Source organism: Panthera onca, chromosome A1, assembly GCF_046562875.1.
Source record: "Panthera onca isolate mPanOnc1 chromosome A1, mPanOnc1 haplotype 2, whole genome shotgun sequence".
In the NCBI taxonomy this organism is placed as follows: domain Eukaryota; kingdom Metazoa; phylum Chordata; class Mammalia; order Carnivora; family Felidae; genus Panthera; species Panthera onca.
The window spans coordinates 76,151,881-76,296,059 of NC_138339.1; the positions used below are offsets into that span (position 1 = coordinate 76,151,881).

Here is a 144,179-nt window from a genome sequence, read left to right on the forward strand (position 1 = left end):
ATCTTTAGAAGCAACCAAGTCTGCTGGTATGTTGATCTTGGATTTGTAGTCTCCAGAACTGTGAGACAATAAATCTCTGTTGCTTAAGACACCCAGTTTGTGGTCCTTTGTTACACCAGTCCTAAAAAACTGACTAAAATCCACACAGACTTTTGGATGACCTGATCCTAATGAGCACTGACACATGGTGGGAATCTTAAAGTCCTTCTGCAACCTGAGCTCATTTCAACCCTCTCTGAGTTACAGTTGTAACTCAGGGTGAATTCCCCAAATTCAGCAGAGCCTGTACCTAGAACCCAATAGCCAGATTGGAAAATCACTATTTCAAATGGTACTTTTAATGCTAGGATTTTAGGGCTTAAGCAGTTCTTCAGACCTGAACTCTTAATATCAGTGATAGGCCTCTCCTGAACTCCCAACAAATTTTCCTTTGCTCTCAGCTCTTATAAAACTCAGTTTGTCACGATTCTGCCCATCACCTTCCTTTCCTGGCTTTTATTTCCTGGACTAAGTAAACCTTGCCTTAATCATACCATCATTTCTATCTTTGTAGTGAGAGATGTAGCCTGGTTCTGGTGATCTGCGCATGAACAAGAATACACATCGTAGAGAATTGACAAGGAGGGAGAGTGGAACTACTTTTTTTCCTTTCATAAAAGAACAATGATGACCTACACATGGGTTCATGTGTGATGTAGCCTACACGTCCAATTTAAATAACTTGAACAAGAAGTAATCTGCCTCTGGAATAATGGCACCTTAAGTACACTGAGTTCCAACTTTTTGTGTTATATATTGCATGAGGTGCTTTCCCTATGAATTTCACATTGATCCTAATAATGACGATCATTTTCATCATTTTCTGAGTACCTACAGTATGTTTGCACTGTAGTAGGTTTTAATACACTTAATTTTAATTCATACCCAGTACAGAATTAGGCATTGTTCTCCACATTTTACAGATAGGGAAATTGAGATTCAGACATGTTAAATATTTACATTGGCAGGGCAGGAATTTTGACTGACAAGATTAATGCTGTAACAATCTAGGACAGAACAAAAGAAATTCAATAAATAGAAGTTTCTATTTACATTGTCTGTAGTCAGAGAAATTTATTGCCCTATTAGACACGTTAGAGCCTAACAGCATCTCAAATCTGAAATAAGGAGTGTGATTCTTTCTATATGTAACTCACTAAACTTTTAACAACATTTCCCCACTTCAGGCTCAGAATGTTTCTCTTTTCCACCTTCCCTCTCTCCCTCCCTCTATCCAAGCATGGGTATGGCCTGAAACACCATGACAAGAACGGGCAGAATGTACAAGAAATACCTCCTGCTTTGTGGATCACACTATTGCTGTACATTTTTTCCCCATTATTTCAAACAAGTGGGTCTTTACTGGAACTCTAACTGAGAACTGATTACTAACAAAATTTTGCAATAGCATGTTGAATTACTATTGAAATACAGTTGACTGTGGCTAAATCTACTATCCTCGAGACTATAGACAATGGAGTTTCCTGAAGCTCAAGGTTAATATTACTTGCAATAAGATTTCCCCAGAGGTGCTGTTTTGCTATGGAAATACTCTAGATTTATGGCATGGTATCAGGCAAGATTCTGGTTTCTTTCTATCAACACCCTCTTAAAAATTCATGAATCAAAACACAGATTCAGAAATTAATGGAAGCTTGAAGCTAAAGACCACAATTCCAAAAGCCAGCTTGTCTTTTACTGTCATGCAGAAAAAAAAAATACTCTCAATGGGAACTTAGTTTAATTAACTACTCAAATATTCTATTCTAGGGATTATTGACACTTTAAATGGATTCTTTCTGGAGTAGCTGATAAAAAAATTTTGTTGGGAGGTTGTTAAGAAAAAGTAATAAATTAGAGCTGATGAAATGTAAGTAAAATGGTTATTCCTTACTTGAGGGAAATAAATGGCAAAGAGCTGTGTGAAAAAGAGAAAAAAAAAACCTTCCAAGATCTGCAATAACATTGATTCAGAGATTCATATCTCCCAAAGACACTAATTGCAACTTTTTAAAATTTCTGCTCTTGAGATAGTAGGACAAATGAGATTTTAGAGCAAGACCTGGAAAAGAGAAATGGTGATTTATGTTTATGTTTTCCTTCCTGACTGCTTCTTCCTGCCAGCAAGATTTTAGCAAGCAGATAAACTGTGAGATCTAAAAATTATTACCAAGTGGTAATGCTAGATAAACAGAAAATTAAAACAAATCACATAAGTCTTCTATTGGTTATAAGTTTCTAGGAATTAAATAAAGTACATGGTAGTAGACATTTAGATCAAATAATCTTTGAGATCATAAGTGATTTCCTTTTTTCTCATTTAACATGTATTTTTCCTTCCTTATTGTTTTTTCTGCTGTGGGACTTCAGAACAAAATGGTGTGTGTATGTTTTTTATTTGAATTTACAGTATGTATGAGAGATATACAGGATAGTGCCTAAGAATGTGGGCTTTAGAGACAACTTGGATATGAATTCTCGTTGTGCCGGTCGGTAAGTGTGTAACATTGGACAAGTAATATTACATTACATGTCTTTGTCCAAATATTCACCTGTACAAGATGGGTTAATAACAGCAGCTACTTCATGGTGTTGTGCTAAGGATAAAATGAGTTAGTATGGTGGCCTCCACCTGGTACATGAACACTTTAAAGAGTTGGGACAACTTTAAGGGAATCCCTTTCTAGATCCTGAACTCCACATGCATTCTACCTGAGAACTTGTGGCTGGAGGAGAGATTATTCCAGAGACGTCACGCCTCTTTGCCTCTCTCTCTTCACACCTGCTCTTTCCCACCTCTTACCCATGAATACCCTTAACTCTGCTGCTTACACTTAATGTAGAAATTCTCCAGGGCCAAGTAAAGTGACTATCTGAAAAAGGGTTGTTGGTGTTGAGATGGTGAATAACACCAATGAGTAAAATTATGTGTTTTTTTTTTTTTTTTTTGCAGGTTTGGTGATTTCTAATTCTCTACTTTCAATAAAATTCAAGGAGGACTTGCTTGAATTCTTAGCTGATAGATCATTAGAATAATTAAGGATGATAAGAACAGAGGATTCTACCATTCCTTTCTACCTCTGTGTGTGAACAGGCTTCTTAGCATGTTATGTGTCCCTGGTCACCATTTAAAAATTATTTTGAATATGGGGCACCTGGGTGGCTCGGTTGGTCAAGCATCAGACTTCAACTCAGGTCACAATCTCATGGTTCATGAATATGAACCCCATGTCAGGCTCTGTGCTGACAGTGCAGAGCCTGCTTGGGATTCTCCATCTACCTCTCTATCTGCCCTTCCTCCTCCCCCATTCTTTCTCAAAACAAATAAATAAGCTTAAAAATAATTTATATATATATATATATATATATATATATATATATATATATATATGGTATATATATATGTATATTTGTTGTTTGATTTTGTTTTTGTGTTGGGGATGATACATATCAAACTACTTTATGACCTAGTCTCAGAAGGCAGAAGGCATTACTCTGGCTGTACTCATAGGCCCACTCATAATCAAGGGGAAGACATAGATCCCACTTCCTGGTGGAGAGCTGCCAATTTCACACTGATAGAGTTTGTTGAATGGGATATATTATTGCAATAATCATTGAAAAATATAAAATACTACATATTATGAGAAGGGAAAATCCTGCAATTTTAAATTTGCAAGCAGTTTTGCTTCTATAAATGGGGAAGCTTGAATTTACCTTTGAAATCAGCTATTTCTTTAGTTTTAGGGAAAAAACCTAATCAGTTTAGTGGGACTTTTCCTATAGTAAGCCAATATTCCATTCTGAAATGAAGGGATATAGTATAGTGAGGAGTGAAATTACTCTGCATTATAAATAAAAACTTTTCCTACAAAGAAATGGATCCATACCTCTGAAGTTTGTTTCCTTTCAGAATGAAAAACTCTCCACTTTTGCATTTTCTGGAGTCCTTGAGGGAGTCCTGGTCCTGAATTCTGAGCAGGACAGTCATGCTGAAGAACACTAGTATGTGTAGGAACTCCATATAACACGGTGGGATACTGGGAACTAAGGGTAGAGATGTTCACAAGCAGTTATGTTGGAATGGTTTGGCCAGGGGATTCTTGGGGTGGTTTTATGTAATCTCCAGTTTTGAGGGTTCCTTTCTTTTCTTTTCTTTTTTTTTTTTTTTTTTTTCTTTCTTTCTTTCTTTCTTTCTTTCTTTCTTTCTTTCTTTCTTTCTTTCACTAGGATGACCAGTTTGTCCTGGTTTGCCCAGAATTTTCTGGTTCTAGTTCTAAAGGTCCCATGTCCCTGGAAATCTTTTAGACTCAGATGAAACTGGATGGTTGGTCACTGACTCAACATTGGAGGTTAACTTGTTGGGAGAGAAGAATAGCAGCTTAGGGAAAGGTGACTTCAGGTCAGTTAGTGGCAACCTTCAGAAGAGATGAGCCATGTCCTGTTGAATCAGGAAGTAGTTCAGCTTTCAAGCAAATGTTAAGAAAAGGTATTGAAATCTTAGAAATAGGCAAAGAGATTACTAGGCCTCCTTTCAGTGTTATGCTAAGTATTGAAGTTCACAGAAATGTTATCCAGTTCCCTAAAGGTGAGTTCTTTTGCTTGACTTTCTATTTTAGTAATGATTATGATATCTTATATCTCTGTAATGGTTGTCATTCACTTGTAGAAGCAGATGCACATGATTATTTTCTGATAGCAATTACAAGTGAATTTTGTTCAAGAGATGAAATGATTTATGTCCTATAAAAAGAGATGAACCCCAGAGGTCACAGTTTTAGCATCCTGCAGAATATTAACTAGTTTTGTATTTTAATTAGTATTCTTATTCTACTATCCTTTCTTTAAGTCACTATAAATACTTTGATTTTTGCAACTATTTTTTGAACCAGACTCACCATCTTGCCAGTTCCCTCATTAATGAGGTAAATAAATATTTGATACTGCTGACTTTTTTTGGGTGAGTGATATTTTCATCTTGTTGAAAATCATGTTTTGATGTTAGAGATTTGCTGGAATGTGCTAATAGTCCTCAGAAACATCCTAGAAATTCATGGAGGGAGCGAACCTGGTACAAGTCTGGGTGTCTTACATCACTCTCTCCCAGGGCTGGGGAGATAATGAACATGAGGCTATAAATAAGAGATTAGGTATTCCTATCTCTACTTCATCCCCACTGCCAGTCCCTGCAGGCCTTTATCCTTCTCCTCACCTGCAAGTTTCCACTCTTAGAGGATTCCATCAGTGATGTTATGGTGGGGTCCAGGGTGGGGCAAATTCTTCAGAACCTCTTCTTAAAGGTGGATATGGACCTCTTCTTAAAGCTTAATTATGCTACATAATGATCCTAAAAAAGTCTGTGTTGCTTTCCTCAGTCTTGCCAAAGATGCTTTTCTAAGAAAGAGTTGGAGATGGAATCAGAATCAGAATAAAACTAGATGTACACATATAAGTATATGTGTGTATTGCATATATTGTCAGGGTCCTAAGAGTAAAGCAGAAGCCAGAGACAACTCCATATGTTGTTTTTGTTTTTGTTTTTTAAAGAAGGTAATACCTGGAATTGGTTAAATAGGTAATGGAAAAACGGAAAAATCATGTAGGGGACGGTGAGGCATTCCAGAAATTAGCAAGAGCAGGAAGCTGCTCCATTCCTCCTGCTGGAGGGATAGAGAAACAGAAGGCAGTATCCGTGAAGCTCACTGGCTGGTGTTGAATAGCAGAAATAGGATCAATGGGGAAGATGCAGCTGTTGGCAGAGAAACTGCTACGGGCAGAAAGAGGGGAGAGAAGCACCCTGGTTTCTTCCTTCTTTCCAGCTTCCCACTGCCAAATCTAACAGGAAGCAGTTGATTACAAAGCCTGGGAACTGCAGCCTGCATGGCCAGCCCCTTTGAGAGGAGAAAAGAACAGCAGAAGTGGGGAGAAGGGGATTAAGAGGTGTGCTGAGCATACCTGCATTATTTACTGGGACACATGATAGATTAATAAATGGTAAATTCCCCTTTCTTCCAGTTTTCAATTTCATTGGCCATTTAAATTTTTTCTTTGATTACGAGGGATGTAAAGAAAAGTGCTTTTATCATATCCCTCAGGACCTTGAATCAGGTCAAAACTTTCTAAGAATACAAAGGGCTGTCCTCCTCTGAATTTCTTGAAACTACCCCTCTGAAGATAGTCAACTTGGTCGAGCTAAACACTCTCTCAGCTCCAGCATTAACTTCAATACTTTTTTAGTATCTCTCTCTTTTGCTTGGCCTCCCAAAGGTCTTCTTTCTCTGTTTGTGATGCATCCCTAAATCCCACAAAAAAAGAGACCTTTCACTGTTTATTTTACTTCCTCTAATTCACTTGCTGTCCTGTTTCACACATACACATGCAAAATACTGGGTTTTGTGGTGATACTAATTATACTCTCTTTTTTCCTTTGAGTTCTGAATACATTAAAAAAGTAGATTCAGAAGTGAGGTGAGAGCAAAGTATCAGCTGTACTCCTGCAAAAGCTAGATGAAAGAGCACAGCTGGGACTTGCAGAAACGTACTTTTCCTCCCACGAATCCAACGTACCCCGTACCACGTTGCCACAGGTAAAGAGGACAGATAGCTTGCAGGCCCAGCTCCTGCATGCTCAATCCAGACCCACTCTCAACAGTTTGACAAATCAATCCTTCTTTCTGGGATATATGCAAATAATGAGGTAGAGGGGGTGACCAGAAATAATCCCCACCACTCCTTTCTGGGTAGTTTAGGAGAAGGCCTCTCTCCCTGCAGAGATGAGAGAAGGATAATAGCTGTTCCCCTGAGTCAAACTACAGCCTACATAAAATGTCAATCAATCTGTTAAAACCTAACTGTGGCCCAGTTTAACCCCACAGGTTATCAGTTTGTATGTAATCAACCCCTGCCTCAAGAATTTGCAAATCAGGCATTCCTGATTCCTAATTAAGAGAATTTTAAAACCCGATTCAAAGCTTAAAATTTTTATTTAAAACTTCTGTGTTGACACTTGTTTTGTAAGTATTGTAGGCTCTGTTATAAAAGTTAGCACAGTAGAAGCAAAAATAAACTATCACACACCCAGTGTAGTCAGTAACTACAACTCTCAGAGTACTGGAAATATGATTAAGAAAATGAAGTACTTCTGTAGGTGACAATAACTAAAAATATTTTCCTGAAAGAAAATGTAAGTAACAAATGTAGCAGCATGTGAACTCTATTTTAAATGTCTCAATCCATTTCTTTTAGATTTAATATAAAAATGAAAGTCTATGACCACTAGATGGCAGCAAATTAAATCTTTTAAAACCATGTATCTGATTAAGTAGACTTGAAGGAAACAGGGGCCGGTCATTAAGTTGTGGCAGAGGGGAATTAGGAATTCAGACAGAAACCATAACAAACAAAATACACTGGCAAATTATATCAACTATCATCCAAATTGTGATTACAGACTTTCTATATTGGCCTCCTAAAGTCAAAATCTTTCAACAGCAATTCCTTTGGACCCATATGTTCTAAGACAAAACTGATTCAACAGTAACTCCCCACAGTCTGATGAGTTCTGAAAATACAATCACTGACTGTACAGAGACCGGTCTAACTTGCAAATTCTGACCAATCTTTGCCAAGACCTACCTGTGACTAAGTCTAGCACCAAAGCCTCTCGGTACCCTTCCCTGACTCCCTCCTTTGGTTGTGACCTTTAACACATCAATGAAACATGCTATTTTCAAGCTTATTGAGGGATTATCTTCAAAATGGCCTATAATATTAAAGTAGATTTATTTTAAGTAATGTAAGTTGAACGTCAGCCACAGTGCAGAAGCAAAGCACCAAATATCCTGACAGACCTTCTCCTTGACCAAATTTTAGATACACTCCCCTAAGCCCTCTTTTCAAAATCAGTTTTAGCAAAGAATCCTGCTAAGACATCATGCCCCTACCCTTGATATCTGATCACCCTTGTTATCTGATCAAGTTCCTTGTCCCCGTCTTTGATATAGGAGTCTTTGGCCTGCTTTTAGCAAGAGTCCTGTTAGCAAGAATCCTCTTGTGTTTGATGTCTCCTCTTAGTAATTTTCTATCTACTGACCCCCTCAGCCTAGTCTTTAGCTATAAATCCCCACTTGCTTTGCTGTATTGGGAGTCGAGCACAATTTCTCACCCTTATTGCAGAGTCTTGAATAAAGTCATCCTTTTCATTTTAACAAGCGTCAGAATAATTTCTCTTCATTTTTTAGTGTCTTACTTGTTTTCAAAATTTTAACATGTAATCTAGCAATCATTTTGAATGGCTTTACATCTGAAATTATTTATTAAAATGTATAATCAATAACAGGAAAGAATTTCCAACGCTCTTCTTTTTTATGTGTCTTATTCAGCTGCATATTACTTCACCTATTGACCTCCTGGATAATCTACTGTCTCCAACTTCAATCTACTCAACCATTTTGCAACTGAATTCCTAGGCTTTGCTAGCTAATGAGTAAAAATTACTTTATGTTTATTTCAACATCACAAATTCTTAACTGCAGAACCCCAGCTCTCCCAGATATTTCTGAATGTCCCCTATTTCCACAGAGATGTCAGTCAGGGAGTCATACCTGGGAATCTACGCATTATCCTCCTCCTTCTTCTTCTTCTTCTTCTTCTTCTTCTTTTTCTTTTTCTTCTTCTCCTTCTTCTCCTCCTCTTTCTTCTTCTTCTTCTTCTTCTTCTTCTTCTTCTTCTTCTTCTCCTCCTCCTTCTCCTCCTCTTTCTTCTTCTTCTTCTTCTTCTTCTTCTTCTTCTTCTTCTTCTTCTTCCTTTTCTTTCCAGCTCATTCCCTTTCAGAGTCATTTGTTGTCTGTAAAGCTGCTTCAGGAAGCCTTAAAACTCTTTGTTATAGCTTTTAACTTTATTTCTACGTGTCCTAAGTCTACATCTCTAATGTACCTCACAGTAAACATTGATTTTGGCTATTATGTTTCTTGCAAACCATTACTTTTTCACATTCTATCGGTTAATTAAGGATGAAAAGCCCCTCAGTAAAGTCAACTTCTATCCATTGACTGAGGGTCTCACTTAGTAGGTAGTAGAGGGCTACACATAATAGGTACTTTTTAATATAAAAGTTTATGCTTGAAATAATTTTATAAATAATTATCTTTGTTTAAGTATCTACTGTATACCAGGAACTGTGTGACACTCTTAGCATATTACATCAGGCCCTCACAATAATTTTTCAAATGAGTTGCCATTATTTTCATTTTATAAATGAGGAATTAAAGGTAAGAATATTTAAAAGAATTCCCCCAAATCACATAATAACTAAGAAGAGTTGGACCCAAAATCTAGGTTGAATTCTCCATACATGATTCTTCCTTCATGGTTGCCACGTTTGTTTTCCTATGAGTTTAAAAATTACTTAGCATTTCATTTATCCAGCAGTTAGACTTTTATTCTCAATAAACATAAGCAACTCATGGGAAGCCAATACAAAATAAATAAAGCAAAATACCTGTAATTGCTGAGAGCACCAATTTATTTAATGTTTTTAACAATACTTTGCAGTCACTTTCAGCCTACAACCTGTAGGTCTTATAGTTCATATAGAATATGCAGCAAATTTGACTACATAGTTATGGGAGGCAACATAGTAGAAACTGTTGCAAAAAGTCACTACACTCTATCAGTGAAGAATCAAGAACCATACACCTCGGCAGCTAAACAATCCAGGGCCATTTACTAACCGCACAGATAGTTCTATACCTCTTCTTAATAGTGAAGTCATTCCTTGTTAAATAAACTACATTATAGTAATTTGTAACATCATGTCATTTTTCTGTTTTATTGACTCATTTGTCGAAAAGAGCTATATAAAATAGCCTCCCTAGGTTACTTTAGTGAGTTGTTCTTCCTACATACATGTTTAGAGGTTTTAGCTGAAATAGATATTATATGGAGGATATTTAACAGCACCTCATAAACATACATTGCTTAATTTAAACTGGTCTCTTGAAATATCTTAAGCTCTTGAATTGCTTAATTTCTCAGAGACTGATTTAGTTGGTAGGTATATTTCAAAGCCTATATTGAAATTTAATGCAACAGTCATTTGTTAACTTGTAGAAAACATGCAAAATTATTTTAATATCCGTGTTTACAGATTCAAATACAGTTTTTTGTTTTTTCTACATTAATATTTCCAAAATTGGGATACGTTTTACAACTTTATTTACATTTTCTCTGAAAAGTTGTTTAGAAAAATTTTTTAATGCTTATTTTATTTTTTGAGAGAGAGACAGGGCACGAGTTGGGGAGGAGCGGAGAGAGAGGGAAACACAGAATCCGAATCAGGCTCTAGGCTCTGAGCTGTGAGCACAGAGCCCCATTCGGTGCTAGAACTCACAAGCCGTGAGATTATGACCTGAGCCGAAGTCCAACACTTAAACGACTGAGCCACCCAGGAGCCTCTGAAAAGTAGTTTTAAATTCGTGATAAAATCTTTCAGGAAAATACATATGAAGATGTCCATTTTAGTATTATGAAAACAAAAATTGTAAACAAGCCATACCATCAATATGGGAGTGGTTACATTATAGTAAATTCATACAATAGGATTCTATACAAAAACTGTACCATCATATAAAGATAGCCAACATGGATTGTTAAATGTGATGTCTAGTAAGGTTAAAATGTGCAAGGCAAATAGAGGTCTGTTATTTCTTCTTAAATACTTAGGCTACAATCCTTGCAGCTGGATGGCACTGCCCTCTGTTATATAACAAAAGCCTGTGATTAGACATTTTTTCCCTTGAATAAATGCTACTATTAAAAAAGACACAACTAAATCATTTAGCTGGCGAAAAAACCAATTATACAAATGGAAAAACATCAACTTATTATAAAATATGATAAAGGAATTGCTATTAATTCTGTGATTTAAATAAATCTTGGCCCCCCAAAACTTATAAACTTAACTTTTTAGAATAGAAAAGGAACCTCTATAATCACACTCCCCATCAGGGTAACCACCAGCTCTATATGGCTCTTGAGCATTTGAAATGTGGCCAGTCCAAACTGAGGTGTCCTGTAGCTATAAAATACAAACTGAAGACTTAGTGGAAATAAAAAAAAAAAAAAAAAAATATATATATATATATAATATTTCATTAATAATTAATGATTTAAAAAATATTAATTATATGTTGAAATAATATTTAGGACATATTAGCTTAAATAAAATATATTACTCAAATTAATTTTGCCTGTTTATTTTTACTTTTTTGCAGTGGGACTAGAAAATTTTAAATTACATATATGCTGACATTTTATTTCTATTTTACAGTATGGCTCTATAACCTAGGTTTCTTAGAGACTCAAAAACTTCAAAGGTCTCTTTTCTGGTAAAACTGAGAAGAAATGGGGCGCCTGGGTGGCTCAGTTGGTTAAGTGTCCGACTTCGGCTCAGGTCACGATCTCATGGTCCGAGGGTTTGAGACCCGTGTCGGGCTCTGTGCTGACAGCTCAGAGCCTGGAGCCTGCTTCAGATTCTGTGTCTCCCTCTCTCTCTCTGCTCCTCCCCTCGTTCATGCTCTGTCTCTCTCTGTCTCAAAAATAAATAAACATTTAAAAAAAAAACTGAGAAGAGATTAGTGAGGGACCACTTATTATTTCTTTATCACACTCTTTTGGACTTTAAAAAAAAAATTTGTGATCAGAACAACAGCCACAAAATATCCAAATTTACATGAGCAAATCTTCCTCTGGGAGCTCATCTTTCTATCATCATGCAGTTATGTTAGTAAACAACAATACAGGTGTGGTTTCCCTGACTTTCTAGCTCATACTCCCTGTTACAGTGAAAAGGACCTATCTTTTTATGACTGTCACCTGCTGCTTCCAGTGGTGAATTCCTGACTTAACTTTCCTAAAGGGCCACATCATTTTTTTCTCCATGGGTATTTTAAACAACATTGGGTATTGAAAATATGACTACACTTTCACACAGTTGTTTCTTGCATAAAGGTTTACTCAAATAACCCTGGAAGCAAGTCAAAGGGCAGTAGGTATGATACCATTTATTAGTTTGGGGCACTTCCCTTCTATTCTTAATTTCTTGTGTGTTTTTATCACAAAAGGGTGATGAATATTTTCAAATGCTTATTCTGCATCTATTAAAATGATCAGGTAGACTTTGTCTTTTGTGAATCTGGTGTATTATATTAAATAATCTTCAAATGTTAAAACAACCTTGCATTCCTATAATAAATTCCATTTGATCATGGAATATAATTCTTTTTATATGTTGTTGGCTTTGACTTGCTAACATTTTGAGAAATTTTATTTTTTTTTTTTTTACAATTCCTGACATCTTTTTGAAAGATATTTTTATGGATAAAGAATTCCTAGTTGGAAATTTTTCTTTCATATTTTAAAGATATAGTTTTATTATATTCTGGCTTGCATAGTTTCTGATAGTATAATTTTCTTTTCTTTCTTTATTTACTTTTTAAAATGTCCATTTATTCATTTATGTATTTATTGTATAATATACTTTTGTTTCTCTATAAATTATGTTTGTCTTTTCTCTGCTTCTTTCAAACTTCTCTAATTAGGCTTGATTTTTAGCCTATGCCTATGATATGTCTAAATGTGTTTTTTTGTTTTTTGTTTTTTGTTTTTTTTGTATTTATCTTGCTTGGCATTTTCTGAGATTATTGCTTATGTGGTTCTACATCTTTTATTAATTTTGTAAAATCTATGACCATTATATCTGCAAATAATCTTCCAGCTCATTGTCTCTCCCAGGTACCTCAGTTATATATATGCTAGAACATTTAATACTAATTTTCAGACACTGTATGTGAATGTATATTGCAGACCAATCTATTTACACCTGGAAGTGATGATACTTCTATCTGATTGTTAGTCTAGTTTTGTCAATGTTGACAGGGGTAGAGTTGGATTTGGGTTTTGTTTTTGCTCCATTTGTCTTTTGTGAAGCATGTGCTTAAAATTCTAATGGGAATTAAAGCCTCGTGTGCTTTGTCTGAAACCTGGGGTGCTTGAGAGTCTTTTGACAGTATTACTACTCTACTCTCAGCTTTCATCAGGGGTCCAGTATGCCTGTACCACAGATGGGGCTTCCTTCTGCTCTTCTGACCCACCTATATTGGTGCAGTGTCATTGCTTTTTTATTCATGCAAAGCTCATACTGGAAGCAGGTTCCTCTGGACCAGTCCCAGTCCTAGGCCCTGAGTGCCTGAGCCTCAAAGGTTGGACTTTGCCTTGTTTTGGTGGCAGGTCTTGGGAAGGGATGATGTTCCTGCCACTCTGTCTTTGTCAGATGGCTTGTATTTCTACCCTTCCCTCTGGTTGCTGCCAACCTTTGGGTTGATCATAGAACAGGATGTTTTCCTGCCTCTCTTTCAATGGCAAATGGTTTTTGCTCTGCTTCTCTCGCTTTGCAAGTGATTAGGGGGCAAGAGAGTTTCCTGCCTCAATTCCAAAGGCTGAGCTGCTTCTGCTTTGCTTGTTAAAAGGCTCAGGAGCACAGCACTTTGGAGTAGGAAGATCAGGAAGAGTCCTTGTTTCTTCCTCATTGTCAGCCTATCACTACCAAATGCATTCCTCATTAAGGAGGTTAAGCATCCAACTTTGGCTCAGGTCATAATCTTGCAGTTCATTAGTTCAAGCCCTGCATCGGGCTCTGTACTGAGAGCTCAGAGCCTGGAGCCTGCTTCGGATTCTGTGTCTCCCTCTCTCTACCCCTCACCCACTCACACTCTGTCTCTCTCTCTCTCTCATAAATAAATAATCATTAAAAAATTAAAAAAAAAAAAAGGAGGACTCTCCTGCTCTCTCAGATGGCAAATATCTAATAAGAGGGTGTGGATTCCTCTTGACTCTGAGGTTCCTAGGGTTTCTAAACCATTATCTAGTCCTTATAGTCCTCACTTGTCCTTTAAAAGTTAATTAAAATTTTCAATATGTTTTTAAATTTTCTTTTATGGTTGCTACCTCCTCCTTCTGTGTTCTGCCAAAGCTGAAAGAGTCTGTGTGTCCCATTCTTCTTCCTAGGGGTTTGTTACCCTTTGGAAGCAATTCACCTCATTGCTTTGCAAATGTAGTTCTCCAGTGGGTTTAAAAAAGTGATAATTTTTTATATAATCCAGATTTTTTTTCTTGGTTGTTATGTTGTTATTGTCTTGGTTATTATGTTGTTGTTTTCTTGGTTATTATTGTTATTAGAGTCAGGTACATTCTGTTTGGCTCTGTATATTCTGGGTAGAAGCAAAAGTCTTAGAATCATTTCTTTTGATCAAAGCCATCTTTTTCCCTCTGCTCTCAGGCAGTGCCCAGTCAGGTACTAAAGCACGAGAGTAAGAGTCCCCTGGCTTTCCACCCTCCAAGGCATGTTGTTTCCTTTATGCTTATTAATGTCATGAAGCAATGTGAGGGTGAACCCTAGTTGAATATGATGAATATGGAAAGACTAAGGTATTTTTCCTACTTATGTAGTGACCACATGTTTGACAAAGTAGGTCTCCTAATAAGGGCAAAATAACATTTCCACGTACTGATGGGCATATAGTGAGGCAAGATGAGGACTCAGGTTGGAGGTGGGGTCTGTGGTACCCTCCTCCCCAGCACTTCTCAGTGTGTTTTTTCTCTTGGTCTACCAGCCCTAGCACTTACTAGCAGCTCAAAATTTTTTTGAAGATCTGTATTGTTTTTGGTGACACAATGTCTAATCCATTGGAGGGAAGCTAGTTTCATTTTTCCTATAAAGTCACCCCGCCCATATATATGGCCTGAATAATTAATATTTGTGCCTGAGAAAAGGAAGACAATAAGAAGACGAATTTTCACCATAAAAACATACAAGTTTCACATTCTGCTACTAGTCTCCTATATTCTTTCTTTTCAGTAAAATTGTTGTACCTAAGAAGGTGAATGACACGGGGTCCCATCCCACTATTTAGGGAGGAAAATAATAATCCTTTCTGTTCTTGGCTAAGGGTAGTTTCTAGGACAATAATTTATATATGTAAAACACTTTACTTAGGCACATTCATTGGAATATTGTTTTATGATCTTTGCTGGTTTCTCCGAATATGATAGAAGTGTCTTTTTTCATGTCTCTGATTTCTCCTGGTCCTTCAACACTTTGCAAGCTGTTTCTAGTGAGACCATCCAGTTCAAAAAACATTACAGTAAGGTAAGTCTGGGGGAATTTGGGGGACAGTTCTGATATCGCATCACTGCACATTTCTCTTTCCTTGCTTCCTAATAAAAAGTACTAAATCCACTAGAGTTACTCTGGCGCCCCCTGTTCGTGCTGGCAATGATCAGAATCTAGTCATAGTAGCTTCCTCCCCACCCCCCCCAACCCCCCCCCCCCCCCCACCCCTTCACCACGTGGAAGCAGAGAAGGAAACAGCCTTGGAAGTTCTCTCTGGGCAACTGTCACCCTTACAGGGACGTTTGCCTTCTGCTCAAGGAGAAACGTTCCCTCTGGAGGCCTGGGCTGCAGGTGCCTCCGGTGGCCCCCAGTTCCCTGACGTCGGGCCCGCCGGCGTTTTGGTGGAGCAGGTGGAGCAGGCCGCGCCTGGAAACCGCAGGGCACACCTCCTCTAGCCCGGCGCCGCCCTCTGTGAACCAAGACCCCGGCCTCCGCAGGCCACAGTCCCATGCAGGACGCCCGAGTAGACATGGGGCCCCAGGCTTCCCCGGCCCAGCTTTCTGAGGACACCTTGGCCGAGGAGGCCGGGAACGCCACGAAAAGAACCCTGCCATCAGGGGACGGCCTGATCAAGTTCCACGGTTTCCCACAACAGGGGAACGATCAGGCTGTGGCCAGACCCGCCCTTAGGAAGAAAACACGAGAAGGGAAAGAAAGTTTGGAAAGGCCTTGTGGCTTGGGCTGTATAGTTATTCCCAGCTGTCAGCGTTTCAACAACATCCAGTGCTTCCTGGTTTTCTTCTGCATCCTGGTCGTCTCTCAAGGTGAGCCTGAGCGAGGGTGGCGGTCGTTGTGGTGAGGGCTGTGGCGGGGTGCCTCAGGGTTGCTGAGGTGGGGGAGGCGGGGGACAAGTGGGGGAGAGGACTCTGTGTGGTGACCAGCTTGAGGCAGCTGTACTCTCACGTTTTCAAGGTACGTCTGGAATAAAAACAGGTGAAAGGGCCCATTACTTGGGGTTTGTACGCCTGTCATTGCTTCACCTCTGCAGGCACCTGGTGACGCAGTCTGCCTAGCACAGTGTGTGTGACAGGGGCCCGGCCTCCAGCTAGCCGCTGGAGGGAGGGTAGTGCTGAGCCATTTGATGTTTGGTCACCAACTCTGAGAAGTTCAGGGCTGAATTACTTGAGGGATTAAAGTAAACCTGAAAACTGTGGCCACTGGTGTGTTCCTGCTTGTGCTCACAATTTTGAGACACATACTGGCCGAGCAGCTCCCCGCCTGGAGTTTGTTTCCTCATGTGTGAATTGAGGAGGTGAAGTGGGACCTCAAATAATCTATATCAGAGAACCCAAACTGGAACGTGTTTATCTTGGAGGGAACAGTTTAACAAAGAATGTGAATTTGAATGCCTTTTGGGGGGGTATGCATTCTTACTTGGCCACAGTTATCACCCCGCCCATTATTTAGATTCATAGCCTGTTTACACTGACGGCATCGAACTTTGCCAAAAATGATCCCCTTTTGCTCTAAAATGTTATGTCTAAGTAAGTGCAATAAAAAGGCTGTATATGATAAGAATCACAAGAAGCACACATAAATAGTGATCAGTTTGTCTTGATTTTATTAAAGTAGTTTCTTGGGAAGAGGCATTTGAATTGTGCCTTGATAAAAGAGTACAGTTCTGATAGCTGGGATGTAGTTGAGGAGTATTTATTGTAAAAGGAAATCAATGAATGAATTTTTTGAAAAATAAACACTCAGATATAGAAAAGCCTTGTTCTAGACTGTTAAGTGACAAGTTTGGTTTGGATGATGGTTTCACCTAAGCACCAAAAGGAGTAATTATATTTATTTTATTCATTGTGTCTCCCCAGGACTTAATTATAGTGACTAAGTTAGAAAATACACTCAATAAATATGTATTGACTGCATAAATCAATAAAAAGAAGAAGGAAAAGACAGATTGTCACCACATTAAGTTCTTTAAATACCAGACCGAGAATTTTGAAAGGATACTAAAAGGTGTTTGTTTGTTTGTATTTATTTATTTATTTATTTATTTATTTATTTATTTAAATGTTTATTTTGAGAGAGAGAGAGAGAGAGAGAGAGACAGACCACAAGGGGTGGGGGGAGGGGAGTGGCAGAGAGAGAGGAAGACACAGAATCCGAAGCAGGTTCCAGGCTGTCAGCACAGAGCCCGACGTGGGGCTTGAACTCACGGACCGTGAGATCATGACCTGAGCTGAAGTCAGACGCTTAACCGACTGAGCCACCCAGGCACCCCAAAAGGCATTTATTTTTTATTAATGTGCTAGGTGATGAGTAAGAAGCTTTACAGGTATTAACTCACTAAATAGAATCTTCTTATTAGGCTAGTAAGGAAGAGCCATTGGAGGTTTTTGAGCAACTGGTTTACAGTGAATATTTTTAGCTCCACTACTCATTAATGACTTCATACAGGTTATTAGCTCAGTTGGGTATAACGTTGAGGTTTCCATTCATAAAATGATATATCTCTGCATGTATATTTATCAGTTGATCTATTTCTTATTTATTGTTACATTTTAAACAATTTTTAAAATAATTTCAAACATGCAGAAAGGGTGCAAAGTGATACAAAGAATTCCTATGGCTCATACACCCAGATTTTCTAGTTGTTTACGTTTTACCACATTTGTTGCTTCACTTTTTCTCTGTACCTACAGACTTTTTTCAGACACGGTACCCCATTACTGCTAAATACTTCAGTGTAAATTTTCCCGAAGTGAGGACACTGTTCTATATAACCAGTATACACCCTTTTCAGTCAGGAATATAAGTGCAACACTATCATCAAATTAGGAATTGGTGGTGCCAGTCAGATAACGCCAACTGCCTCAATATGCCTCAACTGCCACGAACATTTTTAGACATTAATCTGCAGCAATTACTCATTTTTTCCCTGTTTCTTATGTCCACACAAGTCTTAAAGTATATGGATCTTTCATTCTGTATGTTGAACTTCAACCTGGTTATGTTTGATGTCTCCTTATAACCAGACTCAGGCCATGCCTGCCTGATTGGATCCAGGCTGTTATGAAATTGGTATCAGGTGTAGTCCCAGAAGATCTACCCATAAAGATGGGATTTTTTAGGACTGGTTTTATTATTCCTTTCGTCTTGAGGGAAGTTCTGAGCTGTTTGACAGTGGAAGATAGGTAGTCATTTTTGGTATGTGATGGCATTATAATGAATCAAGCTATCACTTGTGTTTGATTGGGATGAAGTACGAGTTGAAGTATGTTATCTTAAAAGCCCAAGTGTCTCTACACTTTACTTTGTGGAAGTGATAATGACCATAAGGATTCTGGTGTAGGAGGGACTCTTGAGTGCCCTTAAAAAGTGCACTTATGAAGGGAAAATGACAAACTCCTATCTGATAACTCTCAGCTCAAGTCCTGGTCTGAGAATTCTAGAGCTCCCATCACATCCCTAAAATAAGTTCTCATTTCTTTGAACTGCAGAGCTTGTATTTTTGGAAATCAAATACAGAATTTAAGTGTATGGGCCTATGGGTTATAATGCCAGTGTAATGCACAATCTTGTCAGGTTTGTCCTGCATCTTCTCCTCTGTTACATTTCCAAGAAGAGTTGTTAATTTTTTAGTCTGTTCAGTTTATTGCCTGTTAGGACAGAGTGGTGACTTCCAAGCTCCTTACATGTAGAACTGTTACAGTATGAATTGTAATTGAACCAGGACTTATAAGTTTTTGTGTGGACATATATTTTCATTTCTGTGGCTTTTATGCCTGGAAGTGAAATTGATGTATCCTATGATAACTCTTTGATTCACTTTTTAAGTATGCTATAGGTTTTTCACATGTGTGCTTTATTGGTTTGACGAAGTTGCTTTCTATTCCTAGTTCATTGAGTATTTTTATTATGAAAGTGTTTTGGATTTTGCTATATGCTTTTTTTTTTTGATGTTTGTGTGGGTTTTGTCCTTTATTATATTAATCTAGTGAATCACATTGATTCATTTTCATATATTGGAATGAAATTAAGAAACACTATGATTTTGCACATTTAAATTGGGTGAAGCATTCAAAATAATTGTACACAGAGACAATTTACTTGAGGAGTTTTGTAAAGTATTAGTAAAAAATTCTCTGAATGGAGTATTTTGACTAAAATATTTCAGTACAAAAAAAAAGAACTTCGAACATTATTTAGTAGTGTTTTCTTTAGATAGTTACGCACCTGTAGAGAGTGTTTTCTCAAAATATGATCTACAGTGAACAGTCTTTTGGAGCTTTATATTAAGTAACAATTATTTTTGAGGTCTCTAAGACCTCATTCAGGCTGAATGATTCACTAGAAGCATGTGGACTCAGAGAAAGATGTTATTCTCATGGTTATGACTTATCCTCATGGTTACAATAAAAGGATACAGATTAAAATCAGTAAAGACACATGGGACAAAATCCATAAGAGACCAGGCCCAAGCTTCCATGTGTCCTTTCCCAGTGGAATTGCATGGCCATGCTTAATTTTTCCAGCAACGATGTATGATAACACATGCAAAGAGTTGTCAAAAAAGGAAGCTTATGTGAGCCTTAGTGTCCAAGTTTTGGGGAAGTATTACTCATGTAAGCATACAGCATCAGTGTGACTGACCTGAACTACTCAGACTCCATTACCCCACTCCTACACACACAACAAAACATGCGTTCTCCAGAAATTATATTGTTAGCATAAATTATCTGATCAAACTGGTACAGCATGGCCCAAGGCCTCAGGCATACAACAACAGATGTTCACCTTAAATTACCTTATTAATATAAACTTTTTTACTGGTTCTGTGTGGCCCCAGGCCTCGGGTGTAATAAAGCACTCTTAACAGGCAGCATATTACAAGCGTTCAGAGTCCTTTTCCAGGAGCCAATCAAAGGCCAGTTTTGAAGACAGGCATTTTTTTGAGCAACCACGGCCTGCTGAGTTAACCCTGTACTACAAAACTATACAAAGCAACTTGAATGAATTGCTGCTAATTTCATGAGAACAGTTAAACAAAAGATCATATTAAAAATATATTCTCCAAAAAATATGAATAACATTTTATTAGAGACAAGTATGGCTAAGAAGTTAAAGTATGTGAGTGCATATCAAGAGTCATATTCTTTTATTTCGTAAAAGTTATATATAATATAAAGTTTTGAAAAGTTTTAAAATAAACTTTTAGCTTCACCAATGTAATAAAACTAATTTGTCCGTAAATTACAATGTGAATTGTAATTGAACCAGGAAAAAAAAAAAAAAACTGTGAGAGCAGGAGGGTGGTGCAGTGAGAGAGGGGGAGAGAGAGAATCTCAAGCAGGCTCCATGCTGTCAGTGCAGAGCCTGATGGGGCTGGGGGTGGGGGAGAGGGGGAACTTGATCTTAGGAACTGTGAGATCATGACCTGAGCTGAAATCAAGAGTTGGACACTTAATCAACAGAACCATCCAGGCACCTCTAGAACTTTTGACTACAAAGATTCTAGGGTTGACTGATTGCTTCTGATTGTTCTAGAAAGTTTACAGAAAGAAAATGAGAAGTTTAGGGCATGATTAGGGAAATGTGTCAGCTTCTCTGATGGTTCTATGAGAATCTCATCACTTATAGTGACACACTGCATATTTTGATCATTTCCAACCCCGAATTACAGTGTAAGTTCAATTCACAGATTTATCAGATCACTTTTGTCAGAGTTAAGACATTGATTGTGGAAAAGCAGAACCCTAAGATTTGGGATCAAGGCATTTGGGGAATTGAATGAGTGTGAGGACCATAAATCCCCAAATCCTGAACTTCCTTTCCCAGTAGGAGCAAATATTTCTCCTATGTCTGAAGAAAAATCAATTACTTGCTTGAAAATATTAACATTACCTCACCCAAGTGAAGGGAGTGCTGGTTGCCCTTATGATCTACCCCACCACCCCTTACTGTTGCCTGTACCATAACTAGAATTAGATCCCAGCCTTCATAGAATGACTAACATAAAATCAAACCTGGGAGATAATATACACCAAAAATTTCCCTGCCAGTTCAGTGACGTGTCTAGGGAATGATTGGTTTGGAGTGTGAGGGCTACCTCTTTTAAAGTGAAGGAAAGTTTCTTCACTTGTTCTACTCACTATTAAGAAACATAATCTTTAGTGAACCTATGGTTTTTTGAAGGTGGAAATATGTTATGGTAGATAGTCACACTGTAGCTCCACTCAGGGGAGGCCCTAAAAAAAGTAGAGGAAAAAGGAAATATTCCCAGCGGGCAGAACATTAAGAAGTATATCTGGTTATCTATATTGCCTAGAATGGCATGCTGCCATTGCCTAATGGTTTCACCATTTGGTAACTAGAGGAGAACTGGGAAAGTGTTATGTCTACTTAAATGGGCATAGTTCTCCTTTGTGGATGTTCACCAAAGAAATCCATTACAGAGAAAGCGTTCAACAATGAGATAGATAACCATACTGTGAAATTAGCCAGCCGCTTTCCCCAGTCATTGCATGTCTTGTTCAGTGGGCTCATATTTATAGTGGCAACTGCGTCAAGAATGGAGGTTATGAAAGAGCTGGATGCATAATTTATCTTGACCAGCATTGATATGGCTATTGCACTTATTGATTGCCTTATATACTGTCATGATCACTTATTATCACATTGCTTTAAATGAAGGAACTCATTTTATAGGAGAAGAAATGTATCAGGATGTTCATGTTCATGGAATTCACTGATCTTACTACATATTTCCATAACCCAAAACTCTTGGCCTTATAGATGATTATAATGTCCTATAGAGGACTCAGGTAAGGTCCAGCTAGGAGACAACAATAAAAAAATGGAGATGCTGTCCTGTAGGGTGAGGCATATGCTTTGAGATAGCAGCCTACACATGTCATGCATGATCAAGAAGTACAAGAGGGGGTGAATAGTGGAAGAAGGGGGTTATAAATATCAACTGTGTTTGCATAACTATTTAGAGAAATAAAAACAACAATGATGCATTTTTCTCTCATTTGTTTTATGTGTACACAAACACATATACATTTGTGTGTGTGTGTGTGTGTGTATGTGTGTGTATTCCAATATTTTTCTTTTTCCCTTTTTATTTGATCAAAGAGTATTATGGGAGATAATGTTGCAAGTTTATCTCTAGGTTACAGAATATCCCTGAGAAGGAAAATTAATATCCCAACACCAGAGTTGGACATAGTTACTGACAGGACATTTCTTGCTTTGGCCATTATTCCCCTTGGCCACATCTAAAATGAGAGTTGAGGAAAATTCTTCTCTTTGATGCAGCAACATTTTTATACCTTGTTTCCTCCTGGTCTTGCTCTGTTAAACTGTTGTTGCTCTAAGTTTGACTTATGGTTTCTTTTTCAATGTAATTCCCTTGCAAATTTAGTTAAGTCTATGATGTCTTTGATTAGTTATTTATACCTTTTATACCATTTATACCTTTGCAATTTACTTTTTGTATTGAGAAAATCCATTCAGGTTTGCGATTGAACTAGAAGATGGATTCACATTACCTTGAGATATATATGATGACTGGTTGGACTGACTGTGTGTCTCTGCTTTTGAGGGAAAGAGTGAGAACATGTTTGTAAGAATGAGAATTGCAAAATGTTAGGCAGAAACATGATGGTGTCCCTGCTAATTTGGTATGTTAGTTTAAATAGAAGAAAGGTGAAAATATGTCCTGAGTAGTCTAAAGGGTGAGTTCTCAAGTTACTTGTCTGTTGGCCATAAACTTCATCATTCACGGTCTGGACTCATTCCTCTATTTACAAAGGGGACTGGGAGCTTGTAAACTACAATTGTCAGCCTTTCTTTCTCTCTGGCTTCCACTTAGGTGGTGCCAGTGAGAGGCTATGGCAGTAGATTTGCAAAACGGGCAAAGGAAGGCCTCTTTTTTGTTTTTTCCTCTCTGTCTGTGGTGATGTTTTTGGCAAGAGCAGCAATGCTTGGTGAGGAAAAGCCCCTGGATTTATGGTCAGGAATCACTTCAGCTTCATCAGCAGCAACAGTGCTTATGGTTGTAGGTCTGCAACTGCAAGAGCAGCCGAAGCAGTGGGTGGCTGTGAGTTGGCTCTCAAAGCATTATGTGGGTCCTGGCTTCCTGCAAGAGAGGCGGTGACGGCAATTCCAGCTGGAGCAGCAGCAGTGGCCCATGCTCCCGCAACCTCCCTTGGCGTAGGGATCCTGAGTTTTGACAAGTAACTCTTTTCCCTTTTCATTCCAAAAAATGTATTATTTTGGTAACCAATGTCTATATTAATTTATTTTTCTTTCAAATATTTAGCATATTTTTTCCTAGTTGTATACTGAGGGATAGAAAAGCACCCGTAGGATACTATTTATTTAGTGTTCAGGAACATGACAAACAATTCCTGTATTATTCAAGGATATACACATTGTCAAAAAAAAAGTGTTTAAAAGGGTCAGAAATGATAAACTTCAAATCTAGGATGTGCGTTATGGAGAGAGAGAGAGGAATATGTTTGGGGAGTACATATTGGGCTTCAAATATTTTGATAATGTTTTATTTCTTGTTCTGGGTAGTAGATAAACATAATTATTAGATTGTTATTTATTCATATTCTATGATTTAAATGAATACATTAAAATAAATATCAGTTGGCACAAAAACAGACACTCAGATCGATGGAACAGAATAGAGAACCCAGAAATGGACCCACAAATGTATGGCCAACTAATCTTTGACAGAGCAGGAAAGAATATCCAGTGGAATAAAGACAGTCTCTTCAGCAAGTGGAAAACTGGACAGCGACATGCAGAAGAATGAACCTGGACCACTTTCTTACACCATACACAAAAATAAACTCAAAATGGCTGAAAGACCTAAATTTAAGGCAGGAAGCCATCAAAATCCTCAAGAAGAAAGCAGGCAAGAACCTCTTTGATCTTGGCCACAGCAACTTCTTACTCAACACATCTTCAGAGGCAAGGGAAACAAAAGCAAAAATGAACTACTGGGACCTCATCAATATAAAAAGCTTCGCACAGCGAAAGAAACAATCAGCAAAACTAAAAGGCAGTCGGCAGAATGGGAGAAGATATTTGCAAACGACATACCAGATAAAGGGTTAGTATCCAAAATCTATAAAGAACTGATCAAACTCAACACCCAAAAAACAAATAATCCAGTGAATAAATGGGCAAAAGACATGAATAGACACTTCTCCAAAGAAGACATCCAGATGGCCAACCGACACATGAAAAAATGCTCAACATCACTCATCATCAGGGAAATACAAATCAAAACCACCATGAGATACCACCTTACACGTGTCAGAATGGCTAACACTAACAACTCAGGCAACAACAGATGTTGGCGAGGATACAGAGAAAGAGGATCTCTTTTGCATTGTTGGTGGGAAAGCAAGCTGGTGCAGCCACTCTGGACAACAGTATGAAAGTTCCTCAAAAAATTAAAAATAGGGGTGTCTGAATGGCTGAGTCGGTTAAGTGTCCGACTTCAGCTCAGGTCATGATCTCACAGCTTGTGAGTTTGAGCCCCGCATTGGGCTCTGGGCTGCCAGCTCAGGCCCTGGAGCCTGCTTCAGATTCTGTGTCTCCCTCTGTCTGCCCCTCCGCTGCTTGCCCTCTGTCTCTCACATTGTCTCAAAAATAAATAAACATTAAAAAATTAAAAAAAATTAAATATAGAACTACCCTACGACCCAGCAATTGCACTACTAGGTATTTATCCAAGGGATACAGGTGCGCTGTTTCGAAGGGACAGATGCACCGTAATGTTTATAGCAGCACTATCAACAATAGCCAATGTATGGAAAGAGCACAAATGTCTGTAGATGGATGAATGGATAAAGAAGATGTGGTATATATATATACAATGGAGTATTACTCGGCAATCCAAAAGAATGAAATCTTGCCATTTGCAACTATGTGGATGGAACTGGAGGGTATTATGCTAAGTGAAATGAGTCAGAGAAAGAGAAATATCATATGACTTCACTCATATGAGGACTTTAAGAGACAAAACAGATGAGCATAAGGGAAGGGAAACAAAAATAATATAAAAACAGGGAGGGGGACAAAACATAAGAGACTCTTAAATATGGAGAACAAACTGAGGGTTACTGGAGGGGTTGTGGGAGGGGGGATGGGCTAAATGGGTAAGGGGCATTAAGGGCAATGTTGAAATCATTGTTGCACTATATGGTAACTAATTTGGATGTAAATTAAAAAAATTAAAACCACTCTAAAAAAAAGGAAAAAAATTCAAAAATAAATACAATAAATATCAGTAAAAAATCACTATTCTTCAGTAAATAGGTACAAAAATTCAGTTATTAAGTATTTCTTAGAGGTTAAGGTCTGTTAGCATTTTAGAAAATGGATCGTGTGCTTATAGGGTTAAACAATCAGAATAATGTAAAATAAATTTAATGTAAATTGTTTTGCTTTGTAATGATTATAATGGTGTTCTTTTTTGTCTCTTAAATGCATACTATGGCTTTCTTTTTTTTTCTTTTTACATTTTAGGTATTGTGTTTGGTCTTGTAGATCTAAGCATTGACACTTTTCAGAAGGAGAATCATCTGGGGACCAGTGAAAATTTAGTGTTATCTTTGACTTATGATATTTCATCTTGCCTGATAGTACTATTTATATCACACTATGGAGGGAGAGGAAACATACCAAGATGGATTGCATTTTCTTCCTTTTTAGTAGGACTTGGCTCACTTTTCTTTGCTTTTCCATACATTAGTGATGGACGTTATCAATTGAGTGCAGACCCTGAAGGTAAGATTATAAAAGACACAACAAATTACTATTCATTTAAACCATTTCCTCTAGAAATTCAAAATAGACTGTGATATTTGTGTGTACATCCATCCATCTGTATCTATTTATATTACCAAGTTTATTAAGCTAATTAATTATAGCTCCATACTAACATTTATGTGCCTGTCTCTCATCTTCTCATGATCAGATACCCTTTCATTTAAGAATAGGGATAGGAAGAAGAAAGAATATTTTGGGATAATTGTTTATCTTTTGTCAGTTTTCATATATATTACAAATCTCTTGAGAACTTTGGTAATTCCTTATGTCTTCCACAGTATGCTTTAATTAATCCCTTTATTTTGACCTCAACACACATACACACAAGCAGAAATAAGTACATAAATAAACAGAAAAAGAAAGATTACACCTTTTTGAAGGTACTCCTACCATTTCAAAATGGGAGCTGCCCTTTTGCATAGTACTTGGAATCTGAAGAGATTAGTGACTTCTTTACTTTGTTCATTTTTTAATAAGTTTATTCCACAATCTTTTTGCTGTTCCCAGTAGAAGAAGTCTATTTTGAGGTTTCATAGTGCTATTTCTGACACTGTTGTGTTGGGTACTTTATTGTTGTGTATAGTTCTATAAAAATGTTAAAATGAATTTACCCATTTTGACAACTTTAAACTGGACTTTAGCAAGGCATGGTGGAAAAAGCCATGAGGATGTGTCCATGTTTGTATGTATGTGTATATACATGCTTATGATATTTAAAGGTATGCTTATGATGTGTGCTTATACTTTAAATAAATAATATTAAATATAGTTTAATATATACTATATAATTTGTATATTAAATATGTTGATATATCATCAGTATGTGAACTATATAACATTCACATATATTTATTATGTATTTATTACATTTGTACAATGTAAATATGTAGGCTAAATGTATTAATTTGTAGAATATATTTGTAGTATAATTAAGATATATATTTTTTTCCTGGGGACAAAAGTCAGGGGTACCTACCAGATGCCATATTTAAGAGGAACATGTGTGTATGTGTGTTTTGTATGTGTGTGTGTGTGTGTATGTGTGTATGCATATATTTACACATAATTGTGTATATACATGTAATTGTGCCTACACATTTATATGTGGTTTATAATATTTGTATCTTTCCCAATATTCCCACAAATATCCTTTTATAATTGTGTTTTTCAGAGAATATGGTGATTGATTGTAGAATGGCTACATTCAGTGTAAATTAAATGTTAACTAAAAAAAGCATACTGGTGGAAATAGCTTTGTAAAAGGTTAAATATTTCATGAGAGATACTGCATATTTGTTGTATGTGTAACTTTTGACTGATTTAATAAAAAAATTATCTTTTCAAAAGATACTTGCCAAGAAATGAAGATCATCAAGACTTGCAGGAAAGTCTCACCATCATTCCAAGCAAAATACATAGCTTCCTTCATCCTGGGGCAGACTGTGCAGGGAATAGCAGGCATGCCTCTTTATATCCTTGGAAGAGTCTTTATTGACAACAGTGTTGCCACACACTCAGCTGGCATTTATCTAGGCAAGTTGTTTTCCCTCTCTAATATGATTGACCCGTTTTGAATTTTTATTGAGCTTTTATATCTTGGTGTACATGTTGAAGCTGATATGGAAGCGCTAATTATTAGCTCTTATAATAATATTATAATAAATAATAACAGTATGTTTGACCTCAAAATCACATTGAGTTGCCTAATTCTGAGGAGTTGCTTGAGATTTGGAATTGTAGACAAGTCATCTGAAAGTCATCAAACAGATAAAGAAAAATTGGAAAAATACATACTGTCTTAAGTAATAAAATCTATACTCTTTATATGTGTGTCTAATATATATATAATACATATAACATTTATATGTTTTATATATATATGTATATATACATAGTTTGTAATATCAAACTTTATAGGCTGCGTTTCATTTCTCCAGGGAAAAAAAACTCAAATTATTATATTGAATTGCTTGCATAGTTGTATATTTAAGCTTTGGGGACATAGGTGGGAAGCAGCTGCCATCATGTTCGTAAGGAGATAGAAATATTGTTTCATACCTCCTCAGCGCTAGATTCAGTGTTGAAATCGTCATCACCATTGTACTAAGCCTTTTGCATACGTTAACTTACTTCATCTGTTTTGGGGAGCTCAGATATTTTGAAGTTAATGAAAATATAATCTTGTTCATCCCATCAAGAAGAGAAGTGATGTGCTATTTAATTGACTACAATGTAGTACTGTTTCCAGTGTTTTATGTCATGGTATCCTACAATAAATAACCCAGGGGTATATCTCAGAATAATCTGTATTTCCTTATGTTTTAATAGCTCCTGGCCCTGGTAGATCATCTGTCTGGACAGGGTTGTCTACCTATCATATTTTTTTTAAAAATTAGAAATTTAACAAAATATATATTGTGAAGGTGACTTAAGAGAAAATAGCATTTTGCACCAAAATAGTGCTTTTTCCACTGGAAGTAAGGAAAATTATGTCAATAGATTAAAATAGTTGACTTTCATATGTATATTTGCTTTTAGAAAAAAATTTGCAGTGATTTATTAGTGTTGGCTGAGGGTGGCAACAAATCTGTTTTACTTTTGGTTCTAATTGAGATGTACACATACACACTGCAGAAAGAAACTTACTGTATCTCCACCTCCTGCCACCATAGCTGCCAGGGTGAAGGATACAAGCTATCACAAATTAAAGTGAAATCAGGTATATCAAATTTATATTTATATTAAATATAAATATATTTATATCACATTAAATATATAGACTAAATAAGATACAGTGAATTATATAATTAACTTGCCTAAGTTTCTTTATTTATGCATTGGATGAAATACAGGATGGCTAATTTTATGTGTCTGTTTCACTAGATTACGGCAACCATTTATTTGTTTCAACACCAGTATAGACATTTATGCTATATTTTTTAAATGTGACTAACACAGTCAGTAGACTCTGAGTAAAGCAGATTACCCTCCATTATGTTGGTTAGCCTTATCCAATCGGTTGAAGGCTTTCAGAGGAAAGACTTGGGTTTCCCAAAAAAGAAGCAATTCTTTCACCAGACTGCTAGATAGAAACTCTGCCTGAGTTTTTCCAGCCTTCTGGTCTATCTTATGGATTTCAGGCTTAATTATGGACTCACTACTGTAACTTTAACTCTTACCTGGATTTCCAGCCTGCCAGCCTACTCTACAAATTTGGACTTGCCAGGCCTTACAGTTGCATGAGCCAATTATTTATAATCTCTCTCTCAATATCCTATTGGTTCTGCTTCTCAGTTCTGCTTCTCATAACTAATAAAGTTAGTTATGAAACTTTCAGAAGTAATCTATTTCAACCATGTAATTTTTATCATGACAGAACTGGCTTATGTAGTTGTTTGATGTTCAGTATTCATTTCATAGGCTTAATGGACGCTTCATTAATACTTGGATATTCTTTGGCTTATGTGATAGGAGCACCCCTTATGAAGGGGGCTGAAAACAATACTTTTCCTATTAGGTAAGTCATTTTATTTCATTTTTTGTTGTTGTTTATGTGATATAAAATATTTATTGGATATGTATAGCCTATAAACATATATTTTTAATTTGTTGTACCATATTTTTAAGAAAAACGTGAATGTGACTGATACGTGTATTTATGTGCATATAAATACACTTTTATATTTATTTGAAATGCAATATATTGTTTGAAAACATTATAAAGACAACCTTATTACTAATTCTGCATATGGTTTTTTTGAAAAATTGTGGAGAAAACAAATGACATAAAATTTATCATTGTAGCCTTTTTGTTTAAAATTTTTTAACGTTTATTTATTTTTGAGACAGAGAGAGAGACAGAGCATGAATGGGGGAGGGTCAGAGAGAGAGGGAGACACAGAATCTGAAACAGGCTCCAGGCTCTGAGTTGTCAGCACAGAGCCCGACGCGGGGCTCGAGCTCACGGACTGCGAGATCATGACCTGAGCTGAAGTCGGACACCCAACCGACTGAGACACCCAGGTGCCCCTGTAGCCTTTTTTAAGTGTTTAGTTAGTACAGTAGTGTTAACTATGTGCACACTGTTATGCACCAGTTCACTAGAAATTTTGCATCTTGCAAAACTAAAATTCTATATCCATTGCACAATAACTTCCATTTATCCCCTTCTCTCCAGCCCCTGAAAATCACCATTTTACTTTCTAAGATTTTGGCTACTTAATATGCCTTATATAAGTGGAATTGTGCAGTGTTTGTCTCTTTGTGACTGGCTTATTTCACTTAGCACAATGACCTCAAGGTTATTGAACATATGCCGTGGCATATGCCGGTAAAAATACTTTCTTTTTAAAGCTAAAAAATAGTCAATTGCATGTATATACCACAATATTGCATCTGACAGGGAGCATATGATAAGACAAAAAATCTGTGGTATGACAACTACAGATTTCACTGGTCTTACTCTGTGCCCTTATCCAGAAACAGCTGACTTGATAGAATGGAGTCATGTCTTGGTATTGTCCACACTTTTTGATGGAGTATTTAGGTTTTCTCTATTACTATCATGTCATCTTCAGAGATAGTTTTACTCATTCCTTTCTGATTTGAATGCCTTTATTTCTTTTTCTTCCCTGATTGATCTGGCTAGTACTTCCAGTGCAATGTTGATTAAAGTGAGGAGATTGGGTATCCTTGTGTTACTCCTGATCTTATGGGTTTGTCATGATGACCTTTGTCATGTTGATGCATTTTCCCTTTTACTCAATTTCTTGAGAGTTTTTATTATGAATGAATGCTGAATTTTGTCAAATGATTTTTCCACTTCAATTGACCTGATCATATGATTTGTATCTTTCATTTTGTTCCTGTGGTGTATCACATTGATTAATTTGCAGATATTGGACCATTCTTGCATCCCTGGAATAAATCCCACTGATTGTGGTGTATGATCCTTTTAATGACTTGTTAAATTTGGTTTCCTAATATTTTGTTGAGGATTTTTGAATCTGTGCTCATCAGGGATATTGGCTTGTAATTTCCTTTTCTTGTAGTGTACTTGTGTGGTTTTAGTTGCACATTTAAATGTAATATCCAATTTCAGTTTGTTTGTTTTTTATATAATATGGGAAATGGGTAAAGCTTCTATTTTTCCCCTCAAAGGGATATCCCATTGTACTGATGACATTTATGGATCATTCTGTGTGGTTTTTTTTTTTAAATCAATTTATTTTTTACTGATATTATACACCATCTATATCATAAATTAAATTTCTTGCATACATAGGTTTCCTTCTGATCTGTTGTCTCTCTAATCCGTTGTCTGATCTCTCTCTCTATTTTCATGCCAGTACTACAATGTTTTAATAACTACAACTTTATATATGATTTGCTATTTGGTTGGGTAAGTCCTTCCTCAATATTATTCACCAAAAAGCAGGAGCTATTTCTGCAAAATTACTCTTTCAGATAAACTTAATAGTCTCAGGTTACAGTGAAAGCATTTTGATTTGAGATACTTGAATTTACTTATCAAATTGGGAATAAATGTCATTTTTCTATGCAAGAATATGGTATATATTGCCCTATTTTCTCTGCTCTTCCTTTGTGCCATTCAATAAAGTCTTAGGAATTTTGTTACTGAAAATATTCCATTAAGCTTATTCCTAGTAATTTATTTTGTTAGTAATGTGCTTGGAATCTTTATATTATTACTTCTTAATCAATTATTTCTAGTAAGAGGAAAATCTGTTAATATATATGGCACCTATTAAATTCTTTGCTTACATTTTCTGACTATTTTCCTCAGTCTTCTTGGTTATCAATTATTTACAGATAGGTAATAATCATATATAGCATAATGCATATGGTTACAATACATAGCTGGATTCAAAAGTAAAAAGAGAAAAAAAATTCTAAATATTTTAATCAGTGAGGAAACACATAATCTTAGTGAAAATCTAGAGTTGAAACTTTCTATGCATACCATGTCCAGATATATATACCTCTCTGATAATGGAACTCAAGATTGCAACCTAATAGTATTGCAAGTCGGAACTTGTATCCCTTAATAATATAACAATGGATAAGGAGTTAGCCCATTAATAAATAAAACTGGGAATATTCTCCACTTTCTGTGAAAGACAGAGCCTATATGCAAGCTCCTCACCAGGTCACTGTTGACAAATAGAATTACCTGCGAGAAACCAGCACCTTCAAAACTGTGGTTCTTAACTATGTGGGTTTTGTCCCACAATGGATGGTCAGACAAGGTCTTATGCGTCTGTGGAATTGAAGACAGTGGTAGCTGTATGGTAATGAACGTCTGCAAATCTTCTACCTAAATGATACAAAATAACTTTATAACTGTGAAAACTTTCTGCAAGGTCATGGCCTTAGCATGACTGAAGACAAATAGTGCTGAAATTGCAAAATGAACAGTGAGTAAAAGAGAAAATCAACACAGGATCCTTCACATTCCCATCCTGCCCTGCTTACTGCAAAGTCTGCCAATGCAGACCAAGAAAAAGCTGCAGGGAAAATGGAAGATAAAGGCTAACAAAGAGTACTATGGGTGATTAGGTATGATCACCAGGAGAGTGATAAACACTCAATCTGAGTTGATTCAGAGAAGGAATTGTAAGAAAGGCATTTCCAAGTGTATGTAATGTAAAGGGTTAGATATCGGATAAAAGGTTAGTTGCACACCTTAAAGGCCAGGCTTGCCCTAAAGGTTGTGCATGATTTAAATGGGCAGGAATGATGTTTAAGGATAGGTAAGAGTTAAAGGGGTAATATTCCAAAAGCATAGCTTCTGTCGACGAAAAAAGTTGAAAAGGAACAAAGAATTACTTGTGCCACCTGAGTGGACATGGGAAAAGAAAGAAAAGAGAAAAAAATTAGAATCTTGTAGGGTAAAAGAAACCTGCATAACTGGAGGAGTCACAATCAGCAAAACAAACAATAGGGACAAATTAACACAAGATGTTCCTCCCTTCCTCCTTCCCTGTCCCTCTCTCTTTCTCTCTGTTTGATTATGGCTTTGTAATGAAATACACAAAGTTGAAATTTTTAATTTTTCTCTGTTAAAGTGTTGAAGACATTGATGATCATCACAAGTGGCTGAGGAGTTGGTGGATTTATTTCGGTTTTGTCTCACTTACTGCATGGATAACATTAATACCATTGTCATGCTTCCCACACAGTGTAGGAGGTGACTGTAAAAATGTAATTCATTAAGTTAAAATACAGTAGGTTCCTTGTCCCACCCCCATTTCCCGTTCTCAGAATATGGCTGAACTACTTTTCTTTTTGTCATGGAGATATGACATATGCTAGTGTTATTTGAACACATGAAACTTCATGTTGCCAAATACTATTTTATTTATGTGCCAAACTTTCATTAGTATATATTTTTGTTTCTTGTCATTTTTTAAAAAAGGTAGAGTTCATAAGTTTTCTTTAAAAAGAAATATATTTAAATCTATTTACCTAGCATTATTTAATACATGTACCACCTGAAAGAATTATTGTAAGATAAAGTAATAACTATTAAAATTCTTTTGGAAACACTAAAAAATACATGTAACATTAGAGAAATCAAATACTCTCCTAATGGTAGTACATTTTATTGGCACAAAATATTTTTAGTAATGTCAAAGATGACTCTTACATTTTAGGGCTGTGTTGTCAAAAACTATAGTCACTTTCCATGTGTGGCTATTTAATTTTCAAAGTAAATTAAGATTACTCAGTCATAGGAGCTATATTTCAAGTATTTAATAGCTACATAGAGCTCGTGGCTACAGTATGGGACAGTACGGCTACGACAAGTTTTCATTATCATAGAATGTTCTTTATGACAGCACTGTTTTAGAAGAATGTGCTTTTTACTTAGATTGACTTAAGCTTGTTCAAAAATAGCTCACTTGCCATTTCAAGAAAAACTATTAAGATGTGTGCGTATGTTTGTATATATGTTTTAATTATTTGAATGTGTCATAAGATTCTTTTACTTGTTAACCTATAGGTACAGCAAAGATAAAAGCTGAGAAACGTAAACAGCTTCATCCGTTTGACAACAAGTTTAAAGATAAGGAACTTGGAACTAGTATCAAGGATTTATTTGCTAATACTTGGGTAAAGTAAAATATTTTACATGAACAAGCCAATTAAGTTGACCTGTATATTTTCTAACAGTGGATTTAAAAGAATAACCGTAAAGTGTTCAACTTAAATCTGAGGGGGACTTAAGCCCTTAATTAAGTTACTCATTTTACAGATAATGGCAAATAGGACCCACCTTACCTAAGTGACGTTTCCGGGAATGTGGCTAGTGTCAGAGGATGGTACTAGTTTTTTCCTTCTACCTTTTCTTTTAATTTTACTTTTGTATTATTTTGTGTTTGTTCTTTTCCTGAAGAAATACATAAGACTTATAGGTATTAACATCTTTTTATTATGTTTAAATGACTTAGAAGAGAACTCTAGAAGTTAACAAATATTCATGAAAACATCGTATTTTATGGAAATTATTTCATCTCAGTTTCAAATGGAGAAAAATTCTTTGCTTCTCTAGGTGAGAAACAAAGCCTACAATACAGACATAGTGGGTTTAATAAAAACAAACAAACTTCTAAGTAGTGATTCTACATTCAATTTGCTTTCTCTTCTCCTTTTCATAAGTATTCTTTATGTTGTGGGCAGAATTATATTGAGGATATATGGAAACTAACACCTATGCCTTTATGGAGCTTATATTCTTGTGTAGGTTTCAGATTTTTAAAAATACAGAGATTAGAGGTAGCTCAGGCTGTTAAGCGTCCAACTCTGGATTTTGGCTCAGGTCATGATCTCATGGTTCGTGAGTTCTAGCCCCATGTTGGGCTTTGTGCTGACAGTGCAAAGCCTGCTTGGGATTCTCTCTCTCTCCCTCCCTCTGCCCCTCCCCTGCTTGCACTCTCTTTCTCTTTCATAATAAATAAACATTAAAAAATACAGAGATTAAAAACAACTGATTAACAATTGTGTAGGGAAAATTCTACATAAAATGTACTTTAGTTATGGGGTAATAATGTAGGTTTCACTGAATGGGGAGCATTTAAATGGAATACCCTAAAGCAAGAGAAGAAGTTATCCATGTGAAGAATGGTCATTAATAAAATTCCAGGCATAAAAGACACATGTGGAAACATCTTGGAGCAGCAAAGTTTTAAGAATGTTCAGTTCAGAGAAGCCTTGTGTATTTGGAGCATAGTTGCTTGGTGGGGAGAATGAACGAATAACAGGTTAGAGAGTAAGCAGAGGCTAGGTCACAAAGGTCCTTGTGGGGCATGGTAAGAACTTTAGATTTTGGTTTTAATGCAATAGGAAGTCACTCATATAGGTAAGGAAATAGTGTTTTAAGAACTTTAAAACATGACTTTGGGTAAAAAATGGATTACAGTGGGGTAAGAGTTGAAAAGGCAGTATGACTTGGGTGTTATAGGAGGTTTTCTCTGGGTATTATAAATAGTAATTTTTTTATTCATATGAGACCCAATTGTAAGAACCAATTAAAGAATTATTTGGCATTTATAAAATACGGGGCTACTGACAATGAATTGTGTACGAAGAAGAAAAAACCTTCCACATGTCAACATGATTTGAGTTTCTGGGACCTTAAAGAAAAGAAATTAAAGAGTGGCTCAGCTGATTAAGCATCTGACTTTGTTGGCTCAGGTCATGATCTCACAGTTTGTGGTTTTGAGTCCTGTGTTGGGCTCTGTGCTGACAGCTCGGAGCCTGGAGCCTGCTTCCAATTCTTTGTCTCCCCCTCTCTCTGCCCCTCCCCTGCTTGCAGTCTGCCTTTCTCTCTCTCTTAAAAATAAATATGCATTAATTTGTTTTTTTTTTTATAAGAAAAGAAATTAAAGCCTAAAATATGGGGAAACAGATGTTCTAACAGATGTTCTAAAGCCTACATATGGACATGTAATATTAGGATCCAACAGAAAGCTTATGTATCTTATGCTCTTTCCTTTAACAATGTACCAGGCTGAGTTTCAGAAAGAAAACAGGGATAATGCGCCATACTTTAGGAAGCCTAGTAGATTACAAAAAATCCCACTGTTTGCCTTATTTCATGGGGTAGCACCTGCCAAAGCTCCGTTTCTTAGTAAAATGTAGCTACGGAGCAAGCCATGTTGGTGAAATTAAAGTAGGGCATGTCTTCTCTGATAATAATGGAGTCAGGCAGTGTTTTCTGCTAGGTTGGTGGTTAATTATGAGTCATTTAAGTAAGCAATGCAGCTTATTAAAGAATTCATGCAAGGAAGAGTGGAGTTGAGCAGTGGATAATGGCTATAACCCCTTATCAGGCAGGGGCTAGAGATGCTATGACTTTCTGGAAATGAGTAGAAAGTGGAACTAAAGGTGAGTTTATGCTTGCCTGTTGTAGATCTTTTAGGCAGAGAGATTTTCTTCAGTAGGGTCTATTACTTTTCATCTAAGCCCAAAAGTCAGATGAGATGCTAGAGATGCTGACCCCTGAGGAGTAGCATCCTATTCTCCTTTGGTAAAAAGTTTTAGAGAGAGCAAGCTCTATCCTTCTCTTTGTGCTCTATTGGTTATCCAAGAGGTAAAAGGCTAATGATACATCAGATCTCTCCTCATCCATAGGTTCTTATCTGTTAGTAGGCCTGACCACTAGTAGGACTACCCAGCAGGGATATTATATAGCACTCACTAATGGTGAGACCTAATGTAAATGTCCATATTTCTTTGATTCTAAGACACACTTTTTTCCTTTACATTTTAGCATATTTAAAATTGGGTTGGTATTAAATTGATGGAGCCTTGAAATAACTGTAAAGCAGCATGTGATTGTGACATAGTAGATATTGGCTAAGTAGATATTGGCTAAGTATGGGTAAAATGGTCATGGCCATTCATATTATCATTACCTTAAGTAAGTTATATACTTTAGTGGGACTGTCCATAGTAGGCGAAACCGCTGGGTTAACTCTTCAAAAAGATGATGCAGTATTTAAGCATTGAGTTATGAAGTCATTATATATCTAGAAAGAAACAACAACAGAATATAATTTTGATATTAGTAAAGCAAACATTTGATGTTGAACGAATGACCGCTAGTTCACATTTTCTTGCAAATAACATCCAAGTGTTTTATGAAACTTAAGTAAAGGAGTCCCATAAGTAGAGATAGCATTATTGTTCTCTTATTAAGAAAGCTGCTAAAGGAGATAGCATTATTGTTCTTTTATTAAGATACCTGATAAAGGACTGCCTACCACGTGCCGAACTGTGCAACTGAGTCAGGAAAAATTGGCAAGTCCTTCTTAGTAGATCTAATATATTTCAAAAGCTGGTGAAACTAATATCTGCATAGTATAGGACTTTCCTTAAAGCATTGTATTGTTATGTCATTGGCAGTAATTTTTTTTTTCTTGGTGGTACATAAAATAATGGTGTTTCTTACTGTTGATAGTATCTTAGAGTCCATGAAATATGGTATTTTAACCTTTCTGAGCCTCTAAAAAACTGGTGCAATAATGGTACCTTCTTCATAGGAATGCAAGGTGTATAGATTACCACATAGCCCATAATAAAAACTCAATAAATACATAATAAATATGAATGCCTTCTTGAGATATTTCTGATTTTAGTTTAGGGAAGGAAAGTACACCAAAAATACAGGGGAAAACTTCTTAAGATTTTCTTTCTATCTTGATAAGAGTGGGTTATCAACTAGAAAATAAATGTAAAAGACTAATTGAAAAATTTGATGGAATAAATATCTATTGTTTTCCTGCATTACTAATCCTATAGTTCAATACTTCCTGGTTCATGAGACTTAATTGGTACTATTTGCTTGAAGTTCAATGTCTGTTTACAAGCTCCTAATATAAGAAATGACATAAAATAATTCCAGCAAGCAAATTATTCCAATCAGTGAAATGTATCACCATCATCATAAGACTACTAACAGCTAGTTAAAAAACACATCTCCTGATTTTCTAGACATAGATTTTTTAAACAAGTCTTTTTATCATAAATTTTAATTAAAAGCCAGAGAAGTGGCTATTTTTAGAATGAATTCTCTTTACTGTTACCTATTTCTTGCTGTTCCTTATTTATATATTTTAGAAAATTCATCAGTTAAGGAAACATAATAGTTTTATTCAAATGTTAGTAAAGATAATTTTAATTTACAAATAGAGGGGCGCCTGGGTGGCTCCGTCGGTTAAGCGTCCGACTTCAGCTCAGGTCACGATCTCGCGGTCTGTGAGTTCGAGCCCCGCGTCGGGCTCTGGGCTGATGGCTCAGAGCCTGGAGCCTGCTTCCGATTCTGTGTCTCCCTCTCTCTCTGCCCCTCCCCTGTTCATGCTCTGTCTCTCTCTCTCTGTCTCAAAAATGAATAAAATAAAAAAAAAATTTACAAATAGAAAAAATGGGCATGAATAAAAGATAACAAGCTAAAATAGAGACAAAATACTTAACATTTTTATAAAGTTATAATATCCATGAGGTGAAATGTTATAAATAAAAAGTCAATGGCATTAACTTGAAGAACAGAAAGAAAAATGACTAAGAGCAATAATAGTCTATAGATCTCAGAATATAATAGATTAGAAGTATATTTTAAAAGAATAAAAAGAGAAAGCTTGGAAATTAGGAAATAAGTCAGGGAAAAGAAAAAAATGAAATTAAGACTGGCTGGAAGCAGGTTAGGAATAAAATTTAAAAAAATTAATCTTTATTTTTGAGAGAGAGAGAGAGAGGGAGGGAGGGAGGGAGGGAGGAATAGAGAGAGAGGGAGACACAGAATCCAAAACAGGCTACAGGCTCTGAGCTGTCAGCACAGAGCTTGACTCAGGGCTCAAACTCATGAACTGTGATATCATGACCTGAGCCGAAGTTGGAGGCTTAACTGACTGAGCCACCCAGGCACCCCAAGGAATAAGATTTTATAGGAGAAAACTTTTTAAATGTATGGAGTAGAGAGATCAGCACTTTTACCTTCTTTTTCTTCATCTCCTACCTAAAGTTTCACACCTTATTAACAGGGAAGACATTTACATACTAAAACTCCAGTGAACAAAGAAGTGTCAATGACTATCATGATAATAAAGAACTTTTTGAACGATAAAGACCAAACAAATATAAAGTGTTATTCGTTGTTTGTATTTGACTGTAAGTGGATGACAGAATCTATCAAAGGAAGCTAGGATCCAAAGTATTTAGATATTATTCTATTGGTAGTCAAAATACTGAATTTCCTTGGAAAGCAAGTAAATTACTATTATAGATACTAAAATCAATTTACATTTGACATAAGTAACATAATTTTTAAAAATGTATTTAGTGCTTATGTTTATGTCAGGACATAATATACTAGTTTCAGTCTCTGAGTTGTCTACTAGGTTTGACCAAATAAATTGGTGTGGAAGGAGAGTGAGTGAAATTTCAGGATAGAGGGCTGAAACATTTTTAAACTTGAAAAAAACAGCATTCTCTACATGAGATATTGTACTCTTATTGGCAGATTTAATAAAGATAAGCATTACTTTCTATGGCTAACTATAGATATTTCATCATAAGGAATGAAGACCAGAGCAAGGGAGAAGTTAAGTAATCAGTAAAACACTTGAGAAGTTCAAGGAAGTTTATTGGTGTCCTCTTCAGCTTATGTTTTCCTCCTATTTGCTCGTAGACACGAAGGCCTTTTATTGGCAAGATCATTGTTTCTTGTCATGCTGCCTTGATTAGGGTAGGAAGTAGATTAATGCTTTTACCACATAGAAGAAAAAGTTCCCCAATTAATTGGGACATTATACACCCCATCTCCAATGAACCTTGGTTGAGTCTTTAGGAACTCTTTCCTCTCTTGCATCATTGCTCTGCATTAGTTTCCTTGTTAACATTTCTTTCCACTGTTACTCGAGCCCTGTCCTGAACCTTAGTCTACTTGTCTGTGGCCACTCTTCCATATACTTTATATTTTGCTGATCCTGTCCTTATTTCAGACTCTAAGTACATTAAGGAGTACCTAGTCTAGTTTGAAATCATACCTCCCAGACCAACATGAACCTCCTCTGGTATGATAAAGACCTTGGTTTTAGACCAACTCTGTAATGGACTAGGGCTGAGAGCCACAGTACTACAAGATATGGCTGTTGCATAAAATTATCCACTACTGTAAAGAACTAATTTGATTTCTCCTTTTGTATATCAACATCTACCATAATTAAGCCTGAGTTTACTACATGAAATTCCTTGAATACTGATTTGTATGTCTGGCCTTTTTCTTTGCCTCCCATATTTATATTTAAGAAAAGAATATTTATTTATTTATTTATTTATTTATTTATTTATTTAAAAAGGAAAGCCTGGACATTTTATTGGAAAGGTCCTTTGCATTCTGAGTGTTTGCTTGCTATGCTCACATGTTCTTTCTGAATAAAGCGCCCACAGCCCCTTCTGAAGAAACCCAGAAGTGTAGTGTTGTGCATTAATTGCCATGTTCTATATGATGTAGTTTAAATGTCCTAGTTAAAACTAGGTCTGAGATCAGCACTTGAGCCCAAGACAGCCATCTTTAGATTTCCCAAAAACTTATCAAATATCTTGAGAAAAATATCCAATCAGGAAACCTGCTATAAACTGACTAATTTCTCTTTCTTAAGAGAGTATAAATGGTCAGAAGGGAGCTTTAATAAATTGACATCAAGAAAATGAATGAGAAAAGGCCATTGAGACAGAGAAGCAAATGGAGAGAGAATATACTAAGTAGCTGTAATAGAAGTAGATATAGACACAATAAGCTGACAGAAAGAAACTGAATATCTGGGCCTTTGAAGCAATTAAGACAAAGCAATGGAGACAAGATAAGCTGCTGTTTGAGTCTGAATGATGTTGTTTCTTTATGAGTGCTGAATTATTCAGCTACTTAGAAAGTGTTTTTGGCTTTCTCTCTTTACAGTGTAACATTATAATAAGTTTCATCAATTGGATTAAACTATGAGTCTGTTCATTTTAATTCTAAAGAGTCCAAACACAAAAATTATCTAGTACAGTGGTTCTTAGTGTGGGGCCTAGACCACCACCACCACCACCAACATCATCATCATCATCATCACCTGGGAATTTGTTAAAAATGCAAATTCTTAGGTCCTACTCCAGACCTACTGAAAGTAGGATCTGGCAATCTGTGTTTTATACCCTCCAAATGACTTAAAGCACACCATAGTTTGCAACAACAAATCTAATAATCTAGTGTGACCTTCTTATTTTATAACTTATGAAAATGATTTGTATTCTTTCCTGGGTACCTTCTATATGGCAGAAATTAAATTATTACATATATTCAATTCTCTTGATCACTTGGAGGTATAGATATTATCATTTCTATCTTATAGATGATGAACCAGTAATTTAAAGAGGATGAGTAATTTCTCCAAAGACATGTATATCTTTGGATACACATGCACACAGACAAAAGACACATAGGGTTGGCCGAATTGAAGTTAAAAATATAAAAACCTCTCAAAAAAAGAATATAAAAACCTCTCACATGCCTGACTCTAATGCCATTACTCTTGTGTACTCTTGTGTATTATAAAATACCGCCTAAAAATAAGATACGTAGAGACTGCTATTTGCTGATTATTGTTTCAAAAATCAATTGCAGAGCCAAGATAAAAGCTAGGTTTTCTGTTCCTTATTCTGCCTGTTATATCTAATACATACTACCATTTCTTATAAAACCATGGTATAGTCCAGTGGAATGGAAGATAGAACTCAATAAGAGACTAATACATATAAGAACTTGCCATGCGATAGAATAGGCACTGCAGGGATAGTTGCTCAGTAGATGTGATGACAAGTTTGGTTCTCTGTGTGGTGAAATGAAGTTGGATTTCTATTTCATATCATACACATAGGTGATTTCTAGGTTAATAAAATGTGATTAGAAAAAAACAACACAGTTAATGCTAAACCGTGAAAGACATATCTTGTGACATAGAGGTAGGAAAGGTTAAACAAGTTTGCAGTATTGTAAAATACGAAGTAAAAATTTATGGATCAAAGATTTCGGTTCTATGAAGGAAACCGTAGACAATGTTAAAAGATGAGTGACAGTTCTTTCAACCCAACAAGAGATTGGTATTTAGAATGAACAAATTATTGGAAAATCTGTGTAGGAATTTCAGAAAGCCTAATAAAAATATGAATAGACAGTTTGCACACAGTAACAAATCCTAAATAGCTATGAATTACATGAAGAAATGCTCAATTGGATTTGAATTTAAGGAAGCATATTGTGGCACTGCTTCACATCCATCAGCATGGCTAAATTTTAAAAGCCAGCTAATAATATCAAGTGTTTGTGATTATGTGGGGTGTACCAGTTATCTACTGCTACATGACAAACCACCCCAAAACTTAGTGGCTTAAAATAATAAAACATGATTTTGTTCATTAATCAGCAGTTTTGTCAGGCCTTGCTCCTTTCAAATATACTTTTTTTAATGTTTATTTTTGAGAGAGAGAGAGAGACAGAGTGTGAACAGGGGAGGAGCAGAGAGAGAGGGAGACACAAAATAGGAAACAGCATCCAGGATCTGAGCTGCCATCACAGATCCTGATGCTGGGCTGGAACTCACAACCTATGAGATCATGACCTGAGCCTAAGTCAGCCACTTAACCCACTGAGCCGCTAAGGTACTCTATGGCTTATCCCTTTCAGATCGACTTGTCAGCTAAAGTAAAGTCTGGAAAATAAAATCGTCTGGAGGCTTATTTACTCAAATATTAGCTTTTGGTACTGGTTGTTTGCTGAAATACCCACAGATGGCCTCTCCATCTGATCTGGGCTTTCTTATAACATGGTGAAAGAGTTCCAAGGCCAGACTCCTAAGAGAGTGGGAGGGAGTACATAGCAGAAGTCAGATTGTCATTTTATGACCCAACATCAGAAGTCATGCTGCATCTCATGCTTTGTTGAGACAGTCATAAAGGACTTTTCCAAGGTCATTGCCTCCTGATGAGAGAATGGCAAAATTCTGGAAGGGAATGTGGAACTGAAAATATTGCTTTAATGGATTTTATAAAAAGTATAAGTTGCTACATGAAGAAAATAGAACTCTCTTACATTATGGTGGGATTGTTTTGGGAAAAAAATTCTAGAGAAATGATGTACTAAATGTCAATGCCCTAGCAATCCCGTTCTAGAGTATGTATTTCCAAAGGCGTTCTACCCTAGTCCTTGATGGTGCATGCACAGGGATGTTTAATGTAGCCTTGTTTGTGACAGTGGGAGTGGAACTGAGCCTAAGCATTTAATGCTGTGGGAGTGGATGAGTATGGTGGAATCACACTTTGTAAAGTTAGATAGCACTCAGAAGATGAGTTAAATTAATATACAGAATATGTTTAGATTAAAAAAGTGGTGTTTAGGACTAGAAAAAAAATTAAGTTATTTTAAGAATATACAAATAAAACACCACTGAAAATTTCAAAGATATGTACATATATAGGAAATACAGAAATCTGTTTGAAAATTAATACTTTAATGTTAATTATTGTCATGTTAATTACTATGTATAGTGTAGTAGTATGATAGGTAATAGTAAACCATGACTATACATCTTTGTCAGGTTTCTCAGTAAGTTCCAAAAAATTGACTAAAATGCAGAATTTAAATGACTTTACTCTGTATGGAATTCCCGGGAGTAAAATATTATAGAATCTTAATTGTGTGTAATACTAGTGATTTTCCTTGAGTGTTGCTTAAATTATCTTTGTTTCATTTTTTAGTTAAGTAAAAAAATTTGTTAAGGAAAAAAAGTAGATAAAAGTAAAGGGGCATTCTAGACATCTGGTTAATGGCATCTAGTTTCCCTTAAGTTTCCTAGCAAACGGCCAGACTTACAAATAAAAATTTTAGAGGTAGAATTACAAATAAAAATGGTTTAAACACTACATGTCTTTAGCAGTATTTGTATACTGGTGAATTGCAAATTTATATATATATATATATATATGCACATTTTATACATATATGCAATATATATATGTATATTATATACGTATATATATTATACATATTATAATGCATTTCCAGTTTAGATTGTGAAAGGTAAAATTTTGTTGATTGCTCATTAACATATGAGTGAATAAATCTGTTTTTCTTTACCTAACAACATAAAATAATTTGAATATGACTTATTTCTATTTCAGGTTCTGATGAAGAATCCAGTATTTATATGCCTAGCTCTGACCAAAGCTTCAGAATCTTTAGTTCTTATTGGAGCTTCTGAATTTTTGCCTATATATATAGAAAATCAGTTTGTATTAACACGCACCACAGCAACTAAAATCGCAGGTAGACCTTTTCAGCTCATTGTATTCATTTTGAAGTTTTTATATAAAGTTTTCTTATATGCATTTAGGAAATATTTCAAATAAACATAAAGCAGGAGTAATAGCATTTACTCAAGTTTTATTTTATTTTATCTTATTTTTCTTTTCAGTGATTTTATGTATTACTCAGTGCTCATCAGAATAGTATACTCTTTTTTTTTTAATTTTTTTTAACGTTTATTTATTTTTGAGACAGAGAGAGAGACAGAGTATGAATGGGGGAGGGTCAGAGAGAGAGGGAGACACAGAATCTGAAACAGGCTCCAGGCTCTGAGCTGTCAGCACAGAGCCCAATGAGGGGCTTGAACTCACTGGCCGCAAGATCATGACCTGAGCCGAAGTTGGACGCTCAACCAACTGAGCCACTCAGGCGCCCCCGCAATAGTATACTCTTAATCCCCCTTTATTTCACTATGTTCCTCTCCCAACCTCTGGCAACCCCCAGCTTGGTATCTGTATTTAAAGTCTGGGTTTTTTTTGTCCCTTTTGTACTTTGTTCATTTGTTTTGTTTCTTAAATTCCACGTATGAGTGAGATCTTATGGTATCTGTTTTCTCTGACTGACTTGCTTCACTTAGCATTATACCCTCAAGTTCCATCCATACTGTTGTGAGCAGCAAGATTTCATTCTTTTTTTATGGCTGAGTAATATTCCATCATATTTCACATTCTATCACATCTTCTTTACCCATAGGGGCTGCATCTATAATTTGGTTTTGTAAATAATTCTGGAATAAACATAGGGAGGCGTATATCCTTTTGAATCAGTGTTTCTGTATTCTTTGGATAAATAGCCAGTAGTGGAATTACCTGATCATAAACTAATGCTAATTTTAATTTTTTGAAGACCTCAAAAAATACTGTCTTCCACAGTTGCTGCACCAGTTTTCATTCCCATCAACAGCATACACAGGTTCATTTTTGTTCCACATCTTTGCCAACACTTGTTATTTCTTGTGTTATTGATTCTAGCCATTATGACAGGTGTGGATTGATATCTGATTGTGGTTTTGATTTGCATTTCCCTGATGATGAGTGGTGTTGAACATCTTTTCATGTGTCTGAAATGTGTCTCTTGTAGGCAACATATAAGTGTTTTCTTGATAGATTCCGTCACACTGTGTCTTTTGATGGGAAAATTTAGACTATTTACATTTAAAGTAATTATTGATAGGTGGGGCATCCGGGTGGCTCAGTTGATTAAGCATCCAACTTTAGCTCAAGTCATGACCTCACAACTTGTGGGTTGGAGCCCAATGTCAGGCTGTGTGCTGACAGCTCAGAGCCTGGAGCCTGCTGTAGGTTCTGTGTCTCCCTCTCTCTCTGCCCCTCTCCTGCTCATGCTCTGTCTCTCTCTCTCTCTCTCTCAAAAATAAATAAATATTAAAAAAATATTTTAAAAATTAAAAAAATAATTATTGATAGGAAATTACCTATAAAAAGTATTGCCATTTTGTTTATTGTTTTCTGTTTATTTTTATAGTTCTTCTCTGTTCCTTTCTTCCTGTAGTTGATGACTTTTTTAGTGTTATGTTTGGATTACTTTCACTTTATTTTTTTATATGTCATTATAGTTTTTTGGTTTGTGGTTACCATTAGGTTTATATATAACATCCTAAGTATACGACAGTCTGTATTAGGTTGATGGTTGCTTTAATTTGAGCACATTCTAAAAACACAATATTTTTACTCTGTACCTTCTATGTTCTATATATATGCTTTTGCATTTTTAAATTTTATGAATCCCTTAACTAATTTTTTAGATGTAATTAATTTTACTATTTTTGTCTTTACCCTTCATACTAGATTTATAGGTGACTGATCTGTAGTTTTATTATACATTTGCTTGTGGGCACCTGGGTGGCTCAGTCAGTTGAGCATCTGACTTTGGCTCAGGTCATGATCTCACAGTTTGTGGGTTCAAGCCCTGTGTCAGGCTCTGTGCCAACAGCTCAGAGCCTAGAACCTGCTTTGGATATTGTGTCTTCCTCTCTCTCTGCCCCTCCCCCACTCATGTTCTGTCTCTCTTGCTCTCAAAAATAAGTAATAAAACATTAAGAAAATTAAAAAAAAAAAGATTTGTTTTTACCAGTGAATTCTTTTTCCTTTTATAATTCCTTCTGGTTCTGCCTTTTTATTTTCCACTTAAAGAAATCCTTTTAACATTTCTTACAAGGCTAGTTTAGTGGTGATGAATTCTTAACTTTTGTTTGGGAAATTCTTTTTCTTTCCACCATATCTGGATGATAAATTTTCTGGGTAAAGTATTCTTGGTTGAAGTTTTTTTTTTTTTTTTTTTTTCTTTCAGCACTTTGCATATTTATGCTACTCTCTTCTGGTCTGTAATTTTCTGCTGAAAAATCAGCAGGTAGCCTTGTAGGGTTTCCCTTACCCTTTATATGTAACTAGTTGCTTTTTCTTGCTGCTTTTAGGATTCTTTTTGTTTTTAATTTTTGACATTTTAATTATTATATGTCTTGGTATGTACCTTCTTGGCTTCATCTTGTTTTCTACTTCTACACTGTTCCCTCTCTCACTTCTCTTCCTTACTCCTTATAGATAGCCACTATTCTAAAGTTAGAGTGCAATGTTCCCAAACAAGTTTGTATATTTTTACTGCTTATAAGCCTATCTGTGGACAATCTATTTCTAAAATTCATACATTTTCTTGCATATATTCTTCTCCCACTTTCATTTCCAATTACATCTACCCCATTCATGTTGTTGTCTATTTAATGCTGTGGAATTCTATTTTATGAAAACACCACTGTTTATTTATCCATTATCATATTAATGGACATGGAGTTACCTCTAACTTTTCACTCTTCCAAACAATGCCATAGTGAAAAGGCTGTATGTGTCTACTTGTGCAGATCTGTAAAAGTTGATCTAGGTTGAGACATTAAAAGGGAATTGCTATTGTGTACATCTTCAGTTACTAGAATTGGCTCTCCAAAAGAGGTTGCAATTGGTATTAAATATTTTAAGATTCTGGCATTAATGAGAAAGTCATGAATATTGTCATATATTTTATGCTGTAAAAAGCCAAGGATACATGCAAATACTTTTAGGGCAACCAGTAACAGTAAAAAAAAAAAAAAAAAAAATAAATAAATAAATTAAAAAAAAGTAAAAAAATATTAATTTGGAAATTTTGATTAAAATTAAAAAAAAACAAGAAAGGAAAGAAATGAGGAACATAAAACACATGGGCCAAATAAAAACAAATGTTAAAATATGCACAAATTTTGACTATCAGCCTATTATGGAGTAGATTTTATGAAACAGGAAACACGATTGTCAGACTGCACATAGGCCAAAATCTCAAAACATAGCTGTTTTAAGGGCCATAATGACAATATTTTTCCATGAATCTGCCATATTGTTTGCTGTTCTGATAAATCTAATCAAGAGATTGGGACTAAATTTATTCAGTTTCCTACAGTGTTTAAATAAGGATAATATCAACAAAAGTCCAAACAAAGGATAAGGCCACATGCAATACTGGCCTCAACCATGCTGGCAAGATCTTGGCCCCAACCAGCTAAATAAATCCCTTGGCCCTCATGGTCTACCTTAGAAAACAAGATGGATTTCTCCTTAAGTTTCTGTATTTACCTTTTTAATTAGCCTGAATTATTAATCCAGTAAAACAGAAAGTATTAGCAATAGTGTATGTTCTACCTTGGGCTAAAAAGATGAAGTTTTGGGCAATTCTGTCATCCAAATTAGTATTGATCAGTGGCTGATGCTGATCAGAATGTTTTCCAAGGCTGTGGTGTCACTGATTATTTCAATTAAAGTCAGGAACAAATTTTGTACCACCTTTTCTGATTGGATTACTCTTATACTGATAACTGCCCTCAGGTGCATATAAATAATGTGTCAGTAATCCCTCCTGGAGGCTCCTGTCAGAGAGATTTCCACAGTCTTCTGAGGGCTATTTGATCTACTGGTGGTATTTCTTTAAGCACTTCAAGATTTCTTACGAATATCCCTATGGCTTGAATATACCATTTCATTTAGTTGTGAATCTGATTGGTGAATCCCAGAATGAAATATAAGTCCACAGAATCACAATGACTGCATGGGTCAGGGCTTCAGTTTTGACAAGAAGCCAGTAGTAAGCTAAGAGTTGTTTTTCCTACCTACCTATTTCAGGGAGTCAGTGAATCCAAACCCCAAGGGATTTTCCTGAATGGAGGCTGGCTCCCTCTTCCAGAGGCTCCAGTACACAAAATCTCTATAGATTTCCAGCTCCAATGGGTCATTAGGTTTGTGGTACCTCAAAGCAGGAAGAAGTATGCCATAGCTTCTTGATTAGCTTCAAAAGTAGGTCAGGATTACACTCACTGTAGGTTAGCTGATAGAAAAGACCACTAGAGTAGAATATCCACATGAGTCACCTACTGTCTCAAATACTCAGAGTCCAAAGCTATGCTATAATCCCTTTTGGTCAGGGGGAAGGAGAACAACAATTTGTCTTTAATTGCCAGAGAGATTGAGCATTGTGAATCTGTCTACATAGTTCCCCCAAAACTTGATGAGCATTCTTCTGGGTTTTGTTGGGCTTTATCAGTCATCTTTGCTGATGAAAGTGTGATAACACCAAAGTCAGAGCTTTTGAGTCTGAGACTTCTGACTCTCCATCCTACTGAACATTTATCTATCATTGAAAGCTTTTGGCATCAGATGATAATGGTACTCACAATGAATCCTTATCTACCCCATTGTAGTAAATATCAGGGGAGTTTAGGGTGTACTGAAAATGTATAGTTATGGCCTTGCAGCATGAATGAGAATTGGTTTTTGTCTTTGGTTCCTAATGGGATAAAAAAGAAGGTTTTGGCAATGTCCAAGATAACATCTCAAGTACCATTTGTGTATGCCATAAATTTAGTTACCTCAGATGTTTGGAACTTCAAGAGGTATAGGAGCAACAAATGAGTTTAATTGGTGGTTAATCTGCTATAAATCTCAATTCCCTAATAAGGGACTATGTTTTCACTGGACATAAGGTCTGGTGAATTGAGTTATTGCTCAAATCCTATTCTCTTACTACCCCTGCTTCCTTTAAATCCATAATCAAAGCTGAGATTTCCCTTTCTCCTCCTGGGATTCTATGTTGTTTCCATTAGACCATACAAGAGGAGACAGGCACACAGGTTCGGGTAAAAATTTATGTGTTTCACTTTTACTTTTGGAGTTTAGGAGCATAAATAATACAAGTTTGTAAAATATAATTACCAATTATACATTTTGGAATTGAAGCCATAGCATTAGTATATTGAAGTTACCACCAAAAGTACATTAAAGTTGTCCAAAGCCTCACTCACAAGATCATTTTACCTCCTTTTCTGAGGCATTTTAAGAGTCCAAATTCCATTCAATGTCTTATTTATGGTTTTACATAGGAAAATGTCTTTCTTAGGGAAATATTCCAGAGATGGTCACAACCCTAAAGCAAAACAACTGTTAGATGTTTTACTTTTGTCTTAGACTGGGTCCAAGGTTGACAGAAGAGACTGCAGGAGGAACTGGGCCCTCAGACAACCCAGCTCTGGCCAATTCACATTAACAAGCAATTGTGAACTCTACTGTCTCATCAGCAAAGCAAATCAGATCAGCTTCTAATGATTCACTGGTTTTCATCTATAGTGGTTGCATATTTCCCTCCTTTCCCTCTAAACCTAATTTGTTGAAAGTTTTTGTCAGATGCTTTCCTGCATTTGTTGAAATTGTCATTATAATTGTACACCTTTATAACTGTTGTCTGAAATCAGGAGAAATCCTCTAACCAGGATGAATCTTAGTAGTAGTTGTTACAAAGGGATAGGTCTAGGATTTTTATAGTTTCAGGTCTCACATTTAGGTCCTTAATCCATTTTGAGTTTATTTTTATATAGTGTAAGAGAGTGGTCCATATTTTCATTTTTTTTACCTGTCATGTCCAGTTTCCCATCACCATTTATTGAAGAGACTGTGTTTTCCTCATTGTGTATTTTTTTAATGTTTTATTTATTTTTGAGAGAAGGATTGAACAGGGTAGGGGTGGAGAGAGAGGGAGACAGAGGATCCAAGTGGGCTCTGTGCTGACAGCAGCGAGCCTGATGTGGGGCTCAAATTCATGAACTGTGAGATCATGACCTGAGCCAAAGTCTGATGCTCAACCAATGGAGCCACCCAAGCACCCCCTTCCCATTGCATATTGTTTCCTGCTTTGTTGAAGATTAATTGACCATATAGTTTTGGGTTTATTTCTGGGTTTTATATTATGTTCTATTGATCTATTTTGTACTAGTAACATAGTATTTTGATCACTAGAACTTTGTAATATAACTTGAAGTCAGGAATTGTGATGCCTCCAGCTTTGCTTTTCTTTTTCAGGATTGCTTTGGCTATTTGGGATCTTTTGTGGTTTCATACAAATTTTAGGACTGTTCTACCTCTGTGAAAAATGATGTTGGTGTTTTGACAGGGATTGCATTAAATGCATAGGTTGCTTTGGGTAGTATAGACATTTAAAAAATTTTTTTTCTTCTGATCAATGAGCATGGTATGTCTTTCCGTTTTTGTGTGTCATCTTCAATTTCCTACATCAGCGTTTTATAGTTTTCACGTTACAGATCTTTTACCTCTTTGGTTAAGTTTATTATTAGGTATTTTATTATTTTTGGTGCAGTTGTAAATGACATTGTTTTCTAATTTTTTCTCTCTACTGCTACATTCTTAGTGTATAGAAATGCAACAGATTTCTGTATATTAATTTTGTCTCCTGTGACTTTCCTGAATTCATTTATCATTCTAGTAGCTTTTTTGGTGGTCTTTAAAGTTTTCTATAGGTAGCATCATGTAATCTGCATATAGTGAAAATTTTACTTCTTCTTTACTAATTTGAATGCCTTTTGTTTCTGTTTGATGTCTGATTGCTGTGGTTAGGACTTCTCGTACTATGTTGAATAAAGTGGTGAGAGTAGAGATCCTTATCTTTTTCCTGACTTTGGGGGAAAAGCTCTGTTTTTCCCCATTGCGGATGATGTTAGCTGTGAGTTTTCTCATATAAGGCCTTTATTATGTTGAGATATATTCCCTCTAAACCTACTTTGTTGAGAGTTTTTATTATGGATAAATGTTATACTTTGTAAAATGCTTTCCTGCATTTGTTGAAATGATCATATATGGTTTTTATCCTCTTATTGATGTGATGCATCACATTGATTAAATTGTGAATATTGAACCACCTTTGCATTCTGACAATAATTACCACTTGATTGTGGTTAGTTATTTTTCAATGTATTGTTGAATTGTTTGGCAATATTTTGTTCAGGATTTTTTGCATCTATCTTCATCAAAGATATTGACCTATTATTCTTTTCTTTAGTGTGTCTTTATCTGGTTTTGGTATCTTATGAATGAATTTGGGTTTTCCTTCCTCTTCTATTGTTTGGAAAAGTTTGAGAAGAATAGGTATTCACTCTTCTTTTAATGTTTGGTAGAATTCACCTGTGGAGCCCTCTGGTTTTGGGTTTCTTTCTGGGTTTGCAAAATTTTGTTTGTGGGAGTTTTTTAATTACTTATTGAATTTCATTGTTGGTAATTAGTCTTTCAAGCTTTATATATCTTCTTGTTTCAGTTTTGGTAGGTTATATGTTTCCAGGAATTTATCCATTTCTTTTAAGTCATCAGATTTGTTGGCATGTAATTTTTCATAATATTCTCTTATAATCCTTTGTATTTCTGTGGTGTCTGTCATTTGTTATTTTCCTCTTTTATTTATTATTTTATTTGATTCTTTTTTATTATGAGTCTGGCTAGAGGTTTATCAATTTTGTTATCTTTTCAAAGAACCAGCTCCTGGTCTTATTGATCTTCTCTCTCTCTCTCTCTCTCTCTCTCTCTCTCTCTCTCTCTTTCTGTATCACTTATTTCTGTTCTGATCTTTATTATTCCCTTCCTTCTGCTGGTTTGGGGTTTTGTTTGTTGTTGTTTTTTTTCTAGCTCCTTTAGGTGTAAGATTAGGTGGTTAATTTGAGATTTTTCTTGCTTCTTGAAGTAGATCTGTATTGCTAAAAACTTTCCTCTTAGAACCACTTTTGCTGCATCCCAAAGATTTTGGACTGTTGCTATTTCCTTTTTGTTTTTTGCCATGTAATTTTTGGTTTCCTCTTTGATTTTTTTGGTTGACCCATTCATTGTTTAGTAGTAGTATGTTATTTAACCTCCATGTATTTGTGGTCTTTCCAGACTTTTTATTATGGTTTACTTCTTGTTTTATAGTATTGTGGTCAGAAAGATACATATTATGACATACTTTTTTTTAGTTTGTTGAGACTTGTTTTGTGGCTTACTATGTGATTTATTCATGTGCACTTGAATGTTCCATGTGCACCTGAAAAGAATGTGTATGATACTGTTTTAGGATGGAATAATGTTCTGAATGTATCTGTTTTTTTTTTTTTCAATATATGAAGTTTATTGTCAAATTGGTTTCCATACAACACCCAGTGCTCATCCCAACAGGTGCCCTCCTCAGTACCCATCACCAACCCTCCTCTCCCTCCAACCCCCCATCAACCCTCAGTTTGTTCTCAGTTTTTAAGAGTCTCTTATGCTTTGGCTCTCTCCCACTCTAACCTCTTTTTTTTTTTTTCTCTTCCCCTCCCCCATGGGTTTCTGTTAAGTTTCTCAGGATCCACATAAGGGTGAAACCATATGGTATCTGTCTTACTCTGTATGGCTTATTTCACTTAGCATAACACTCTCCAGTTCCATCCATGTTGCTACAAAGGGCCATATTTCATTCTTTCTTGTTGCCACATAGTACTCCATTGTGTATATAAACCACAATTTCTTTATCCATTCATCAGTTAATGGACATTTAGGCTCTTTCCATAATTTGGCTATTGTTGAGAGTGCTGCTATAAACATTGGGGTACAAGTGCCCCTAGGCATCAGTACTCCTGTATCCCTTGGGTAAATTTCTAGCAGTGCTACTGCTGGGTCATAGGGTAGGTCTATTTTTAATTTTCTGAGGAACCTCCACACTGCTTTCCAGAGTGGCTGCACCACTTTGCATTCCCACCAACAGTGCAAGAGGGTTCCCGTCTCTCCACATCCTCTCCAACATCTACAGTCTCCTGATTTATTCATTTTAGCCACTCTGACTGGCGTGAGGTGATATCTGAGTGTGGTTTTGATTTGTATTTCCCTGATAAGGACCGACGTTGAGCATCTTTTCATGTGCCTGTTGGCCATCCGGATGTCTTCTTTAGGAAAGTGTCTATTCATGTTTTCTGCCCATTTCTTCACTGGGTTATTTGTTTTTCGGGTGTGGAGTTTGGTGAGCTCTTTATAGATTTTGGATACTAGCCCTTTGTCCGATATGTCATTTGCAAATATCTTTTCCCATTCCGTTGGTTGCCTTTTACTTTTGTTGGTTGTTTCCTTTGCTGTCCAGAAGCTTTTTATCTTCATAAGGTCCCAGTAATTCATTTTTGCTTTTAATTCCCTTGCCTTTGGGGATGTGTCAAGTTAGAAATTGCTATAACTGAGGTCAGAGAGGTCTTTTCCTGCTTTCTCCTCTCGGGTTTTGATGGTTTCCTTTCTCACATTCAGGTCCTTTGTCCATTTTTGAGTTTATTTTTGTGAATGGTATGAGAAAGTGGTCTAGTTTCAATCTTCTGCATGTTGCTCTCCAGTTCTCCCAGTACCATTTGTTAAAGGGACTGTCTTTTTTCCGTTGGATATTCTTTCCTGCTTTGTCAAAGACTAGTTGGCCATGCGTTTGTGGGTCTAGTTCTGGGGTTTCTATTCTATTCCATTGGTCTGTGTGTCTGTTTTTGTGCCAATACCATGCTGTCTTGATGATTATAGCTTTGTAGTAGAGGCTAAAGTCTGGGATTGTGATGCCTCCTGCTTTGGTCTTCTTCTTCCACATTACTTTAGCTATTCGGGACCTTTTGTGGTTCTATATGAATTTTAGGATTGCTTGTTCTAGTTTCAAGAAGAATGCTGGTGGAATTTTGATTGGGATTGCATTGAATGTGTAGATAGCTTTGGGTAGTATTGACATTTTGGCAATATTTATTCTTCCAATCCATAAGCATGGAATGTTTTTTCATTTCTTTATATCTTCTTCAAATTCCTTCATAAACTTCTATAGTTTTCAGCATACAGATCTGTTACATCTTTGGTTAGATTTATTCCTAGGTATTTTATGCTTGTTGGTGCAATTATGAATGGGATCGGTTTCTTTGTCTTTCTGTTGCTTCATTATTCGTGTATAAGAATGCAACATTGATTTTGTATCCTGCAACTTTCATGTATCAGTTCTAGCAGACTTCTGGTGGAGTCTATCGGATTTTCCATGTATAATATCATGTCATCTGCAAAAAGTGAAAGCTTGACTTCATCTTTGCCAATTTTGATGCCTTTGATTTCCTTTTGTTGTCTGATTGCTGATGCTAGAACTTCCAGCACTATGATAAACAACAGCGGTGAGAGTGGGCATCCCTGTCGTGTTCCTGATCTCAGGGAAAAAGCTCTCAGTTTTTCCCCGTTGAGGATGATGTTAGCTGTGGGCTTTTCATAAATGGCTTTTATGATCTTTAAGTATGTTCCTTCTATCCCAACTTTCTCGAGGGTTTTTATTAAGAAAGTTGCTGAATTTTGTCAAAGGCCTTTTCTGTATTGATTGACAGAATCATATGGTTCTTTTCTTTTATTAATGTGATGTATCACATTGATTGATTTGCGAATGTTGAACCAGCCCTGCATCCCAGGAATGAATCCCGCTTGATCATGGTGAATAATTCTTTTTATATGCTGTTGAATTTGATTTGCTAGTATCTTATTGAGAATTTTTGCATCCATATTCATCAGGGATATTGGCCTGTAGTTCTCTTTTTTTACTAGGTCTCTGTCTGGTTTAGGAATCAAAGTAACACTGGCTTCATAGAATGAGTCTGGAAGTTTTCCTTCCCTTTCTATTTCTTGGAATAGCTTGAGAAGGATAGGTATTATCTCTGCTTTAAATGTCTGGTAGAACTCCCCTGGGAAGCCATCTGGTCCTGGACTCTTATTTGTTGGGAGATTTTCGATGACTGATTCAATTTCTTCGCTTGTTATGGGTCTGTTCAAGCTTTCTATTTCCTCCTGATTGAGTTTGGGAAATGTGTGGGTGTTTAGGAATTTGTCCATTTCTTCCAGGTTGTCCAGTTTGTTGGCATATACTTTTTCATAGTATTCCCTGAAAATTGCTTGCATTTCTGAGGGATTGGTTGTAATAATTCCATTTTCATTCATGATTTTATCTATTTGGGTCATCTCCCTTTTCTTTTTGAGAAGCCTGGCTAGAGGTTTATCAATTTTGTTTATTTTTTCAAAAAACCAACTCTTGGTTTCGTTGATCTGCTCTACAGTTTTTTTAGATTCTATATTGTTTATTTCTGCTCTGATCTTTATTATTTCTCTTCTTCTGCTGGATTTCGGCTGTCTTTGCTGTTGTGCTTCTATTTCCTTTAGGTGTGCTGTTAGATTTTGTATTTGGGATTTTTCTTGTTTCTTGAGATAGGCCTGGATTGTAATGTATTTTCCTCTCAGGACTGCCTTCGCTGCATCTCAAAGTGTTTGGATTGTTGTATTTTCATTTTCATTTGTTTCCATATATTTTTTAATTTCTTCTCTAATTGCCTGGTTGACCCATTCATTCTTTAGTAGGGTGTTCTTTAACCTCCATGCTTTTGGAAGTTTTCCAGACTTTTTCCTGTGGTTGATTCCAAGCTACATAGCATTGTGGTCTGAAAGTATGCATGGTATGATTTCAATTCTTGTTTACTTATGAAGGGCTGTTTTGTGACCCAGTATGTAATCTATGTTGGAGAATGTTCCATGTGCACTCGAGAAGAAAGTATATTCTGTTGCTTTGGGATGCAGAGTTCTAAATATATCTGTCAAGTCCATCTGATCCAATGTATCTGAATGTATCTGTTAAATCCATCTGGCCCAGTGTGTTATTCAAAACCGTTTCTACCTTGTTGAATTTATGTTTGTATGTCTGTCCATTGATGTACGTGGGGTGTTAAAGTCCCCTACTATTATTGTATTACTATTGCTTATTTCCTGTATGTTTGTTATTGACTATTTTATGTATTTATTTGGGTGCTCCCATGTTGGATGTACAAATATTTACAATTGTAATATCTTCTTATTGGACTGATCTCTTCATTATTACATGGTTTCCTTCTTTTTCTCTTGTTATAGTCTTTGTTCTAAAGTCTAGTTTGTCCAAAAAAAGGATTGCTACCCTGGTTTTCTTTTTTTTTTTTTTATTTTTTTTATTTTTTAATATATGAAATTTACTGTCAAATTGGATTCCATACAACACCCAGTGCTCATCCCAAAAGGTGCCCTCCTCAATACCCATCACCCACCCTGCCCTCCCTCCCACCCTGCCCTCCCTCCCACCCCCCATCAACCCTCAGTTTGTTCTCAGTTTTTAACAGTCTCTAATGCTTTGGCTCTCTCCCACTCTAACCTCTTTTTTTTTTTTTTTTTTTTTTTTTCCTTCCCCTCCCCCATGGGTTTCTGTTATGTTTCTCAGGATCCACATAAGAGTGAAACCATATGGTATCTGTCTTTCTCTGTATGGCTTATTTCACTTAGCATCACACTCTCCAGTTCCATCCATGTTGCTACAAAAGGCCATATTTCATTTTTTCTCATTGCCACGTAGTATTCCATTGTGTATATAAACCACAATTTCTTTATCCATTCATCAGTTGATGGACATTTAGGCTCTTTCCATAATTTGGCTATTGTTGAGAGTGCCGCTATAAACATTGGGGTACAGGTGCCCCTATGCATCAGTACTCCTGTATCCCTTGGATAAATTCCTAGCAGTGCTATTGCTGGGTCATAGGGTAGGTCTATTTTTAATTTTCTGAGGAACCTCCACACTGCTTTCCAGAGCGGCTGCACCAATTTGCATTCCCACCAACAGTGCAAGAGGGTTCCTGTTTCTCCACATCCTCTCCAGCATCTATAGTCTCCTGATTTCTTCATTTTGGCCACTCTGACTGGTGTGAGGTGGTATCTGAGTGTGGTTTTGATTTGTATTTCCCTGATAAGGAGCGACGTTGAGCATCTTTTCATGTGCCTCTTGGCCATCCGGATGTCTTCTTTAGAGAAGTGTCTATTCATGTTTTCTGCCCATTTCTTCACTGGGTTATTTGTTTTTCGGGTGTGGAGTTTGATGAGCTCTTTATAGATTTTGGATACTAGCCCTTTGTCCGATGTGTCATTTGCAAATATCTTTTCCCATTCCGTTGGTTGCCTTTTAGTTTTGTTGGTTGCTTCCTTTGCTGTGCAGAAGCTTTTTATCTTCATAAGGTCCCAGTAATTCACTTTTGCTTTTAATTCCCTTGCCTTTGGGGATGTGCCGAGTAAGAGATTGCTACGGCTGAGGTCAGAGAGGTCTTTTCCTGCTTTCTCCTCTAAGGTTTTGATGGTTTCCTGTCTCACATTCAGGTCCTTTATCCATTTTGAGTTTATTTTTGTGAATGGTGTGAGAAAGTGGTCTAGTTTCAACCTTCTGCATGTTGCTGTCCAGTTCTCCCAGCACCATTTGTTAAAGAGACTGTCTTTTTTCCATTGGATGTTCTTTCCTGCTTTGTCAAAGATGAGTTGGCCATACGTTTGTGGGTCTAGTTCTGGGGTTTCTATTCTATTCCATTGGTCTATGTGTCTGTTTTTATGCCAATACCATGCTGACTTGATGATGACAGCTTTGTAGTAGAGGCTAAAGTCTGGGATTGTGATGCCTCCTGCTTTGGTCTTCTTCTTCAAAATTACTTTAGCTATTCGGGGCCTTTTGAGGTTCCATATGAATTTTAGGATTGCTTGTTCTAGTTTCGAGAAGAATGCTGGTGCAATTTTGATGGGGATTGCATTGAATGTGTAGATAGCTTTGGGTAGTCTTGACATTTTGACAATATTTATTCTTCCAATCCATGAGCAGGGAATGTCTTTCCATTTCTTTATATCTTCTTCAATTACCTGCATAAGCTTTCTATAGTTTTCAGCGTACAGATCTTTTACATCTTTGGTTAGATTTATTCCTAGGTATTTTATGCTTCTTGGTGCAATTGTGAATGGGATCAGTTTCTTCATTTGTCTTTCTGTTGCTTCATTGTTAGTGTATAAGAATGCAACTGATTTCTGCACATTGATTTTGTATCCTGCAACTTTGCTGAATTAATGTATCAGTTCTAGCAGACTTTTGGTGGAGTCTATCGGATTTTCCATGTATAATATCATGTCATCTGCAAAAAGCGAAAGCTTGACTTCATCTTTGCCAATTTTGATGCCTTTGATTTCCTTTTGTTGTCTGATTGCTGATGCTAGAACTTCCAGCACTATATTAAACAGCAGCGGTGACAGTGGGCATCCCTGTCGTGTTCCTGATCTCAGGGAAAAAGCTCTCAGTTTTTCCCCGTTGAGGATGATGTTAGCTGTGGGCTTTTCATAAATGGCCTTTATGATCTTTAAGTATGTTCCTTCTATCCCGACTTTCTCAAGGGTTTTTATTAAGAAAGGGTGCTGGATTTTGTCAAAGGCCTTTTCTGCATCGATTGACAGGATCATATGGTTCTTCTCTTTTTTTTTGTTAATGTGATGTATCACGTTGATCGATTTGCGAATGTTGAACCAGCCCTGCATCCCAGGAATGAATCCCGCTTGATCATGGTGAATAATTCTTTTTATATGCTGTTGAATTCGATTTGCTAGTATCTTATTAAGAATTTTTGCATCCATATTCATTAGGGATATTGGCCTGTAGTTCTCTTTTTTTACTGGGTCTCTGTCTGGTTTAGGAATCAAAGTAACACTGGCTTCATAGAATGAGTCTGGAAGTTTTCCTTCCCTTTCTATTTCTTGGAATAGCTTGAGAAGGATAGGTATTATCTCTGCTTTAAATGTCTGGTAGAACTCCCCTGGGAAGCCGTCTGGTCCTGGACTCTTATTTGTTGGGAGATTTTTGATAACCGATTCAATTTCTTCGCTGGTTATGGGTCTGTTCAAGCTTTCTATTTCCTCCTGATTGAGTTTTGGAAGAGTGTGGGTGTTTAGAAATTTGTCCATTTCTTCCAGGTTGTCCAATTTGCTGGCATATAATTTTTCATAGTATTCCCTGATAATTGTTTGTATCTCTGAGGGATTGGTTGTAATCATTCCATTTTCATTCATGATTTTATCTATTTGGGTCATCTCCCTTTTCTTTTTGAGAAGCCTGGCTAGAGGTTTGTCAATTTTGTTTATTTTTTCAAAAAACCAACTCTTGGTTTCGTTGATCTGCTCTACAGTTTTTTTAGATTCTATATTGTTTATTTCTGCTCTGATCTTTATTATTTCTCTTCTTCTGCTGGGTTTAGGCTGCCTTTGCTGTTCTGCTTCTATTTCCTTTAGGTGTGCTGTTAGGTTTTGTATTTGGGATTTTTCTTGTTTCTTGAGATAGGCCTGGATTGCAATGTATTTTCCTCTCAGGACTGCCTTCGCTGCATCCCAAAGCGTTTGGATTGTTGTATTTTCATTTTCGTTTGTTTCCATGTATATTTTAATTTCTTCTCTAATTGCCTGGTTGACCCACTCATTCGTTAGTAGGGTGTTCTTTAACCTCCATGCTTTTGGAGGTTTTCCAGACTTTTTCCTGTGGTTGATTCCAAGCTTCATAGCATTGTGGTCTGAAAGTATGCATGGTATAATTTCAATTCTTGTAAACTTATGAAGGGCTGTTTTGTGACCCAGTATATGATCTATGTTGGAGAATGTTCCATGTGCACTCGAGAAGAAAGTATATTCTGTTGCTTTGGGATGCAGAGTTCTAAATATATCTGTCAAGTCCATCTGATCCAATGTGTCATTCAGGGCCCTTGTTTCTTTATTGACCGTGTGTCTAGATGATCTATCCATTTCTGTAAGTGGGGTGTTAAAGTCCCCTGCAATGACCACATTCTTATCAATAAGGTTGCTTATGTTTATGAGTAATTGTTTTATATATCTGGGGGCTCGGGTATTTGGCGCATAGACATTTATAATAGTTAGCTCTTTTGGTGGATAGACCCTGTGATTATTATATAATGCCCTTCTTCATCTCTTGTTACAGCCTTTAATTTAAAGTCTAGTTTGTCTGATATAAGTATGGCTACTCCAGCTTTCTTTTGGCTTCCAGGAGCATGATAAATAGTTCTCCATCCCCTCACTCTCAATCTAAAGGTGTCCTCAGATCTAAAATGAGTCTCTTGTAGACAGCAAATAGATGGGTCTTGCTTTTTTATCCATTCTGATACCCTATGTCTTTTAGTTGGCGCATTTAATCCATTTACATTCAGTGTTATTATAGAAAGATATGGGTTTAGAGTCATTGTGATGTCTGTATGTTTTATGCTTGTAGTGATGTCTCTGGTACTTTGTCTCACAGGATCCCCCTTAGGATCTCTTGTAGGGCTGGTTTCGTGGTGACAAATTCCTTCAGTTTTTGTTTGTTTGGGAAGACCTTTATCTCTCCTTCTATTCTAAATGACAGACTTGCTGGATAAAGGATTCTCGGCTGCATATTTTTTCTGTTTAGCACACTGTAGATATCGTGCCAAGCCTTTCTGGCCTGCCAAGTTTCAAAGGAGAGATCAGTCACGAGTCTTATAGGTCTCCCTTTATATGTGAGGGCACGTTTATCCCTTGCTGCTTTCAGAATTTTCTCTTTATCCTTGTATTTTGCCAGTTTCACTATGATATGTCGTGCAGAAGATCGATTCAAGTTACGTCTGAAGGGAGTTCTCTGTGCCTCTTGGATTTCAATGCCTTTTTCCTTCCCCAGTTCAGGGAAGTTCTCAGCTATAATTTGTTCAAGTACCCCTTCAGCACCTTTCCCTCTCTCTTCCTCCTCTGGGATACCAATTATGCGTATATTATTTTTTTTTAGTGTATCACTTAGTTCTCTAATTTTCCCCTCATACTCCTGGATTTTTTTATCTCTCTTTCTTTCAGCTTCCTCTTTCTCCATAACTTTATCTTCTAGTTCACCTATTCTCTCCTCTGCCTCTTCAAGTCGAGCCATCGTGGATTCCATTTTGTTTTGCATTTCGTTTAAAGCGTTTTTCAACTCCTCGTGACTGTTCCTTAGTCCCTTGATCTCTGTGGCAAGAGATTCTCTGCTGTCCTGTATACTGTTTTCAAGCCCAGCGATTAATTTTATGACTATTATTCTAAATTCACTTTCTGTTATATTATTTAAATCCTTTTTGATCAGTTCATTAGCTGTTGTTATTTCCTGGAGATTCTTCTGAGGGGAATTCTTCCGTTTGGTCATTTTGGAGAGTCCCTTGCGTGGTGAGGACCTGCAGGGCACTTCCCCTGTGCTGTGGTGTATAACTGGAGTTAGTGGGTGGGGCCGCAGTCCGACCCGATGTCTGCCCCCAGCCCACTGCTGGGGCCACAGTCAGACTGGTGTGTGCCTTCTCTTCCCCTCTCCTAGGGGCGGGATTCCCTGTGGGGTGGCGTGTCCCGTCTGGGCTACTTGCACACTGCCAGGCTTGTGTTGCTGGGGATCTGGCGTATTAGCTGGGGTGGGTAGGCAAGGTGCACGGGGGCTGGAGGGGCAGGCTTAGCTCGCTTCTCCTTAGGTGATCCACTTCAGGAGGAGCCCTGTGGCAGCGGGAGGGAGTCAGATCCGCTGCCGGAGGTTTGGCTCCGCAGAAGCACAGAGTTGGGTGTTTGCGCGGAGCGAGCAAGTTCCCTGGCAGGAACTGGTTCCCTTTGGGATTTTGGCTGGGGGATGGGCGGGGGAGATGGCGCTTGCGCCTTTGTTCCCCGCCAAGCTGAGCTCTGCCGTCCGGGGGCTCAGCAGCTCTCCCTCCCTTTGTCCTCCAGCCTTCCCGCTTTCCGAGCAGAGCTGTTAACTTATGACCTCCCCGACGCTAAGTCGCGCTTGCTGTCGGAACACAGTCTGTCCGGCCCCTCCGCTTTTGCCAGCCAGACTCAGGGGCTCTGCTTTGCCGGCGAGCTGCCCCTCCGCCCCGGCTCCCTCCCGCCAGTCCGTGGAGCGCGCACCGCCTCGCCGCCCTTCCTACCCTCTTCCGTGGGCCTCTAGTCTGCGCTTGACTCCGGAGACTCCCTTCTGCTAATCCTCTGGCGGTTTTCTGGGTTCTTTAGGCAGGTGTAGGTGGAATCTAAGTGATCGGCAGGACGCGCTGTGAGCCCCGCGTCCTCCTACGCCGCCATCTTCCGGAACCTCCCCCTGGTTTTCTTTTCATATCCATTTTCATAGTAAATAGTTCCCATCCCCTCACATTCAATCTGCAGGTGTCTTTACATCTGGAATGAGTCTCTTGTAGGCAGCATATAGATGGGTCTCGTTTTTTATCCACTCTGGTACCCTATGTCTTTGATTGGGGCATTTAGTCCATTTACATTCAAAGTAATTATTGATAGGTATGTATTTATTGCCATTTTATTACTTGTTTTGTGGTTGTTTTTGAAGTTCTTATCTGATCATTTCTTTTCTTGCTCTCTTCTCTCACATTTTCCTGGCTTTCTTTAATAATATACTTGGATTCTGTTTATTTTTTTACATATTTATCAGTAGTTTTTGATTATTAATTACCTTAGGTTTGTATATAACATCTGCATATAACAGTCTATATTAGGTTGATGGTCACTTAAGTTTGAATCTATTCTCTACTCCTCCCAGCCCCACAGTTTTGGTATATGGTATTATAGTTTACATCCTTTTTTTTTTTTAAATTTTTTTCAACGTTTTTTTTTTATTTATTTTTGGGACAGAGAGAGACAGAGCATGAACGGGGGAGGGGCAGAGAGAGAGGGAGACACAGAATCGGAAACAGGCTCCAGGCTCCGAGCCATCAGCCCAGAGCCTGACGCGGGGCTCGAACTCACGGACCGCGAGATCGTGACCTGGCTGAAGTCGGACGCTTAACCGACTGCGCCACCCAGGCGCCCCTACATCCTTTTATTTTGTGAGTTCCTTGACTGATTTTTAGAGATACACGTATTTTCACTGCTTTTGTGCCTATTTTCACTTGTGTTTGTTTTTCCTCACAGAGTCCCCGTTAACAATTTTTTTTTAGGGCTGGTTTAGTGGTTTGGTTCATATATCTCCTTCTATTCTGAATGTTAGTGTTTCTGGATAGAGTATTCTTGGCTGTAGATTTTTTCCTTTCATGTCATTCTTTCTGGCCTGCAAAGTTTCTGCTGAAAAATCTACTGATAATCTTATGGTGTTTTCCTTGTAACTGTCTTCATTTCTCTTGCTGCTTTTAAAATTCTCTCTTTATCACTGTTTCTTGCCATTTTAATTACTGTGCGTCTTGATATGGACCTCCTTGGGTTAATTTTGTTGGGGGATCTCTGTGCCTCCTGGTTCTGGATGTCTGATTCCTCCCCCAGATTAGGGGATATTCAACTATTGTTTCTTCTGATAACCATATAATGTGAATGTTGTTAGCTTGATGGCGTCCCTGAGTTCCCTAAGTGTATTCTCATTGTGCATACGTTTTTCCCCCTTACTTGCTCAGTTTGATTGCTTTCCATTAGCCTGTCCTACAAGTCTCTAATTTGTTCCTCCACTTCCTGTAGCCTGCTATTTATTCCATCTAGTATATTTTTAATTTCATTTGTTGTGTTCTTCATCTCTGGTTGGTTCTTTTTTATATTCTCTTATCTCTTTTTTAAGGGTCTTACTGATACTCTCCACTCTTTTCTCAAGTTCGCTGAGTATCTCTATGATCATTACTTTAAATTCTCTATGAGGCATATTACTTACATTCATTTCACTCTTGATATGTTTTTTTTTTTTTGTCCTGTTCTTTCATTTGGGATATATTACTCTGTCTCCTCATTTTGTCTAACTTTCTATGTCTGTTTCTGTGTGATAGGGAGATAGATCAGCTATGTCTCCTGATCTTGAGAGTAATGGCCTTATAAAGAAGTGATCCTCTAGTACTCTGCAGTGTAGTACTCTCTGTTCACCAGAACCTGGCACTTCAAGGTGTCTCAGTGTGTGTTGCATGTGTCCAGCTGTTGTGTCCTGGCTACTTTTTCCTTTATTGTAGTCATCTGCAGTTTCTCTCTCTACCTGTTGTGGGCAGTCTTCAGTCCCCGGCCATGAGGCACACAGTTTTAACAAGGTGCATCTCAGTCTTCCCTAGGGCCCACTGCCACCACCAGAACTGAAGCCCTTAAAACATATGAGCCAGAATACCTGGTGTTGACAAGGTTTGCATCAGAGTTCTAGGGGAGCGACCTGCAGGACTGAGACTGAGGCAAATGTGACTGGGAAGGGCAGATCCATCAAAGTCTGGGTGGCCAGGGCACAGTGTAAGCTAGTTAGGTAGTGAATGTGGGCACCACTCTAGGGGAACATAAATCTTAGAATAGACAGTAACCATGCTTACCTTTTAATCCAGAAGGAGACATTATCTTTATTATACTTGACAATAAATGTGTTTTCTCCCAATTCCAGGAGGGACACTATCTCTGTTTTCCAAAACTATAAGCAAACTTGCCTTCTGCTTTCAAGAAGAACACTATCTCTATTATCCAAGGCTGTTTGTTCACTATATAAATATCCTTGAAAAGATAGAAAAAAGATCAGTCAGTGCTTCTGCTTGCTGGGTATACAGAAACATGAGATACATGGAGAATTGCTTCTCAATAAATATCGTAGTAATTATAATACATATAAATAAAGATTTTCAGATTGGACGGACAATCCAGTATATCACTTGGAAGAGATACTCCTTAAGTATGAGGACATAAAAAGATTGAAAGGATAGAAAAAGTACTGTGGGAAGAAAAGGTGGTGTAACTATAGTGATTTTAAGTATAGTATTCTTTTTTTTTTTTAATTTTTTTTTTTTAACGTTTATTTATTTTTGAGACAGAGAGAGACAGAGCATGAATGGGGGAGGGTCAGAGAGAGAGGGAGACACAGAATCGGAAGCAGGCTCCAGGCTCTGAGCGGTCAGCACAGAGCCCGACGCGGGGCTCGAACCCACCGACCATGAGATCATGACCTGAGCCGAAGTTGGACGCTTAACCGACCAAGCCACCCAGGCGCCCCAAGTATAGTATTCTTTAAAGCAAGAGGTATTACTTGTTATGAAGAGGTTATTTATAAGTGGCAGGAGGGTTAGCCGGTGAGGTAGATGAAACAATTATACATAGGTATGCTCTCAACAATGTAGCTTTATAATAAATAAAACAGATAGCTGGGTTAATTAGGCATTGGTGATATTGGGTCAATTAGATATCGTTATGAAAAAAGGTAAATCTTGACCGGTACCTCACTATATACACAACTACCAAATTCTAGGTGTATTATAGATCTAAATGTGAATGGTAAGACAATAAAGCTTTTTAGAATAAAACATGGGAAAATATCTAATGGCCTTGGAGAAAACAAAGATTGTTTTATATAGGATAGAAATCACATAGCTGTAAAGAAAAAAATTAAGTGGTATTACATTAAAATTAAGAACTTCTGTTTATCAAATGTCAGGATAAAGAGTAAAAATGAAAGCAGACAATCTTTTCTTTTTTTTTTTTTAATGTTTATTTATTTTTGAGACAGAGAGAGACAGAGCATGAATGGGGGAGGGGCAGAGAGAGAGGGAGACACAGAATCGGAAGCAGGCTCCAGGCTCTGAGCCATCAGCCCAGAGCCTGACGCGGGGCTCGAACTCACAAACCGCGAGATTGTGACCTGAGCCGAAGTCCGACGCTCAACCAACTGAGCCACCCAGGCGCCCCAACAGACAATCTTTTCAATAGAAATACTCTACAAAGATTTTACTCTACAAAGAATATGTAAAAATTTCCATCAACAGTAAGGCAGATAATCCAATAAAAATGGACAAAAGACTTGAGAAGCTGTTCTATAGAAGATGATATCTATTGGCCAATATTCATATGAAAGTGGGTTCACCTTCATTGGTTTTTGGGGAAATGCATATTAAAACCACAATGCAATACTATTACTCTTTCACCAGAATGGCTAAAATGAAAAAGGGAAATACATGTTGTCACAGACTTACAGCATTTGGCATTTCATCCACTACCAGTGAAAATGTAAATTGGTTTAAGCATTTTTTAAATCTGTTTGGCAATATCATAAAAATCTGAACATATACATATTCCCTCATTCAGAAATTCCACTCCTGGTTACATACCAAACATAAGTTCTTCTCTTAAGAAAATACCTAGAAGAAATGCAAATGTTTACAAAGGGACATATACATGAATTTCTAAAGTACATTACAATTCACAATATCACAGTGAACCAGTTGTGTATGTGTATTCTAGAATGCTATTCAGCAATGAGAAGGCATCATCGATTGTTGTATATAAAACCATGGGTGAATTTTCTAAACATCATACCAAAAAACAAAAGAAGCCTTAATGCATACATACTTTATGATCCATATTTTAGAAAATCCTATGAGTACATGAAAGAGCCTCTAATCTTCTGGCAATTTTTAATTTTTGATTTGAGTGGTATTTTCATAGGAATGTTCACTTTGAAAAGTCATCAATATGTATCGTGATTTGTGTACTTTTCTGTACACCAATGAAATATGTACATAAAATGATGGTTGGAAGTTCTGTGCGTTGTTTGAATTTTCAACTGTTTTGTTTCCTCTTGGGGTAGCCTTCAAAGACCTAGCCCTTTAATTGTTGAACTCCCTGTGCCCAGGATTTTCCTATTGCCTAGGGCAATAAGCCTGACAGCCAATATTTTCCTGGCTGAGTTAAGGACTCAGTTTTCTGCTCACAAATATGCTTTGTTTTCTTAAATCTACAGTTGTTGAGTTCAAGCTGAATAAACCAAGTCTTTTGCCGGTCAGTTATATGGCATGGGGATGGGGATGGGGATGGGGAGAGGACTTGGGAATCAAACATTTTATATAGACTGCAATCCATTCCCCTTGTTTTTACCTTTATCTCACTCCTGCTTTTAGTGGTACCTACTGCCCTTAATTTCCAAGATTCTGGGGTAAAATGTGGTTTACTTCTTACTGACTTCCTTACCTGCAGGAGTACTTCTCATCCTCTGAAGTCTCCTGATTCAGTTCCAGTTCCCACACTTTTCTTGATAAATACTGTCTCCATTCTATTTGTACCTTTTGCTTTCTAATAAATGAATTTGTTTGTAAATTTCTACCTTTTATCAAACACTCATATGTTTACTTTGTTCGAAGTAATTATTGACTTATTTAATTTTCCTAACCACCTTAACATGGTAGTATAATTATTTATAGATATTCATTAGTAGCATCTCATACATTTAGGTATGATTTTCATTGTTTTTTCTGTTCTATGTATTTTTAAATGATGATTCTTGCATTTTTACTTAAGCCAGAAAAGACTTCATTTCTAATTGTATGATTCTGTTTCTCTTTAAATAACCGTGCACATCGATTAGTACTTTCCATATCTTTAATAGTGTTGTAAGCTACGTCTTTATGAGAAAGCTGAATCAAAATACTTTATGGATTTTTAATTTTCTTAAAATCTGGGCATTTTCCCATAATTTTATATGATGTTATTAGATATATACATGTTTAGGAGCTACATTTCATGGTACACTTTTTTTTACTACTTTATTTTCAGACTTTCCTTTAAAAATATCCAATCTGTCTTTTTAATAGTTAAGTTTTATCCATTTACTATTATCGTGGATTCTGATATTTTAGGTAACTTCTATTTATATTTTTTAGTTTATTATTCTTCTGTTTTGCTTCTTTCTCTCCCTACTATCCTATCCTGTCTTAATGGACTCATTTTTTTAAATTTTATTTTATCCACCTTTGGTTTGTTTAGGAGATTTTAACCAACCACTGACAGTTTGCTACCCCCACTTTTCAGTAGTGAGTGTGTGTGTACATATCCAGTCTAGATTATTAATTTTATAATTTTATAAATTAGCTATAGTTATCATTCTTTTGCAAGTAACATGCTTTTTGGCAGCTTTTACAATTTTTGCTTTATTCTTAATGTTATGAATTTTCCTTACCTTCTGTATGTGTAAGGATAGATTTAAGTATTTATTTTTAATCCTTCTCAGTAGTTGGAGTATACTTTTATTCCTAGGAGTAATATTTTTTAATGATGGAAATTTCTCATTCTCAGTTTCAACTTTTCATGTATTGTTTCTCTGGCATTCATTCCATTATATTTCTCACCACTGCTGTAAAACGTTTTTAAGAGCCTTTTATTCTGTTCCCACTGTGCTTTTTTTTTTTTTAAGTTGCTTTCTGATCAGTTTTAAATTAAAAAAAAATGGAAATAGTACAGAGGGCTAACTCCCATACACTGCACACCTGTTTCCCCCTTTTATTAACATCTTACATTAGTATGGTAGATTTGCTATAATTAATGAACCAATATCAATACTAACTAAAGTCCACATTTTATTTGGATTTCATTAGCTTTTACATAAAGTTTTTGTTTTTGTTTTTGTTTTCTATTCCAGGATCTCTTTCAGGATACATGATATTTAGTTGTCATGTGTTTCTTTAGGTTTCTGTTGAGTTTGACAGCTGCTCAGTCTTCCATTGTCTTTTTTATGACTTTGACAGTTTTGAGGAGTGCTGGTCAGGTATTTTTTAGAATGTTCCTTAACAGGGAATTGCCCAATTTGTTTCCTTGTGATTAGTCAGGGTTTATAGGTTTTAGAAGGAAGCTCACAGAAGTAAAGTGCCATTTTCATCAAATCATATCAAAGGTACTACACTATCAACATAACTTACTACTTTTGAATTTGACCTTGTTCAACTGGGTAATCATATCTGATCATACTTCTCCATTGTACTCATTGCCTTTTAACTAGTTATCTTGGTTATTTTCCTTTTACTCTTTTTTTTTTTTATATGGTAGATGAATAACACAGTCCTCTCTTCCAATTCATTCACTTATCAAATGTCTCTGGTCTGAGATTTGAGTTTTTATTTTAATAATTATATTTATAAATGTCTGGGTTTCTGATTTTTATATTCATCTGCTCTTATTTCATTCCTTTATTCTTTTATTTCTTCTTCATTTTTATGGAAGTTACACTATCACTTATCTTTTTGAGTATCCTAAAACTATTTATTTCCAAGTCTCTCACAGACCCTTCAGTGATATAAATTTAATCTGATGTTAAATGGACTCGTGTTTTGCTTTATATTTCTCTTGCTTTATTCCTATTTAAATCTAGCACTTCTATGTTTGGAGCAGTGAAGATTACATCAATGTAAGCATTTATTGTGCTACCTTCATACGATTATTTTCTAACTATATTTCTTCTTCTCCTTCCTCCTCCTTTTCTTCTTCATGCTTGCCTCTATCTAATCTATATCCTTGATTGAAAAGAAAACAATTTTCATAATGGCTACTCTGAAATCCCACTTTGTTATGAGATTGTTAATATTGCGCATCCATCCACAGAACCAGCGGATGGCTTAATTTAATTCTTGGCAACACATCTCAGATTCTCTTGTAATTATGAGCATCCCTCTTGCTATAAACTATAAATCCATGAAGCTATACAATAATAGCTCTAAATAAGACCATTTTCTTCTGTTTGCATGGATTAGATGCCATTACTATATAGGAACAAAACTTCTCCATCATTCTATTATGCCTATAGCTTCAGCCCTACTCCCAAATTTATACTTCTCTTAAAGTTCAGGTTTGTTAAGATGTTTACCATGCCTTTCAGTTTTTGTTGTCTTTTTATTTAAATCCATGTTTGCTATATGTTTAGAGCATGGGGATTACATCAATGTATGAATTTTCTGTACTATCTTTAGCTGATTATTTTTTAACTGTTTTCTCCTCCTCCTCCTCCTTTCTTTTAGGCTTGGTTTTGCTTCCAGGAGGTGCACTTGGCAAGCTTCTGGGAGGTATCATTGTTTCCAAGTTACACATGTCTTGTAAAGCCCTTATGAGATTTACAATCGTTACATCTGTTATATCACTTGTATTCTTTGGGTTTGTAATTTTTGTACGCTGTGATACAATACCATTTGCTGGGATCAATGCAGATTATGACGGGTAAATATTATTTTGTATATCAGGATTTTACATTTGAACTAACAATGTATTTTTCAGTTAATAATTATTTATCTAGTAACCCTGTATGTTTGTTCCATTCTTGGAATTATTCAACATGTAAAAGAAATATAAAGCTTCACCTTTATATAAGAAATATAAAGTTTCACCTTTTATACTAAGGGCAGAAATATCATGATGATAGCTTGTGACATGACTATTTATGCATTCATAAAGTAATAAATAAAAAAAAACCATTGACATGAGTCAGGATGTAGAAGTAATATTCTGTATTAAAGTGACTAATACTAGGAGACAGTGCTGTCTATACAAAGCCTTATCTTGTGTTCCTGAATTAGTATGTCTGCCTTTTTATAGACATCATAGAAGGGAACTGAAGTACATCTGATAGTACATGTAAATAACGCATTCTTTAAGCTAAACTTGCGAAAACTTAAAGAACTTGGCAGAGATTGATATTAAACACAGGGGAACAGAATTCAAATAGAAAACCTAAGGACTGAGCAAGTAAAATCAGTAAAGAAAATAAGACTTTCACTTCAGAGTAGCTTGTGGCTGACCAATGCTCCCATTGGGAACAACCCCAGAAAACTGAATAGAGTTTAAAAGGTTTGTTTAAAGGGCATCAGAGGATTGTTTGGCAAATAGGAATTTAAAGGCCAAAATTCTAGAATAAGGCAGACCCTTAAGAAAAGAAGGAATTTTCTGCAGTTGGATACTTCTAGAGATATTTTCTAATTCTTGATGTTGGCAAGAAGCCAAGAATTTGGGCAAAGGTCTGGTCAGAAAGCATCTAGTTAAATAATGAGAAATCACACCTTTTGACAGATGTATCAATCTAAAGAGACAAAAATAGGGCTGGGCGGGATATCAGAGATAGGAGGGAGATAAACAAATAAGACAACATTCTGTTGGGTTTTCATTCAATATATATGCTGCATTATGAAGTAAGAAGCCGACAACAAGCAAAAATCTTGTAGAAAGTAGAGGAAAATTCTAGCAGTATTGTGATACTCTGTAGATCAGAGTGACTTTAGAATATTGTGGGGGTGGAGTGGAGAGGAACTGTGGTGAACACTACGTGTTCTCAATTGGTATCTCTCTCAGGCTCAGACCTAACAGTGAGGGCCTTCCTGAAGTACCATAGCTTAGCCAGGAGTTAATCTGGTCTCTGATTGGATTGACTTGGTCAGCCAGCACTCTAACTATTGGCAGAAAGATACAACACTCTAAAAAAAAAAAAAAAAAAAAAGATAATATCAAACACAGCTAGTTGTAAAGTATCATAGGCAAAGGTCTTGCATTACACAAAATTACCAAGCAGATCAAGGATGTGACCAAAAGTTATGAGACAGAACAGATGATAGAACAGACCCACAGGGGATCCAGATGTCATCATTATCAAATAAGAATGTTAACACAATATTGATATGAGCAGTAATACAAATGACTGAATTTATCTTCAGAAACCACGGGTTCAGAAAAGAGTAGAACAATATGTTTAGAATCCTGAAAGAAAAAAAAACAAACAAACTCTTGACTCTTTAATCATTAATCGAGTGATAATATCTTTCAAGAATGAAAATCAAGTAAAGCTATTCTCAGGTGAAGGATAATAAAATTAGTTGTTAGCTCTAAAAGAAATTATTAAGTTTTTTTTTCAGTTTAAAGCAAAATAATCCTAGAGGAAAACTTGAAACTTGAAAGATAAAGGAAGAGTAAAAGAAGTGATAAATACACTAGTAAATAGACTAACTTTTCATCTTAAGTTTAAGATATATATAACTATTGAAAACTAAAAGTACAACATTGGTGTAGATTATCGAAGGTTGTATATGTAATATGTGTGACAACTGTAACCTAAGGGACAGAAAAAATGGACATCTGTGGTTATGAGACTTATACATTTTAAACAGAGTGGTAAAATATCAACTTGAAGTAGAAAAGTAAGTATACATACACATATAGTTTAGGTATCTATGTAGCTCAGGTATACATCGATATTTCCTGTCTTTGTATGGTCTGCACACTAAGATTGTTTTTATATTAGTAAGTGTAGTGAGAAATAATAAAGAACAATAGGACTTATAGTTTCTATTCCAATATGTAAAGTGCTTGTAAGTCATCACTCCCATCCTCACAATTAGAAAGGTTTGGACAAATGAAAAATCAACAACAGAGGGCAAACTGGGCAAAGTACTGTCCGCTAAACTGGAGAGATAGGCAAATAGAATTGCAGTTTACTGGAAGCAGAAGCCATTGGAACTGAATATTAAACAGTATTTGACTAATTGCTAGATGTGGAACATGGAATAATTTGAGAGTTAAAGACTCCTGGGGACTCAGTCATAGGAAGACCCCACACACTTTCATGACTCTTACATCCAGGTGCTCCACCAGGTTCTAACAGTGGAAACTGGGAGAAAAATCCTCTTGTGTTTTGGGCAGGAGGAGAGGGAAAGTAACCATTTGAAATATGCCCACAAGAAGTCTGCTCTTTGTAACAAGAGCCTACCCTGAAGGGAAACTACTTTCTCAGAGTTTCTCTTGCCAAACTTTAAAAAGGAGGGCAATTAGGCCAGTCAACCATTTTATAACCTTCCTATTTTATATAAGGAAAGGGAGAAAAAAAGCTAAGAAAAACTTCTGAAGTTCACAGCCTAGAGACTCAGGCCTACTGGGGCAGGGAGAGACATAAAATCTAAGATTTAATCATAATATTACAGAATGCTTTCCCTCAAGAATATCTTACCACCACCACAACAGATACCTAGTAATAATAGAGAATTACAACTGAGAGAGCTGCAATGTATGCCCTGTTTGATAAAAAGATTCTAGGGCAACCCAGGACAACCTGGAAGACAGAATGAGGATGCCATGGAAAACAGAGGCCTTTGACATCTGTAACTACAACAAACTTTAAACACAGCCTAATTCCTACACAGATAAACATAAAAACCTCACACTAAAAGGCCTATTTACCTCTGTTCTTGGTAACCTAATAATGTCTGCCTTTAAACAAACACATTATAAGGCATTCTAAAAGGGAAGAAAATATGCAGACTGAAAAACACAGTAAACATCAGAACCAGACTCAGATATGGCACAGGTTTAGAAATGACCAGACTAGGAACATAAAATAGCTATGATTAATATGCTAAGGGTTGTAATGCAAAAAAGTGGGCAACATGAAAGAAAAGATAGGTAATTTAGGTAGGGAAATAGAAGTTGTAAGAAAAAAATCAAAAGTAAATACCAGAAAGCAAAAACACTATAAGAGAAATGAAGAATCCCTTTCATGGGGCCATCAGACTGCAGAGGACTGAGGAAAGTATCCATGACTGTGAAGATATGTCAATAGAAACTTCTCAAACTGAAAAATACAGAGAAAAAAAAGATGAAAAAAAAGAAAACTGGAACAGATATCCAAGAACTGTGCAGCAATTACACAGATATAACAAATGATAAGGCAAACACCAGAAGGAGGAGAGTGGGACTGAAGAGGTGGGTCACATAATGGCTGAGAATTTTTCGTAATTAATAACAAACACCAAAATATAGATATGGAAAGCTCAGAGAACTTCAAGAAGGATAAATACCAAACAACTGACACCTAGGCATATCATATTAAAACTGCAGAATGAGAAAATAATGACAAAAATCCTGAAAGAAACCAGGAGAAACAAACCTCACTGATGTATGATTGAAGATTATTTAATACAGACTTATTTAGAAACCATACAAGCAAGAAGAGAGTGGAATGAAATATTTAAAGGATTGAAAAGAATCATTAACCTAGAATTCTGTGTGCAATGAAACTATCCTTCAAAAATAAAGCAGAAAGATGCCTGGATAACTCATTAGGTTAAGCTTCTGACTCAATTTCTGCTGGAGTCATGATCTCACAGTGGTGCAATCCAGCCCTGCATCAGTGTGGAGGCTGCTTAAGAGTCTCTCCCTCCCTCTGCTTTTGCCCCTTCCCTGCTTGTGTGTGCTCCTTCTCTTTCATTCTCTCTTTCTCTCAAAAAAAAAAAAGTGGAAATAAAGATATTCTCAGGTTAAAAAAATAATGGAATTGTAAACCTGCTTTGCAAGAAACATTTAATGAAGTTCTTCAGAAAAAAGAAAAACGGTATGAATTAGAAATTTGAGTTCACCTACAGAAACAAAGAAACATGCCTTGCAAGTAAACCTGTCTTGCAAGAAATGTGTTTTTTGTTTTTAAGTTTATTTCTTTTGAGAGAGACAGAGACAGTGCCAGTGAGGGAGGGGTAGAGAGAGGAGAGAGAGAGAGCATCCCAAGCAGGCTCCATGCTGCCAGCGCAGAGCCACACACAGGGCTCAAACCCATGAAGCCATGAGGTCATGACCTGAGCCAAAACCAAGAGTCGGATGCTTGACTGAATGAGCCACTCAGGCCCTCCAGTAAGAAATGTATAAAGAAGTTTTCAGAAAAAAGAAAAATGATATGAGTGAGAAATTTGAGTTTATATAAAGAAATGAAGGACATCAGAGAATGAATAAATGAAGGTATAATAATTTTTTAATTTTTAATTGGTGTAATAGGTAACATGTTCAAAATAATAGTGATAAGAGGTTAAGTGTTTATAGTTTATGGATAGTGAAATGGATAATAGAAATCTTATACAAGAGGAGGGAGCAGTTGAGAATAGTCTTTTATAAGGTATGTGCACTACCCACGAAGTAGTATGGTGTTATTTGAAAGCAGACTTGCTTATATCCTGGAAATTCTAGGGAAATCACTAAAACATTTTTAAAAGTATAATTGCTATGCTAACAGATGAGAGAAAATAGAATCTCATAAAATACTCGAAACCAGAGGAGGCAAAAAAAAAAAAAAAAGAAAGAAAGAAAAAAGAAGGAAAGGTGAAAGCAAGAGAGCAAGAAAGCAAGAAAGAACAACTGTTTGGCATGTAATTTTTCACAGTCCTCTCATGATCTTTTGTATTTGTGTTGTCTCATTTGTGATGTCTCCTTCATTCACAATTTCATTTGTTTGAGTTCTCTTTTTTTTTTCTTGGCAAATCCGAAGGTTTGTCTATTACATTTTTCTTTAAAAAAAAACCAGCTTTTAGTTTCATAGACCTTTTCTATTGTGTTATTAGTCTTTATCTCATTTATTTCTGTTCTGATCTTTGTTATTTCCTTCCTTCAACTAACTTTGAGCTTAATTTGTTGTTTTTCTAGTTCCTTGAGGTGTAGAATTAGGTTGTTCATTTGAGAGCTTTCTTTTTTCTTAATGTAGTCATTTATCACTGTGAACTTCTCTCAGAATTTCTTTAGCTGCCTCCCATACCCCATAGTCTTTGGAATGTTACCTTTCCATTTTCATTTATCTCAAGGTATTTTTTTTTTATTTCTCTTTTGATTTCTTCTTTGGTCCATTAGTTGTTCAGTAGCACGTGTTTAAATCTCCACATAGTTGTGATTTTTCTAGTTTTCTTCTTTAAATTGATTTCTAGTTTCGTACTATTGTACTCTTCTTAAATTTAATGATTTGTTTTATAGCCTACTATACGATCTATTTTGGAGAATGTTCCATATGCATCAAGAAGAATAGGTATTCTCCTGCTGTGGATGGAATGTCCGTCTGTAGGTCTAACTGAGCCAATGTGTGGTTTAAATCCAATGTTGTTTGTTTGTTTGTTTGTTTGTTTGTTTGTTTTTACTGATTTTCTCTCTGGATGATTTATTTATCCCTTGTTGAAAGTAGGGTGCTGAAGTTCCCTACTATTATTATATTTCTGTCGATTTTTCCCTTTAGGTCTGCTAAAATTTGTTTTATGTATTAGATATTCCTCTGTTAGATAAATAAATATTTGCAACTGAATTGTTATTGGATTGATTCTTTTTCATTATAACATGATATTTGTCTCTTATAACAGTTTTTGCTCTACTCTGTCTCATATAAATATAGCTACCACGGCTTTCTTTTGGCTTCCATTTGCATGGAATATCTTTTTTCATCTCTTTACTTTCAGTCTTTGTGTGTCCGTACATCTGACGTGAGTCTCTTGTAGGAGGCATACAGTTTTTTTTTTTTTTAATCCATTCAATCATTCTATGTCTTTTGATTGGAGAATTTAGTCCATTACATTTAAAGTAATTATTGATAGGTATGTATATATCGCCATTTTGTTAATTGTTTCTGGCTGGTTTTTAGTCCTATTTCTTTTTGTCTTGCTTTCCTTCTTATAGTTTGATGGTTTTCTGTAGTGGTATGCTCAGATTGCTTTGTCTTTATCTTTTGTGTGTCTACTATAGGCTTTTGCTTTCTGGTTAGCATGTTACATAAAATATCTTATATTTTTAACAGTTTTAAGCTGATAAGAGCTTAACCTTGAACACATACTGAAGCTCTAAATTTTTATGCTCACTCTACATTCTGTTTGTTGTTGATGTCACAATTTATGTCTTTTTACCTTGTGTATGCATTAACAAATTCTTGTAGTCATAATTATTTTAATAACTCTATTAACCAGGTTAACCTTATCTACAACTATTGTCTTTTTTTAGCATTTTTTTACCTTGTGTATGCATTAACAAATTCTTGTAGTCATAATTATTTTAATAACTCTATTAACCAGGTTAACCTTATCTACAACTATTGTCTTACCTATAATTATAAATAGATGGTATTTATCATTCAGCCAGGCTTGAGCTCTTGATTGTCTCTCAAACTTTTGTGATTGTTTAAACTACCTTCTTTGTTTTTAATGGGTCCTGTTAGTCGAGGATGTGCCTAGACCTGTCAGTGTCCCAAAGGGACACTAGTCAACACCTAGATTTAGGCTGATTGGACCTCAATCTGGACCTCAGGCAGTAATAAAATATAGTTTGGACCCTCCCAGGGAGAAAGTGGAGTTTAGCTATTTTGTCTGCTCCATCTTTGTTAGGGTTGAGTGTATAGCAGCAGGGGGTACTCCTGTGCACATTAATAATGGCTTTTTTGTCTTTGTCTACTATGGTCCCATGGAACTCATCACTGCAAGCCCTTTTGGATGTGAGAACCAGACTACCCAGAAATCCATCCCTTGGGTGGCAGCCACAAAAGCTGGGATGCCAGCATATGTATAAGTTACTTCTAGGGAAACACTGGCAGTTTGTAGTGAGCTGACATGAGAAGGCAAAGGTAATGTCTGATGGCTTCTCTCATCTTTGGGGAGGATTGCAGTCAGCCCCTACATGCCTTCTAAATTAGAAGCCTGATTTCAGGCAGCTGCTTTTAAAGTATTCAAATAGGCCTCTTTCAGGAGAAATCTAAAAAATGGGTATATTTTGTCTCCCCCCCCCCCCCCCCACGAACCCTGTAGGGATAGCTGGTTAAGAACTGTTTCTTTGTTTGCTGCAGTACTGTGGAACTCTGCAAGCTCTGTTGGTTATCAGAGTCCTGCCATCAAGGGGCTCTTTCCTTGGGGGGATTGTGGTGAGCCCCTGGATAGATGTTAAATTAGAAGCCTAATCCTCTGGTAGCAGGTTTTAAAGTACGCAGATAGGATCTTTCAGGCAGACAGAGATGGGCATTTTTTGCCCATGGGGAGATAGCCATGGTGAGTCTGCAGAGCCCGTTAAGAAATGTTTCTTTATTTCTTTCAATCTTGTTCACCTGTGGTTGCAAGCCCCAATAGTTTTTGTAACTAAGTGTTTTGGGTGTGTTTAAGACTCAGGTGTAACTCAGGTGTGAGTCTTAAAAGTTGGCACACTAGAAGTGGGGTCCATATTTTTCACTGCTTAGGGAGAAGTTGCTAGTTGGGAGGTCCTTCCTGATTATCAGGCACTGGCCAGGGGTGAGGTTTATGCTGAAAGTGTGTCTCAGGTTTTCCTATCTGTTTCAGTGTGGGTGATGGTATTTTCTCATTTTCCCTATTTGTACGAGTTACTTGGGGCATTTCTCTGTATAGCTGTAGATTTGGTGTGTCCTCAGTAGGAGGTGAGTTCTAGAGACTCACTGTCACCAACTTGGATTGCAACCAAGATAGTCTTTTCAACAAATGGTGCTAGAAAAACTGAGACTGTACATGCAAAAAAAAAAGAAAAAGAAAAAAATCTAGAGAGAGAACTTATGCTCTTCACAAAAATTAAAACTAACTCAAAATGGACTCTAGACCTAAATATAAAACACAAAATTATAACTTCTGTAATATATCATAGGATAAAATCTAGGTAACCTTGGGTTTTATGATGACATTTCATATACAACGCCAAAAAAAAAAAACATGAAAGGAAAAAATGATATGTTAAGTGTCATTAAAATTAAAAACTTTCTCTCTGAAAGGCACTTAATGGAATTAAAAGACAATGCACAAATTGGAGGAAAAATACATATTTGATACAGGACATATCCAAAATATTTAAAGAACTCTTAAAATTCATCAGTTTACAGAGAAACAACCCAATTAAAAATGGCCAAAAGATCTGAACAGACACTTCACTAAGAAGAATATACAGATGCTAATAAGCATATGAAAATATGTTCAGTGTTATATGCATCAGGGAGTTAAAGATAAAAACAACAATTAGATACCCCAACACATTGACTGAAATCCAGAAAACTGACAAAACCAAATGCTAGCAAGGGTATAGAGTAACAAAGACTCACATTTGCTTCTATTGGTAATATAAAATGGTAACTCTGTATATGCTCAATTATGTAAACCTAAAATTGTTCAAATATATAGTTTAAAATTCAGAATATAACAATCTAAAAGTATTTTGAAGTATAGGCAGTTTTTAATAATATAAAGTAAGACCTTTTGGCTTTATCCTAAATTTATATTTGGAAATAATTCTGAGCTTTCACTTCCAGCCAAGATGGGATAACAGATTTCCTCCTCTTCCAAAAACAACCAAGAATTTGATAAAATTGAAACAGTGTTTTTCAAGACATTGGAATTAGTCATTGAAAGACAGTGATACATGAGAAAGGAGAAACATTTAAGGTGAACCAGGTAATTCCTCCAGCTCACTGTCTTAATAGAGGTTTAAGGTCATGGCACAGGGAGTGGGAATGAGACAGATTCTGCCTGATTCCCTTAACTGAGGAAATTGAGCTGAGGGTTCAAAAACCAATATGGCTATAGTTCACAGGATTGTGTATTAGAGGATATATCTGCAGAAGACCCCCTGAAGTATTAAGTGCAATAGTAACTATGATATATGTGAAAAAAGTTCTTGAGTCAAGTCCGCCAAAAGAATTAGAATTACAGTGCATACCTCTCACACAGGATTGGGAATAATATCTGTTTTAATCAGTCAACTAGGAAACCTCAAAAATCACAGTGCATAAAGTATACACAGGGATCTTGTCTCAGAAGTGGATAATAATTGTAAATTGAGTGCTATTCTGGCTGTTCCTATCAAATCTGCCTATCAAACTAAAAAAGATAAAAGTGTTTTCAAGTAAATTACCTGAATTTCAGAGCAAAGCTTAAGGATGTTCACAAAAAGACAAAAATATTCAGCATCAAAGATCAAAATTTAGAAGGTCCAATATTCAGTAAAATGTTGTAAGGAATTCAAAGAAGCAGAAAACTACAACCCATAATGAGAAGCTAAACCAGTTGATCAAAAATGACCCATAACTGACATGGATGTTAATATTATCAGAGTTAACACAGTTATTATATCAGTATTCCATATGTTCAAAAAGTAAAAGACATTTTTAATAACCGAATTGAGCATAGAGAAATGAAAACCAGGATGTTTGAGAAAAATGCTATGTATGAGATTAATGACAGAATAGACATTGCAGGAGTTTAAACTTGAAATTATTAATAATAAACATCCAACAGAAAAACACAGAGAAAAGAGAATTAACAAAAATAAACAAAGCATCAATGATTTGGACAACTTCAGGTGGCCAGCCAAGCGCAGAGTTGGACTCTCCAAAGGAAGGCCTTGAAGAAAGAAAAATATTTGGAGAAATTAGGTTTAAATTTTAAAAATTTCATGTAGACCATAAACCTACAGACCTAGAAACTTAGCAAACCCTCAGAACAAGAAACATGAAGAAAATTACACCATGCTACATAATAATCAAATTGTGCTCACAGCACAGAGCCTGCTTCAGATCCTCTGTCTCCCTCTCTCTGCCCCTTCCCCACTTGTACCTGTGCTCTCTCTCTCAAAGATAAATACATGTGAAGATTTTTTTTAAGTGAAGGAGAAATAACTTTACACATAAAAAATGTAAATAAATTTGAACAACAGACTTATCCTACGTGAAATGTTTAAAAAGTCTGGCTGAAGTAAAATACCAGATAAGAATATGAAATACACAAAGCAAAGAAAAGCAAAGGAAATGGTAATTATTTAGGTAAGTATTTTTTCTTATTTAACTCGCTTTAAAAATAATTGTTTAAGACAGATAAACATATATTATGGACTTACATGAAGTGCTGTAATATCACATGTTGGTAAACTGTGTTAAGTTAAAGATGTATAATATCACCTCTGAAGCACCACTAAAATAACAAAGTCACAGCTAATAAGTCAAGCTGACACATGAATTAAAATAGAATTTTACAAAAACATTTGTTTAATCTCAAATTAGGCAAAAAAGAGAACAAAGAAGAGATAAAAAGAAAACAAATATAAAGGATAGATTCAAACCTAACTACAGTAGTAATCACATTAAATGTAAATGTTGCAATATCTCAATTAAAAGGCAGAAAATTTTAAATTTGATTTTTTAAAGCAAGACCCAATGTATATGTTGCATAAAAGAAATGTGCTTCAAATATAGACACAAGTAGATTATAAGTAAAGGGATGGGGAAAGGTGTATCATATTAACAGTAATCTAAAGAAAGCTGGAGTATGATATCAGACCAAGTAGATTTGAGAGCAAATAATACTAGCAGGAATAAATAAGGTCATTATGTAATGATAGAATGATCAGTTCATCAAGAATTCAAACAGTTCTTGATTTTTATGAACCTAATGAAAGAGCTTTAATATATGTGAAGCAAAAACTTAGACACTGTAAGTAGACATGTAGAAATCCACAAATATAATCAGATATTTCAGTACTCTTCTCTTAATAATAGAAGTAGGCAAAAAAACCTCAGTGATGATGCATAAGATTTGAACAACACTAACAACCAGTTTGACCTGATTGACATTTGTAGAACACTTCACCTGTCAAAGAAGAATATACATTCTTTTTAAACTCGAAACCCTAAGTAAACCATATTCTGTAAAGCAAGTCTCAGTAAATTTAAAAGATTAAATCATATAATGAAATTAAATTTTCAAACCATGATGAAATTAAATTAGAAACAAATTAATAAAAAAAGATTTCTGGAAAGTCCCAAATATTTTGAAACTGAATAACAAAGTTCTAAACAACTCGTGTTAAAATAATTTTTTCAGAAGGGAAATTGTAAAGTGTTTTGATGTGAATGAAAATGAATACACATGTAACAAAATTTATAAAATGCCACTAAAACAGTACTTAGGGAAAAATGTACAGCCAGTGTTAGAAAAGAAAAAAAGTCTCAAGCCAATGACATTTGTTTCTACCTTAAAAAACTAGAAACATCAAAGCAGATTGATCCCAAAGTAAGTAAAATAATGGAAACAATTGAGATTTGAACAGAAATTAGTGAGGTAGAAATGATAAAAAACAATGGAGGAAATGTAATCAGATGAAATTTTGAGAAGATGGATAAAATTGCTAAACTGTTAGAGAAAACTACCAATATCAAGAGTCAGAGAGCTGATGTGATATTTTTATAGATTCTACCAATATTAAAAGGATAGTAGGGTAATATTATAAACAACTTTATGCCCATAAATCTGACAACTTCCATGAAATGGGCAAATCCTTCAAAAGACACATTTATTTAAGAAAAAATAAATGTATGTATCTAGTAAATAAATCAAATTTGTACTTAAGCACCTTCTGACAAAGAAAATTCCAGGCCCAAATGGTTTTATTGGAGAATTAAACCAAACATTTAACAATATCTGATTTTACATAAATTCTTCCAGAAAATTGAAAAGGAGTGTATGCTCCCCAACTTATTCTATAAAACTTGCATTATCTTGATGTCAAAACTAGACAAAAACTTTGTAAGAAAAGAAAAGTATATAGGCTTATTTCTGTCATGAACATAGATGCAATAACTTTTAACAAAATTCTAGCAAGTTGAACCTAACTAAGAGTATATTAAAAGGAAAATAAATTATGTTCAAGTAAGATTTTTCAGAGGAATGCAAGATTACTTTTATATTTGAAAATCGATCGATATAATCCACCATATTAATAAAATCAGAAAAACTATAATCACAATAGATGTCAAAAAGGCCCATGATAAAGTGCCACATCTATTCCTAATAAACTAGGAAACTAGAAATTGGAGGTAACTATGAAAACATACAGCTAATACTATACTTAGTGATTATTATGGAATGAATGTGTCCCTCCCCCCCAAATTCATATGTTGAAGCCAATGTGATAGTGTTAGGAGGTGGAGCCTTAAGGAAATAATTAGGTTTAGGTGATGTCATGAGGGTAGGACCCCCCCACCCCCATAATGGGATTAGTGTTCTTTTAAGAAGGGGAATAGACCAAAGACTTTCCTCAATTTTCTGTGTGAGGATACACTGAGAATGTGATGATCTACAATCTGGGAAGAAGCCCACACCAAACATCAAAGCTACCTGCACCTTGATCTTGGACTTAGCTTCCAGAACTGTGGGAAATAAGTGTTTATTGTTTAAGCCACCCAGTCTATGATATTTTGCTATAGAAGCCTGAGCTGCTATAAAATGATGAAAACATGAATGACGTGTTGAAACATTCAAGGACAATGATGAAACATTGAATGACCAGGAGCATAACAACGATATCTGCTTTCAGTACTATTACATTAACATTATAATGGATGTTCTAGCCATTACAATACTGTAAGAAAAAGAAATAAAAGGCATCCTGATAAGAAAAGTAGAAATAAAATGGTTTATTTTATTGTCTATAAAGAAACAATTGTCTATATAGAAACTATATAACTAAAAATATAACAAAAAACTATAAAACTATAAAAAATGATAACTGAACTATAACTAAAAAAATAAGTTTAGTAATTTGTAGGATACAAGATCAAAATGTAAGAGATTACAGTATTTCTACATACCACCTACAAATAAGTGGAAATTAATGTCAAAAACACTACTGACAGTAGTATTAAGAAAAAAAAATGTTGTAGAAGAATATATCATCATACAAGAATCAATGGTGTTTTTATATACTACCTACAAACAGCTGGAAATTGATATTACACAAAAATGCCATTAGCAATAGTATCAAGAAGAAGAAATACTTAAGGATAAATATAAGAAGTGAAAGCCCTATTCATAATTACTACAAAATATTCCTAGCTAACATAAATACCTAAATTTTTAAAAAGAGATCCAGTGTTCATGTTTTGGAAGACTCAATATATTAAGTTAATCCTTCCAAATTGATGTAGTTTTCAATGTAATCACAACCAAAGTCCCCACAGGGTTTCTTTTTTAGATATTCTACAAATAACTTAAATTCATGCAATATACACAGGACCTAGAAAAACCAAAAACAATACTGATGAAGAGTAGAAGTAGAGTACCAACACTATTTTATTTCAACAGTTACTAGCTAATGTAATAAATTGTGTTGGTATAAACATAGATGAATATATCAGTGTGATAGAGTAGAGAGTCCCGAAATAAGCCCACGTATAAATGGATAATTGAGTTTTGATAGGATGTATGTGAAATTTAGTGAAGAACATATAAGCATTTTAACAAATGATGATAGAACAATTAGATATCTATATGTAAAAAAAATGAACTTTGATGCATATCTTGTACCACATAAAATAGTTAAAATGGATTGTAAGTGTGAATACAAGATACAGAATTCTAAGAATATAGGAAAAATTTTTTATAAGTTTGGATTCAGCAAAGTTTTCTTAGATATGACACTAAATACATGATCCATGAAGAAATATATTGATAAATTGTTCTATGTCAAAATAAAATATTTCTGCCCTTTGAAAGACCTGTTAAATGAATAAAAGAACAAACCACAGATTGTGAGAAGATGTTTAAAAATCATGTATCTGGTGAAGGACATGTTTCCAGAATATATAAAGAAATTTCAATGCTCAATAAGAAAACTAATCAATAAAAATGGGCAAAAGATTTGAGCAGACGTTTAACCAAATATATACAGATGGGAAATAAGCACATGGAAGGATGGCTCACATCATTAGCCATCAGGGAAGGGAATATTAAAAACCACAATATGAAGCTGCTATATTCTTAGACTGTCTAAAATTAAAAAGATTGATTATATCAAGTGTTGGTGAGGAATGTAGAAAGCAACTGAAACTCTTATACACTGCTGGTGGGAATATAAAATAGCACAATCAAATTGGAAAAGTGACAGTTTCTCAAAAAGTTACATGAGCACCTACCATATGATCCAAACATCCTACTCTTTAGTATTTACCCAAGAGATATGGAGACATATCACCATACAAAGACCATATAAAGAACCCAGACAAAGAAAGTGTGTATATTATATGATTCAATTTCATGAAATTTAAATTAATGAATAATGACAGAACATAGATCTGCGGATGCCAGAGGCCAGAGGTATTACAAAGGGTCACAGTGAAATTTTGGGGGTAATGATTATGTTTGTTAACATGATTGTGGTGGTGATAGTGATGATTTCACAAGTGTATACATATATCAAAAAATTTCAAATTGTTCACTTTATGTATAGTTCATTGTACATATTGAGTTATACCCCAATAAACCCGTCAAAAGGAATTTATTTCAATAAGCATATTTTTATGTATCTCATATCCTAATATACACATTAATAAGTATAATACTTCAATCTCTTTTTTTACAGAACAGGACAGTTGGGAAACCTGACAGCTCCTTGCAATTCTCATTGTAGATGCTCATCTTCACTATATTCTGCTATATGTGGAAGAGATCATATTGGATATTTTTCTCCTTGCTTTGCAGGCTGTATACAATCTAAAATAATACAAGATCACAAGGTAAATATTTTTTATTATGCATCTTCCTCTCAATAAGATGTTCAACTTGTAGATGGTGTTTACATTTTACTCCTAGCTCTCTAAAAAAGCATTTTCCCCCCATAAATGTTTAAAAAAAAACAGGAAAAGAATATTTACTTTATGTGGCCATAATACAAAGGGCTTAAGGGAATTGGCAGTGGGAAAGATACTTCTACATTAAAACATGCCTCAAAAAGTAAGAAAATTATGAAAGGAAAAAAATTCACAGGTAAATACAAACATAAAAAAAGTAGTAATCACTTATAAAACCAGGATGGAGATTAAAACACAAAAGCAGTAAAATTAGTTTTATCTATAAAAATCAGTCAGGGAATTCACAGAATATAAGGTTGTAAAATATGCTATTTTAAACATAAAATGTGGACAGAGTGGAAATTTAATGCTTTTAGAATGGGTTCAAACTTAAGCAACTATCAACTTAATATTGATGGCTATATGCATAAGATGTTATATATGAAACTAATGGTAAACTCGAATCAAAGGCATAAAATAGATTTGCAAAAAATAAAGAGAAAATAATTCAAGGATGTCACTAAAGAAAGCCATCAAGCCACAAAAGAATGTGAGCAGGAAAAGAAAGGAACAGAGAACTACCAAAACAACCATTTAAAAAAGTTAAAAAATGGCAGTAAGTTCATACCTATCAATAATTACTTTCCCTATAACTAGACTAAATGCCAAACAAAAGACATAGGGTAGCTGGAAGGTATACATAAAAAAAAGCAAGACCCATGTATATACACCCTACAAGAGACTCCCTTCAAACTTAAAGACACATGCAGATTGAAAGTGAAGTGATGGGTAAACATTTATCATGCAAATGGACTCTTGCTAGAATAGCAAGACTTACATTAGACAAAATAGACTTTAAAACAAAGACTGTAGCAAGGTACAAAGAATAACACTATATAATATAAAGAGAGGGGCACCTGGGTGGCTCAGTCAGGTGAGCATCCGACTTCAGCTCAGGTCATGATCTTGTGGTCTGTGAGTCTGAGCCCTGCATTGGGCTCTGTGCTGACAGCTGACAGCTGGTAGCCTGGAGCCTGCTTCGCTTCTGTGTGTCCCTCTCTCTCTCTGCCCATCCCCCACTCACACTCTTATCTCTGTCTCTCTCAAAAATAAATAAACATTAAAAAAATAAAGAGAACAATCCAACAAGAACATAAAACAGTTGTAAATACTTATGTATCCAACATGGGAGAACCCAAAATGTAAAGCAACTATTAACAGACATAAAAGAAGAAATCAATACTAACACATTAACAGTAGGGAACTTTAACACCCACTTACATCAATGGATACATCAGACAGAAAATCAACAAAGGAAACAGTGGCTTTGAATGATACTTTGGAACAGATGGACCTAACAGATATATTCAAAACATTCCATCCTAACACAGCAGAATACACATTCTTTTCATGTGCACATGGAACTCTCCCCAGAATAGATCACATGTTAGGCCACAAAACAAGTCTCAACAAGTTCAAAAAGACTGAAATCATATCATATATCTTTTCTGACCACAAGGGTATGAAATTGGAAATCAATCACAAAAAAATCATGCTACTGAACAATGAATGAGTTAACTAAGAAATCAAAGAGGAAATTAAAAATTATATGGAGACAATGACAATGACAATGACAATGAAAACACAGTGGCCCAAAAACTTTGAGATGCAGCAAAAACTGTTCTAAGAGGGAAAATCATAGCAATACAGGACTACATCAAGAAGCAAGAAAAATCTCAAACAACCTAACTTTACACCTAAGGGAGCTAGAAAAAGAAGAACAAAACCCAAAGCCAGTAGATGAAAGAAAATAATAAATATTAGAAATAAATAAAATAGAGACTAAAAAACTATAGAACAGATCAATGAATCCAGGAGCTGGTTTTTTGAAAAGATCAACAAAACTGATAAACCTTTATCCAGAGTCATCAAATAAGAGAAAGAGAGAGAGAGGACTCAAATGAAATCAGAAATGAAAAAAAGAAATAACAACTGACACCATAGAAATTGTAAAATATTACACACCACAAAGGATTATAAGAGAATAATTATAAAAATATATATGCCAACAAATTGGATATCTTAGAAGAAATGGACAAATTCCTAGAAACATATAACCTCTGAAAACTGAATCAGGAAGACATAGAAAATTTGAATAAACCAATTACCAACAATACAATTGAATCAGTAATTTTATAGAGAACAAACTATGGTTACCAGAGGGGAGGTGGGTGAGGGTATAGTTTGGGTGGGTAATGGGAATTAAGAAAAGCACATGTGATGAGCACTGGGTGTTACATGTAAGTGCTGAATAACTAAATTCTACACCTGAAACTAATATTACACTGTTATATTAACTGACTGGAATTTAAATAAAAACTAAGGAAAAAAAAACTTCCAACAAACAAGAGTCCAGGATCAGATAACTCCATAGGTAAATTGTACCAAACATTTAAAGATTAGTGAATACCTATTCTCAAACTTTTCCAAAACAGAAAAGGAAGGTAAACTTCCAAATTCATTCTATGAGGCCAGTATTTCTCTGATACCAAAACCAGATAAAAATACTACAAAAAAAGAGAACTATAGGCCAATATTTCTGATGAACATAGATGCAGAAATCCTGAACAAAATATTGGCAAATTGAAAAAACAATAAAAAAATTTCATTCACCATGATCAAGTGGGATTTATTGCTGGGATGCAAAGGTGGTTCAGTATTCACAATTCAATCAGTGTGACACGTCACGTCAATAAGAGAACATATAAACACCATATGATCATCTCAATAGATGCATAAAAGCATTTGACAAAGTACAACATCCATTCATGGGAAAAACCCTCAACAATATAGGTTTAGAAGGAACATACCTCAACATAATAAAGGCTATACATGAAAAACCCACAGCTAACATATTCAGTGGTGAAAAACTAAGATATTTTTGCCTAAGGAACAAGACAAGATGTCCACTCTCACCACTTTTATTCAACATAGTACTGGAAGTCCTTGCCACAGTTATCAGAAAATAAAAAGAAATAAAAGGCATTCAAATTGGTAAGGAAGAGGTAAATTTTTCACTATGCGCAGAAGACATGACATTACATATAGAAAACCCTAAAGACCACCAAAAAACTACTAGAACTAATAAATGAATTCAGTAAGATTACAGGAGACAAAGTTAATATGCAGAAATCTGTTGCATTTCTATACACTAATAATGAAGTAGCAGAAAGGGAAATTAAGAAAATAATCCATTTACAACTGCACTAAAAAGAACAAAATACCTACTAATAAACTTAATGAAAAAGGTGAAAGACCTGTTGTCTGAAAACTATAAAAAATTGATGACAAAAATTGAAGACAACACAAACAAATGGAAAAATATTTTATGCTCATGTTTTGGGATACCAGTATTTTTTAAATGTCCATACTATCCAAAGAAATCTGCAGATTTAGTGCAATCCTTACCAAAATGCCAATAGCACTGTCCATAGAACTGGAACAAATAATCCTGATATTTGTATGGAATTACAAAAGACCTCAAATAGCCAAAGCAATTTTGAAAAAGAACAAAACAGGAAATATCACAATCTCAGATTTCAAGTTATACTACAAAGCTATAGTCATCAAAACAGTATGCCACGTGCACAAAAATAGACAAATAGATCAATGGAAGAGAGTGGAGTCCAGAAATATACCCACATCTGTATGGTCAATTAATCTATGACAATGGAGGCAATAATATGCAATGGGAAAAAGATAGTCTCATCAATAAATGGTGCTGGGAAAACTGGATAACTACATGCAAAAGAATGAAACTGGACCACTTCTAACACCATATACAAAAGTAAACTAAAATAGATTAAAGACACAAATGTGAGACCTGATACCATAAAATTCCTAGAAGAAAACATATGCAATAATTTATTTGACATCAAAAAATTAACCATTTTTGTAAATATATTTCCTCTGGCAAGGGAAGAAAAAGCAAAATTAAATTATTGGGACTACACCAAACTAAAAAGCTTTTGCTTAGCAAAGGAAACCATTAACAAAACAAAAGACAACCTACTGAATGGGAAAAGATATTTTCAAATGATATATTTGATAAGGGGTCAATACCCAAAATATATCAAGAACTTACACAACACTAAAAAACAAACAAAAAAACACACAAAAAAACACCAGTCTGATTAAATTTGGGCAGAGAAGAATATGAATAGACATTTTTTTTAAAGACGTATAAATGACATGAAAAGATAATCAGCATCACTCATGATCAGGGAGTTGCAAATCAAAAACGACAATATATCTCAACCAGCATCACTCATGACCAGGGAGTTGCAAATCACCACCACAATATGAGGTATATCACCTCATACCTGTCAGAATGACTAAAACAAGAAACACAAAAAATAACAAATATTGGCAAGTATGTGGAATAAAAGGATCCTTCATATACTTTTGGTGGGAATGTAAATTGGTGCAGCGATTGTGGAAAACGGAATGAAGATATCTCAAAAAATTAAACATAGAATTACCATATGATCCAGTAATTTTACTACTGGGTATTTACGCAAAGAAAATGAAAACACTAATTGGAAAAAGTATATGTACCACTGTGTTTATTGCAGCATTATTTACAGTCGCTAAGATATGGAAGCAACACAAATATCCATCCATAGGTAAATGGATTAAAAAGATGTGGGGTGTGTGTGTGTGTGTGTGTGTGTGTGTATAGATGTATATACACAAAATGGAGTGAGATATCTATACACACACACACACACACACACACCCATATACAATGTAATATTAGCCATAAAAAAGAATGAAATCTTGCTATTTACAACAATATGGAGGGATCTAGAGGGTATAATGCTAAGTGAAACATCAGTCAGAGAAAGACAAATGCCATATGATTTCATTCATATGTAGAATTTAAGAAACAAAGCAGGCAAGAAAAAGGACAAAAAAATAAACTCTTAACTATAGATGACAAACTGGTGGTTATTAAAAGGGAATTGGTGGGGGACAGGTGAAATAGGTGAAGGAGATGGAGTATACTTATTGTGATAAGTAATGTATAGAATTGTTGAATCATATTGTACACCTGAAACTAATAGCACTGTATGTTAATTACACTTGAATAAAAAAATGTCTCCATGTATTACATCATCCCAATTTTATAGTTTTAAAGAAGTAGGTGACTGTCATTGCCTCTTGCAGTAGTAAAGTTGAAAGCAATGGTTTAAGAGAATATTTTGTCTTCTACTTATATCATTTATTGTAGTTCTGTCCCATCTATCAGCAATACCCATTCACACCAAAATCTTGACCCATAGTCTTTCTTACAGCTTTGGGTTGACCAATGCTATCTTTCTGGTCACCTTTCACTTGGTTTTTTCTTCTCCTGAAGAATTAAAAATGTCTACACTACACCTTCTTGCTGTTTCTATATCTGTTCCACATTGACTCAGACATGAAAATCAGTCATTTAATCGATGATTAGCATACATACAAGACCTTTTTAAACATATCATACTTTCTAGAAAGGTAAAAGAGAATACTTACATGGTAGCAATACAAATGACTAACAACTGAATATATGTATTCTTGTTTGTCTTTTGCTGTTTACATGTATCAGGACTCATTTTAAAATTTCCCTGTTTGCTCATATTTGGTCCATAACAATCAGAATTCCTTATTTCCCTAGACCTTCTACCAACCAGACAGAGTTGGCTACTGTGCTACTTGCTTGACTCCACGTTAATTTTCTTTTGTCCTAAGTTGCATAAATCTGCTTTTAGCTAAATAATTCACTATAACTTAAGTCTCTCCCTTTTAAGTTGCACCAAAGTAGGGATGTGGGATTTAAAAACTTTTTTCTCATGTTTCTGGCTGGTCTTTCTGAAGGGGAGAAGACAACAGAGAGGTATATATATCCTGACCCATGGGCATTATACCACCTCATTTAGTAGGCAGTAAGATCCTTTACTATTTATGCACTTACATAATAATAATGCCTTTTCCTGTTATACACAGATTACTTTACCATAAGATATTAGCATACCTGGCCAACTTCAGTTTTTTGTAGTCAGGTTTTCACTAGTGTATGATTTAATAATATATCTTCAGTTTTTTATTGAATATTAATATAAAAAATATTGTACACACTTTAAAAATGTTTATTCTTAAATGTTACCTTATATTCCAGAGTCTTTCAACCCTTCCGGAGCCTAATATCTTGTGATTCTACCATTTGTTCACTTAACCTTCTTCATGTTTTCAGTTTTCCCTTGGTCAGCCTAGCTTCTACTGTCTGCAACCACTTATTGTGCTGGACATCTTTTGTCTGACCTCCAGGTCCACTTGTCACTCTTCTCTACTTTCCTCATTATTCAAGAAGGCTGAACTATAAGACAAGACCTTCCTTGCCTTCTGAGTGGATTAAGATAATAAAAAGTCCAAGTAGAAAAGCAGAAAAATGGGGGAAAAAGTGAAAGCATTGTGCTTACTTTCTTGGTTCACTTTCTGAACCATGGACTGACTGCATCCCTTGACTGAAAGTCTTAATTTCTCTCTTCCCTCTCTATATGACTCTCCTTCTGGTCACCATTCTTTCCCTAAGACCCTTAAGCAAATCCTTTCAAATCTACTTTCAGAATAAATACTGGATCTGACTAGCTTCATCATTTTCTCTGTTACCATTGTCTCGCATCTCATTTCAATAGCTTTTTAACTGTTTTCTCTGCTTTCATCTTTCCCTTCATAGTCTGGTATAGCTGTCAGAGTGATCTTTTTAAAATATATCATTTATACATATATCCCTCCACTGTTTTTACATTACTAAGAATAAAAACCAAAGTTCTTAAATTATTCTTGCAGTTTTTTACCGGTTTCTGTATAATGTGCTTTTCCCCCTGCTACTTTGATTTTATTTTCTTAGTTTCTTTCATGCTTATTCTGCTCCAGCCACATTTGTCTCATTACTTTTCTGTGAATGTGAATATTTTTGCTGAATTTTTTTAGATTAATAGAATTTATCCTAAATAACTCTAGTTAAACACACACACACATTTTTGTTACATAAAATACCTAGAATGTATCATTAATATTTCATTTCTAAATAATGAATGGCAGATTTAATGTAAGAATATTGACTAATAAAACTAGCTACTGTACCTGCAGTTATTGATTTTATTTTATAATGATAGAAGTTGTTGCATTATGACTATATTTCTAGAAGATGGTTTCTTGTTTTAATTTTCATAGGCATACTACAATTGTTCTTGCATTCAAGAAGGGTTAACAACTGCAGATGACCAAGGTGATTTTATTGACGCTAGACCTGGGACATGTGATGCAAAGTGCTATAAATTACCTTTGTTCATTGCTTTTATCTTTTCTACGATTTTATTTTCTGTTTTTTCTGGTGTACCAAACACCCTGACCATCCTTCGGTATGTATATAATTCAAAATCATTGTTCATTTAATTTATGAGAAACACAATTTTAAGAATATTTTAGAATATTGTTATAAATGAGTCACTTTTTTGTTTCAAAGTGGCAACTGTGAGAGGGGAAATTGATTATATTGTCAAAATTTATATATTTATTTCTGTTTTAACTAATTATTTGCTTAAAGTTTGTGGCTATCACATTTAGTTTTAATTAATTAAATTTAACTTACAATATGGTAAATTCATATATAGGAAAATTGTTACGTTGTCAAAATTCATGTGTATATTAATTTTGTCTTTTATCTAATTTTTTTAACTTAAAGCATATAGATATCACATTTAGCTTAAGTTTAATATAAAACTAAATTTTTTACTTAATTTAAGACACCTGGAAATTTCATGAATAGAGGATAAATCTTAATTTTAACACAAATGTGATTATAATGTTGATTCATTAGTTAAGGTATTTATTGAGTGTTTGCTTCTATATTAGCCAATTTGACTATGAGAAAACATCAGTGTCATTAGCAAAGGAGCGTAATAACTTAAAAAATTGTAGAATTTCAGTACACAAATTTATCCTAAATTAAAGCAACATTTGAAATGTATTTTTTCTGAATATGTGAAATACATGTAATATTTCTTTTTATCATGTAGCAAAATAATTGGTCACTATTTTCAATTTTTTTCAAAAGGCTAACATAAACTCTAGGTCATGAGGAGCGATCTGTTGTTCCCTAGGAAAGCAGGCTAGAAAACATGAATAAATATATGCAAAAAAAAAAATCTGAGAACTTGGGGACATGTGGTTTCTGCTTTTAATTAACTTGCAATTTAGGTGAGAGTCAAAAGTTGGACTTATAAATCCAGTGAAGCAGCTTTTATAACCATTCATCTGTGTCTGGAGTAAAATTACAGGGACCAATAAGATATATACCTTGCCTTCAAGTTTCTTAGAGTATTGTAGGGAGGGAACCGAAAAGAAGATGTACAGTGGAGGGGCGCCTGGGTGGCGCAGTCGGTAAAGCGTCCGACTTCAGCCAGGTCACGATCTTGCGGTCCGTGAGTTTGAGCCCCGCGTCAGGCTCTGGGCTGATGGCTTGGAGCCTGTTTCCGATTCTGTGTCTCCCTCTCTCTCTGCCCCTCCCCCGTTCATGCTTTGTCTCTCTCTGTCCCAAAAATAAGTAAAAAACGTTGAAAAAAAAATTTTAAAAAAGAAGATGTACAGTGGATATTTAGAGGTGTCTTGATTAAAACTTAGACTGACCCAGGAAAAGGTGGATGAAATGGTAATTTTTGTCTATGATGATTTGGAAATGCTTATAGAAGATACAGTACTTTAACTGAGCTATGAATAAGTGATTTGTCATAATGCCTGCCAATTACGGAAAAGTTCTTAACAGGAAAACTGAGCCGTGAAAGTAGAGGCAAAAATGTGTGAAGTATCTTGACAAGGAATTTGTTATGACAGAAGTAGCATGATGGTAAAGGGACAGGGAGATTTGGGCTCCATAAAGGTGAGATCATGGAAGGCTTTCTTTGCCATATTAACATGAATGATGTTATCCATTTTGCAGCTGGAGGCCATTGAAAAAAATAAACCTCATAAGTAAAAGTAATCAACTATGTATTTTAGATAGAATACTTTGAAGATGGTATAAAAGACAAAGCTGAGGGGGGAAACAAGAAAAAGGAAAGTAGTTGGGATACAGTTTTCAAATTTAGTAGTGGTATTTAAAGTTAGAAGTGATAGAATATCTTTGAGAAATATTTAGTTTGGATAAAAGCGCAAGATTATTACTTTGATGTTCCTCATATAAAATATTTAAAAAATTAATTATGTGCAGATTTCCAGTCTAGGGAACTAAATGAATGACAATCCATTAACTGAGATGAGAAATTCAAGCAGAGAATGCTTAGACTGAATATAATCTGTACAATGTTAAACATGCCTTATGTAAAGATCATGTGAAACATCCAGGTAAAAATTTCCAGCACTGAGATGAGACAGATGATAGTAATAGTCCAAAAATTTAGTTCTCAGTCTTATCACTTATTCTAGTAAGTAATTATATAGAGCTATAGGGAAAATAAAACACACATGTATGTGTGCACATGTGTGCACACACTATAGTTTCTGTAAATAATGAAATTGGTAAAAAAAAAAAAATCACAAAGTTGAAATTGCGTGTGAGTATTGCCAAAATTGAAGCAGAACTAGAAGCCAACTTGTAGATTCAAAAGGATGTGAAATGTGGGGAGGATCTCAATATTGACAGATCTGATCTCTGGCATTTATTTCTGCTCAGAAGGAGAAGGCCCCACCTTAGAATGGAAGTTTTGGGAGCACAACCTAGGTAGATAAATTAAGGTAGACGCTCTCTGGAAATAATGAGAGAAAAGGCTTGGAAAATGCCCAGGTGGTCTAGACATAGCAGATCTCAAAAAAGTGCCAGCAAAATATTACTTCTATAAATGAATACATCACCTTAGAAAGCAAGAAAAGTGAAGAGATCTCAGAAGTACATTGATTGTAGAAGTTCTTTTGAAGCAGGCCATATTTGGAGAGGTAGAAGAGGTGGAACGATACATAGGAATCATTCTTAAGTCCTCCCCTATGTCACAGAGGAGATAACTTCAGTTTTGAAGCTTGGAAACCCTGGCTTAAGTTCCATTCTCACAACCTGCCTCTAATTTAAGACAACTCACCTCATTAAAATATGAATAAATGGAAAAGAAAAAAGTTCTGCCTACGTACAAAATAACTATAGTAAAAGAAACGAAACTTATTAAGCATTACTGCACACAATGAAACTCAGTAGAAAATTGTTCATGAATCAGATAAAAATATAAATGTAGTTATATGTAAATTTAGGCTAAAAAAATTAACAATTATGGCCACAAAATGAGAAAAATAGCTAGAAGAAGGAAGCTATGGAATGCAAGCTGACAGAACTCAGGAACAAAATTAAAAGGAAAAAACTTAGAAATGAAAACTAAATTAGAAGCAAACAGGGAAGAAAAGACAGCATAGAAACCAATGTGGAGCATAGAAATGAGGGGGGATGAAGAATATAGAATAAAAATAAGAGAAAAGCATTAGATAAAAGGGACAAAAATAAGAGGAAAGGAAGATCTGACATAGGGATAATTGAAGTTTCTAAAGAAGAAAACCAAAACAATCCAACAATAAATATTTAAATTTTTAGTTAAACTTCACTGAAATACGATATTTAGTAAATGCTGGAATAATAAGCAATAATAATAATGAATAAAGACTGAAATAAAAAAGATTTGTGTTTACATTTTGGAATGACACATCAAGTAAAACTAGGGAAATTTACCCAAACCAATAAACATTGAGATACAGTGTATTAAAACTGTTATATTTAAAGGTGAAGAAATAGTCCTTCTGTCATAAAAAAAAAAAAAAAAAAAAAAAAAAAGAGGAAAGCAAACAAGTTTGGCACCACATTTGTCCCCAGCAGCATTCAGCTCTAGAAAACTAGAAACACTTAAAAGATCACTGAGGAAAGAAAATGTGAACTAATTATTTTGTCATCAACAAACTGCCCTACAATTATAAACAGCTTTGATATGGCAGAACTGGGAAATGTTGTTAAGAGATACTTCTTAAGAACTGAAAGCAAGACAAGTTATAATTAGCCAAGATACATGATTAGGAAAACTTTGATAATAGGTCCGTTGGTGAGCGTTGGATAAGTTAAAACAAACAGACTTAACTACTTATATTTAGCTAATATATTTTTTAAATGTAATTAATTTATGCTAGAACTAAGACATATACTAATCCGAGCATAAAGGTAACAAAATAGAATGCAATATATTATGCTTTGATAAAGTAGAAATTATACCACTAACAAAAATTGGAGAAAGAAAATGGGTCAAAAGAAGGACAAGCATCTTGGATACCTAATAGATAATAAATGGGGAGTCAAGGGAAATCATCTTAATAGACATTATAATGAAGCATAATATATTCAAAAGAGTGCACAGATCACAGGTATACAGTCTGATGGAAATTTTACAAAGTAACCACCACCAATGTAACCACAGTCCAGTTCAAGAAATCAATAATTATAAGTATTCCAAAAGTCCTTCCACTAACTCCTTTCTTGGCACCAACCCCTTCATCACTTAAGGTTACCACTATCCTGACTTCTATCCTGAATAGGTTAGTTTGTTCTGTTGGAACTTTATGCATATAGGAGATGATAGCATGTAGTCATTTGTGTCTGTATTGTGTTACTCAACAATATGTTAGTAAGAGTCATTGTTGCATATAAAATAAATTCATTTTCATTGCCCTATAGCAGTGCTGTCCAATCATATTTTCTAAAATAATGAAATGTTTTGTATATGTGTTGTCCAAAATAGTAGTTTCTAGCCACATGTGCGTATTGAGCATTTGAAATGCAGTTAAGTATGAATGAGGCACTGAATTTTAAATTTTATTTGGTTTTAATTGACTTAAATTTAAGTAGGCACATAAGGCTAATGGTTACCATATTGTATAGCATAGTTTTATAGTAGTCCATTGTATGAGTATACTAAAATTTGTCCATTTGTTCTTTAGTTAATGTTTCCAGTTCAGGGCTGTTATGATTGCTATTTCTTTTCTTTTTCTTTTCTTTCTTTTTTTTTTTTTTTTTAACATTTATTGATTATTGTGAGACAGAGAGACACAGAGCGTGAGCAGGGAGGGGTAGAGAGAGGGGAGACACACAATCCGAAGTAGCCTCCAGGCTCTGAGCTGTCAGCACAGACTCAGAGCCCGACACGGGGCTCGAACTCATAAACTGTTAGATCATGACCTGAGCGGAAGTTGGTCGCCTAACCAACTGAGCCACCCAGGCACCCCTATGATTGCTGTTTCTATGACCATTTTTCTATTTGTCTTTTGGGAAACATATGAACAGATTTCTATTGAGTTCATATATAAACAATAGAAATGCTAAGTCATAGTGTTTACATATATTGGGCTTTTTAACAAATTTTAAAAGTATTTGCACAAATCCATTCTTCTAGCAGTCTATGATTGTTTTCAAGTTGAGCAATTTTGATGGGTGTGTGTGTTAATATTGTGATTTTAATTTCCTTATTCAGAGGACTGATATTATTGAATATATTTTCCTTTACTTATTAGCCATATGAATATGTAATTTTGTTAAATGTCAGTTTGATTTGTTTGTCTATTTTTAAATTGAGTTAAATCATTACTGATTTACAGGGTTTCTTCCTATACAGTATCTATACCCCAAGTTGGGGGTCACTTGTCATATATATTCATAACAAATATCTTTTCCAACTCAGTGCCTTGCCTTCTCAACAATGATGTCATCTTTTGAGTGAAAAATTTTTTTATTTAATTTATTTATTTTTATTTTTTAAAAGTTTATTTATTATTTATTTTGAGAAAAAGGGGGGGCAGGGGCAGAGAAGAGAAGAGAGAGAATCCCAGGCAGGCACTGTCAGTCCACACTGTCAGCGCAGAGCCTGATATGGGGCTTGAACCTATGAACCATGATATCATGACCTGAGCCAACATCCATGCTTAACCAACAGAGTCATCCAGGCGCCCCACAAATTTTTGATTTTAATGTCCTGTTTAGGAAATATTTCCCTAACCAAATTATGAGGACATTTCCTATGTTATTTTAATAAAAATTATAAAATCAGTAATTCATCTGGAAATAATTTTTTACTTAAAGGCTGTCCTTTCCTGGGGCACCTGGGTGGCTCAGTCATGATCTCATGGTTCATTCAAGCCCTGCATCAGGCTCTCTGCTGTCATCACAGGTTTCAGATCCTCTGTCCCCTTCTTGCTCTGCCTCTCTCCCACTCATGCTCTCCCGCTCTCTCTCAAAAATAAACATTTTTTTTTAAAGGCTATCTTTTCCCTGCAGCAGTGTACCAACAGACTATATATGTGGATCTATTTCTGTACTCTGTTCTGTTCCACTGGTTTATTTACGTATCCTTATACCAAATTACACTTATTCATTCATTCATTCATTCATGCATTCATGCATTCATTCATTTATTCATGTATTCATTTATTTGAGCGAGAGAGAGTGCACTCATGGGGGAGGGGCAGAGAGAGGGAGAGAGAGAATCCCAAGCAGGCTCAGTGCTGTCAGCATTCAATTTCACCAAACCTGAGATTATGACCTGAGCCGAAATCAAGAGTCAGTCACTTAACCAACCCAGCCACCCAGACGTCCCCAGTGTTAAATTTGCTAATATTTTGTTTAGTGTTTTTGCATCTGTATTCATGACTAAGGTTGCCTTATAATTTTTCCCTTTTTATTAATGTGCTCGTTAGGTTTTGGCCTTAATGTTCTGGTCTCATGAAATGAGTTGGGAGATATTTCCTTTTTTCTTTGTATCTGGACTATTTTATGAGGGTGTAGATATATATATACGTATATATATATATGTACATATATATACGTATATATACGTATATATATGTACATATATATATATGTATATATACATATATACATACATTTATATATTTAATTAATAATATATATATTTAATTAAATATTTGGAAGAAATCACTTGTGTTGTCACTGGGGATGGGAATTTCTTCATGAGATTTTAAATGGAATGCTTGTGTGTGTGTGTATGTGTGTGTGTGTGTGTGTGAGAGAGAGAGAGAGAGAGAGAGAGAGGAAGAGAGAGAGAGGGAGAAAGAAACCTTTTTGCATTTATCTTTATAATTCCTATCATTTTACTTTTATGTTTATTATGTTTTTATTTTATTCACATATATCTTCTGTATATTTGTATATGTTCCTTTTCTATCCAAATATGAATATAGCTGCATTCCAAAAGTCTTAACATGTATTTTTCTCATCCTTTCAATTCAAATATGCCTCTCAGTGTATTTTTTACAATTTTAACCACATGTTATTTAGAGGTGTATAGTTTAGGGGCGCCTGGGTGGCTCAGTTGGTTAAGCATCTGACTACACCTCAGGTCATGATGTCACAGCCCATGAGTTCGAGCCCTGCGTCAGGCTCTGTGCTGACAGCTCAGAACCTGGAGCCTATTTCAGATTCCGTGTCTCCGTCTCTGTCTCTACCCTTCCCCCAATCATGCTCTGTCTCCCTCTCAAAAATAAATAAAAATTAGAAGTGTATAGTTTAATTTCTAAATATTTGGAAATTTTCTTGTTATATTTTGTTACATATATTTACATAGACATGAATATAATTAATATTCTATTATTTTTAGTTCGAATCCACTGTGTTCAGAGAACATATTTTTATGTTTTTTTCCTTGAAATTTCTTTGGACTTACTATTATGGTGCATTTGTCCATTATTTCTGTCATTTTTGCTATATACATTTTGAGGCTTTTATTAGTTGAAAACAAACTTAGAATTGCTACAACTTCTTGCTTTATTGACCCCTTTATCCCTTGAAATATTCCTTTTTATCTCTAATAACTTTTTGTCTTAAAATTACTTTTTATGACATTAATATTGCTTTATCAACTATATTCTTATTAGCATAATATATACTGTTCCATTCTATTACTTTTGATCTTTCTCTGACCATATATATTTAAGGTATATCTAGTAAGTAGTATACAGTTGACTTAAAAAAATCCAGTCTAACCACTTAGTTTTCAAACTAGAGTATATAGAGTATTAAATTAAAAATAACTGCTGGTACATTTGGATTTTTCTCTCATTTTAGTGTATGTTTCAAAATATTTTCTACTCGTTCTTTTACTTCTTTTGAATTAAGTTATTTTAGTTTTCATTATTTTCCTTTTATTATTTTGCTAATTTTGCATTATTTTATTCTTCTTGTGGTAGTCAAGACATTATTAAAGTATATATAGTTCATTAGAGTCAAATTAAATTAGTGCTTTTCCCACTTTCTGGATAATTCAAGGATCTAAGAATATTTTAACTCCATTAACTCTCTTCCAACCTTTTATTATTGTTGTCATGTATTTTGATGCTACATAAATTTTATAACCTAAGAGTGAAACTGTATGTATGTTTAATATCATATTAACCAGAATCTTTATTTTTTCCTACATTTTTGTGCTTTCTTCAGAGATCATTTATTTCTTCCAGAAAAAATTCTTTTACTGTGGGTCTGGTGGAAATGAATTTTGTTCATTTTTTTATTTGTTTAAAAATGTCTCGGGGTTCCTGGCTGACTCAGTCAGTTAAGCATCAGACTCTTCATTTCCACTCAGGTCATGATCTCGGGGTTTGTAAGATCGAGCCTCAGTTCTGGCTGTGTGCTGACAGCGCAGAGCCTCCTTGGGATTCTCTCTCTCCCTCTGTTTCTGCCCCTCCTCCACTCGCATGCATGCTTTCTCTCTCTCTGTCTCAAAATAAATAAACTTCTTTAGAAAGTCTTTAAATCACCTTTATTGTAAAATTATATTTTGACTATGGAATTTCAAGTTGGTGGTAATTTTAGTACTTTAAAGAGAAATATTTAACTTTCTTTCTGACTTCTATGAGAACATTTTATTACTATTCCTTTGAATGTAATATGCCTTTTCTCTAGATGCTCTTAACATTTTTTCCTTGTCCTTGGTTGTCAGCAATTTTAATATGATATTCCTTAGTATGATTTTGTTTATGTTTATGCTGCATGGAGATTTAAAATTTTCTTACGGCTTTGAAAGACAGGCTTATTGTCTTTTCCACTTATCTATTATGATGGTAAGTGTATTTATTTGCTAGGCGGCCATAGAAAGGTATCACAGAATGGGTAACTTAAACAGTAGCTGTTTATTTTCTCACAGCTCTGGAGGCTAGAAATCTGCAATCAGTGTGTGGGCAGCTCTCCTGAGGGCTGTGAGAGAAGGATCTGTTCCAGATCTCCTTGGCTTGTAGATGGCCATTTTTAGTCCAGTCTTTACATTGTTACAGTCCATATTTCATGTCGGTGCACATGTCAGTGTCCATATTTTCTCTTCTAATAAAGACACTCTCATATGGGATTAGGCCCACCCAACTGATCTCATTTTAGTTTGATTACCTCTCTACAACCCTGTCTCCAATATGATGGCATTCTGAGGTACTTGAGGTTAGGATTTCAGCATATAAATTTTGGAGGGACACAATTCAACCCATAGCAGCAAGAAACCATCCCCAATTTATTACTTACCAGCACCACATTATCTTCATGACTGTGAGTTGACTGGACTCAATAAGGTAGTTCTTGATTGGGGTTTCTCATGAGCTTGTGGTCAGATGCCACATGACACTTACTCATCTGATAGCATGACTGGACTGGATTTCCAAGACAGCTGACAATTCAGGCTAACTTTTGGTGGGAGCCTAACTGGGGCTGATTGACCACAAGTAGCTTACTTATGTGACTTGTACTTCTGCTAACAAAGTATTATAGTTCCAAAAGGGGGTGTCCCCAGCTTTAGTGTTCCAAGGGACCCAAGCATAAGCTGTAAGGCATAAGCAACAAGGCTTTATTTGACCTAGGCTAGAAGTCCAAGAATGTTACTTTTCTGCATTCTTTTTGCTAACAAAATCATTATGTTTCAGGAAGAAGATCATTAGGTTCCGCTTTTTGATGTCACGTACAACTAGCATGTATACAGAAAAAACAAAAACAAAAAAAAAAAAGGAATTGATGACCACCATTTTGGGTGATTATCTACCATACCCACTTTCATTGATTTAGGAGAATTCTTACATATTGTTTCTTCAAATATTCCTTTTGCTCCATTCTTTCTCTATTCACCTTTGGAATATTAATTATACATATAAACCTTTTACTGTGTCCATGTGTCTCTTACTATCTTTTGCATTCTATTTTTATTTGTTTTTATGTTTTGTGCTTCAGACTAAGTTTTTTCACTTTTCTAATTTCCGATGTATTAATCCTATCTCTACCTGCTTTTCCAGTTACCTACACTCTAGTTTACTAATTATATCTTCATCTGTGTTTAATGAGCTATGAAAGTCACCTATTGAATTCTTAATTCTAATCAGTGTATTTTTCAGTTATAGAATTTCATTTCCTTTCAAGATTCTAATTCTCTGAAAAAATTCTCTGTCTTATCGTTTATATTCTTGGGTATATTAATTCCCCAAATTTAAAATCTCTGTTAGGTATCTAGTATCTGAATATTCTGTAAAACTATTATATTGTATTTTTTTCTCTTGGCCCTGTCTTTTATAATTCTGTAATTATTTTTAATAATGTATGGAATTTTGTGTACTAAGAACAATAGAGGCTAGAGACATTAATAACTCCCATTTTTTTTTTTAACAATAGCTTTATTTAAACACACAGAATTGGAACAGTTCCCTGTAATCCAAACAGGAATTTAGTTGGTTTGAGGTTGGGTTTAAGTCTCTAAAAGTCCTTATCAATATCCAGATTGCTTTTATCCTAAGGTATAGTCTATTAAGAAATCCTGAGTGAAAGAAACATATGTTAAACATAGGATCCTTCATTCTTGGTGAGAGTTGAATGCTAGTGTTTGTCTTCCAGTTACAATAAAACTTCCAAGAACAATATTACCAGTTCTTTTTATATTGTATTAGAAATAATAGCCAATATATTTAGATAAAAATTCAGTAAGCTCCAGTATATAAAAAAAAACACACACTTAGAGCTACATGCACTCATGCACATACACAGACACACACACACACACACACACACACACACAAATTCAGTTAAAATTAATTTTTTAACCTACATTAACTGGAAAATGAAAACAGACTAAGGTCTTTAGTCTGATTAACATAAATAAGTGCATGTCGTTTTCCTGGTTTTAATATTATATAATAGTTACATAAGCTTTTATCACTGGGGGATGCTGGATAAAGGAACACATGGTACTTTGTACTACTTTTATAACTACCTGTCAGCTTCAGAAATAAATAATTTCAAAATAAAAAGTAAAAAAAAAATGAAACACATGTACATACACACACATATGAATATTACAAAAATAGACTGACTTAACAGTTGGGGAAGATGTATTCAATATACGGATAGAAGACCTAACATCACCAATATATTAGTTCTTTTTGAGTTAACTGATAATTTTAATGTAATAATTAATAGAATAGAATTATTGGACTTTAAAATCTGATTTTAGATCTCTTAGGGAAAAATAACAAGCAAGAATAGCTTGGGATTCTTAAACAAAGGAGCACAATAATGGAGCTTTAGTCTCATAAGCTAAAATGTACCATAAAATTTTAATTATGAAAACAATATAGTATTGATTTATGAATAGAATGACAGTAAGTCTAGAAATAGATCTCAAATTATATGGGGATTTAATGTAAAATGAAAGTGAGATCTTAAAGAAGTGAATCAAAGATTCATCTTTTAGAAAGTGGTTTGAGTGGGGCACCTGGGTGGCTTAGTTGGTTTAGCATCTGACTCTTGAGTTTGGCTCACATCATGGTCCCAGGGTCATGGTACTGAGCCCCACATGCCCATGTTGGGCTCTGCGCCGGGTGTGGAACGGGCTTAAGATTCTCTCTCTCTCTCTGTGTCTCCCCCAACTCCCAGCTTATGCTCTCTCTCTCTTTCTCTTTCTTGCAAAAAAAAAAAAAAAAAAAGAAAGAGGGGTGCCTGGGTGGCTCAGTCAGTTAAGTGTCCGACTTCAGCTCAGGTCATGATCTCACAGTTGGTGGGTTTGAGCCCCGCGTCGGGCTCTGTGCTGACAGCTCAGAGCCTGGAGTCTGCTTTGGATTCTGTGTTTCACTCTTTGCCCCTCTCCTGCTTGCACTCTGTGTCTCTCTCTCTCATAAATAAATAAGCATTAAAAAAATAATAAAAAAAGAAAAGAAAGAAAGAGAAAGAAAGAAAGTAAAAAAGAAAGAAGGGGGAAAGAAAAAGAGATTTGTTTGAGTATAATGAGATTGTCTTCAGGGGGAAAAAAAAATATCCAGAGTATAAACACACCAGAGAAAACTAAAATGGAACAAAGATTAAAAAAAAAAAAAGTGCTAAGCAATACAAGTGCTAGAAAAAAAAATTGACTTTGCGTGCCTGGGTGGCTCATTTGGTTGAGCGTCTGACTTCAGCTCAGGTCATGATCTCAAGGTTTGTGAGTTCAAGCCCCACGTTGGGCTGTGCACTGACAGCTCAGAGCCTGGAGCCTGCTTCAGATTCTGTGTCCCCCTCTCTTTCTGCCTCACCCCTGCTTGTGCTCTGTCTCTGTCTTTCAAAAATGAATAAACATAAAAAAAATTTAGAGCTTATCTCTTTTTTAAAAAAAAAAGAAAAAAAATGGACTTATTTCACTATTATCTTTAAAAGAGCAAGGTATTGGGGTGCCTGGGTGGCTCAGTTGGTTAAGTGACCGACTTCTGCTCAGGTCATGATCTTGCAGTTTGTGAGTTCGAGCCCCGTGTCGGGCTCTGTGCTGACAGCTCAGAGCCTGGAGCCTACTTCGGATTCTGTGTCTCCGCCTCTCTCTACCCCTCCCCTGCTCACGCTCTGTGTCTCTCTGTCTCTCAATAATAAATAAACGTTAAAAAAGAAAAGAAAAGAAAAGAAACGAACAAGGCATTTCCAACTATGACTCAAAATCTAAAAATGGGAAAGACTGAAAAAAGGTACTCCATAAAATTAAAAATAATAACCAAAGTCAAAATTCAAGCAGCAATAAGTATAAGCAACTCTTATCATATAAAAAGATTAATCCCTCTAATAAGTAAAGCTCTCTTATGATTAACAACTCTGTAGAAAAGTGGAAAAGCATCAAAGAGAAAGCAAAAATGCAAACGTGAAGGAATGTTCAGCCATACCCATAATAAGTGACATAGAAATTAAAATTTTAATGTGATAGTATTTCTTATTTATCTAGGTGACAGGAATAAAACTTTGATTATAGAATCTGTTTATGTGGCCATGTAGAAACAAGTACCTTCATAATATTGCTTGAAAGAGCACAAAATAGTACATCTCCTGTGAAAGGGGATCTTTAATACCTAAAAAATTTGCAGATGTGCTTATCCTTTATGCCAGCACTTATACTTCTTGAAATCCTTATTGTGAACATCCTGTAAACAGATACATTTACATCTGTAAGTTTATCTATATCACATATGTATATGTTTCTATTTCATATATATATATATATATATATATGATATGATATATAATATACATGGGTGTATGTGTATGTGTGTGTATGTGTATATATATATATGAAACAAAACAGTGGGAAAAATCTAAGTGTGAAGGAGCAACAGACTGGTTGAATAAATGATTGCATTTTTGCACATGAAATATAATGCAACTAAAAAAATTAATAGGGTGGAGCTCTATATTCATGTAGGAAAGGATCTTAATATATTGTTACACGAAAAAAGAACAGTGAATATAGTATGCTACTTCCTGTGAATGAAGAAATAAATATAGAGATATGCATTTACACTTATTTGTATTTGCATAAAAGAACACTAGGTATAAAAAAGAATGTAATTAAAATCGTAACCTAAAGGTAACCAAAACAAAAGGAGGGGGTAGAAATAGAGGTAGATGACAGCAAGGGTGGAAGCAAGCAGGTTTCTTCAGCATATTCTCTTTATATTGTTTTGCTTTCCAAAGCATGTAATTATACTACAAATTCAACAAATAAAGTTTAATTTTAAAAATACAATAAGATTCAAAGTCAAAGACATAAATTGTGAAATCGTTGTCAAATGAGTGATTAAGAGTCAAGAAAGGGGGTAGGATGGGGTTTGTAGTAAGCCAATGGGCCTACAGAGGGCAACAAGAAAAGATGGGTTACATGATAAAAATAATATATTTAAAGGCAGAGGACTAGAGGGATTAAAATTCCAGAGAGAGCAGAAGTTTTTAGAGGTGAATTGGAGATCTAAAGCTGTCCCTGAGATTCTTGGCCAATTCTTTTTTTTTTTTTTTTTTTTCTAGAGGAAGATGAGGACTTTCTTCTTTTTTCTTCAACTTTTTTTTTTTTTTTTTTTTAATTTATTTTTGGGACAGAGAGAGACAGAGCATGAACGGGGGAGGGGCAGAGAGAGAGGGAGACACAGAATCGGAAACAGGCTCCAGGCTCCGAGCCATCAGCCCAGAGCCTGACGCGGGGCTCGAACTCACAGACCGCGAGATCGTGACCTGGCTGAAGTCGGACGCTTAACCGACTGCGCCACCCAGGCGCCCCTCTTGGCCAATTCTTGATGAAGGCTAGATCCTGACAGTCTGGACTAGGTCCAGGTAGAGGGTCACCCCTGGGGCAAGCAAACTGGCAGAGTTATTGGTGATTACATGGGACTAAGAATGACAAAACTGTTTTTCTTCTGGAGAAATTTGTTGAAATCTGACGCTGTGTGAAGTAAAGTCTAAACAGAAAAGTATCCTAACTTGTCTGTATCTCTCTATCAGGGGCTCATTAAGAAAAACTAGTTCTTCAATTCTTTCCTTTCCAACAGAGCCCGACTTGGGGCTTGAACCCGCAAACCGCAAGATCATGACCTGAGCCGAAGTCGGCAGCTTAACTGACTGAGCCACCCAGGCGCCCTCCACCAAAAAAATGTGTCTTGACTAATAAGTATTCAATTATAATTTTAAAACACACTGCAAAGAAAATGCAGTAAAATTCGATGAGAAAATTATAGGCTGGTCTAACTCTGCGTGAGGATTCAGAGAGGGTGTTCCTGAAGAACTGATATTTAAGCTGAGCCCTGAGGGATAGGGGATGAGTATTCACACAGTGGGAAGGACAAATGTGAAGATTCTGAGTGGGAGAAGTAGCTTTGTAAGATTGTTGTGTTGTAGAATGTCGTGAACAGGAGGGTAATGAAGGCAAAAGTGAGGTGTGAAGTGGCATCCAGTAAGACTGATGTGATAAGGCTGACTCTTGTAAATGTTTTTTTGCAATTCTAGGTTTTATCATAAGAACAAGGGGAAGCTGTTAAAGGATCCTACGGGAGACAGTGAAGTAATCAAAGTTTCACAGTACGAAAAATCACTTTGGCTCTTAGGTGGAGAGTGGGCTGAAAGTATAAGGATGGTTGTTGGGAGATAAATTAGGAAGTCATTTCATTTTTTTTTTTTTTTTTTGGTTTGTTTTCAGGAGAAAGATATAGACTTGGAATAGGCTGGTGGAATTAGAAATTAAATATATATATATTTTAAATCAGAGAAAGAACCAAAAAATGTATTTTTAAAAATCACAGTATTTGGTTATTGGCTCTGGTCCATGAGGAAAAGGATGGGATCACAGGTGCCTCTTTTCACATTTTGGACTTGAACACTGCATGATGGTGGATGACAGCTCCACTTGTCATGGGGGAGCACTGGGGAAGGAGCAGCTTTTGTGCAAAACAGGAATTTAAATCTAGAGCTGATGTCTTATAAGAATGATGTGGAGTGGAAATATAAGTTTAGAAGTCATGAGAGATAGTGGAAGCTGCCTTTTTACATTTTGGAAGAGTACTAACAAATTTTTGTTTATTCCATGATATTCTTAAGCACCCTATTATAGCCTTACTTATTAGACAATATACAAAAAAACATTCGCTTCATTCATTTTTCATTAAATATTTTTAATACAAAGCTATTATTTATTTTGTGCTATTCATTTAACTGATGGAAAATCCTGGGAACCATTAATCTTTTTATCTTGTATATCAGAAGTGAAGATACAAAAATGCTTCTTTTTTAAAAGTTTATTTATTTAATTATTTTGAAAGAGAGAGAGAGAGAAAGAGAGAGAGAGAGAGAGAGAGAGAGAGAGAGAGAATCCCAAGTAGGCTCCAAGCTCAGTGCAGAGCTTACATGGGGCTTGATCTCATGATTGTGAAATCATGACCTGAACTGAAATCGAGTCAGAAGCTCAACCGAATGAGCTACCGAGGCGCTCCCAATACATAAATGCTTCTTAATAATGCTACTTATGAATTATGGTCAGTTCTATATATGCTTCGGAAAGCAATGATAATCCATGTAATAAAACTACATGTGCTAAATGAAGCAGAACACTCAATTATAGTTAGGGATATTATTAATATCTCCACTTTATACCAAGACCTATACTAAAGTGTAGTTCTAAAATGTGACACTTTCTTTTTCCTCCCTTAAGAATCTGCTTACTATGGAAGTATAAATTATTTTTTTATTTAAAAATACCTTTATCTTTTGAGGATTGGTTAATTTGTTTTCATTTTCCTAGTAGTAAACATTTGAGGAAAGAATATTTCTACCAGGTTGATATGGGTGGAATTGTCTTACTTTTTGTGAGATAGTCACAAAATATTGTATGAATGCTACATTTTAGTATATTGAGTTGTTTGGATGAAAATATTGGTCATATTAGTTCATTGTGCAAGTCCTAGAACAAGGAAAAAAATGGTAAGCAAAGAGTTTTTTTTTTTAAATAAAATGTAGTTTTTATTTTTTTACTTCCTAAAATGTTCAATGGTTTATTATTTTTTATTGTATTTTCAATTGAGTCTCCAAACTGAGACTATCAGTGGTTAGTCCCTAACCACTATTTCTTTTTTTTTTTTTTAATTTTTTTTAACGTTTATTTATTTTTGAGACAGAGAGAGACAGAGCATGAACGGGGGAGGGTCAGAGAGAGGGAGACACAGAATCTGAAACAGGCTCCAGGCTCTGAGCTGTCAGCACAGAGCCCGATGTGGGGCTTGAATTCACGGACCGTGAGATCATGACCTGAGCCGAAGTCGGACGCCCAACCAACTGAGCCACCCAGGCGCCCCTTATGCATTTTTTTTAAAAACAAATACTTGCTTTGACCTATAGGAAATAAAGAGAGCTTCATTTTTTATATTTGGAAAATTATTTTTGTTTATTTTAGCTTTTGAATAGTGAGGGTAACAGAGGTCCAGCAGGAAAGAGAAGGGGCTCTCAAATTAGGATAATTTAAGCAAGGTTGAAGAAAGTGGCTATTTAAAATGTGGGTGGAGTATAAGAATCATAAGGTATATAGTGCAGTATCCCTGGTCTGTTACCACTTGCCCAAAAGAAAACAAGGGTAGGAAAGAGAGAGACCTGTAGAGAGGACTGCTTTGCCTAGTGACCTAGTCAGCAGGATTTCACTCTGGGGAGAGAAGCTGGGAAGAAACACCTTGACCTCACTCTCCTTCCTCACTCTCGAGCACCCAATTGGCAAACTGTAATTAGAAGCCAGAAGGCAAGAGAGCCTATTGATGTAGCACATTTAGATCAGTCTCTCAAGACAGAGATAAAGGTAAAGAAATGTAGAGTGGATCTCACAGGGGAAAGAGGAGAAATATAAAGTAGTGGATGTGTACCTCAAAATGGAGAAAAGGTAAGTGTGATAGTTAGTGCCAAATTTTTTTTCAGCAAAGGAAAAAAGAGGCTGGGGCAGAGGGTCTGGCCCATAAATGTTTCCTCCTTGTGAAGAGCAAGAAGCTTTGGAATCAGTTGGCAAGGGGAAGGATATGAAGAATTGAAGGAATTGTACTTCTTTAATTCACCTAGATTGAACTCTGTTAACTGGCTAAAGATTTTTAGTTTAACTGATGAAGAGTAAAAAAAATAACAAAAAATTTATAATAATAATAAAATAATAATAGTAACCTAGCAAATTCTCTAAAGTTATTAATAGCAATGTTTTGATAATATCATTACTCTTTGCTCGCAGGATTGTATCTGACAATCAACGTTCTTTGGCCTTGGGTTTGGCCCTTGTGTTTTTGAGAATATTTGGTATGGACTTTCGGCAATCTTTTATTACAGTGAATTGTTGATTTTTTGATATGTGTGTCTACATGTATATTTAGAATTTCAAATAAATAAAAATGGTAAACTGACACAACACAAGTGAATGGGGGAGCTGCTTTGCAGAATTTAGGAGACAATATTTATGTAAAAAGACAATACATAACGCAAAGCCGATCCTGTCATATAAAATATGCATTAATACTATATTTGATCAGACAGGACAGTCTATTTGATTAGATGTATATTCATCAATCTTGTCCAAGTGGTTTGGTAAGCTGAAACAAAACACATAACCACAACACTGCTTGCATGTTTGGGGAGTCACTAACAACATTTTCGTTACCAAAGACTCTGATGTTTTTAAGGACTTACAGCCAAAGAAAAAAATTGTTTTTCTCAGATGGTAATGCACTCTGTACTTCAGGCTTTCTTAAAATGGCAAAAACTAGCTTTCAAATCTAAATTATCTACATTATGACTGTATTAGCACCCCTGATTCAAAAGTTGATTAAAAATATTGATGGGGCAAGGAAACGAGATTAAACTGGATTGAAGACTGAAAGACATATGATAAATGGAGTCAAGAACATAGAAAAATTTAAGTGTGGCTTGGATAGGGATCAGAGAAATAATTCTATACCTAGATCAATATGTGGGGTTAAAATTGGCTCTTTTAATTAGGAAAAATGAGAGCATATTTTTATGTGAATCATTGCCTGATCGATAAGGACAGATTTGTTTTGGAAGACAGAACCTAAGAAACGGCTAATGCATAAACAGTTTCTAACATGAGAAAGGAAGCTAGTGAGACTGATACATTTTTGTTGGAAGAGGGTGGAACAAGATGATACTTTAGATACAGACTGCCTCTATATCTAACAGTATTTTGCCAACAGATAATTTGAAGCAGAGGATAGATATTATCTGTTTTCTGCTTAAAAGATAACTCTGCTTCTGGAGGGAAAAATACTTATAGAAGATAAATGTAAAGGAAAAAAAGGCTTTTGCTCCAGTCTAAACCAGAATTATGTTAAATTGGATTCTGGAGGTTGTGAAAGAGACACAGAAATCAACATATCCAAGATATGTTTAGAGTTAGTGTCCTAAAGATTTATCATGGATTGGAAAAATATGAAGGCAAATAGAAAAAAATGAATAGTAGGCTTAGGTTTTTCACCTTGAACGATTATAAACAGAGTGCCAGCACTCAATAAGATTGGGAGAATTGGTAATCTTTGATAGTGATCTTGGATAGTGGTCTTTGGCAGGAGTCATAAGTCATGAAGCATGAGGGCCCTGACATAATGAAGTTATAGTAAACTAGATGTCAGTAAAGATATCTTAGTTCTGAGATTTCAGTTCTAATGTCTTTGGGGTGACTTTTTAAAAAATGACTTCTAATTCACTTTTAGCTGAAATTGTTGCTGAGGAGATGTTGTCTCTGAGAGTATACAGAAATTTACCTAAGGCAGTACACAACTCTTCTTCTGGATATGAGGTCCTCTGAATCTAGGGTTGCTACAAACATACCAAAGCATTTACATTCCTAGTTATTTCTCTCAATATCTTGATAAATAACAGATGTACATTGCATTAAAAAACTAACTTTTCATTGATTGAAAACATAGAGAACATAAAAACATAAACTGATTACATGTATGTCATTCTAAAAATATGAAAGCAACTAATTTTTTATACCTACAGGAATAAGGATTTTTAAAAAATACAGTTTTTTCCAGTTCTTAATAATCCTACTTATAAGTAAATTCTTAGATAATTTTAAATGATATATTTAAATGTGATGATGGCTAAATACATCAGTTTAATTTTAGAATAAAAATCATACTTATCCTAACCTGTAGTGTTTTCATGGAGCATTTATAATTATTGCATTTTTCATAGGGACTATACCTGGACCAATAGTTTTTAAAATGACAGCAGATATTTCTTGTATCTTTCGGGAGACTGAATACTGTGGGGATAAAGGAAATTGTTGGATCTATAACAAGATGAAAATGGCCTACCTATTGGTAGGAATATGTAAGTGATACCTGTTAAAGAATTACAGAAAAGTAAAACTGTTTTAAACATGTATGGTTGTTTATAGTAATGTACAATAATAATAAACTACGAACAAATGGATATTTTGATGTTTAAAGAACCCTTATTATATAGAAAATATTTTAGAAACTGAAGTATTAAAGTATTTATATGAATATTTGAGTCACTGCATTAAATACACAATTGTTTTATGTTGTTCCTGAATAAAGGGTGGTAATTAGCAAAATTTCAATTTGGGAAGTAATTTTGTCCATATACATATACAACCAAGTTGCTTGACCTTGTAACCCTTGCTATTTACATAGTAAAAGATTGGACAATTAAAAAAATTTTTTCACATCCCCAGAGAACATCAGGATACTCTCACCCTACTTACATGTGAGTTTCACAGTCTCTTTTGCTTAACGATGTAACAGCCTACCTAGCAAGTATTCAGTATTTATTGAATAAATAAAGATATGAGGAATTGAGATACTATGGTGGTATGAGCTGTGTTATGGTCAGTTTTGAGAAAGTCTAGATATGCTTGTATTACTCTAGAAAATATATATCTTCCTTGATTTCAATTTGTTCTGTAAATGTAAATCTGTAAAATGAGGATGTTGGACTATATAATGTCTGAAGTCTTAATCTCTACTAACATTCAAAAATTTTATTGTATAGATGTTGGTATGATAAATATTTAAAAGTGTTTATATGTTTTGTGATTTTAATGAGTTCATTAATTCGAAGAAACATAATGATAGACTCTAATATTTAACAGTAACAAATACTTCTGTGATGAACAGTATATAGTGGTGCCTTGTAATTCAAAAGTCAATTATCCAGCAAACTTAGTCTACACTGAACATTGAGTAAAGTAAAATTTTAAAAAACAATTAAAAAGTAAAAAATGATATTTAAGAAGTCAAAATTAATTTCTCAGAGATAATTCAACAAAACTAGGTTTTGTTCTTAAGGAAGTCCTCTTAAGACACTACTGAGCCTTTTAATTTTTATTTTAGATGTATATGTAACATGCTTATCTATTTTCAAACACAGCACAAAATGGACAAAACTGGTGAACTGCTTAGAGATCCTGCTAAGGAGCTACTAAAAGGAGATAATAATAATAAAGGACATAGAGAAATACAGTTGGAAAGGGCAAACAGAAGAAACTGAAATAAGAATATGCTTTTGTGGCAGTTTAGTGTAAACTTTTTAAAGTTCTGATCGTTAAAAGAAATAATTAATAGACAACCATAGTTTAGAAGGTAAAGTGTAAAAAGGAACCAATGTCCAAAATATATAAAGAACTCCCATATATCAAAATAAGCAAAGGATAAATAATGGAAAAAATGGACAAAATACTTGAAAGAATTCACAAAAATTTAATAGTCAGTCAATAAACAATGGAATGGATGTATAAATTGTGCTAAAATCAACAATGGAATGGTATATGGCAATGAAAACAGAAGGTACACAACTATATAAAATATGAATTAATCATACAAACATAATTTTGAAAGAAAGAAATCAAACAACTGAGTATGCGCTCTGTGATTCCACTTACATAATTTTGACCTGCTGTAACTATATTTCAAAAATAAAAGTAACCCATTCTGGTTAGTGACTTTGAGGAAACATGAAGGAAAGCTTCTGGGGTGTTGACAGCTGTTTTGTTCTTGATCCAGATGCTGGTCGCACTGTGTTTAGTTTGTGAAAAATGTATCTTTAAAAAAAATTTGAGATGTAATGAAGATGCAGTTAACATATATCTTAGGTTTTTAGTTTGATGGCTTTTGATAAATGAGTGCATCTGTGGAACCAGCACCTCAAAACAAGCTGTAGAAATTTATCCCCTGTCCCTTTTCAGTCAATTTCCTTCCTCTAGAGATAAACCTGTTTCAGATTTCTATTACAATATGTTGGCTCTTTCTGTTCTAAAAATTTATGCAAATGGAATGCAGTATATACTCTTTTTTTTTTTTCTGTGTTGCTTAATATTATGCTTTTGGGAGATTCATCCATGTTATTCTATAGCAGTAGTTTGTCCTTTAAAAAAAATTTCCAAATACTATTTCATTTTGTGAATATACTATAATCTATCCATTCTCTTGTTAAAATTCATTTGGTTGTTTGCAGTGTTGGGCTATTATAAATGTATGAAAGTTACTGTGTCATTATAAATGACAGACTCATTAATGTTTCTTTATCTTTTGTAACCACTATAATTGATATTGTCAGATAATTGATGTTGTTGCTCTAGAATATTTTTTACTTTAATTTTCAGGGTCTTTTGCATTCTAAGCTCAAGTACTTTTATATAATGCTTGTAATATTTCTGTTTATATATGGAAAATGGTGATTTTTTCAAAAAGAATAAAGCTGCATGAAGTGGCTTAAATAGGTTCCAGTTCCTATTGATATTTAAGTTAGCAGCAATGTATTTTTAAGCTTTAGAGTTAATACATTCTGTGAAAAAAAGACACACTTTTTAAGAAATTTTAAAGCTTTTGTAAACATTAAAAAATCTCCTTTAGTAACTTGATATGTTTATAACATTAATTACATTCTATAATTAGAAAATTGATATTTTAAAGAGATTAAATATACTTACCATTTCTTTGGTAAATAGCATTCTTTCCACAAATATTTTTGCTCTAGATAGATTGACACATCTGATGGTTGTTTTTTTTTTTTTTTTTTTTTAATTCAGGTTGTATTTGCAAAGTAGTCACTATCTTCTTCACTGCTATTGCATTTTGCCTATGTAAATATTTACCAAAGGATAACAGTGAAATCCTGCATATGCCCGTGAAGAATCCAACAGTAAAAAAAAAAAGAAAAAACTAATTTATAACTGGATCATTAATGTGGAAGAATTATACACTGTCAGTCCATCAATGGAATGTTATACTAATAAAATTTGAAATAATTATAATATAGTTACATGTTTAATAAATGAATGTGACTCATATGATCCCATAGGTTTATTATAGTTTGAGTACAAATATAATAATATAGTCCCTGTGTTTTGGATTTTTGAAATATATTGTAAAATACACATTTAATAAGTAATAAAAAGAATACTTTTAATGAAAAAGATAAAGCAGAAGTGGGAAAATATACATAAGTTAATTCTGTTAGTGACATGTATTAATTATTAGCTTTTGGTTATGTAGGACTACTTAGGATTCATATAGTTGTTCTTCTTATTTAATTCGGGCTGTGGATGTTTATTTCTCAATAATTTTTCAAAATAAAATTAGATTTTTCATTCCAGTTCATATAATAAAAATTTAAATTAATGTCATACTTATTCTCCAAAAGAAGGCAGTTTCAAGCTTCTTAAAAATTAACATTTTATTTATCTTTTATTTCACCATGGAGAGGTTTCTTTTGAAACTATCTCTGGTCAGTTGGCTAATTTGCAATACATAGTTTCATGCTCCTTTAGTTTTAGTAGACACAAAAGTCAAAATGATCATATACATCTTTATTTTTACTTTGACTTCAGTTTTATTGATAAAGACTACCTGATGCCTGAGCTGATTTCCATTTTTGTGTTTTTATATTTAATTGTATGATAATTATAATTATTTCATGTGAAAAATATTCAAATTTAAATGTAGAAAATGTGTCAACCATTTGTGGAATTTTTTTAAGCTTAAATGTGTTTCTCTAGAGAGTTTTTGTTATAAGTATTTCATACATCATTGTACATCCATCGAAATTTATAGCAATTTTCTAAATGTTAGTATAAAAATCAGATTGTTATAAAACAAAAAAACTTCTCTACATTGCTTCTATTGTTCTCTTGGGAGAAGAAATAACGGATAGAATTTCTCCTTTGTTATACACATTAGTCAAGGACCGCTGTGTGTAAATGTATTGCCCTATTCCTTTTTTTTTTTTTTTTCCTTTCTCCAATTTTTTTTTTTTTTTAATTCCGGTTAATTAACATACAGTGTAATATAAGTTCCGGGTGTAGAATTTAGTGATTCATCACTTACATACAACACCCACTGCTCATCACAAGTGCCTTCCTTAATCCCTATCACCTATTTAAACCATTCCCCACCCCCACCCCCCAAATGATACAGTAACCCTCGGTTTGTTCTCTGTAGTTAAGAGTCTGTTTCTTGGTTTCCCTCTCTTTTTACCCCCTATATAAATTTGTTTTGCTTCTTATGTTCCACATATGAGTGAAATCATTTGGTATATGCCTATCTCTGGCTGAGTTATTTAGCTTAGCATAATTCTCTCTAGCTCCATCCCTGTCCTTGCAAATGGACTATTCACAGTATTGGCTGGCAGAAGGAATTGTGAAGCAGTGAGTATTTATATTCTACTATCTTTTTTACTTAACTCCAACATGCATTTATGAAAACCTACACATTAGTCTTTATATGAAATTCCAGTGGGATTGCAGAACATTTGAGGATCAGAGTGTGAAAACAGGAGTTTCTTCTTTAAAGATTCTGTAAGATCTATTTCTGTGCCCTACATTCAGAAAAGAATAATTACACTTAATGTTTACCTAAGTAGTAGAAATATATCTGTGGTGATCTGTGTTTTCACAACTAAATACCTTCCTATGAAACATTTTCTGTATGTTTTTACAGTGTATAGTATTTTAAATATCAGAATATAACAGGTTTTTCTAGGAGAATTAGTTTAATAATCTTAGGTTACTCATATCCTTTATTAATATTCTTATCTAAAAGATACCTGAAAATATATACAACTAGGAAATAAGGTAAAACAATGACAAATCCATTTTGAAGTTGCTTGTAGTTCATGTGTGTGTATATATATATTATCTGTATATTTATCCTTTTTTCAGAAAATAAAAGTATAATAAAAATTATAATAATTTGGATAGTAGTGTTAATACTTTAAATTTGAAGATAGACTTCTGATACAACAGAACATTGTTTCTGTCACAAACTAGTTTATAATTATGTGGATTGGTAAATAGAGAAATGATGTAAGTATAACCCAGAAGTTTCATTGGTTAACACTAAGTACCTTTTGAAACAGTCAAGAAAATCTTTCTTACTATTAAAGAGACGACCTTGGCAATAAATGGAAGTCTTAAAAAAACAGCTAAAAAACTTACAGTAATACCTTCCTTTGGAATCAGTTTTGAATAATTTAATGCTATTGAGAATCATTATGCTTTTCACAATGTTAACATATCTAGTGAAGTTGCAAGTGTAGATGAAGAAGCTGCAAAGTTATTTCTAAATATTTTTATTTTTGATGAAATTGGTCTCTATTGGAAATTCATGTTCCCAAGGAACTTTATCTCAACAGAAGGAGGTGAGTCCCAGTGTTTAAACCTACAAAAGATTAACAGTGGTACTGGGTGAAAACCCGGTGTGGATTTAGCTGTGCTAAAATGTATTAAGATTGTGGTGTTTTTTTGTTAGAACTCTGGTTACCAACTTGCAGTGGTTTACCTCTACAATGTTTTCTCCATAAGCCTTGTTATTTCTGGTGTTTGATTTTTGCCTAAGGGAATGTTTTAAAGGAATGCACACATAATACTATAGCAGAAATGCTTATGTTTTAGAATTGATGAGAGTTTCTGAGCTTCAAATTGCATGTTCTCCAAAATCTTAGAATAATTAATTACCATGAAAATCCTAGTCCCTCAATCTTTAAAAAAATGAATTCTTATTAATATTGGATTGAAGATTTCTTGTCTTAACATGTAGCGTTCAGTGTTCTGTATGTAGTCTAGAAAAGTATCAAGTTTTGATTTATTAATGGCAAATTTCCCTTCTCAACACTGTTTACTCTTATTTTCCCCAAGTTAGTTAAGACATCATTGACATATAGTTCTGTATAAGTTTAAGGTGTACAGCACAATGGCTTGACTTACATATATTGTGAAATTATTACCACAGTAAATTTAATTAATATCCATCATCTCAAATAAATACAAAAAAAGAAAGAAAACCAATTTTTTTTTGTTTGTTTCATGATGAGAACTCAATATATCTCTTCTCAACTTTCAAATATACGATAAGCAGTGGTAACTGTAGTCATCATTTTGTATGTTATATCTCCAGTATTTATTTATCTTATAACTGGATTTAGTTATCTTATAACTTGTATTTTTGACCACCTTTGTCAAATTCTTCCCTGCCCCTCAACCCCCACCTCTATCTTTTAGATTCATATTTAAGTGAGATCATCCAGTATATTTTCTTTCTCTTTCTTACTTATTTCACTTGTCAAAATGCTTTCCAGGTCCATCCATGTTATCACAAATGAAAGGATTTCTTTCCTTTTTTTATGGCTGAATATTATTCTTTGTATATACGTATACTACAATTTCCTTTTCATTGATGAACACTTAGGTTGTTTCCACGTTTTGACTATTGTAAATAATAATGCTATGAACATAAGAGTGCAGATATCTCTTTGATACAGTATATTTATTTATTTTGGATCTATTTCCAGGAGTGGAACTGTAAATCATATGGTAGTTTGATCTATTTTAATTTTTGAGCAACCTTCATACTGTTTTCCATAGTAGGTGTACCAATTTATAATTCTGCCACCAGTGAAGAAGGGTTTCTTTTCTCCACATCCTCACTAGCATTTGTTACCTATTGTCATTTGATGATAGCCATTCTAACAAGCCTGAAGTTATATCTCCCTGTGGTTTTGATTTGCATTTTGCTGATGGTTAATGATGTTAGCATGCTTTCATGTACCTGTTTGCTATCTGTATATCTTCTTGAAAAAGTGTCTATTCAGATACTCTGCCCATTTTTTAATTGAATTGTTTGGTTATTGAACAAGGGTATGGAGAGTATATTTATATTTTGAATATAAACCCCTTATCAGTTATATAATTTGCAAATATTGTTCCATATACTATATGGTAAGTTATCCTTTTCTTCTGTTGATCATTTCTTTTGCTGTGAAGAAGGTTTTTAGTCTGATGTAGTCCCACTTATTTATTTCTGATCTTCTTCCTTATGCTGTAGGTTACATATCCAATAAAATCATTGCCAAGATCCATCTCAAAGAGCTTTTTTCCTATGTTTTCTTCTCAGAGTTTTATGGTTTCTGGATTTACATTTAAGTCTTTAGCCCATTCTATGTTAATTTTTGCAAGTGGAATGAAAGAAGTAAGTGCCTAGTTTTACTGTTTTACATGGTGTGAATATTCTCAGCACCATTTATTGAAGATTCTTTTCTCCATTGAGTATTCTTGAAACCTTTGGAAAAATATTGACCATATATACATAGGTTTATTTCTGAGAGCTTGATTATATTCCATTTGTCTATGTATTTGTATTTATAGCAGGACCATACTGTATGGATTGTTTTCCTGACTTTGGTGTTCATCTTCATGACCATTATTTTGACTTTTTATGAAGTAAATCACCCATCTCCATTTCAGATTCATTTCTAGTATTTTTTTTACTTTTACTTTCAGTAAATTTTTAATTTCAGTAACATTTAATTTCAGTTAATATACAGTGTTATATTAGTTTTAAGTATACAGTAGTAATTCAACAGTTCCATATATTACTCAGTACTCATCAAGGTAAGTGTACTCTTAACCCCATTCACCTATCTCACCCATCCCCCAACCCTCTGGTAATGGTTACCTCTCCTCTGGTAAACACCTGTTTCTTTTTATAGTTAAAAGTCTGGGTTTTTTTGTTTTGTTTTGTTTTTTTCCCCTTTATTCATCTATTTTGTTTCTTAAATTTCACATATGAGTGAAATCATATGGTATTGTCTTTTTTTGACTGACTTCTTTTGCTTAGCATTATACCCTCTAGGTCCATCCATGCTGTCATGAATGACAAGATTTCATTCCTTTTTATAAATAAGCAATATTCCATTGTATAGATATATATACCTCATTTTATTTATCCATTCAGCAGTTGAAGGATATTAGGGCTCTTTCCATAATTTGGCTATTGTTGATAATGTTCGTATAAACATTGGGGTGCATGTGTCCCTTTGAATCAGTATTTTTGTACTCTTTGGGTAAATACCCATAGTACAATTACTGGATCATAGGGTAGTTCTTTTTCTAATTTTTTGAGAAAGTCTTTAGTGTTTTCTACAGTGGTTGCACCAGTTTGCATTCTCACCAACAGTGCAAGAAGGTTTCTTTTCCTCCATATCCTTGCCAATACCTGTTGTTTCTTGAGCTTTTGTTTTAGCAAATCTGACAGGTGTGGGGTGATATCTGATTGTTGTTTTGATTTGTATTTTCCTAATGATGAGTAATGTTGAGCATCTTTTCATGTGTCTGTTAGCCATTTGGATGTCTTCTTTGGAGAAATGTCTGTTCATGTCTTCCATTCATTTTAAAATAATATTATCTGTGTGATTTTTTGTTTATTTTGTTTTGTTTTGTTTTGTTTTTGGTGTTGAGTTCTTTATATATTTTGGATACTAACCCATTATTGGGTATGCCATTTGAAAATTTTTTCTCCCATTCAGTAGGTTGTCTTTTAGTTTTGTTGATTGTTTCCTTTGCTATGTAGAAGCTTTTTATTTTCATGTAGTCCCAGTAGTTTATTTTGCTTTTGCTTCCCTTGCCTCAGGAGACATATCTAGAAAAATGTTACTACAGTTGATATCAGAGACATTACTGCCTGTACTCTCTTCTTGGATTTTTATGGCTTCAGGTCTCATATTTAGTTTCTTAATCCATTTTCAGGTGTGTGTGTGTGTGTGTGTGTGTGTGTGTGTATGATGTAAGAAGGTGGTCCCATTTCCTTCTTTTGCATGCAGCTGTCCTGTTTCCCAATATGATTTGCTGGAGACACTACATTTTTCCCATTGCATATTCTTGCCTCCTTGATTGAAGATTAATTAACCATGTAATTGTGAATTTATTTCTGCACTTTTTTTTTGTTTTATTGAGCAATGTGTCTATTTTTGTGATAGTACCACACATTTTGATCACTACAGTTTTGTAATATAACTTGAAATCTGGAATTTTGACACTTCCAGTCTTGTTTTTCTTTTTCAAGATTCCTTTGGCTATTTGGGGTCTTTTGTGGTTTCATACAAATTTTAGGATTGTTTGTTCTATCTCTCTGAAAAATGTCATTGGAATTTTGATAGGGATTGCATTGAATATGTATGTATATTGCTTCAGATAGTGGGGGAATTTTAACTATATTAATTCTTCCAATAATAAGCATGGTATATATTTCCATCTAGTTATATTGTCTTGCCTAGGTCTAGGGCAATATTGAATATATTAATACAAATAAATACTAAAACTTCTAAAATTCAATAAGCAAAACACAAACCTCTAAAAAAAAGGACGGGCATGGGGCGCCTGGGTGGCGCAGTCGGTTAAGCGTCCGACTTCAGCCAGGTCACGATCTCGCGGTCCGTGAGTTCGAGCCCCGCGTCAGGCTCTGGGCTGATGGCTCAGAGCCTGGAGCCTGTTTCTGATTCTGTGTCTCCCTCTCTCTCTGCCCCTCCCCCGTTCATGCTCTGTCTCTCTCTGTCCCAAAAATAAATAAAACACGTTGAAAAAAAAAAAAAAATTAAAAAAAAATAAATAAAAAAAAAAAATAAAAAAAAGGACGGGCATTTATAGAGGAGGAGAAACAACTGCCCAATTATTATATGAAAAAAATGTGACTAAGGACTTAATTAGTAATCATGAGAACACAAACTGAAATACATCATAAAGATACCATTTCATACTCATTAGAATTGGAAAAATTTAAAAATTACAAAATCTCTTGTTGCAGATTTGGCAGAACAGAGCTCTTTTAGACTGCCGGTGGAAGTGTAAAATGTTACAGGCATGTGGATAGCCATTTAGTTAATTTTGAAAATATGTACCCAGTAACCAGAAATTCCATTTCTGGGAATATATATTTTAAAAATTCTTACATATCTTCAAAAAGATACATGTTCAAACATGTTTACAGATGCATTGGTTTGTATTAAGAAATAAAGAAAATAATACAAATATTAATAAGGTAATGCATAAATACATTGTGCTATATTTTTGTAATGGAAATCATACTACTATGAAAATGAATGAAACTTAGTTGTTGCTATCAAAATGAATAAATCTGAACAAAAAAATTTGACAAAAATGCCAAATTGGAGAATGTATATATAATATATATTACATATATGTTTATAATATACAATATCATTTATGGGCATATACATCTGTAGCAGAATTATAAAGAAATTTAAGAATGACAAAACATCAATTGTAGTAGCAGAGTTAACATGCTGTATTTCTTACATCTACTGGGGGAGAAATAAACTTTCTCCCCAAATTTGAAAAGAAAAAAACAAAACAAAACACTCCCTTGCTTGAGTCTGGTTGGACAAATTTCAGGTCCATGCCACGCCTGGAACAATAACAGTTGCAAAGGCAATAATAACCAAAATTGACTTAAATATGAGCTCCTAAATTAATTGTTTCCAAGGGAATATAATTGCTATAATTATGTGATTTAATCAGGTCCTAGTCATAGAGTTGAAGGTTAGATCAGCTTCCCCTAGGTCTCATGAGCAGTTTGGGAGGGATATATATCATGAAGAGAATATAATTTTTTTAAGAAGAAATTTATAGGAGTTAAAATGTTATAGTGACCAAGAGTATAGTAGTAACAGTGGAATTATGAATAAAATGTGAATGTTGAAGGATGAGAGGTGAGGGAGTGGGAGAGGGAGCAGAAAGAGAGAGAGAGAGAGAAAGAGAGAGAGAGTTGGGGTGGATGGAGGTTCAGAAAGGGAGATTAAGCTTGGTGCCCTAGTAGTTGGCTTGTATGTTTTTATATAGAGTGTTACCATTTATTAATAAGTGAAGCATAGGAGGAATAGAGGATTTAGAAGAGGAGATGAGTTGTTTTAGACATACTGAGTTTGAAGTACCAATGAGGGAGCCTAGTGCTATTTGACAGTTGAAAATAAAGATCTAATGCTGAGGAGCGAGATCTCAATTGTAGTCATAATTGGGGGTTGTCAGTATAGCAATAATTATTTAATCCATGGAAAAAAATAAATTTTCCCAATATAGGAGAAGAGTCTACTGTGAACTGAGGAATTCTGAAGAATATAACACATAAGAAATGGCTAGAGGAAGAGACTAAGAAGGAAAAACAAGAAGAAAACCAGGGCTGAAATCAGTACAATAAAGGCAAGGTAGGAGTATATGAAGACAATGGGGGTGGTCAAAATTGCCAAATGTTGCTGAGAGGTCAAGGGAAGTAAGCAATGAAAATGTTTACTGGATTTAACAACAGAGTTTGTTGGAAATTAGAATGAGAGAAATTTCAGAAGAATTGTAGGAAGAGAAGCCAAATGGCAATAAATTAAGAAATGTGTTGGAAAAGAGCAATTGGACACATTATATGTAAGCAAGATCTTCTATAAGTATAGCTGTGAACAGAACATAGGATCTGGTAGTTGGCTGTGGTGCTAAGGTTTGTTAAGGGTGGTAGATGAAGTCATTGTTGCTCTAAGTGTTGTGATGGATGGCTTATCGAAGATTGATAAGAAGCAGCAAACAGGAAGAGATTATGGTCTAATAACAAGAATATAATTAATAGAAAGATATTACTAAGAAAGGGATAGGATGGGTTCCAAAACACAGGAAGAAGGATTAGCTGTAGTAAAGAGAAAGGACTTCTTCCCTTGCAACAGAGGGCACCAAGGAAAGGATTGGTGAAACTGCAGGTAATTTTGTAGGTTTTGTGGCTAGAACTTGAACCCTTGCAATCTTCTGAATGTGTCTCCTTTCCTTTAAATCATTTCTTCATGACCTAACCTTTGCAACCTATGTTCTGTTGTATAAACAGCGTGATACCTCTCTAACTAGTCTCTTGGTTGTTTCTTCTTCCAATCTGCTCTCCTTCCTGTTGTGAAAGGAATCTTTTTATAATGCCAATATGATCATCTTATGCAATGAGTTGTAATTTTTTTTATCTCCCTTACTCTTTTCTAGATAACCAGCCTTTGAAAGGAGGTATTGCATTGTTCATTACCCTGTTCTCACTCATTCTTATGTGATGAATGTTAAAAATATATATATTAGATGAATAAATGGCTGGTGACTTTATCTTTAATGCCTTTGGCACCGAAGTGTTTGTTTTTTATTGAGATTATCAGATGACAGATTGCTAAATAAAAGTATAAAATCTTCTATGGGACTTTGAGATTTCACAATTAAGATCTTAAGGACTTCTTTTCAAAGCCACTTTCTAACTTGCTCAAGCTTCCCTCACTTGCTGTTTAAAAGCCTACTTCAGCAAAGTTTGCTCAATTGTAGGTTGAATGGTGTCCCTACAAAAGATATGTTCAAGTCCTAATCTCCAGTGCCTATGAATGTGACCTTCTTGGGAAATAAGAACTTTTTAATTTTTTTTTAATTTTATTTGTTTTAAGTAATCTCTACACCCAACGTGGGGCTCCAAGTTACAACCTTCAGATCGAGAGTCATGTGTTCTTCTGACTGAGCTGCCAGGCACCCTGGGAAATAGGATCTTTTAAGATGGAATCAAGTTTAAGATGAAGTTGTACTGGATTAGGGTAGGTCCTAATTCAATGACTAGCATCTTTCTAAGTAGAGGGAGATTTGGACTCAGAACACATACATCAGGCAGAGATTGGAGTGATGTATCCAAAAACCAAGAATACTAAGAGGATAGGAAGACGTCTTTGCTACCGCCTTCAGAGGGAGCATAGCCCTGCTGACACCTTGATTTTGGACTTCTAGCCTCTAGAACTCTAAGAAAATCAAATTATGTTGTTTTAAGCTGCCTGTTTTGTGGTACTTTATTATGCTAGCTCTAGGAATCTAATACACCTTATATATGTATATACTTTTTTTCTCAATTAGATTTATTTGTAGAATCTTATGAAACTTCCAACTAAGGAAGTCTTCTCACTTCTTGAACAAAAGTTTTTCACTCTTACCTATCCAGGAAGCTATTATTTCCCGTTACAACATAAAATTCAAACAACACTGCTATAACTTTATTATCTTTAGGACAAAAATGCACTAATCCCATGGCTTTGTTTTTTGTTTTTTAATTTCCTCTATGATATTTTTTTTCTTTTTTACTTCAGTGTTGTTATTTGACTAGGAAGAGAGTTTCTCAAAGACAATAATCTGTTTAAATTGCTATGAATAACACTTAGGAAACCATGACTAAGTAAGTGGTGGAAAAGATTTGCCACCAATCATGGACTTCACAAACGAAATTTTACAGGAGAAAAGTTTCCATGTTAGATGAGTTCAGAGGGATCATAAAAATAATAAAAACTGTGAAAACTTCTGACCCTAAAAGTACTTCACTATTAACAAAAAAAAAAAAAAAAAGAAAAAAAGAAAAGAAAAGAAAAGAAAAAGCTTACGCGAGAGTTTGTTTTAAGCAAGTTAGCATTTCTTTTGACATATTTTATTATCTTTAAGTAGGTAAAAATTTAATCCTTTTTTCAGTAGTAAACATTTAGTACTGTATTAGAACAAAGGCATAATCTTTTAAGTAGGTTATAATGGGTATACTTCTCTCAAATTATGCAAAAGTGTTTCAAAAGGACTTTTGTGTCATGAGCTGACAAATGAAATTACTGTTTAATTTGGTAATTAATATGAACCAAGGCATATAGGATAATAAAAGTCAATAAGAGGTATAGTTTCTGGTTTTCACTTACTATAAAATATTGTAAGTTAATTCATATTACTTTTTATCAGAGACAGATATATGGTGATGAGTTACCTAAAGTGGTAATTGTCATATACTATTTTTAATATGTAATTTTGCTTTCTGTTGGAAAGTCTAGACCCAGACTAGTACCACTCTAGACCCAGACTGGTAACAGGTGTTACCAGTATTATTTAGGAAAAATAGCTTTTTGTTTAGTTCATGGAGAAGGAAGTAGATAAAGATAGTTAGGTTTGAAAAAAAGGATCAGCATTCTTTAAACATATTTTATCATACAGCATCCTTTAAATATATTTTATCATCTTAAAGTAGGTAAAAATGTGATTTTCTCTTTGCTTCTATGAGTTTGACTATTTTAGATTCCACGTGTAAGTGATATCATACAGTATTCGTTTTTCTCTGACTTTTTTCACTTAGCATACTCCCTTAAGTTTCATCCATGTTGTCACAAATGACAGAATTTCCTTCTTTTTTGTGGGCAAATTAAAATTCCATTATATATAAATTAATACGTCTGAGTTAATACGTATGTATACATGTATATAAAATATATATGTATTTTTTATATTTTTTTATTTTTTCACCCATTGGTGAATAGTTAGTTGTTTCCATGTCTTGGCTATTGTAAGTAATGATGCCGTAGACATGGTATACCTCTTGGAGATGTAGTCTCTGGCTTACAATAGTTTGACATCTGATTTTTCTACCTTATGATGGTGCAAAGTAATAACAAATTCAATGAAAACCACACTTCAAAGATTTTGGATACTAACCCTTTATCACATATGCCATTTGCAAATATCTTCTCCCATTCCAAAGGTTGCCTTTTAGTTTTGTTGTTTGCTTTGCTGTGCAGAATCACTAAATTCTACTCCTGAAACTAATATTACACTATATACTAATTAACTGGAATTTAAATAAAAACTTGAAGCTGAAAGAAAGAAAGAAAGAAAGAAAAAGAAAGAAAGAAAGAAAGAAAGAAAGAAAGACCATACTTCAAATTTTGAATTTTGATCTTTTCTTGGGCTAATGATATATGGTATGATACCTCTCATTCTGCTGGCTGTGGCAGTGACCCACAGCTCCCAGTAAACCATGTGATCATGAGGTTAAACAACCCAGACACTTAGAACCAATCTGTACCCATACAGTCATCCTGTTTTTTCACCTTCAGTATAGTATTTAATAAGTTACATGATATTCAACCCATTATTATAAAATTGGCTTTGTGGTAGATAATTTTGCCCTACTGTAGTTCTAATATAACCAATATTAAGGGCTCTAAGCATGTTTAAGGTAGGATAGGCTAAGCTATGATGTTTGCTAAGCTAGAAGTAGTAAATGCACTTTTGATTTAGGATATTTTCAACTTGCAATGGATTTATTGGGAGGTAACCCATTCATAAATTGAGGAAGTCTGTAGTGATTTCATTTCCTTTTGGATATACACCCAGAAGTGGAATTGCTAGATCCTAAAGTAGTTCTATTTTTAATTTTTTAAGGAACCTCTATACTACTTTCTATAGCTGCACCAATTTATATTCCCACCAATAGCACATGAGGGTTCTCCACATCCTCTTATCTCTTGTCTTTTTGTTGTTGTTGTTGTTGTTGTTGCTTAATTTTATTTATTTTGAGAGAAGGGGAGGGGTGGGGGGGGAGCAGAAGATGTAAAGCAAGCTCTGTGCTGACAGCAGAGAGCCTGATGCAGGGCTCAAACTCATGAATCATGAGATCATGACTTGAGTCCAAGTCAGACGCTTATCCAACTGAGCCACCCAATTGCCCCTCATGTCTTTTTTATAAAAGCTATTTTAACAGATTTGAGATAATGACTCATTGTGTTTTTAATTTGCATTTCCTATTGTTTAGTAATGTTGAACACCTTCTCATGTATCTTTGGCCATTTAAATATCTGCTTTGGAAAAATGCCTATTCAGGTCTCTTCCCCATTTTAAAATCAGATTATTTGATTTTTTTGCTATTACGTTGTGTGAGTTTCTTACATATTTTGTATATTGATCTCTTATCAGATATATGGTTTGCAAATATATTTGATCATTCTGTAGGTGGCCTTTTCATCTTGTTGATTGCTTCTTTTGCTGTGCAGAAGCTTCTTTAAAAATAAGTTTATTTTTGTTCTTAGTGCCTTTTCTTTTGCTGTCATATCCATAAAATCATTGCCAAGATCAATTTTGAGCTTTTTCCCCTGTGTTTTCTTGTAGGAGTTTTATGGTTTCAGGTTTTGTATTTAAGATAATTAATGACTAATTTTACCCCAGGAATTTGAATATAGAAAGTTAAATGAATTTGAACTGGAAAAGAGTAGGTGAGAGAAACAAGAGAGAGAGAGAGAGAGAGAGATCCTAAAACCTTTTGTAATCTCTTAAGGAGTATGGATGTCCTTGGGAGTATGTCTCAAACAAGAATTTGGGGATAGTGAATTTGGGAACTCGATTTAGAACAACTACTAAATATATATACATATACAGGCTATTCTATGAACTAACTGAAAACATCTGGTTCAGCTGGAAGTAGAGCCAGGAGCCCATTTTCTATCAGTGGAATTTCACTACAGAGAACATAGGCTGTGTATGAAAGAGAGAATGGTGACGATAACAATAATGACAATTAGGGATATATTTTTCTAACAAAGTGGAAAGATCACCACTGCTTTTCAATGTTCTACTGGAAGTTCTAGCTAATACAGTAAGACAAGAAAAGGAAATAAAAAGTATACAGATTGGGAAGGAAGAAATAAAGTTCAAAGATGATATACTCATTTATGTGAGCAATCAGAAAGAATTGACAAACTCCTGGAACTAATAACCAGTTATAGCAAGGTTACAGAGTGCATGGTTAATATGCAACAGTCTATCACTTTTCTATATACCAACAATGAACAAGGGGAATTTGGAATAAAAAAACCACAATATCATTTACATTACCAAGATAAAAAAGAAATTCTATTGTATAAAGTTAACAAGATATGCACAATATCCACATGAGAAAAACTACAAAACTGTGTTGAAAGAAATGAAAGAAGAACTAAATAAGTAGAGATATTCCATGTTCATCAACAGGGAGACTCAGTATTATCAAGATCTCAGTTCTTCTCAAATTAACCTTAGCTTCAATATGATTCTAACAAATTATTTTACAGATAGGACAAACTGAATCTAAAGTTTATATGGAGAGAAAAAAGATTCAGAATAGCCAACAAAATATTGCAAGAGAAGAATAAAGTTGGTGGAGTAAGTCTATCTGATTTTAAGGCAGTATAAAGCTACAGTAATCAAGATACTGTGGTATTGGTGAAAGAACTGACAAATAGATCAATGGAACGTAATAGTCCAGAAATAGATCTACATAAATATATTCAATTTATCTTTGACAAAGGGGCAAATGTAATATGATGGAGCAAAGATAATCTCTTCACTTAATGGTCTGGAACAATTGGATATCCTCATACCTCATACAAAGAAATGAATCTAGACACGGACTTTATACCCTTCACAAAAATTAAATTTAAATGAATCACAGACCTAAATGTAAAATGCAAATATTTTACATTTACATCTACAAAACTCATAGAGGACAACATGGGAGAAAACCTACAAAATCTTGAGTAAAATGATGACTTTTTAGATTAAATATCAAAGGCACCATCCATGAAAGAAATAATTGGTAAGCTGGATTTAATTAAAATTTATTGTCTCTGCAAAAGACAATGAGAAGATGAACCACAAACTGGAAGAAAATATTTGCAAAAGAACTGATAAAGGATTGATATACAAAATATAAAAGAACTCTTAAAACTCAACAATAAGGAAAACAAACAACCTGATTGAAAAAAATGAGCCAAAGACCTTAGCAAATATCTCACTAAAACAAACAAACAAATAAATAAAAATACAGATGTCAAATAAGCATATGAATAGATGTTCCACATCATATGTCATCAGGAAAATGCAAATTAAAATGAGATACCACTATACACCTATTAGAATGGCTAAAATTTGAAGTAATGACATCCCCAAATCCTCATGAGAACGTGGAGCAACAAGAATTCTCATTCCTGACTGGTGGGAATGCTAAACAGTACAGCCACATTGGAAGACAGTTTGGCGGTTTCTTAGAAGAGTAATCACACTCTTACCATGAGATTCAGCAATCACATTCATTGATATTTACTCAAAGGAGTGAAAATTTATATCCACACAAAAATTTACACGTGGATGTTTACAGCACATTTATTCATAATTACTAAAACTTGAAAGCAAACAATCTGGTCTTCAGTAGGTAATGGATAAACTGGTACATCTAGACAATGGGATATTATTCAGTGCTAAAAAAAAAAAAAATGAGCTATCATGCCATGACAAGATATGGAGGAAATTAAATGCATATTACTAAGTGAAAAAAACTAATCTGGAAAGGCTACATATTGTACAATTCCAACTACATGACATTTCAGCAAAGGTAAAACTATGGAAACAGTAAAAAGGTGAATAGTTGCCAGATGTTAAGGGGGACGGAGGTATAAATAGACCATAGATAATTCTTAGGGCAGTGAAACTATCTGTATATTCTAATGGTGGATAGATATCATTAAAATTTTGTCCAAACCCATGAAATGTACATCAAGAGTAAACCTAAAGTAAATTATAAATTTGATAATAATTTGTCAATGTAATTTCATCAGTGATAACAAATGTACTACTCTGGTGATGCATGTTAATGATGGAGGAGGCTATGCATGTGTTGGACAGGGGATAGGGTTTATATAAAAAATCAGTGTACCTCCTCTCATTTTTGCTATAAACCTAAAACACAGCTCTAAAAAATAAAATATATTATAAAAAATGTACTCTTGACCTATTAGAATATTTTTTTCCATAAAGTTACTTTTGCCTTCTTTTTCTGCCTCTTTTTTTTTGCCTTCTTTTCTTCCTTCTTTAACTCCTATATCTTTAAGACAATGTTCTGTTTATTTCATGGTAGCTGTAGCTAGTTATGCCTTTATGTGTATGGTTTTGCCACACTAAATAAATGTTATGCTTCTTGAGGGAAGGGATTGTATTTTATTTCTCTAAATTTTCTCTCTTCCAAGTATATATAGGCCTTGCTCTCTATATTTTTATAAATAAAATATAAGAAAACGTTTTTCTGCAGAATGATGTTCCATATTTATTTTCCTTTCAATTTGCATTCCATATTCTATAATTTTTCTTCAATGTACCATGCTGACATTATTATTATTATTTTGATTAATGTAATTCTTAATACATTTTGCTTCTAAAAACATTGGAGGCAGCAGGGAGCATTTTTTTAAAGGAGAAATAAATTATAGGACTATCTAGGAAAACAGGATTTACTTGTTCTGGAAACTGATACTGAAATGTGTATGGCAATGTATTACTGAATTTACTTTTCTTCTTCCTTGTCTCTAAGACTAAAAGAAAAACATATTGTGTTACTTCATTCCCATGAACTAATACAAGGAAGCTTATTAGTTCTTAAAGTTTTTAAATGTGAATTTTATATAAAAGTCATTGCATAACATAATAAGCATTATCTTTAATAGCAGGTACGTCAAAACTGCCCAAGTATTTTTCATATCCTATGTAGTAGGCAAAATTATGCTCCTCAGATATATCTATCTCCTAATCTCTGGAGCCTGTGCATATGTTATGTTCTGTGGCAAAGGAAAATTAAGGTTGAGATTGGAATTAAGGTTCTAATTAGGTGATTTAAAATAGGGAGATTATCCTGGATTTTCCAGGTATCTTGTAATCACAGAGATCCTGAAATGTGGAAGACAGAAGCAGAAGAGTCAGTATCAGAATGATGTGAATTGAGAAAGACTCAACTGCCCATTTCTTGCTTTGAAGATAGAAGGAAGCAGGCTATGAGACAAGAAATGCCAATACCTTGATTATAATCCTACCCCTTTTGGATTTCTGGCCTTCATGATTGTAAAATAATACATTTTTGTTGTTTTAAGTTACTAGTTTGTGGTAATTTGTTAAAGCAGCAAAAGGAAACTAATCCACCTATCTCATTAGACCTCAAAGACAGGAATGGCACTGTCATCGAGATAATATTCATCAAATATTCTATTCCCTGGCCTCACTTAAATTTTCCAGTCTCTGTGAAGTTAGATGTTACTCATTCTGAGCAGTGAAAGGTGAGCAGAAGTGAAATGGGCTCTTTCAGATCAGATTCTTTTTTCCTGCTTGTTTGGTTCAGATGGTACAGCTACAAGCTGGTAGATCCTCAGTCAACCTGGGCCACAGAGTATATACGTATGGCATAGCAAACACTCTCAAGTCATTATCGAACATGTAGTGAAGCTAGACAAATTTTTTTATGATGTTAAGCCATCACAATTTGAGTGGTAATTTGTTACTGCAAAATGACATAATTTATCCTAAAAACAAATACGGGTACCAAATTATAGCTTAGTAAATATCAGGAAATAAGTTTCTTTGATTTCTAGACTCCTGGTTTAAAGAGTTTACAAAATTTACAAGACTTCATGGCTAACATTGCCTTTGGAGTGTTACATCCCACCTGTACTTTTAGCACACAAGATTTACAATTCCAAATTGTGCTCTCTGGCTAGTGACTAAAGGGAAGACTGTGTATACTGGGTATCTTATTAAAAAGTCGTACATTCTTTATGAACAATGGTCAGTAGCCAAATAAAATGCAGTTATCGAAATTAAAGACGTTTTATTTTTGCTAAGAGGTAATCCCACCTTTTCATAAATGTGCCTGAGGCGGAGTCTGTAGCAGTAATGCCTGGCCCAAGGAGCCAATATTTTTCTCAAAGAACTTTGAGCCTCTCATACGTCTGAACAATTATTTCTTTGACAGTTCAGAGTTATCTGTCAGAGAACTAAAAGTTATGATTTTATCATAGTCTAGAAATTTTAAAGGCAAGCTGTTGCCATTTGATTCAGTCAATTATAGATGAACTCTAGTGTGAATCTGTAATATAAATTAACAAAGGTGGCCCTTAGGTTATTTCTTCACAGAGGTCTGGGGCCTATTAGCCCAAAGGCCACCAGTGCCAAACTAAAATTTTTACACATCCAAAGTTTTTAGCATAGCCCAAATAAACAGATTTGTATCCATTTTGAGCCTGATTGCTTTGCATATTATGGAAAACAATGCCCAGTATCTGCTAGCCATAGATAAAATAAACCCTGTAGTGTAAAACATCCAAGCTGCTGCTGCCCTTTGGAGCTCTGTGACCCAGACTCCCTACTCAGCTGTTGAGTGACATCACCCCCCCTCCCCCATCATATGATTGTTGGTAGGATTCAGTGTTTTAAGGGATGTTGGACCAACAGCCTCAGCGACTCACTAGCTTTTGACCAGAGGCAGCCCTCAGTTCCTTGTCACGTGGACCTATGTGGGCTCACATCAAGGACGTTGCTTCACCAGAATAGCAAGCTAGAAGAGCCACAGAGTAAGTGCAAGCAAAATAAAAGTCACAGTCTTCTGTAGCCTAGTCTCAGAATTGACATCTCATCACTTTTTATACTTACCATGCCATGAATTCATAGGGAATGGGTTCCAGCAGCTCAATCCTTTCCATTCGTTCTCACAAAGTTTTCTGCTTTGGGTGGAGCAGGCTGGAGCTTCAGTCTAACCCAAATCCCTATGGGTTTGGCTTCCTTCTTTTTCTGATCATTTTCCTTCACAGGCTTCAGGAAGCTAGCTTGGCTTTTTGAATACTTCATGGGCTCAATATGTGCATTAATTCTCTTGGCATGAATCTTGCCCTTAAACTGGTTTACAACAATGTCAACTCAATGCTGGGTAACATTGTAGACTCTTTCAGGTTTGCCATAGTAACATTTGTGGGATGTTCCTTTTTGAACAGTGCCCATTCCCTTGATGTCTACACCACCTTTCTTGTAGGTTTGTGCATACACAGCCAAAGGAACAACTTCTTCCCATTTGTGTTGGGCATTTTGGTGAGTTATTGGAAGATGGTGGTTCTGGCAGAAAGGTGACATCATTTTTTAAAAAGTTGTTTTTATTATTTTTAATTTTTATTTGAGAGAGAGAGAGCATGAGCAAGGGAGAGGGGCAGAGGGAGAGAGAAAGACAGAATCTTAAGCAGTCTCCACATCAGCATAGAGCCCTATGTGGGCAACTTGATCCCATGATCCTGGGATCCTGACCTAAGCCTAAATCAATGGATGCTCACCCAACTGAGCCACCCAGGCACCCCTCATCACTTAAAAAAAAAGCTAAACTATAACTTTATTCAAAGGTGACCAGTTTTTCCACCTATGTTCTTCTGTTCCACAGCCCAATCCAGAATGTCACATAGCATTTAGTTATCATATCTCCTTAGTCTCCTTGCTCTGTGATCATTCTTTCCTTGTGTTTCATGATCTTGACATTTTTTAGAAGAAATGGTAATTTTGTAGAATGTCCCCCAATTTGGGTTTGTTTGATATTTTCTCATGATTATACTGAAGTTTTGCATTAAGGGAAAGATAACACAAAAGTGATTTTCCCTTTCCATTGCATCATATCATGGATATGATATCATGGATACATGATGTCATTATGTATTGCTACTATTGTTGACCTTGATAATTTGGTCAATTTTGTATGCACCAGGTTTCACTCTGGCAGAGTTCCCTTTTTATCATCTCATTCCTTCCAGTTTTAGTATATCTTGTTTTTTGGAGACAAGTCACTAAGTCTTGCCAGTACACACAAGGGAAGGGGATGACATAACGGGTTAAATGCCAGGAGATAGGGTTTATTGGGAGCCATTTCATAAGCTGCATATCATACTATGAAGGGTAACACGGGGCTACAGTGGTAGGTAAGGTAAAGATGTAGTAGGTAAAGTAAGGATACATAAGTCACATAAATGACTTAACACATTGCTGTCAAAGTGAATGATAGCTATTATGATGATTATTATGCAGTCGTAACTATTTTGTGGTTCTCTTTCAAATTGATTCATTCAATAAATGTTTGTTGAACCCTTATTCTGATAGGACTGAAAATACAAAACTCCTCTGGTTTATGAGGGAGATAATAATAAACAGGTTAAGGAAAATATTTGTGAATTGTGATAAATGATATAAGGAAAGTAATCAGGACAAGGTGATAGAAAATGTGTGTGTGTGTGTGTGTGTGTGTGTGTGTGCGTGTGTGTATGATGATTATCTCAATCCAACAGAAAAAGCCTTCCTGAGATGACATTTATCCTGAGACTGAATGTTGAGAATCAGCTTTACAAGATCCTGACAATAACATTTTAGGCAGAGAGAATAGCAAGTTCAAGGGCCACAAAGCAGAGAAGAGTTTGTTATGTGAAGGAAATAGGAGAAACTTATGACTAAAGTATATTTAGCAAGGGGTAAAGTGTTACGAAATAATGTTGGAGGTAGGTAGGGGCTAAAATAGATAGGGCTTTGAAGGGTGTGAGAAAAACATTATTTTACTCTAAGTATGATGGAATGCATTGGAGAGTTTTATGAAAGGTAACAACAAGATCTTATTTTTACAAATTTGGTCTAATTGCAGAATTACAGAAAACTTGTAATAGTGCAAGGAATTTCCATACACCGTTCATGTGAGGTGAAAATTATATGATAATGCCAGCTTTGTATTACTCTGATCAAATCCATTCTCTTCAAAACATCTAAAATGGTATACTGGCCTTTATTTTTCTAGGATTAAAAAAAAGATGTTTCTATACCTACTATATAAGAACGAGGAATTATAATAATTTGGTCCCATTCTCTTTAAATATTTAGATAATAACTGCAAATATATTTTGGAACTATTAAAATTATCCATAGTGTTTATGCTTGAGACAGCCAAGCATAGGGACTCCTATTGGCTGATGGAAAACTCTCTTGTGTCATTCCAAGTATCCCATCAACAATTTTATCTTACTGCTTGAATTTTACCTTTAAGATATTTGCCTTTACTCTTGATTTTCTTCCTTTTTTGCAAGGAAATATAGGTATAAGTTTCTGAACTATGGACATTATAAAAGAATGCATAAATGATTACAAAGCTTTGACACCAACAATGATGCTTGAATATTATTACACACACATTATAGTAACCAATTAGTATTTATGTTTACAGTATCTTCATGCTTATAGCATACCATAATTAATTGATTTATTACACTTTGGTAAGTCTTGTGTGGCATTTATTCAATATACCTCTTATATTCAGGTACATTATTTGGGTAAATATTTGTTGGTGTACAATTGTGTATGTCTTACTGTTTTATGACTTATTCCACTTCATGAATAACCTTAAAAGTATGTAGTATTCTCATCTGGCTTTATTCTTGTTTTCTTACTTTCCACTCACATCCCAGCTTTCTTTCTTTGCTAACATGTACTTTGAATACCTGAGACATATGTAGGGAACAAAAGCCCACGTACACAGTATATAGAAGCCTGAGAAATATTTCATCCCTTCAGTCAAGGAGTACTATGAAGGTAGTTACAACCAGCAAACATCTTAGCCAGTGAACTCTTGAATGGTTCCAGTTAAAATAGAACAAGGTCCATTTATTTGCCTTGCCAAAGCCTGGAGGTAAACATAATTGCTAAACTATGGGAATAAAATCAGGGGAAGGAATAAAAATTGTCTAGTGGGAAGATAACAGAATTCTAATTATGGTTCTGACACTAAGTAGATGTTTGATAAACACATTTTAACTAAGTTTATGTTCCTGTCAGTATTTTCTTAATGGATAATTACAGATTTTTAGCATCAGTGTGTTTCAGATTTGGAATGGGCTTCAATGGCTTCAAGCTACTTTATTTAGTCTATCCCATTTTCCCATTTTATATAGCTTTAATTCAATGGTTCTTAAACTATTTTGTCTCAGAACCTATTTATACTCTCAGCACTTACTAAGATTGCAAAGAGCTTTTGTTTATGTGGGATATATCTATTTATGTTTATCATATTAGAAATTAAAATGAAACATTTTAATAATTAATTTTGAATAGCTATAAGCTCATTACATATTAACATAAATATTTGTAAGCCTCAATAATTATAAGCCAGACACAATAAGACAACTACCTCATGACCTCACTTCTATGTAGAATCCAAAACAAAACAGAACAGTTCAATTCATGTAATAGAAAGTAGGATGTTTATTACCAGGACCTGGGAGGTGGGGCAGTGGGGGAAGGGTGATGTTGTTTAAAGAGTACAAACTTTCAGTTGTAACATAAGTACATTTGGAGATCTAATATACACCACAGGGACTATAGTTAATAATAATGTATTGGATACTAAAAATCTGCTGAGAGTAGATCTCAAGTGTTTTCCTCATACACGTAAACACACACATAAAGATAACATGTGAAAGACAGTGGATATGTGAATTAGTTGACTGTGATAATTATATCACAATGTATACATATATCAAAACGTCATATTGTATACCTTAAATATATATATAATTTTTATTTGTAAATCATACCTCAATAAAGCTAGAAAAATATATTTTCAAAAATTATGGTGAGAATGGAATGGTTTTACCTTTTTTCAAATCTTTTATGCTGGCTTAATAGGATTTTCTTATGTCTTCCTTTTGTGGTATGATGTGTCAAGTAGCCTCTGGAAAAACATCACTGTAGGCTCATGAGAAAATGAGAATCTAAAAGGCAAATAGCACCCTCATATCATTTTGAATATGGTTGTGAATTTGAAGACCCTTCGAAAAGGTTTCAGGTTTCCCCTGGGTATCCTGGGTGACCTATTGAGAACCACTTCTCTATAAAGATTTTCCTTTATTTTTATTTTTACTTTCTTTAATGCTCACTTTTGAGAGAGAGGGAGAGAGAATGAGCAGGGGAGGGACAGAGAGAGCAGGCAACAGAGGATCCTAAGTGGGGTCTGTGCTGACAGCAGAGATCCCAATGTGGGGCTTGAATCCATAAGCTGTGAGATCATGACCTGAACTGATGTCGGATGCTCAATCGACTGGTTTTCCTTTATTCTGAGTCCACATTTTTCTTCTACTTTCAAGGTCCTTGTGCTAATCTCAAGAACCATAAAGAATAAGTCTGATCTCTGTTTCAAATGATAGCCCCACTCAAATATTTTATGTCAGCTATGTTGTTAACCCTATATCTTTCCTTCAGGATCAACTTTCATAGTTATTTCAACTAATATTTATGTGAGAAATTTCAATTTTTCTTTCCACATCAGTTACGTTATTCATGGGCCTGCTCTCATTAGCCGTTTGTTCTTTTGGTATAACAATTAGAGATGAATAAAATATTTCAGAATAGTCTGAATGATGGAAAGTAGAGAAAAAATCTTAAACTGGATTCCATGTCTCTTAAATTCATATAAATTTGATTCATATTTTAACTTGTTAATGTTCAGTTAAATCTTTCCTATTTTAAAGTTTGATTTCAGTTGATTCACAGAATTTTTAATAATCTATGTCGTCTTATTAGATAAAGGATCAACAATTTAGCTCATGGATCCTAATGACATTATATAAAGTATTCATAATATTTACACAGACACAATGCTATATATTCACCAAACTGTTTCATTTTCCTCCTGGGAATACAGCACAACCACATACTGAGCCCTTTAGCATATAGGTAGAGCATAGACTGAGTTCTGGTCAGTGGGGTGCAGGCAGAAGTGCCATATAATCCATTTCAGTGTTGGCCAGAAACCTGCAGTACAAACATCTGCAGTCTCTCCCCATTTGACTTGCTGCAAGCAAAGAACTCTGAGACAACTAGGAAGTGGGAGGAACCTGGATCCCTGAGTTCACTATTTGAAGGAAAACTTCCCAGGAAATCCTCCAGAAGAGGAAAATCCACATGGAACCTTCCATGAGCCAGAGAGAAACTGTTACACATTGCGTTAGGCTCAGGGGATTTTTGATAGCCTATCCTACCAAATGTTCTCAGCTTTACTGAAACACTCTATGATGACATTAATTTGTTATTTAGTTGCTGTTTTGCCATAGTCATTTAATCAAAAAGGATCAGTCAACTTCAACTGTACTAATTGTACTAACAGTACTGTCATTTGCCCAACACTTATTTATCTTATCCACAAGAATACAAGATAATTTTTGATAGATGCTATGGTGAAATTCAGATAAATGATGAGTAATGCTGTCATCACAGAATGAGTTGGATTGTGTTCCCTTATCCTTAATTTTCTGAAAGAATTTGTGTAGAATTGGTATTAGTTCTCCCTTAAATGCTCAGTAGAATTCAGTACTGAAGTCATTGGGCCTGAGGTTGTGGAAACATTTTTAACTGCAAATTCAATTTCTTTAATAGACATAGGTTGTTTAGGTTTCCTATTATCTCTTGAAAGATCTTTTGTAATTTGTTTTAGAGGGATTTTGTCCAATTTATCCATATTGCCAAATTTATCAGCATAAAGTTATTAAAAATTTTTTTAATGTTTATTCATTTTTGAGAGACAGAGAGATAGAGTGTGAGTGCAGGAGGGGCAGAGAGAGAGGCAGACACAGAATCTGAGGCAGATTCTAGGCTCTGAGCTGTCAGCACAGAGCCCCAATGCGGGCTCGAACCCACCAACTGTGAGATCATGACTTGAGCCGAAGTCAGATGCTTAATAGACTGAGCCACCCAGGTGCTTCAAGTTATTTTAAAATATATTTTATTTATCACTGTATCTTTTTAATGTCTGCAGAATCTGTGGTGATACCACCTTTCACGTTTCAGATGTTAGCAATTTGTGTTTCATCTCTTTTTCTTCTGGTCTCACTAGAGGTCTATGAAATTTACTTATCAAAGAACTCTGTTTTAGTTTCATTTTTTCTCTATTGTTTTCTGGTTCTATTTTATTAACTTATTCTCTGATCTTTATTATTTCCTTTATTCTATTTGCTTTGGATTTAATTTGTTCTTCACTTTTTGATTTCTATTGATTGATTGATTGATAGCACGAGCAGGGGAGGGGCAGAGAGAGAGGATAAGAGATTCCCAAGCAGGCTCCACACTGCCATCACAGTGCTCCATGCAGGGCTTGAACCAACAAACCAGGAGATCATGAGCTCAGCCAAAATCAAGAGTTGTATGCTTAATTGACTGAACCACCCAAGCTCCCCTTTCATTCTTTAATTTCTTAAGATAGAAATTAAAGTCACTGGTTTGAGAACTTTCTTCATTTCTAGGCATATTGTAAGTTTTCCCTTAAGTACTGCTTTTTAGTAGTATCCTACAAATTCTGATGTTTTGTTTTTATTTTCATGCAGTTTATAATAATTTCTATTTTTCCTTTTGATTTTGTTTTTGATCCGTGGGTTAAGAGGTGTTGTTTTTTTGTTTTTGTTTTGTTTTGTTTTGTTTTGTTTTACATATTTGGAGATTGTCCAGATATCTTTGTTACAGATTTCTAATTTATTCCCTTGTGATCAAAGAACATATTTTGTATGGCTTGAATTCTTTTAAAATTACTGAGACTTTTTCCATTGCTTGGGATCTGGTCTATCTTGGTAATTGTCCCAAGTGTCCCATGTGTACCTTGAAAGATGTGTAGTCTTTTGTTGCTGGTGGAAAGTTTTGGTAAGTGTCAGGTCCAATTTGTTGATAATGTTTTTTGAGTCCACCATACGCTTTTGATTTTCTATCCTATCAATTATTACTATCCTATCAATTATATGTATCTCTGGTATAATTGTTGTTTTGCAAAAATATTTTTCTTTGCAGTTCTATTAGTTTTGTCAATTTTGACATTGTTTTTAAGTGCATGATTTTTAGGATTCTTAAGTCCTCTCTGTGAATTTACCCCTTTATCATTAGGAAATAACCTTCTTTATCTCAGATAATATTCTTTGCTCTGAAGTCTACTTGGACTGTTATTAATGTAGTCATTCCAGATTTCTTTTGATTAGTGTCATTTTCAATGTAAAGCCTATTAGCATTGATATTTGAAGTGTATTTTTTGTAGGCAGTATTTAATTGGTTCTTGCTTTTTATATCAGATCTAACCATCTTTTCCTTTTAATTAGAATGTTTACCCTATTTCCATTTAATGTAATTATTAATATAGTTTAGTCTAAATTATCACCTCATTACATGTTTTCTTTTTGTCTCATCCATTTTTTTTTCCTTTTGTCCCTCTTGTCTGCCTTCTTTGGATTAATGGAATGTTTTTTAGGGTTCCACTTTTTCCTTTCTTGGCTCTTGGTTGCTTTAGTACTTATAAGTCATTAGAGTATTATACCTTTGACATGATATCACTTCACATATAAGATGTGTATTTTTTCACATATAAAATATTTACAATAATATACTTCCATTTCTCTTTACATGGCCTTTGCATTATTTTCATACATTTTACCTTAAGTGTAAACTTAAGTGTAACTTAAGAGTACCACAATACTTTTAAATTTTTGTTTAAGCAGTGAATTATCTTTTAAAGATATAGAAATAACTTAAAAATCATATATATTTCTCCATCAGCCTTAACCTACATCTCCTCATTTTTGATGCTCTTTATTCCTTTGTATAAATCATTTTTTCCACATGGTATCATTTTCCTTCTGCTTAAGGAACTTCTTTTAATTTTTTTAATGTTTATTTTTGTTTTTTTGGTTTTTTTTTCAATATATGAAGTTTATTGTCAAATTGGTTTCCAACAACACCCAATGCTCATCCCAAAAGGTGCCCTCCTCAATACCCATCACCCACCCTCCCATCCCTCCCACCCCCCATCAACCCTCAGTTTGTTCTCAGTTTTTAAGAGTCTCTTATGCTTTGGGTCTCTCCCACTCTAACCTCTTTTTTTTCTTTTCCTTCCCCTCCCCCATGGGTTTCTGTTAAGTTTCTCAGGATCCACATAAGAGTGAAACCATATGGTATCTGTCTTTCTCTGTATGGCTTATTTCACTTAGCATCACACTCTCCAGTTCCATCCATGTTGCTACAAAGGGCCATATTTCATTCTTTCTCATTGCCACGTAGTACTCCATTGTGTATATAAACCACAATTTCTTTATCCATTCATCAACTGATGGACATTTAGGCTCTTTCCATAATTTGGCTATTGTTGAGAGTGCTGCTATAAACATTGGGGTACAAGTGCCCCTATGCATCAGTACTCCTGTATCCCTTGGATAAATTCCTAGCAGTGCTATTGCTGGGTCATAGGGTAGGTCTATTTTTAATTTTCTGAGGAACCTCCACACTGCTTTCCAGAGTGGCTGCACCACTTTGCATTCCCACCAACAGTGCAAGAGGGTTCCCGTCTCTCCACATCCTCTCCAACATCTATAGTCTCCTGATTTGTTCATTTTGTCCACTCTGACTGGCGTGAGGTGATATCTGAGTGTGGTTTTGATTTGTATTTCCCTGATAAGGAGCGGCGTTGAGCATCTTTTCATGTGCCTGTTGGCCATCCGGATGATTAATGTTTATTTTTGAAAGAGAGAGAGATAGAGTGTGAGCAGGGGAGAGGCAGAGAGAGAGGAAGACACAAAATCTGAAGCAGGCTCCAGGCTCTGAGCTGTCAGCACAGAGCCTGACATGGGGCTCAAACCCACGAACTATGAGATCATGACCTGAGCCGAACTCAGATGCTTAACCGACTAAGCCACCCAGGCACCCCTGAAGGATTTCTTTTAACATTTGAGTAGGTGTTCTGGGTATTAAATTATTTCAGTTTTCTTTTCCTTTTTTATTTTTAATGTCTAAAATCTTCTTTATTTTACCTTCTTTTCTAAATATTGGCACTGTCTCTCTAATACCTTCATATGATTCTTTCCCTGGACTAGGATGGTTTCTTCATATGAATGTGCTATCTGTACTCTGCTGAATACTTGGGGGAACCCTCTGCACATTAAATCTGTGCAGCTTTCTCCTCTCCAGTATTCTTCCCTATACATTCTAGCCACTTGGTGTCCTTGGACCTTTATTTTGTCTCCAACTCAGAGTCAGCTGGATTTTCTGTGGATTTCACATCCTGCCCCACCCTTCCCACACTTAAAAACTCTCAAGGCAGTAAACTGCTCACTTGGTTTGCTTCCCATCTCTTAGAGACCACTTTTTTAATTACCTGAAATCTGGTGTCTTGAAAACCTTTTTTTTTCTTTCATATGTTTTTTTTTTTTTTTTTTCTTTTGAGTGTTTCAAGTAGAAGTTAAATCTGACCTCTATTATTTCATCTCATCTGAAAGTGGGAGTCCCTTCAACTGGCTGTACTTTTAATGCCCATTTTTAAAAAGTTTGTCTTTGTTTCACCACAGCCTCAGAAGTTTTACTTGCTATAGCTTTTTGGTATTCTTTTATTTTCCTAGCCATCAAATTTTCATCTCCTCTGATAAGCTGAAGTGTGGAGATCTTTTTTTTTTTTTTTCCTTTAATGTTTATTTTTGAGAGAGAGACAGAGACAGAATGCAAGTGGGGGAGGGGCACAGAGAGAGGGAGACACAGAATCTGA

The 144,179-nt window shown here is 35.0% G+C and overlaps 1 protein-coding gene across 6 annotated transcripts; it reads left to right on the plus strand.

Moving 5' to 3' along the window:
* Positions 1-15,480: 15,480 nt before the first annotated feature.
* On the plus strand, positions 15,481-115,978 carry SLCO6A1 (solute carrier organic anion transporter family member 6A1). 6 transcript variants are annotated; one of them, XM_060635285.3, is made up of 14 exons: positions 15,481-16,032; positions 25,769-26,029; positions 27,419-27,604; positions 29,492-29,588; positions 33,160-33,281; positions 34,098-34,207; positions 44,312-44,456; positions 70,411-70,606; positions 85,553-85,706; positions 93,036-93,223; positions 108,133-108,204; positions 110,879-110,943; positions 112,861-112,998; positions 115,718-115,978. In XM_060635285.3, exons 1-14 carry the CDS (start codon positions 15,717-15,719, stop codon positions 115,852-115,854), a joined length of 2,187 nt encoding a protein of 728 aa, XP_060491268.3. In that variant the 5' UTR covers positions 15,481-15,716; the 3' UTR covers positions 115,855-115,978. The 6 variants fall into 6 exon arrangements, with proteins under 6 accessions (XP_060491268.3, XP_060491270.3, XP_060491269.3 ...); XM_060635287.3 differs by having other exon boundaries at positions 70,411-70,455; positions 85,672-85,706; XM_060635286.3 differs by lacking the exon at positions 108,133-108,204.
* The last annotated feature ends 28,201 nt before the right edge of the window (positions 115,979-144,179 follow it).

Bases quoted from the DNA above. Each gene is read 5' to 3' on its own strand.
- SLCO6A1 (XM_060635285.3), top strand. From the start codon at position 15,717: ATGCAGGACGCCCGAGTAGACATGGGGCCCCAGGCTTCCCCGGCCCAG. The intron at 34,208-44,311 runs GTAAAGTAAAAT...TTTCTATTTCAG, and splicing joins ATTTATTTGCTAATACTTGG to GTTCTGATGAAGAATCCAGT. The intron at 70,607-85,552 runs GTAAATATTATT...CTTTTTTTACAG, and splicing joins ATCAATGCAGATTATGACGG to AACAGGACAGTTGGGAAACC.